This window comes from Engraulis encrasicolus, chromosome 9 (assembly GCF_034702125.1).
Source record: "Engraulis encrasicolus isolate BLACKSEA-1 chromosome 9, IST_EnEncr_1.0, whole genome shotgun sequence".
Taxonomy (NCBI): Eukaryota; Metazoa; Chordata; class Actinopteri; order Clupeiformes; family Engraulidae; genus Engraulis; species Engraulis encrasicolus.
This window is the reverse complement of record NC_085865.1, coordinates 30,545,795-30,689,973: the sequence shown is the minus strand read 5'-3', so window position 1 is coordinate 30,689,973 and position 144,179 is coordinate 30,545,795. Positions and strand designations below refer to the sequence as shown.

Sequence of the window (144,179 nt, the reverse complement as noted above, 5' to 3'; positions counted from 1 at the left end):
TTAGCCCTATTTTAGGGGGGCTTTAGCCCCCCTTACATTAGTATTAGCCCCCCCTTTAACGATTTTAAAAAAAGTTTTTTTTATTTATTTTTTTTAACATTTTTCCAAAAGCAAATGCAGGAAAGCACTGAATACAAACCATCAAGAAGGCAGGCTAATCTGAATACAAGTTCCTGTTTGCTTATTTATTGTTTAATGCCACTTATATCCTACTGTACAATAAAAGCAGGCTGCACAGCAATATGTTATGCGGGGAGGAAACATAATACTCATAACATAACATAATAATATTCATCAGTTGAAACATTTTGAAATGTTTTGTTTAGCTTACTTATAAGGAATGTTCATTAAAATGTGAATTTAAAAAAAAAATCCACTGTAAGTAGTGTTTAAAAATCGGTATGATGCTGTTAAAATAATTGTTCAAGAAGACACTTTTGCACACCTTTGTAGGTGGGCAGGTGCGTAGGATATTATCCCAGTGGGGTTGTCATTAAAGAAATCCTGCACACTGTCCATTCCACCAACAACGTTAATAAAACATGAAGAAGGTCAGATGACTGAAACAATGTTTTAAAGTTTGTTGGTGGAATGGACAGTGTGCGGGATTTCTTAAAATAATGAATTCATAGACAAAACCTTAGCAGGTGCGCTGAAAAATTTTTGGCGCGCGCTGTGCGTGCATTTTCTTCCTCTAGGGCTAAGCCCTCCCTGTCTCTCAAACCTAGTGACGGGCCTGATCTAAGTTGTTTCTTTTCCTAACTTTCTGGCGAACTGCCGTTACTAATTCTAAACTGCAGGTTGCTATGGCCAAGACCCCGTCGTTAATTCTATCGCATTTGGTTGTCAAGCCAAGACTCTGTCGTTAATTCTATCACATTTGGTTGTCAAAAACCCATTTGTAAGTTCTATTGCATTTGCACTTTGGCTGCGCCATCGGGCTGTTAGAACGCTCCGCCTCGTCCATTATTTCCCTTGATAACGGGACACCTCGTCAGCCGTTATTCCTTACATAACATTCTGCTGATAACGTAATAAGTTATTACGTCATGGACAGGTTATTACGTTATTGGCCTTACACTTTAAAAAAGCTTTGATAATGCAATAACGATGCTAATAACATAATAACTGCCAGTACCGTACTAATTTGGGCCCATTTGAAAAGTAATTAAGCTAATAACATAATAAGATGCCAATAACGTAAGAATGTTTCTCTACCAATAATGTAATAATATTCTGCTTGTAACGTAAGGAGGTATTTGGCAGATCATTACATTATTTACCTTAAATAACTTTAAAAAAAGCTTTGATAACTGTTTTACTTTTTTAATATAAAAAATGACTAATTATTTCCTCTTTAAGACAGGGTTGACCAAATCTGCCATCTGCCTGCATTATTAGCCTACATTAATGGCAGGTTATTCAGAGGTATATGTAGCACAGATGACTTTGTCGCAACACATAACAGTGACTGGATATTTTAATCTGATATCCTCTGCATTTCCTACATATGAAATCAAATTGTCTTACTAAGGGCCTTTCCCACTACTAATCTCTACCCCTATCCCTACGCCTTCCCCATGCCCCTCGTGCTTTCCAATGAAGCTGTAAGGTTTAGGGCTTGAAACGCAACCGCTACTAATTGGGATGCCCCTTCAACAATCATGAAATGAGACTCACAGCTCTCACTAATTCCATGCATTAGGTTGATGTTAATAGCTAGCTCTGTTTTTTCATGTGCGTTTCATGGAGAAAAGGGCCGTCACACATTAGGACATGTTAAACTTGAGTGCCGCGGCTTGCCGCCAATTTTAAAATGAATTTGCAATGCATTCAGGGAAACCTGTCGTAGCCCAAATCTCCGCGCGGAGGGGTGGAAAGCCCTTCGGCGTACCCCTACCCATCTGTCTGAACGTGAATCGGCATGCCACTACGACCACACGTGGACGCGCAAAACGCAGGCAAAGGGGAAAGGCGTAGGTCTAAGGGGTGTAAAGCCCATTGGGAAATTCCAACTCCCCTTGTCATTGTGACACAGCACTCCACAGCACACAAGTGAACACTGCTCACTGCACACACTGACACTGGTGAATTACTCCCCCCACCAACCTGGCGGGTCGGGAGTCGAACCGGCAACCTCTGGGATGCAAGTCTGACGCCCTAACCGCTCTCCCATGACTGAATGTAATGGTATTCACTGTAAGTTTTTAGTTATTATAATAATGACAAACACATACAGTATTCTCAATTTCATCAGTAAAATAGTTAAGTACAAATAGGGCCAAATTATTACGTTATGGGCCGTTATTACATTATGGGGTCTTACAGGGTTAATTTGGATAAGAGAAGAGCAGCATTTTCTATTTCTTTCTATTTATGCTGTCAACACCTTCAGAGACAAGCTTCAGAAACAAAAAGACACATGAACAACCCACTCAACAGAAAACAATGAGTCAGACTCAGAATGCTCATCTGGCCCTGCTTCATACACAACCATAATATATTATATATTATACAGTATGATTAAAGTGGAAGTGAAAGCCCACCTGGGAAACTCCAACGCCCCTCGTCATTGTGACACAGCACCCAAGTGCACTCTGCACATAATGAAATTGCATTCATGCCTCACCCCTGCAAGGGGGGCAGCCTCCAATGGCGCCCCAACCCCAAGGGAGCAGTGTGGCGGGACGGTACCATGCTCAGAGTACCTCAGTTATGGAGGAGGATCGGGGAGAGCACTGGTTAATGTTAAAATCCGACCAACTTGGTGGGTCGGGTGTCAAACCGGCGACCTTTGGGCTACAAGTCTGACAGCCTAACCGCTAACCCATGACTGCCAAATGGTTATGTTGATCATGCCCTGGTTTGGACCAACACCAATAATACCACCAATACTTCCAGTCACACTGCTCAAAACTTATGATAAATATTTACACAGGCATTCAAAACTAATTAAATTTTAGCATTTACAACAGCTTGATGGGATGTGTTTAAAGTCATGATGCACTACTAGTTTTGTCATTGGCCAGTGTGTGTGTGTGTGTGTGTGTGTGTGTGTGTGTGTGTGTGTGTGTGTGTGTGAGAGAGAGAGAGAGAGAGAGAGAGAGAGAGAGAGAGAGAGAGAGAGAGAGAGAGAGAGAGAGAGAGAGAGAGAGAGAGAGAGAGAGAGAGAGATAGAGAGATAGGAGCATGGAGAGGACAGAGGAGGATGTGGTGATGGTGATTAGGGAAGCAGAAAAAGCCACCCATGCATCTTGAAGTTTACAGATAAATCATGGGAGTATTGCCTGCACATAATGTATCACTGGAGACAATTCTCACTGAATATTGAAGGTATCATAATAATAATTAATAACCACTTTGTTTTATATAGTGCCTTTCAAGTATCCCAAGGTTGCTTTACAAAAAGAGAAGGGACTAGGGAAAAGAGGGGAGAAGAGAGGAAGGGGTAGAAGTGGAGTTGGGGGGGGGGGGGGGAAGGTTGGTGCAGGGTGGTTAAGGACCATATAGGCCTAGATTTGTGAACGTAGCCAGTGTGGGGGCTTGGCGGATATGGAGAGGAAGACTGTTCCAAAGGGTGAGGGCAGCAACACAGAAGGCTCTGTCACCAAAAGTCCGTAGCCTGGACTGGGGAATGACAAGCCCCAGAGGACCTCAGGGGCCTTGATTGGGAGTGATGCTGGATGAGATTGCAGAGGTACTGGGGAGTAAGAACATGGAGGGGTTTGTATGTGAGGAGTAGGATTCATGTACAGCATGTAATGTCATCGTGTACAGTAATTAGGTGTCAGCTTTGCTGTTGAGGTCATCTGAATGTTGTCACAGACTTCAAAGGAAGATGTAGAACTCCTCTTTCTGAGTAAACAAACAAAAAGACACATTTGAATGTGTGACTGGAACAGCCAACACAAAAAGAAACTCATGAGTCATAAACTTCATCAGGCCTGCTCATGCACAATATTACACTATATATAGTATATGGTGATCCTCCTTTACCCTGATAACATTAAGTGTAGCACCCAATCTAAGCTACAATTTTTTTTCATATGACTTGGTGCTCATAAGATTTGATTGTTCACCTGAATATCAAAGGTGGTATTTGGTCAGTCAAGGCTATTCTAAAACATTGGTGTCGGTGTCAGAAATATTTTATATTTCCATGATCTCACACTCACAACAGTTAAGATTAGCAACATAGTGGGCATGTGGTTTAACATGACTGAATTTGGACTTTGGAAATTAAAAAAAGGGGAAAGCCCACAGGTAGGCCTTATGTCTATATTTGCCATTCATATATGTATAGACTGGGCCTGTGCACACTCACACATCATGTGACACTATGAATTTCCTGTTTATGTCAGTCAGGTTAATTTGTCTACGATCAATATTTCGGACAAAGAACTGAAAATTGACAGGTTGGACAGGCATATTTGCTGGTAAATGTAGTATCCCAGACAGTGAGTGAAGAGAGGCTATAAGTAGTCTACTCAAATCAACCCAACCATGTAGTTACTTGTTGCAAATGGCATATTCCATGAATTTAGGCTCGTATAAAAACATGCTACCAAGGAGTCTTTGAAAGAGAAAAGTGTGAAGTCATGTTCAACACTATGTGTGCCTTCCTGTAGTGAGTGGTAAAGAGATGTTAACAGGAAATAAGTCGCTCACAACTCACAGGTGTGTGAGTAATGTGTGGTGAAAATGAAAATATTAGCTGATGTCTTTCAGTTATTAAGTGGGCTTGCCTCAGCAACTTACTGTCCTTGATAAATCCTGTTTATTAAGTGAGCTTGCTTAGGCAAGAGCTACTGTTCTTACTAAGTCCTGTTTGCCTAGGTAAGACCAGTTACTATTCTTGGCAAATCCTGCTTATTATTGCTTGCTTGGTATGCTAATTATTCAATTTAAGTGTGTTGCCAAATAAATAATCTTACATTACATCATGTGAAAAGGAAGGGCAAGTGAGTTGGCGGAAGAAAGGCGACATGGAAATATTTGAAGCAACATGTCATGGCACTTCTGCTTTCTGGTCTTTAAATACCCCACCAGTGAGATTGACCTACACACAGCGTCCTTGAGCCTTCTTCAGACTACTCCACTACAGAGCCAAGACTTGCTTGACAATGCAGCATTCCACAAGTCTCTTCAGAAGCCTGGCCTTGGTGGCCATCATTGCTTCAGTTCTCTGGGCAACAGCAGGTACAGTAATGGGGATTCTCTTTCTCTTGATGGTAGAGGGTGTCATGATTGTTGTCATTGTTCCATTTGTTGAGCCAGTCAGTGGAGTGATTTTTTTTATATTTTGCCATCTGTAAATGTGTTTCAAATGTCATGTTTGAAACGTCTTCACTAGAAGCAGAACTAGAATCGGAATGGATTTCGGAGAAGATTCCCCATTCAGTGTGTTGACATGGACACTGTGGTAGTCAATATATTGCAGTGTTGTTGAGACAAACCTTGATGTGCTGGTGTTACATGTCTTACAGATGCTCAAAAATATACTTCCTGCTGTACACAAGTATCGAATAAGGTAGTGACTGAGAAAGTCATTGGCTTCAGACTACAGAGGCCACACAACCACTGTGTCGCGGCTGTAATGTAAGTAATCTCCTGATGTCTCTCAGTAGACCTCAAGTGATTTTAAGTTTTTAATTGTTACGTAAGTTAGGAAGAGATGTGAAAACAAGCACTTAACAATTTACATTAATAAACAGCCATATTAAATCAATCATTTTGACCCAATATTTGATTGTAACTGTTCATATACATGTAGCCTGAAGACAGAGGACAAAGAGCTGTGTTGCCCTGTGCGTGCTCCATGGGTGAAGGCTAAGATTGAAGAGTTTATGTAAGTATTAGCTGTCAGTAATCTATTGCAACATGGTGCAAAATTAGTACCACGACCCAGTGTGTCATCTTATCAATCCATGAATGAATTGTTGTAGTATGTCAGAATCCATGGTGTATGGGGATCAGGGCTGCTGATAGCTTTTGCTGGGCCCACAACAAAGTAATATGAAAGGCCCCTGTTCTCAATACATAGAACATAATGACGACACAATTCTGGGCCCCCCTTCTATCTGGGCCTGGGACAACTGACCTGGTTGTCCCTCCTGTCGGCTTCCCTGACTGGGATCTCCATTGACTCTAATCTTCTTATCTGAACAACAGGAGGAACCTGAGGCAGGAGAGGACGACAGAAAGCCCTACTACACTGTCTCGTCTCATCAGCTCCACCCAACGGGCGTAACACAGCAGGGAGATACTCCACAGATGACCACCTCATGAGCAACCTCATACATTTTAGATTGATTTTATTAATCTTAATTGGTTTAATGTATTTTTACCATGATGCATTTGTTCATTCCATTTGACATAGATTCACACGGTCGTTTAAGTTAATTTGTTAAGTTAATTGTTTTAAATTATTTAATTAAAATAATCTATTTATCTTATTTATTATATTAAAGGAAGATGTTTCAGGTTAAACATCCATTGGTTACATTATGTAATGAGTAATGTGTAAACATAGCTTTTAAAGCACTTAAGCTTTGCAGTTTGTTTCCCATCTGTGTATCAACACTTTGTGAAGAGTGTGTACTGGATACACATTCTGTTTCAAACAATAAGACTACACTTTTTTATGAGATAAAAAATATTTAAAATGTAGACAATTGTGTCCTTGTTTCATTTATAAAGGTATATGCCAATGTTACATCCTATATGCAAACATTATACTGCAATGTGAAGTTGTCAAATCTCATACATATGCACTGTCGGCCTGCTGTACATTCTGTGAATATAGCACAATCTGTTAGCAACAATAGTTGTACACTATACCAGGCCTGTATGCCTGGAAAGACATAGTTTGCAAATTGTTGAAACCCCATAAAGTCCTTGAATTCAACCACTAAAAAAACCTTCGGAGAGAAGGGTGCCAGCACTTCAGTCTCTGTTGAATCAGGACAAACTGTAGCCTGATAAACCAGCCTAAATGTGAGACCGGAGTAATTTAGTCTGGCCCCGATGAACGATACCTCGGACGATTGCTGATGAGAACAACCTGTTGTTTTTTCAAACCGTGCCGGCACTCTGACCAATCGGCGATCTTTGCCGTTGATGTGCTTTCCCAACGGTGTTGCAAGCGTCGTCGTCACTCCCTCAAAACCCCACCCGCTTTGATTCAAAACAAATCTCTGCGTTGTAATTGGTTTTGCCAGACTCAGGGCACAGTGTTCAAAACGTTCTCAGATCCGAGGTCAGACCCACTCGCAGCTGAAAATTGTTGGCGCCCAGCGGGTGGCTCTGGTTTACCAGGCTACACAAACTGGGCTAATTATCATAAATTAGACCCAGGGATGACCGTAGCACTCAGCATAACCTACTATTCAACTTTCTTTTTTTTGCACAAAGTGACTGGCCTTTCAATGCACCTGCGTCTTCCTCAGACCCTGGGTCTAGTCGATGAGAAGTAACCCAGTTTGTCCTGAAACCATGGGGAAGGTTTGTAAGAACCCAAAACGTAATAACTGCCCATAACGTAATAATTTGGGCCCATTTGAAACGTAAATAATCCCATAACACGATAACTTGCCCATAACGTAATAACACTTCCCTACCCATAACATATTATCACCCTGTGAGCAGACGGAACTTCTTCTGATTGGCTGAGCAGGTGTTCATTATTCCCCGAGAGCAAGACACCTACGATGTCATGCGGGCGTGAGTGCTTGCGTCTAAGTCAGGGCCGTCTTTAGCCCTATTTTAGGGGGGCTTTAGCCACCCTTACATTAGTATTAGCCCCCCCTTTAACGATTTTAAAAAAAGTTTTTTTTTTTTTTTTTTTAAACATTGTTCCAAAAGCAAATGCAGGAAAGCACTGAATACAAACCATCAAGAAGGCAGGCTAATCTGAATACAAGTTCCTGTTTGCTTATTTATTGTTTAATGCCACTTATATCCTACTGTACAATAAAAGCAGGCTGCACAGCAATATGTTATGCGGGGAGGAAACATAATACTCATAACATAACATAATAATATTCATCAGTTGAAACATTTTGAAATGTTTTGTTTAGCTTACTTATAAGGAATGTTCATTAAAATGTGAATTTAAAAAAAAAATCCACTGTAAGTAGTGTTTAAAAATCGGTATGATGCTGTTAAAATAATTGTTCAAGAAGACACTTTTGCACACCTTTGTAGGTGGGCAGGTGCGTAGGATATTATCCCAGTGGGGTTGTCATTAAAGAAATCCTGCACACTGTCCATTCCACCAACAAACGTTAATAAAACATGAAGAAGGTCAGATGACTGAAACAATGTTTTAAAGTTTGTTGGTGGAATGGACAGTGTGCGGGATTTCTTAAAATAATGAATTCATAGACAAAACCTTAGCAGGTGCGCTGAAAAAATTTTGGCGCGCGCTGTGCGTGCATTTTCTTCCTCTAGGGCTAAGCCCTCCCTGTCTCTCAAACCTAGTGACGGGCCTGATCTAAGTTGTTTCTTTTCCTAACTTTCTGGCGAACTGCCGTTACTAATTCTAAACTGCAGGTTGCTATGGCCAAGACCCCGTCGTTAATTCTATCGCATTTGGTTGTCAAGCCAAGACTCTGTCGTTAATTCTATCACATTTGGTTGTCAAAAACCCATTTGTAAGTTCTATTGCATTTGCACTTTGGCTGCGCCATCGGGCTGTTAGAACGCTCCGCCTCGTCCATTATTTCCCTTGATAACGGGACACCTCGTCAGCCGTTATTCCTTACATAACATTCTGCTGATAACGTAATAAGTTATTACGTCATGGACAGGTTATTACGTTATTGGCCTTACACTTTAAAAAAGCTTTGATAATGCAATAACGATGCTAATAACATAATAACTGCCAGTACCGTACTAATTTGGGCCCATTTGAAAAGTAATTAAGCTAATAACATAATAAGATGCCAATAACGTAAGAATGTTTCTCTACCAATAATGTAATAATATTCTGCTTGTAACGTAAGGAGGTATTTGGCAGATCATTACATTATTTACCTTAAATAACTTTAAAAAAAGCTTTGATAACTGTTTTACTTTTTTAATATAAAAAATGACTAATTATTTCCTCTTTAAGACAGGGTTGACCAAATCTGCCATCTGCCTGCATTATTAGCCTACATTAATGGCAGGTTATTCAGAGGTATATGTAGCACAGATGACTTTGTCGCAACACATAACAGTGACTGGATATTTTAATCTGATATCCTCTGCATTTCCTACATATGAAATCAAATTGTCTTACTAAGGGCCTTTCCCACTACTAATCTCTACCCCTATCCCTACGCCTTCCCCATGCCCCTCGTGCTTTCCAATGAAGCTGTAAGGTTTAGGGCTTGAAACGCAACCGCTACTAATTGGGATGCCCCTTCAACAATCATGAAATGAGACTCACAGCTCTCACTAATTCCATGCATTAGGTTGATGTTAATAGCTAGCTCTGTTTTTTCATGTGCGTTTCATGGAGAAAAGGGCCGTCACACATTAGGACAATGTTAAACTTGAGTGCCGCGGCTTGCCGCCAATTTTAAAATGAATTTGCAATGCATTCAGGGAAACCTGTCGTAGCCCAAATCTCCGCGCGGAGGGGTGGAAAGCCCTTCGGCGTACCCCTACCCATCTGTCTGAACGTGAATCGGCATGCCACTACGACCACACGTGGACGCGCAAAACGCAGGCAAAGGGGAAAGGCGTAGGTCTAAGGGGTGTAAAGCCCATTGGGAAATTCCAACTCCCCTTGTCATTGTGACACAGCACTCCACAGCACACAAGTGAACACTGCTCACTGCACACACTGACACTGGTTAATTACTCCCCCCACCAACCTGGCAGGTCGGGAGTCGAACCGGCAACCTCTGGGATGCAAGTCTGACGCCCTAACCGCTCTCCCATGACTGAATGTGATGGTATTCACTGTAAGTTTTTAGTTATTATAATAATGACAAACACATACAGTATTCTCAATTTCATCAGTAAAATAGTTAAGTACAAATAGGGCCAAATTATTACGTTATGGGCCGTTATTACATTATGGGGTCTTACAGGGTTAATTTGGATAAGAGAAGAGCAGCATTTTCTATTTCTTTCTATTTATGCTGTCAACACCTTCAGAGACAAGCTTCAGAAACAAAAAGACACATGAACAACCCACTCAACAGAAAACAATGAGTCAGACTCAGAATGCTCATCTGGCCTTGCCTCATACACAACCATATACAGTATGATTAAAGTGGAAGTGAAAGCCCAGCTGGGAAACTCCAACTCCCCTCGTCATTGTGACACAGCACCCAAGTGCACTCTGCACATAATGAAATTGCATTCATGCCTCACCCCTGCAAGGGGGGCAGCCTCCAATGGCGCCCCGCCCCCAAGGGAGCATTGTGGCGGGACGGCACCATGCTCAGAGTACCTCAGTTATGGAGGAGGATCGGGGAGAGCACTGATTAATGTTAAAATCCGACCAACTTGGTGGGTCGGGGGTCAAACCGGCGACCTTTTGGCTACAAGTCTGACAGCCTAACCGCTAACCCATGACTGCCAAATGGTTATGTTGATCATGCCCTGGTTTGGACCAACACCAATAATACCACCAATACTTCCAGTCACACTGCTCAAAACTTATGATAAATATTTACACAGGCATTCAAAACTAATTAAATTTTAGCATTTACAACAGCTTGATGGGATGTGTTTAAAGTCATGATGCACTACTAGTTTTGTCATTGGCCAGTGTGTGTGTGTGTGTGTGTGTGTGTGTGTGTGTGTGTGTGTGAGAGAGAGAGAGAGATAGAGAGATAGAGAGATAGGAGCATGGAGAGGACAGAGGAGGATGTGGTGATGGTGATTAGGGAAGCAGAAAAAGCCACCCATGCATCTTGAAGTTTACAGATAAATCATGGGAGTATTGCCTGCACATAATGTATCACTGGAGACAATTCTCACTGAATATTGAAGGTATCATAATAATAGTTAATAACGACTTTGTTTTATATAGTGCCTTTCAAGTATCCCAAGGTTGCTTTACAAAAAGAGAAGGGACTAGGGAAAAGAGGGGAGAAGAGAGGAAGGGGTAGAAGTGGATGAGGGGGGGGGGGGGGGGTCGGTGCAGAGTGGTTAAGGACCATATAGGCCGAGATTTGTGAACGTAGCAAGTGTGGGGGCATGGCGGATATGGAGAGGAAGACTGTTCCAAAGGGTGAGGGCAGCAACACAGAAGGCTCTGTCACCAAAAGTCCGTAGCCTGGACTGGGGAATGACAAGCCCCAGAGGACCTCAGGGGCCTTGATTGGGAGTGATGCTGGATGAGATTGCAGAGGTACTGGGGAGTAAGAACATGGAGGGGTTTGTATGTGAGGAGTAGGATTCATGTACAGCATGTAATGTCATCGTGTACAGTAATTAGGTGTCAGCTTTGCTGTTGAGGTCATCTGAATGTTGTCACAGACTTCAAAGGAAGATGTAGAACTCCTCTTTCTGAGTAAACAAACAAAACGACACATTTGAATGTGTGACTGGAACAGCCAACACAAAAAGAAACTCATGAGTCATAAGCTTCATCAGGCCTGCTCATGCACAATATTACACTATATATAGTACAGTATATGGTGATCCTCCTTTATCCTGATAACATTAAGTGTAGCACCCAATCTAAGCTACAACATTTTTTCATATGACTTGGTGTTCATAAGATTTGATTGTTCACCTGAATATCAAAGGTGGTATTTGGTCAGTCAAGGCTATTCTAAAACATTGGTGTCGGTGTCAGAAATATTTTATATTTCCATGATCTCACACTCACAACAGTTAAGATTAGCAACATAGTGGGCATGTGGTTTAACATGACTAAATTTGGACTTTGGAAATTAAAAAAAGGGGAAAGCCCACAGGTAGGCCTTATGTCTATATTTGCCATTCATATATGTATAGACTGGGCCTGTGCACACTCACACATCATGTGACACTATGAATTTCCTGTTTATGTCAGTCAGGTTAATTTGTCTACTGTCAATATTTCGGACAAAGAACGGAAAATTGACAGGTTGGACAGGCATATTTGCTGTTAAATGTAGTATCCCAGACAGCGAGTGAAGAGAGGCCATAAGTAGTCTACTCAAACCAACCCAACCATGTAGTTACTTGTTGCAAATGGCATATTCCATGAATTTAGGCTCGTATAAAAACATGCTACCAAGGAGTCTTTGAAAGAGAAAAGTGTGAAGTCATGTTCAACACTATGTGTGCCTTCCTGTAGTGAGTGGTAAAGAGATGTTAACAGGAAGTAAGTCGCTCACAATTCACAGGTGTGTGAGTAATGTGTGGTGAAAATGAAAATATTAGCTGATGTCTTTCAGTTATTAAGTGGGCTTGCCTCAGCAACTTACTGTCCTTGGTAAATCCTGTTTATTAAGTGAGCTTGCTTAGGCAATGCTTAGGCAAGAGCTACTGTTCTTAGCAAGTCCTGTTTGACTAGGTAAGACCAGTTACTATTCTTGGCAAATCTTGTTTAGTATTGCTTGTTTGGTATGCTAATTATTCAATTTAAGTTTGTTGCCAAATAAGTAATCTTACATTACATCATGTGAAAAGGAAGGGCAAGTGAGTTGGCGGAAGAAAGGCGAAATGGAAATATTTGAAGCAACATGTTATGGCACTTCTGCTTTCTGGTCTTTAAATACCCCACCAGTGAGATTGACCTCCACACAGCATCCTTGAGCCTTCTTCAGACTACTCCACTACAGAGCCAAGACTTGCTTGACAATGCAGCCTTCCACAAGTCTCTTCAGAAGCCTGGCCTTGGTGGCCATCATTGCTTCAGTTCTCTGGGCAACAGCAGGTACAGTAATGGGAATCTTCTTTCTCTTGATGGTAGAGGGTGTCATGATTGTTGTCATTGTTCCATTTGTTGAGACAGTCAGTGGTATGGTGTTTTATATTATGCCATCTGTAAATGTGTTTCAAATGTCATGTTTGAAATGTCTTCACTAGAAGCAGAACTAGAATCGGAATGGATTTCGGAGAAGATTCCCCATTCAGTGTGTTGACATGGACACTGTGGTAGTCAATGTATTGCAGTGTTGTTGAGACAAACTTTGATGTGCTGATGTTACATGTCTTACAGATGCTCAAAAATATACTTCCTGCTGTACACAAGTATCGAATAAGGTAGTGACTGAGAAAGTCATTGGCTTCAGACTACAGAGGCCACACAACCACTGTGTCGCGGCTGTAATGTAAGTTATCTTCTGATATCTCTCAGTAGACCTCAAGTGATTTTAAGTTTTTAATTGTTAAGTAAGTTAGGAAGAGATGTAAAAACAAGCACTTAACAATTTACATTAATAAACAGTCATATTAAATCAATCATTTTGACCCAATATTTGATTGTAACTGTTCATATCCATGTAGCCTGAAGACAGAGGACAAAGAGCTGTGTTGCCCTGTGCGTGCTCCATGGGTGAAGGCTAAGATTGAAGAGTTTATGTAAGTATTAGCTGTCAGTGATCTATTGCAACATGTTGCAAAATTAGACCCATGACCCAGTGTGTCATCTTGCCAATCCATGAATGAATTCTTGTAGTATGTCAGAATCCATGGTTTATAGGGATCAGGGCTACTGATAGCTTTTGCTGGGCCCACAATAAAGTAATCTGAAAGGCCCCTGTTCTCAATACATAGAACATAGTGACGACACAATTCTGGGCCCCCTTCTATCTGGGCCTGGGACAACTGACCTGGTTGTCCCCCCTGTCGGCTTCCCTGACTGGGATCTCCATTGACTCTAATCTTCTTATCTGAACAACAGGAGGAACCTGAGGCAGGAGAGGACGACAGAAAGCCCTACTACACTGTCTCGTCTCATCAGCTCCACCCAGCGGGCGTAACACAGCAGGGAGACACTCGACAGATGACCACCTCATGAATAAGCCTCATATTATAATTTGAATTGAATTTATTAAGCTTAATTGGTTTAATGCATTTTTTTACCATGATGTATTTGTTCATTCCATTTTACATGGATTCTCACAGTTGTTTAAATTAACTTGTTAAATTAATTGTTTTAAACTAATTAATTTAAATAATTTATGTATCTAATTTATCGTATTAAAGGAAGATGTTTCAGGTTAAACATCCATTGTTTGCGGTATGTAATGAGTAATGTGAACATGTAACTTTTTAAGCACTTTAGTTTTTTGTCTTTTTAGTTTTTAGTCTTTTTTTAGTTAATCTCTGTATCAACATTTTTTGAATGTAAATAAAATGTTGGAAATGTGGACCATTGTGTCCTTGTTTCATTTTTGAGGGAGGTATACCTTGCAGTCCATTCAAATTTTACATTTTATATGCAATGTAAACACAATAGTCAAATGTGAAGCTGTCCAATATGTTATACATACTGTAGGCCTACATATAGTGAATGTTGTGCAATCTGTTGACAACAGCACTTGAACACTTCCATGTTTGTGTGGTTAAACAAACAAAAAGACACAACTACAGTACATGTTTGACCAGAACAACAGAAACAATGATCAGAGTCTCTACATCAGGCCTTACCTTATGTATTACTATATATGTTATCCATTTATCTGTGAGTCTTTACCAACACCAATAGCATCACCAATACTCCCAGTGACACTGCTTAAAACTTTCTGAGTCAAGTTAGTCTGACCTCCCATTACTGGTATATCTGTTTTCCAGGTATTCCAAAGTAATTCTTAGCATTGTAGCATTTACAACAGCTTGATAGAACTGATGTTTGCAAGTCATGATGCACTACTAGTTATGTCATTGTTCAGTCCTACTTTTTTGAATTGATTTCACATTCAATGATTTCATTTCAGCACATCACAGATTTTCTCAGAGTCAGATAAATCAAACCCCACCTACCCAATGCAAAGGAGTGTGCTCAAGTTCGGTCTCCTAGGGGCGCAGTCCCTTCTTCTGTATCTCTGGCTGTACCTTTTCCAATGTCTCTGAGCACGTGTTTAACATCAACCTTGTTACATATAGTTCAGTGGTGAACAGTGAGTAGTGACCTCTGTGGTTGCTACCAGTATCCAGCCTGACCCATGGACTAATTTCAATGTTGTGAGACAAATACCACAACTGACAGAAATGAGACCAGACAAACTCAGTGTTATTGAGAGGTGGAGACATTTAAACACATGAAGATACATACATTCTTCACCATTTGTGTGTTCAGGTGCACTTTATCTATAATCTGTTACAAATGTCAGGATGGCTTAGAGAGCTTCACCTCCTTAAAGATGTGAATATACAAACAAAAAGACACATTTGCATGTGTAAGAACAGCCAACACAACAGGATGAAATTAGTCTGGTTGTACATGAAGCGTTGTACTCCCACTCGTTCTGTGTGTGTGTGTGTGTGTGTGTGTGTGTGTGTGTGTGTGTGTGTGTGTGTGTGTGTGTGTGTGTGTGTGTGTGTGTGTGTGTGTGTGTGTGTGTGTGTGTGTGTGTGGGCACGCGTGCGTGCGTTGCCTGGTTACCACCAGACCTAATCACAAATGAGATCAGAACGATTGTGTAGAACTAAAGGCAGTATGGGGAGTTCCCAGGCTAGTGCGTGCGTGCGTGTGTGGATGCGAGTGAGTGAGTGAGTGAGTGAGTGAGTGAGTGAGTGAGTGAGTGAGTGAGTGAGTGAGTGAGTGAGTGAGTGAGTGAGTGAGTGAGTGAGTGAGTGAGTAGCCTGGGTGGCAGTATGGGTCATCTATGTATCTGATATTCAGACCACATCACCTACTTGAGACATTTGTAATACATTAAAAAAGAGCGTGAAAACAGGTCCACTGTCAGGAGGAGACAAATATATAATTGCCCAGGGCCCAGATTTGGGTCAGCATTGAGACAGGGGCCTTTTCAGTTGAATTTGTCCTGGGCCCAGTACAGTCAAACCTGTCAGTGACCCTGATTGAAAACTAGGAGAGAATATTTGGTAGTACTTGCAAAACTAAATAATCTGTGGTACTATGGGTAGATTGCGCACAACACTGGTGGCAGACCATACTGCATCTAAAATAACCACTCAAAGCATGTTAAGTTTCACTTTTGTTTTGCTGTATGCATGTACGTTACGGGTTTTTTTTTTCACATGGCACAGCATTTCAGTTAGCCTCACTCTGCTCGTTGTAACAGTGTATAATGTTCACCTTCAGCTGCACAGGCCGCCCTACTCCTTCAGGCAGTATCTAAGATCAACCAATACAGCATCTGAAGAAACAAATATATTTTTCTAACAGAATAAAGTCACTGTGAAATATTGCAGCCAGGTAAACATAAAAAAGTAAGTTGCCCTGCTGCCTTAAGTTTGTAAGTTAACTCAACTTGAGAAAGCCTTGAATTGAGTTAAGTCTCGAGTTGAGTTAACTTACAAACTTAAGGCAGCAGGGCAACTTGCTTTTTATGTTTAACTGGCTCCAATGGTTTACAGTGGTTACTGGTAATGATAATCTGTATTGTCCCACTCATTTATACAGTGATCCTGTAGTATTGTTTCATATACAAGTAGGTGGGATGAGAATACTGTAGAGATGCACCGGATCCTGATTTTTTGGATCCTGACGGATACAGGATCCACTGCTTAAGATCCTGCCAGATCTGGAACCGGATACCGGATCTTATGAAAGGGTTGAAACACTTAGCCTACTCGCACATGTGGGCCATTTTTATTACGTTGGCTCAAACTATTTTTTAGACTCATTGTCTTACTCTCACACTGCCTGCAACGGCCGCTTCCGAAGGGCTTTCACTCCATGCAGCTATTGGGGTTGTGAAATACTGACTGACCCTGTGAAAAACCCTATTATCCTGCCGGATACGGAACCGGATCTTGGATCCGGTGCATCTCTAGATGAGAATGAAGCTCATCCTCTTGTTCCTAAAATAAATTTCAAGCAATCAGTCATACTGGTAATGTATACAGTACATGTACCTCCCATTCTACCCACCACCAATTTTTCCATGTGGTTTGGCATGGGGAAAGTGTGGTTCTCACAGAATAATCATATGTGTTTATTAAGTACGTGTTGGCTGTTCTCTTGAGGTACAGTATGCTTCATCTAAATGCTTTCACGAATGCTAAGAATGTCCATGTTTATTTTATTTTACATACAAAAACGTCATGAATTGTAGCAGAAAGGAATGTCTCAGGTTTTATCAGGTCTTGCCTTATCCTGATATAGTCCCTTATGCCTCTTTTCCACTGCTGCTTTTCAAGTAGGCCTACAGCTCGACACAGCGTGACTCGTCCACCACTTTTTGCTCTTCAATTGAGCGGTGTCGTGCCCAATCGAAAAGCAAAAAGTGGCAGCCGAGTTGTGCTGTGTCAAGCTGTAGGCCTACCAGAAAAAAGTGGAAAAGAGGCATAAGACTGTTTACACTTCTCCATACTTTTATCTCCGCCAAGGAGGTTATGTTTTCGGTCGCATTGATTTGTCTGTCTGTTTGTTTGTCAGAAGGATAACTCATAACGTTAAGGACATATTTGGATGAAACTTTGTGGAGTTGTTGGAAATGACCAAAGAAACAAGTGATAATCCGGATCACGATCCAGACCCACAATTTTTTTTAAAGATTCTTCAGCATTGTGGGATAGGTGAAATTTTGACATTCCCGTTTCTAATTCCACAAAAAGCAGACAGAAAGACTTGGAAAAGATAGGGTGTCACTAATAGGGTATTCGCATCTGGTCCTTTTCAGCCATTTAAGTGAACTCAGACCTGTGACTCAGCATTTTCTGCGAATATGTGAATGCTCCAAAGTGTACCCAGAGCCCTGGCAAGTGAACCGTAATGAAACCTTTATTGACATGGTCTCAGTACGCTTATGAGTCCTGACAAGTCATACTTGTGACTCAGTCCTCTTTAAGAGGACCAAAAAGTGATCCAACAGCAAAAGGACTCAGTTCTATTTCTGTTCATATTGTATGTGTAATGGAGCGCTGCTCCTTTAAGGGAAGTCTGACGCTGCGGCACACGTCACCACGCCGCTCGTAGAGGCTTATGGGAAGTCTCTTCATAAACACTGCCAGTGGCTAGTGTTCGGTAGGCCTGCGGGGTTCTCCTTTGCGCGTTTCGTCGCCACCGGCGAGTGCTGTGGTTGCTTCTCCCCTCGCCGTCGGGGGGAGTGCGGTGTCCAGTTCAGATCTAGGAGGTGTGGACCATTTCTTGTCCTCGTGAGTATGTGGACCATTTCTTGTCGCTGTTTGTGTGCTGGCCAGCGGCTATGGAGTAAGGAAGTGGACTAAAATATGTGTGTGTGTGTTCAAGCAATCCGTGCATAATTGGGAAATCTGTGCGTCTTTGAGCATAAAATAAATATTTCCACATGTGTTTTACTGGTTTGTGGTATGAAATTGTCAGAATACGAATTGAAAAGTTACGAGTTGAAAAGTTACGAGTTGAAAAGTTACGAATCCAAAAGTTACGGATACGAATTTCCCTAATCTCACGTTGCTGACGTCATCACACCACAGCCACAGCTCTAGAACCTCGATGCTCGAGCCGCTCGAGCCAAGCGCTACGGTATGTTGGCGGCAGAGGGAACTACTACTACTCTAGTAAACCCCAAGAGAGCTTCATCAACGGACAACACAAGAGAAATGGCGGATCAAAGTCAGGTATGAGGGCACTTTGGGTCTTGTAACTATACTGATAAAATACTTAATTGTTCTGATAGTAAAATGTTGGCGATGTATTCATCAGTAGATATGTATCTCTGTTCTGTTCAGTTAAACGATATCCTGGAGACAGCCAGGAACCTGGTGAGCCTGCTAGGCGCTATGGATCGTAGCTCTAGTGCTGCTAGCCCTCAGGGTCAGAGCAGGCAGGTGCAGGTGGAAGGGCAGGGCCATGTCCAGGCAGGGTATGTATTGTTTTGTTACTGGGAGAATGTCGGAAACCTGGTGAAATAGTAATGGAGGTTAAGTCAATCCCAAGGTATTGGTAAATCATCTGACATGAGTCCGGAGAAGTAGTCCTTATTTTCTTCAATGACAGCGGTTCTTACAGTAGCCTAGATGTTCCTCTTCGCTCAGGTTACCTTCACCAGTAGTTTTATCACTCAACCATGTTCTTGAAATACTTAAGGGAGCACCTTTGTTTTTTTTGTTGTAGTTGTCTGTTTTTTGTTTAACTTGTTGATGGGCAGTTGTTTATCTAACGGTATAGGCCTATTAAGGACACGCGAGATGAAGTGAGGTGAAATTCAGTGTTCCATTCTGACTGCTCTCAACCGTGATCACCAGGTCCTCGCGGCAAATCAAATGTAACCGTTATGTCAATAAACAGTGAAACTTAATTTCTCTTATGTACAGATGTTCCAAGAAAACTGAACGAAAAGTCCGCGACACCAAGCTTAAGAGCAACGGGAGCTTGGTGTCGCGGACTTTTCTTCAGTTTTCTTGGTATTTTTTTCTAGTCCTGCACCCAATCTTTTTGAGACAGATGTGCGTGTTTTTCTCTTTTTGACAATACAGATGTTCCAAACACAATATTTTTAAATCTCAACATATCTTCATGTTATTACATGATATTGTGTCAACATAAATGTTACACAAAATTACAGAATAATAGCTCTTTTGGCTGGTATCAAAACAGTGTAAATCAGTGCATGTGTGTTGCTATATGCCAGTATCATTCAAACTGTATATTGCTGTCTTTGTCAGGCAAGGGAATGGGCAGCCTTCTGGGGCACAGCCCCAAAATGGGCAGCCTGAAGGCCGTCGCTCTGTACAGCAGGAGTTGACGAGGTACGTTTCTTTTTGCTATAGCCTATGGATGGAGGTGGTCAACCTAGATTTCTCATCTGTCTGTGCTCACAATAACTTAGGACATGGACTTGAACATATCAACGTATCAACAGAGCCCTATTAATAAACCTCTTCTATTTTTAGATCTTTTCCTGGTCTCTTTCGCAGGGAGGCGAGGGGCAGAAAGCGGTTCATGCCCTACGGAAAGCCCCAAAGAAATTTCATGGTAAATTTCTTCCTGCTCGACGAACAGCGCCTCAGGACCCCTACTGGTGAGGAGGAGCTGCAGCTGATGCTGGCTGGCCTGGGGAAGCGGTGTGTGAGCGTGTCAGAGGACGCTTCACACTCCAAGGTATCCATAGTGTCTTGCTACTTTGTCTGTATCTGTTAACCTATATCCACCAAGGACATGCAGATGCAAAGCCTTTATATGTTGAAATGTGTTCTATAAGTTGACAGATTTACTGTTGGAGGCCTTTCCCAAGTTAGCCGGCGTCTCTGGAGGCTGGATGGTACATAAATCCTCAGGTATAGGCTGCTTGTCTATGTTCAGAACAGCTGTGGACTGTGTGTGTGTGTTGTGTGAGCAAGAGATCAACTATGTTTCTTATCTTAAATTTCATGTCACTCCAACTTTTCAAGTGGGGTATGTCCTTACATGTACTGTATTTCAACTGTAAATTCAGGGGCTCTCTCATGGACATCAATAACAGCAAATTTACCATTTTACAGGTGGAGGTGGACAACGAAAGCTAGTGGTGGTGCCTCCGGAGTCGGAGGGTTACAGTGGGCAGCAAATAAGATCCGCTTGCAATAATGGGAAGTGCAACCTTTACATTGCCCCCATTCAAGAACAGATTGATATTACTCCATTACCTCCTGATGCGAAGGAATTTAGGAACATGCCAAAGGCGGCTTGTGGGAAATGTGGCGTTATGGTGCCTCTTCAGGGACTACCGGGGCACATCAGCAATTGCAGCAGCGTAGAGGACATAGAGGATTTATGCAGTTCCTCGGAGGAGGTACTTTAAAAATAGGTTGTGCATTATTAGGTTTGATAACTGTGGACCTCATTGAATAACTAAATGTGTTTCTCATATGTAGGAAGGTGATCCAATGACTCAAATGGTGAGATTTGTTTATTTGTATATTGAAAGGGTAAAAATCAAAATGCCGGATGTATTTCACTGGTGTAGCTTTATATTTTTGTGGTTTTGTTATTCTCAGACTGCAGAATGTCCTGTGTGTGGCATGGCCTTCCCCGCACACTTAATTGAGGCTCATGCTGCGGAGTGTGGTGATGCCTCAAGTTCCAACGAAAGGTAATGCCCTTGTTTTACACTGATGAGAAATGTAATGATTATGACCCATTTTTGTACCTTCATGTTATATACCAGCTTTACTGCCAGCCTTACACAAAGCCTTTTTCATTTCTCCATGTCTTCTGCTTTAAAACAGATCTTCTCACCTTGTCCACAGTGAGATTGCCACAGTGGCCAACACTATAGTACAGAAAAGGTGTGTGTGTTGGTATCATATTATAAGTGGACAACAAACATTGATCGTCCCTGTACATGCCCTTTAAACATTGATTGTCCCTCTTTCATGCCATGCTTTATTTATTTATTTATTTATTTCATTTTCAAGCACGGAAGATGTTCTACATTTCCTAGCCGATCGTGTTGATGCTGCCAAAGAATTCCGCCTTTGCATAGATCGACAGGACTTGCTGGAGAGCACCCTCAGTCAGTGGCAAAAAAAAAAAAACTCATCTCCTGTCAACGTCCTGAAGGTGGTGTTCCTGGGAGAAGCTGGAGTGGACACGGGGGCACTCAGAAAGGAGTTTCTGACAGGTAAGCCTTGTGTGTGTGTGTGTGTGTGTGTGGGGGGGGGGGGGGTTGTCATGGATTAATGAAATGAAGAGGTGTGTGTGTGTGTTTTTCATAGACGTTATGACTGCATTGGAGGACCGCTTTTTTGAAGGGCCCGGGGAACAGGGGAAATGGCCAAAGTATTTAACAACAGACCTTGAGACCAACAATTTCCGGTTGGTGTTACATATATTGCATGATCCAAGAGTTTGCTTGTTAAGTGTTCAAACCCAAATGAAAGTGAAGTGTGTGTTTGTGTGTGTGTGTGGTTTGTCCTGTCACCTAAGTGAAACGTGTGTTTGTTTGTTTGTGTGTGTGTGTGTGTGTGTGTAGAGCGGTTGGGGAGATTATGGCGTTGAGCCTGGCCCAGGGAGGACCACCCCCAGCTTTCCTCAAAAACTGGTGCTACAACATCATATGCCATGGGGAAATTGAACACAGCCAGCTGACAGCAGAGGATGTGGCCGACTGTGAGTCAGCAGAGCTTATTGCAGCTGTAAGTAATAGCAATAGCCGCATTCGAACCAAAGGCAGCTGTCAGTACCTTGTAGTGGACAGGTTTTGGGATTGTGCTATGCAAATGTTATTTCTCTGTTCTATTTAGGTTGAAAACTGCACAGACACAGGGGCCCTGCTAGAGCTGTCAGATGGAATTATCAGCTGTGGCTATTCACGAGTAATTGCATTGAAGAACAAGGCAAGCATCATCCGGTTAGTATTTTTTAAATGTATTTCATTTCGAGCACAGACATTGCACTTTGTTGGTGTTGCTTGCCCCCTGTAGACTTGGATCGTAGCTATGTTGAAAATGCAGGGTGAGAGTATCACTTAGGATTTAAAGGTAAAGGTTCTGTGGGTCATATGAAATGTCACAGCTGCCCGCATGTGGCCCCGCGGCCTGACCATAACACTAATATCAACAATGTTAGTTTAAAACTGAACATTCTTTTTGCTTTTCTTGTAAGGGCAATTGTGCTACACTCTACAATGAGGATAATGCCTATGCTACTGCAGCTGCGGAAAGGCCTACAACTATATGGTCTGCAGAGCGAAATGGCCACCCACCCAGAGGCATGCCATGGACTTTTCGTCCCTGGAAGAGTGGAAGAGGTAAGTAGTTAAACATGTTTTGTTTTGTCCCTAAAGTGCCACATTTTCTGTTAATTGTACAGTGCTCGGCAGCAATGAGCCATTAACTCAATCCTTGAAGTAAAATCTGCCTTTACTTTTTATAGCCAGATGCAGACTTCTTATTAATGAGCTGCAAAGCTCACTACAGCGACCGGGGTACCCAGAAGGAGAGGGAGGAGAGGAAAATAATGAAATTCTTCCAGGACTTCCTGGAGCAGATCGAAACGAAAGGTAATCAACATCACACTGAAATGCATACAGTGNTTTTTGTATGCTTTCTTTCTAGCAGGGTAATGTTCTTAAATGATTGGTGTGATTTTGTTATCACAGAGGTCTGGGAGGAGTCGGTGGACGAGTCCGAAACCAAAGAACTGAAGCTAACGGTAGGGGACGTTTTAAAATGGATGACTGGGATAGCACATGTTCCAATACTCCCTGCAGAGAAGAGGGACTTTATCATTACTATTCAGTTTGATCATAACTGTGCTGAGCACCTTGGGGAACACAAAGTGTGCTACCCCACAGTCAGTGCATGCACACAAACTGTCACACTGCCGGTGCAGCACCTCAGCACCTTTGAACAATTCACCACTGTGTTTGGTAGAGCCGTCTGTGGCAGTGCCGGCTTTCACCGAGTGTAAATAGTATTATGACCAATGTTAATCACAATGTTTGGTAGAGCCGTCTGTGGCAGTGCCGGCTTTCACCGAGTGTAAATAGTATTATGACCAATGTTAATCACAATGTTTGGTAGAGCCGTCTGTGGCAGTGCCGGCTTTCACCGAGTGTAAATAGTATTATGACCAATGTTTATCACAATGTTTGGTAGAGCCGTCTGTGGCAGTGCCGGCTTTCACCGAGTGTAAATAGTATTATGACCAATGTTAATCACAATGTTTGGTAGAGCCGTCTGTGGCAGTGCCGGCTTTCACCGAATGTAAACGGTAGTTTTTTTAAGTTGTTAAAATATATGAATTCACCACTGTGTTTGGTAGAGCCGTCTGTGGCAGTGCCAGCTTTCACCGAATGTAAACAGTAGTTTTTGTTTTTTAAAGTTGTTAAAATATATGAATATTTCATTTACAATGGTTTTCATTTGTGCTATTAAAGAACACAAAGAGGATTTAAGTGTGCAGACATTTTTCTTTCTATTGTACAGTTTTTGTTTAGTTAGTGTGGTCCGGTTGAATACAGGTAACATTTATGGTTCAAAGTGAGCCATTTTGGCTTCTGTAACAGCAAAAAAAAACAAAAAAACAATTGCCCTTTATTTGATTTACCATGAATTTCTATGTAAAGAATTTCAATGGTCAAAAACTTGTGAACAGACATACACACCAACAAATGATTATATGAATGTGATATACTCAAGTTTTATTTACATTGAGTGAAAACATTGTAATACTAATTACCGGTAGATGTAACAATCTGCAACATGGTGACATACAGGTCTTTCCCAAATGATGCAGAATCTGCCAGAGGATTGATAATAGACCTCACGGCTTCCATTGCAGCTGGAGCAATGGGGCACTCATATTCTGGGACTCGAACGCCAAAATCATTTGAGACCGGACCAAATGACTCCCAGTCTGTCCCGAACATCTCTGGGTTCTGTAAATACTTAAAACATAATACACAAATGTTTTTTTTTTAATACATTCAGAAAACAAGTACTTCACAAAATAATGGTAAATGTTGGATCTCTGACACACTTGAGAAATGTGTTGGCTAGCTATACAGTGTATCTGTCTGGCTACACTTCATGTAGGGGGGGTATCAGGAATACTAGGCACAGATTTACAACTTAGTATGCATTTTTATTCGGAAGCTACTAGCAAAACAGCCAATAATCGTGATATACAAACCTCAGATTCTTCAGCTTCCACATCAGTCATGTGCCCCAAAACCCAGAGTTGGTTGGGGGTGAGTCCACCCTCAGTCCTTAAAGGGTGGTTATCCCATGCCTCTACAAAGGTATGGAGGGTGTTGGCCAAACGCGGGATGAAGATATGGTGGGCACAGAACAGGTGAACAACATTGGACAAATCCAGCAGGCCGTCTTCCTCAAGACTGTGAAGCACCTCATAGAACAGCTGAGTGGCGCTGACCCAGACATCTCGCCACAGTCGCTCAATTCTAAATTGAAGACAAAACAAATTCATGACTACTGCAATCATAATTTCAATTGTGTTTTCAGTGTATGAGAACACATTGATTAAAAAAAATAACTAGTGGGTAATGATTTGATAACTGCCAGTTCACCTTTGGTTGTGAACGCTCTTTCCAGCTATGAAGCTACCTCTTCCAGTGCCTTTCACGCTGAACATAGCTTCAGCTACTGCCACATTTTCAACACCTTCATCACCTCTGACCCTACAGAATGTGCAAGAGTAGCTCCCATTAGAACATTGTGTGCATACTGAATCAGCAGACAAAGGGGGGAAAAAAGTAATCATGAACAACACAGTTCATTCTACTGAACCACAAATCACCTGGAAGGCCAACCATATTTCTCCACTGCTTCCAGAAAGAATGTAAGAGCTGTGCTCGCTCTGTTGTTGTTTGCTGGCCCCAGGTACATGATCTATGGACACAGATGAAGACAAATACTTGCCAACTAACCTTTTTGTCAGACATTTGTTTTTTTCTTTAGGCTAACACAGACCCATCACCTGGTATTATGAATTTTATGGATGTGTTTAATTTAAAGCATACCTTTCTAGAATAGCCGTCGATTGCCCCGAATATCACAATGTTGTACCTGAAAAGCAAGAGGGAGTCACATGATAATATGTTTACTGCGAATCGAAAATTCATTAGTTACCATTTTATTCCTAAATGTATTCCTCAACTTGTCTTCAGTCAAATATAGAATAAATGTTTAATATATCACTCACATTTTGTCGCTTCTATGCATATTAGTTTAAATGCTTTGACATTTATTCAATATGGGCTATATGGTTTTAAATTAGAATTTGGAAACCATCTAGGGTAGGCCTATAACGTGCCGTGACATTGTGCTTTGGTATGGTGTCTGATGATGGCACTTCAGGAAGTTTACAGTATCAGCTTGTGGTTAGTGTCCATGTGGACCAAGGACAATGGACGGCGGACACAGTAGGTTCTTCTGACAATGCACCCAAGCTGCATCATTCTGTGGAACACCCCGTCAGCATCGACCCGGTGCATGGACTGAGCCACCCGTTCCCACTGGACTTTGTGTCCCTCTGCTCGGAGGCAGCCTTTCACCATTCTGTACCCTGCAAAGTCCAAAAAAATGTTTGAGTCAACTTTAGCCACTAGACTATGAGAATGAGAAAACGGAGGCTACCCATGTTATATTATTATTATATTACTAATTATAGCGTATATTATAGGCATAATACACTAACCGGCATTTGGCAGTCTTGCTTTAACTCTCCGTACTGCATGATCAAGCTCATCATCCGTCATTTCGCTGTATGAGGCTCTGGCACCAGAGAATCCAAGATCGCGCATTCTCCTGGACACCGTTTTCGCACTGACCCCCAACATGCGCGCAATTGTAGTTATTGGTAAGCCCATCTTACTAAAACGGGCCAATGCGTCCTCAGAAATTGTCATCCTCGGGCGTCCTCTTCCGTACTGTGGCGGTTCCAGTAGCACCATTGCCCGTGGAACAGGAGTAAGGGCCGAATTCAACTTTTCCTGGAGGTTTACAATGCACTCCAGTACATCAGGTACAGGGGTGACGGTGGACGCGGATGTCCATATAAACGCCTCCTGATTCATAATGAACTGGAAATAATCCAGGTCAACAGGCTGTCCCAGTATGCCATTAAGCCTGGCCAACAGACGGTCCCTCAGCTGTATCAGCAAAGGCTCCTGCAAACATGAAATTGTATTAGGCTATAGCCTACATTTGATTTCGCATGCACTTGTAAACTAATTCGTTTTTTTTTTTTTTTTTTTTTTTTTTGCATTTACACGGGTATTAGGCCTAGTCTGATGGTAGGCCTATTAGGATTCAACTAATGAACATGCCGAATTCACTCACAAGCCAAGTTTATTAACATTTCATACACAAAGTTTAATGTGCTTTTCATACAACGCCGCCGTAGCTATTAGCCTAGTGATTGAAGACCGATAACGCGGCAGCGGGCCAGTGCCAGCCTATATCTAAACAACACAGCAGATGACAGCACCGCTGATAATAAATTACCCTAGTCAGATAAAAATGTAAATAAATAGCCTACACAGCTGATGAACGATAAAGACATGGTAACATAAATCCATGACAGACAAAATGATTAGGAGAAATCAATAAACTTAATCATTGATAATCATTACACAAATAATACTGACTTACAGGTTCATCAGCTGTCGAAGACCCTTCTGCCATTTCCTCTTCGATTTAAATTAAGTAGGCCTACAATAAATAGTTGGCCTATTAAATATAAATATAGATTTAAAAAGATGTATATTACATACCGGTAGTAGTGTAGGCTACTAAAACTTTAGTACTTCCCAAACAATTTGCTGTTACCGTGGTGATGCCTGTGGCGTGATGACGTCAGCAACGACGTGAGTGGCTCTCCTTTCCTGTACTTGGGAAATTCGTATCCGTAACTTTTGGATTCGTAACTTTTGGATTCGTAACTTTTCAAGTCGTAACTTTTCAATTCGTATTCTGACAATTTCATACCACAAACCAGTAAAACACATGTGGAAATATTTATTTTATGCTCAAAGACGCACAGATTTCACAATTATGCACGGATTGCTAGAACACACACACACATATTTTAGTCCACTTCCTTACTCCATAAGCAGCTAGTGGCTAACTTCGCGTCTGCTGTTCTATAGGTTGTGATTCCAACTTGGCGTCTCTTACTTGGCTAGAGTGATCTCTTGCTTCTCCACTGGCAAGGACTTCGGTGGACAATACCAACGGTTACCTTGCGCCTTTCCCGTCTCCTGCACGCCGGTATGTATTATAGTGGGTTAGCTTGTGCCTTTACCCAGCTCTGACTGTTTGTTTTCTTACCATGGTTGCTAACGACGGCCATTATTATGGTTTCAGCGTGTGGTCGCTACCGGCGCCTCGGCCGTGTACCCCTGTATTGGCACTCCGACTGTGAGAATTGCGCTGCGCATCGGTGCACCCTCATCTCCGGGTAAGGTAACCTCTCGGCAGCAGAATCGTATGATAGTGGGTGTCCTGCTAGCTTGGCTAACGCTCTCCTCCTCCCTCGCAGGTTGTATCTGTGTGGCCGTGGTCAGACACACCACGCGTTTAGGTGCACGAGCGGCGACTTTTAGCCCCGGTTGTGTGGTGCCTCTGGACGCCGGGAACCCGTATCTCGGCTGCTGCTCCGGCCTCGGGAAATTGGACATTCGTGCGTGTGTGTGCGTTGGCGCGCTTTAGTTCAGTGTGTGTGTGTGTGTATGCGTGTGGGCGCTCGGCTCGGTGTGAGCTAGTGTGTAAGCCATTCCACAGTGTGTGTGTGCGTGTGTGTGTGTGAGTGACGAGTGAGTGTGGGGATACCTAGGGGACTGCACTGAGCTGAGCCTCTGGGGTTGGTTTACCTCATGTTTTGATTTTCGTTTACTTTCGTTTGCTGTGCCTAATTTCCTTTTTTTCATTATTTCATCCAATTATCTAATTTCTTATTTAACTGCATGTATTTACTGGATTTTGATTTATTTTGCATGGTTTGCTGATTTCTTGTTGTTTCTGTTTGCCGTGAATTATTTCTGTTTGTTGTGAACTATTTCTTTACTTTTTCTTTTGTTAATCCTGAGGTGTGCCATTCGCCCCATTGTGTTAGCCGTGCCAGCCCCTAGTGGCAAAGTCTGCCAACCTGAGTGTGGGTTCTAAGGCCTTAGGCCTACCAGGTGTGTTGTCTATTGTGAATTAGCGAACATACTTTGGGGCCGGTGTTTACAGATCCGCGGGTGTGGTGGCAGCACACCCACCCCTGCACTTTACTGTTACCGTGAACATACTTTGGGGCAAGTGTTTATCTATCTGCGGGTGATTGCGACAGCACACCCACCCCACTGCACTTTGTGAATTGTGAGTACCTTTTTATATTTTATTACAAAGAGTGAGAGAAATATATTTTTATAACGCAAAGAATAATAAAGATTTGAATTATTAATTGTCACCACTGTCTCTGCCTCCATTGTGCACGAACCTGTGTTTGCCTGGTAATCTATTGTGCGGGTACATTGTGTGTTGGTCCGGGGTATCTGTAACTACCCCTAATTCATTTCCTCCGGGGGCTCCACCCCCGGGGGTGGCGTAGTCGAACTACTTCCTGTAACGGTCTCGCCCACTACATTTGTGTATTACAAAAAGAACCATCGGCTCTTTCTGGTCCAATAAGGCTTTCATGATGTGTCAGTCCTCTTTTTGGTCACACCCGGTCCTCTAGAGCTCTCCTTAAGCGACTACCCCACGACACAAGTGTAACTTGTACGTACTCTTTGGTTCACTTAAAGATGACTGAATTCGGTTCACTTAAAGGGGAATAGGTGTGAAAATACCCCTAGTCACAAGTGTAACTTCTCAGGACTCGCAATAAGCGAACCGTACTGAGACCACATCAATAAAGGTTTCAGTACGGTTCACTTCTTAGTGCTCTGGGTACACTTTGGAGCATTCACATATGCACAGAAGATGCTGAGTCACAGGTCTGAGTTTACTTAAAGGGACACTGTGCAGAAAATGGTCAAAAAGGGTACTGCATCTATGCTGCAAATTGAAACTGGGCTGCCTATTGCCAAATTTGATCTTGACATGAAAGTTTAATGTAATAAACAAATATTTTCTAGTATGGTCCAAGTACAGTCATTGTGGCAGCTAAAAATGGCTATTTTTGGAAATTCAAAATGGCGGACCATGGAGAAGATCCCCCTTTTCATGTATGAAAAGTGCAATTTTTCCAGTCATAATGAATACTTAAAATTTGATGGTGGTGGTAAGTATTCATGAAAAAGGTAACATTAGTGAATGGGCAGCATGAGTGTTGGAGATAAACAACTAAAAATCTCACACAGTGTCCCTTTAAATGGTTGAAAGGGACCAGATGTGAAAATACCCTATGAGCACCATTGGCAAGAGTTGGTGGTATACCATGGGAAAGAGCTCCTCAGGTTTCATGAATGAATGGATAATACTTGTAATATATTCCTTTATGTTGTGGTTTCTGCCAATTTCCTTGGTCAGCAAAATGTATTTAAAGAGGAGGCTTTTCTCCAGTGACCAGTGGTGAATGGAAATGAGAGTGGAAGTTCCCGTAGTTTCGATTCGGGTACTCAAGACACTGGCAGTCATTACAGGGAAACCTGTGATGCAATGCTCAACACAACGAATGCCTTCCTGTGAGTCGATAGTAAGTAAGCATGTAGACAGGAAGCAAGTAGTAGCCATCTTAACAATGCACATTGTCAAGACCTCCACAGAACCCGCTAGTTAATAACCAGAAGAATTCTGTCAAACTTCTGTAAAATAAATTACTAGATTTGGTGCAAATCAAAATAATACTTGATACTTAATACTTGAAATTATTTACCAACCAACAACAATGATTCGTATAATGAGAAAAGACAAACAAAAATTTCACAGTAAAGTTTTTTTTTTTTAACACAAAACCTTTTTGTGGCTGATTGATTGAGGTATGTTGCCAAATATATGATCTTACATCATGTGAAAAGGAAGGGCAAGTGAGTTGGCGGAAGAAAGGCGACGTGGAATTATTTGAAGGAACATGTCATGGCACTTCTGCTTTCTGGTCATTAAATAGCCCACCAGTGAGAGTTAGTAAGTAACCTCCACACAGCGTCCTTGTGCCTTCTTCAGACTACTCCACTACAGGGCCAAGACTTGCTTGACAATGCAGCATTCCACAAGTCTCTTCAGAAGCCTGGCCTTGGTGGCCATCATTGCTTCAGTTCTCTGGGCAACAGCAGGTACAGTAATGGGGATTCTCTTTCTCTTGATGGTAGAGGGTGTCATGATTGTTGTCATTGTTCCATTTGTTGAGCCAGTCAGTGGTGTGGTGTTTTATGTAATGGCAGGGCCGGTTTTAAGCATAGGCCGGCTAGGCGGTTGCCTAGAGCGCAATGTGAAGAAGGAGCGCCGAAATGGCGCTCTCCGATGCGTAATTTTGCGATATGGAGGTTTTTTTTTATGAAGTCGCAATCAACAAAGCGTGGCGAAAGCGCTCCTCACGGCAAAACGCCCCTCAGCCAATAGTAATATCGCTTTCAACTGTCTCTGGGAAGTCTGTGAACCAATAAACAGACAGTCCTGAGAAAGGGGGCGGGACGAGTGACTGCGTGCGATATATTTTGAAATTTGGAGATTCACTCGAGACAGACAGAGAGGGCAAGCGCCAACAGCAGTGTTGCTCTGCTGGGTGGAGAATTGTTATGTTCTCATTAAACCACTCATTGCATGATGCAGGAGTTGCAGAGGGTGTTTTGGAACTATGTGATTTAATCAGCAACCGTTTGTGATAATGGAAAGCCTAATAGTTATGAGGCTACTGTTTGGAATTAGAGGGAAAAAGAGCTTTGCTTTTGATCTGAGAAATCGCTAGTTAGCATGCTAACATTAGCCAAGTATGCCAAGCAATGAAATCCAGTAAAGTAGCTGTTAGTAGCCTACTCACTAACACCCACCTGACATCACAATACTTGCTTAGGTTGACAAGCAATGTAAAGTAAGACTGGTGCCATGTTTAAAACAATTTTAGCTGCCATATCTCCTTCCATCCACTTGAATGAATTACCTGCTTGTTGTAAGCTTAAAAAAAACATTGTTTCCAGACCAGAATGACATAGGCCTACATTAATCATGTAAATGAAACCATGCACAGCATGTTTTCATGCTGAGTGATGTAGTATTGCAGACAAGTGAGGCTATTTACTATATTTTGTATATTATGAAATTCAATAGCGTGACAGCTCTTCTCCCTTTCTCTCACCCTGTCCCTTCAAACACATAGATAGCCCCCTTCTCATTCTCCTACTCACAAATGCACCACTATTTCCAGTCCAGAAATGAAATTGGTTTGGAAGACAGCACAAATGTGTATCTTGTTAAAAGTGTTATGCTGACATGCTTTGTGATGCTGTAGGTAGTGTAGATAGACTATCAATGCAGACCTCCTTGGTAGGCCTATTGTCTACACATGCATTTTACATGCAAATGTACTGTATCACTCTCCTGGCATTTCAATTCCATTTTACAATTCAAACACATTGATAACCTCCCTCTCATCTGGGGTTGGGGGCACCGCCACCATTACATCCAGAACTCAAACTCGCCTAGGGCGCCAAATAAGCCAGAACGGGCCCTGTGTAATGGCATCTGTAAATGTGTTTGAAATGTCGTGTAAATGTGTAAACTAGAAGTGGAACGGATTTAGGAGAACATTGTTCTCATTCCGTTTCCTGACATGGACATTGTGGTAGTCAGTATATTGTAATCTTATTGAGACAAACTTTGATTTGCTCATGTTACCTGTCTTACAGATGCTCAAAAATACTCCTCGTGCTGTGAACTAGTATCGGATAAGGTGGTGACTGAGCCAGTCATTGGCTTCAGACTACAGAGGCCACACAACCACTGTGTCGCTGCTGTAATGTAAGTTATCTCCTGATGTCTCTCAGTAGACCTCATAAGTGTTAAGTAAGTTCGGAACATATGTGAAAACAAGCACTTAACAAATTAAATTACATAAGCAGCCATGTTAAACAATTCATTTTATTCCAGTATTTGATTGTAACTGTTCCATGTTCATGTCCATGTAGCCTGAAGACAGAGAAGAAGGAGCATTGCTGCCCTGTGCGTGCTCCATGGGTGATGGCTAAGATTGAAGAGTTTAGGTAAGTATTAGCTGTCAGTAATCTATTGCAACATGTTGCAAAATTAGAATCACGGTGACGGTGTCATCTTGTCAATCCATGAATCAATGTTTTAGTATGTCAGAAAGAATCCATGGCTTATGGGGATCAGGGCTGCTGGCAGGCCCACAACAAAGTCACCTGAAAGGGGGATATTCTCATACAATATAATCGCCATCAAATTCTTGGCCTTCATTCTGGGCCTGGGACAACTGACCTGGTTGTCCCCACTGTCGGCTTCCCTGACTGGGATCCCCATTGACTCTAATCTTCTTATCTGAACAACAGGAGGAACCTGGGGCAGGAGAGGACAATCAAACCCCGTACCACACTGTCTCGTCTCATCACCTCCACCCAACGGGCGTAACACAGCAGGGAGATACTCGACAGATGACCACCTCATGAACAACCTCATATATATTAATTGCTAAATTATTCATTTTTAACTTAATTGTTTTAATGTATTTTGTATAATGATGTATTTTTTCCATTCCATTTGACATTGATTCACAGTCGTTTAAATAAATGTGTTAAATGAAATGTTTTAAATGAATTCATTAAAATTATCTATTTATCTAATTTATTGCATTAAAGGAAGATGTTTCAGGTTAAACATCCATCGGTTATATTATATACTGCATTGAGTAATATGAAAACCTAACTTTTAAAGCACTTTACTTTGTTTCCTATGTGTGTGTTAACATTTTGTGAGCAGTGTGTACTGGAGACATTCTGTTGCAATCCATAAGACAAATAAAATATTTGTAATGTAGACCATCATGTCCTTGTTTCATTTATGAGGGAGGTATACTGTGGCTTGCCATCCATTTAAATGTTACATCTGATATGCAATGCAAACATAATGTATTATATTTGTATTGTCTATGTTTGTATGTCAATTTGGACGTTGGAGTCTGTAATAAAACTTTGATTGATTGAATACTTCAATGTGAAGCTGTCCCACCCTCATCTCATCTCTTCTACACTGTAGCCTACATTCTATGGTAAATATAGCACAATCTGTTAGCAGCAACAGTTGTACACTGTAGTATAGGCCTGCTTGTATGCCTGGCAAGTCTGAGTTAGCAAATTGTGGAATAATAAAGTCCTTGAATTCAACCTCTAAAACAACCTTGGGAAAGAAGGATGCATATGTTTTAGCCTCTGTGGTTGTCACGGTCGAGGACAGTTGAATCATGACAAACTCAGCCCCTTTTCATAAATTAGACGACCAGAGCACCCACCATACTAAACGCTATTATTTTGCACATAGTGACTGGCATTTCGATGCACCTGCATCTTCTTCAGACCCTGGGTATAGGCGATGAAAAGTAGTCCAGTTTGTCCTGAAACCGTGGGGAAGATTTATTTGGGTATGATACAGTAAGAAAAGAGCAGCATTCTCTATTTATTTATTTATTTTTTTAAGATTCTTTTTAGTCTGTTTCGATTTTATTTGATAAGACAGTGTGAGAGGTGGACAGGAAGCTAAGTGGGAGAGAGACGGGGCAGGGTCGGCAAAGGACCCGGGCCGGGAATCGAACCTGGGTCAGCCGCATGGCAAGCGAGTGCCCTACCGGTTGTCCATGGCAGGGCCCTCTATTTATTTCTATTCATGCTCAGAGACAAGCTTCAGAAACAAAAATGCATAACTACAGTACGTACATGTGTGTCCAGAACAACCAACACAACAGAAAACAATGAGTCAGACTCAGAATCATCATCAGGTCTTGCCTCATACATTACCATATATGGTTATCAATTGATTTGTTATTCATGCCCTTGCCTGGAGCAAGACCAATAATACCACCAATACTTCTAATGACACTACTCAAAACTTTGTGAATCACGTCAGGCTGGCTTGGCCTCCCATTACTGTATGTTTAATATTTACAGGCATTCCGATCTTAATTTGAGCATTTACAGCAATTTGATGGGACATGTTTAAAGTCATGATACACTTAATGTTTAGTCATTAGCCAGTCATTCTGCCTCTGGATGATTACACAGAAGCATTTCATGGATGCAGGTTAGACAAGTGCTCTGAGAAATGGATTTCAATGGAAGTGGCCATACAAATGCTGATTTAGAGTTCAAGTTGTGATAGTCAAGACGTCATGTCCTTTACCTTTCTATTTTTCAATGTGTGTGTGTGTGTGTGTGTGAGTGCGCGAGACAGAGATAGAGATAGAGAGAGAGAGAGGGGAAGGAAAGAAAGAAAGAAAGGAGAAGGAGGCGGTGGCAACGGTTGTGGCGGTGGTGGTGGTGGTGGTTAGGGAGGCAGAAGAAGCCACTCATGTACAGTATCTTTACGTTCACCTGATTAATCATGGCAGTATTATGTGTACATGCGTCACTGGATATAGAGACCACTGTATGTCCCAACCACTACGATTCCTGCTGAATATCGAATCATGTCATTAGGCGTTGGCTTTGCTGCTGAGATCATCAGAATGCTGTCATAGACTTCAGAGGAAGGTGAAGAACTCCTCTTTCCGAGTAAACAAACAAAAACAAACATTGAACATTAAAATGTGTGACTGGAACAGCCAACACAACAGAACAAAAGAGTCTCAAGCTTCAACAGGCCTGGGCTTATGCACATTATTATACTAGGCTATATGTTGATACTTTTTTATCCTTATAAGATAAAGTGTAGCACTCTAAGCTTCATTATTTTTTCATATGGTTTGATGTACATGGATTTTGATTATTCACTGCATATCGAAGGTGGTTATTTGGTCAGTCGTGGCTATTTTAAAACATTGGTGTAGGATCACTTAAAATATTGTATATTTCCATGATCTCACAGTCACCACACCTTCGCTTCAACTGGTGTCAGAAGTGGGATGACCAGCCATGAGGTCATCGCGCCCAGCTGTGTTAGCCATATGAGGGACCCTAGGATGGATAACCCTGGTGCGAGTGTAGTGGAGGGTTATGGATTTTTGGGGCCTCCTGAAATGGGAGAAGCATTAGGGTTATCCAAACCCTCGTATGGCTAACACACCTGAGCAGGCGTCTGATTGGTCATCCCACTTCTGACACCATTTGTATTGAAGGGGAGTAGAGTTGCCCCGCCAGAACTTGAACCCAAACCTTCTGGGGTACCATACTGGGGCTATGGCCGCTACACCAAAGAGGCAGGCAAGAGCGCACCCACAACCCTAGTGATGAGCACTCCATCACAAGACACATTGTTAAGTCTTGACTTTGTGGTAGTCGATTAAGGGACAAGGATGCTGTGTGGAGGCAACTCTCAATGGGAGGATTTAATGACCACAGAATGCAGACGATTCACTGCATGTTTCTTGAAGGATTTTAGGGTAAATAACTGTCATTTTAGGGTAAATAACCTCCTTCACGGTTAAACAATGGCAGGTCTGTGGAGGTGAGAATGAACATGTGATCTGTGATGTGTGGGTTGTTTGTGAGTGTTGAGCTGTTTCCTTCCTGCTAACATCTGTTTACCACTCACTACAGGAAGACGCACACGGTGTGTTGAACATGACTTCACCTTGTGTTGTCAAGATTTAAAAGTATCAGATAAGTTAAAATGAAAACACACACACACACACATACACACACACACACAAGTCAAGTCAAGTCAAGGTGAAGTCATGTTCAACACACCGTGTGCGTCTTCCTGTAGTGAGTGGTAAACAGATGTTAGCAGGAAGGAAACAGCTCAACACTCACAAACAAGTTAAAAGTAAGTTATAAGTTAAAATTAGATAAGTTAAAATGAAAACACACACACACACACACACACACACACACACACACACACACACACACACACACACACACACACACACACACACACACACACACACACACACACACACACACACACACACACACACACACGTTTACACACAAACAGACAAAGGGTGGGGGTAAAACACTTCATGTACATTCAGACATAGTCATGTGTATGAGGTCAGACTTGTTGAAGTTTATGACTCATTGCTTCCTGTTGTGTTGGCTGGTCTTACACATGCACATGTGTCTTTTTGTTTGTTTATGCACAACTTTAAGGAAGTAAAGTTCTCTGAGCAATCCTGTGACATTCGTGACAGGTTTTAGATAAAGTGCACGTGAACACACAAGTGGAAGAATGTATCAATTAACAAAATTCAAGACACCGCACACTGCTTACTTTTTCTTTCTTTATTTTTCGAGAGCGAACCTGATGACGCACTGGGCGAAACGCGTTGTTCCCTCCGAAAAATAAAGTAAAGAAAAAGTAAGCAGTGTGCGACGTCTTTTGAATTTTGTTCATTGATTCACCTTCGCCTGCCTCACACCTGCACCTGCATTGCTGAGGGCTTGTGCACAAGGACTCTAATGAACTTTGATGGGGAAGAATGTATGTACTGTATCCTAATGTGTTCAACCCATCTCCACCTCTCGATAGCACTTGAGCCCGAGTTTGTCTGGTCTTTCATTTCTGTCAGGTGTGGTATTCATCCGACAACGTTGAAATAAGTACATGGGCCAGACCGGATACATGCAACCACAGGGGTCACAGTTCACTGTTCACACACATCACTATCATCACCTAAATATATTTGCACCATGTCCTAAACAAAGACGTTTCATCATCAAGCCATCCTCCAGAGTATATCGGAGGAGTTTCTGAAACTATGAATACACGCAGTGTTTCCTTTTGTAAAATAGAAACCGAGAACAGAGAGAGAGGAGAAACTGGCTGCTTGTGTTTCATAGTGACATGCAATGCAGTGACCAAGGCCTACGGGTATGGTGATGCAGGTCAGACAGAGAAGGGTACAAAAGAAAAGAAGGGGGAAGCTATTACACCGGCCGTGTTCAATTCCAATCCGAAGTCCTTTGCCTATCCTTCCCATCTCTTTCTCCCACTCGTTTCCCCAAAAACAATTATATAAAAAAAGATGGGAAAGTGGTGCCTCCTCCAACTAAGCAACTCATGAAAAGGTGTGTTAGATGTGCTTCAGTACAGTGAGAAAGGGAGTGAGTAATGCTTAATAACCCCCCCCACACACACACACACACACATATATACATGAACACTCATTTCATATTTTTAGCATAGGCTGCTGTGTGAGGTTTTAACAAATGACTAATCTCAATAAGAACATCCTAGGCTAGTTTCCATGTCATCAATCATGCTGAATGTCCATGGTCACGGTGTGTGTGTGTGCGTGTGCGCGTGCGCGTGTCTGTGTCCGTGTCCGTGTCCGTGTCCGTGTCTGTGTCTGTGTGAGAGAGTGCCAATGAGCCTGACTCTTTGGTATAGCAGTAGTATGGTAGCCCAATTTGCAAAGGGCCTCTGATTGGAATCTAACACGGTGTGGTCCATTTGTCGATTCTGATTGTCTGATAGCCGTGGTAAATCAGGCGTAAACCCACACCTTTCAACTGAAGATTCTATGCGCATCTAAGTTAGACCCGGTGCATCTACGTTGATAATGAGAATATGTTGCAGTTGTGGTAGGAAATCTGCAAGAAGAGCACATCTTTGCACCACCTGTGGTTGGGGTATCAGTGTGATTGCAAAGACATTTCATGGCTGCGGTGTTTATCTCCCCTTGCTGAGTTTGTTTTGTAGCGAAGTGTGTGTCTGGCAGCGCGACGAACGCACGCACGCCTGGTAGTGGTTGCCGGGGTAACCAATCACTTTCTCAACTTGTCAACTGAACGACACGGGGCAAATTTATTGTTGTTATTAAAGAGTTTTGAAATAAATTTGGTCAGCGATTAAGTGTAAAAGTGTTAGATAAGCAATAAGCCACTTGGACCTGTGGGTTGTGTTCTATTTACAATGGTTGTGCTCTATTTACCACTTCGTGTCATGCCCCACTCCCATTACACATTGTAAATCGAGCACAACCCACGGCCTCTCGTGGCTTATTGCTCAAATTGAACCCGGGTCGCCGGTAACATAGCTCACCGAACCACCGTTTTCTTTTGTACCCTTCCCTGTCTTGCCCGCATTACCATACCCGTAGGCCTTGGTCATTGAATTGCTCATCACCATGCAACATAAGCAGTCAGATGCTTCTCTCTCTGTTCTTGGTTTCTAATTTTAAAAAGGAAATACTGTGTGTATTCATAGTTTCAGAAACTCCCTCGATACACACTATGACTTGATGATGACACATGTTTGGTTGGGATATGTTGCAAATATCTTTTAGTGATGATGATGACCCTATTGAGGGGGACCCTATCGAAAATTAGATGTCACATCTCAAGAGGCACTCCCCGTAAATAAATAAATGATGATAATGATGATGGTGTGTGTGTGTGTGTGTGTGTGTGTGTGTGTGTGTGTGTGTGTGTGTGTGTGTGTGTGTGTGTGTGTGTGTGTGTGTGTGTGTGTGTGTGTGTGTGTGTGTGCACTTCTCAGTCTGCCGGTCTGTCTGTCTGCCGGTCTGTCTGTCTTCAATGCTAGGAAAGGTTGATTCAATGAATCTACCCTTCTTCGCGATAGAAGACCTTATGACAAATTCAGCCTGTGTGCGTGGCCATACCACTACTTCTCACATTGTAGAACTCCAGTGAGTACATACGTACCCGCCTCAGCACTGTTTTCTCTTTGTTATCTTCAGCTCCCTCTAGGGGCAGAACATGCTCATACACTGCATGCTGGGTCGTGCCTACTCTGGCAGTCGGTTGACACCTTGGTTTGACATCGCCACTTGTCACCTTGGTTTTGTTTGTTGTCTCAGTTTGTTTGTCAGTCTGTTGTTAGTAACCAATTTGGTCAATGAATGGATTTGCATGTATGCTAGGAACGGTTGTAGTGTCTATGAGTAATCGCTCTTTTAAAGGTATTTTCTGGGCTTTTATGCCTTCATTTGGACAGGACCATGAGAGAGCATGACACGAAATGAGTGGGAGGAGGAGGGGAAGGATCAGGAACTGACCTTGGGTTGGAATCAAACCCGGGTCCCCAGCGTGGTATGGCGCCTTAACCCACAGAGTCACCACACCCCCGGCCATTCATTCCCGTAGTCCGTGTGACTTTCCATGCCATAAAGCACAATGTGAACTCCATCTTGGTCTTACACATTCAAATCATGAGAAACATAAGGTTTTTACTGTATTGAATTATGGGCTTTTTATTGCCTTTATTTGACAGGATAGTCTGCAGGGGAAGAAATAAACGTAATTTCAAATTCTTTGTATGACCAGTGCATGTAAAGAAATTGACAATAAAGCCGACTTGACTTGACTTGATAGTGAAGATAGTGACAGGAAGTGAGTGGGCAGAGAGAGATGGGGAAGGGTTGGCAAAGGACCCGGGCTGGGAGTCAAACCCGGGTCGGCCGCATAGCAAACGAGTGCCCCACCATTTGCGCCACGGTAGGGCCTACTGTATTGATTTCTGTGATGCATGAAAGTCACATGATTTACTGTAACACCAGTCTGTTGGTTGAGCATGCTTGTTGTCATAGTGATACTTTTGTCATGAGTCAGTAAATGCTGTGCCTTTGACGTTGTGCATCTTGCAAATATCACACCTTCAAAAGCCACGAAACACCAACATATCACATAGCAGCCTGATCTCCAAAAATTCCGTGCTCCTGGACACGGATGTTAAGGACACGAAATCCGTGTCCAGGAGCACGGATTTTCCCAAAATTCCGTGCTCCTGGACACGGAATTGTTTTCCGTGCTCCTGGACACGGAAGTGCTTTCTATAGGCTATTACCACAGCACCGTGTAACTATATCATTAGACAATACATACCAAATGCTAATTCTAACAAAATAATGCTATAGCAATTTAAGTTGTGCCCTGACCAAAACATTCCCTAACCTTAACCTGTCATTAAAGACATATTTTTGAGAAATATCTTTTCCAGTTGGTTGGTAGGCAATTGAAATCATATAATGAATGAAAGAAAACTAGCTGTGCCCAGATCAAAACAATCCCTAACCCTAACCTGTCAGTAGGAAATGTTTTTTTTTTTAGAAAAAATATTTGAAATTAGAAAAATCATCTGAGAAAACACAAGACTGTAGAGAGAGCACTTCTCTGTGTCCATCACAGAAAATAATTCTGTATCCAGGAGCACGGAAAACAATTCCGTGTCCAGGAGCACGGAATTTTGGCAAAATCCGTGCTCCTGGACACGGATTTTGTGCCCTTAACATCCGTGTCCAGGAGCACAGAATTTTTGGAGATCATGTTGCACATAGTGATGCATGTGGTGTGTGCTTGTGCTTTCAATCCCAAAACATATTTTTGCAGGCAACCACTGAAGCCGGCATACACTTTGAATCTCTGGGCTATACGCAAGTTAAAATTTTCAGTTTTAAAATGTAGGCCTACTATTGTTGATAGACGTTTCTTTTATTTAATTCCAAGAAGATGGTCTCTAATGATTGATCTTTTGATAAACGGAATAGTGGTGTGATTGTGCGAATGACGCCAAATTATGTCAAAAATATGATATGACGGAGTTTTGCAATATTTTACTAGTTCCTCTTCAAACCATTTACCAAGCAGTCTTACTCAAGATCTTTACAGTATTTGAAAAAAGAAGAAATTGGCACATAACTGAGCAAATTACATTACATTTTGTACATTACATTACAGTGGATTTGGCAGATGCTTTTTTAACCAAAGCGACTTACGGTACAATCGCGGACATAATCTTAGCTAATCATAGCCAACATCACAGCTGATACGAAGTCCATAGGAAATATACTGAGCAACAAGCGCAGATGCTAAGTAGGGGTTGGGGCAGCTCAAGCATTAGTGTAGTAGCTAGTCACTATTGAGAAGAGATTTACTTGCTTCATGAAGGCAAAAAGAGATGTGCCTATAGTCTTGCTGCCTCTGGGAGACTGTTCCACCACTGAAGAACGACAGAGAACAGTCTTGACTGGGATCACTTAGAGCGAGCAGGCGGCAGGGCCAGAAGGCTTGTGTTGGAGGAGCGTAGTTCTCTTCCAGGAACATGGCTGAAGTACAGTATGTCCTTCAGATAAGTTGGAGCTGTTCCTGCGGCAGAACCAATCAGACTGTATAGCAACAACTTCCATCACATCACACCTGATCTGAAGGAATTCCATGAAAAGAACACACAGCCCCTTTACTAGGGAGGCAAAATCTGTCCCATGATGATGGGGTCTCAGAAAGGTCAGAGAAAGATTTATGATGGGGTCATGAAATCGTGATGGGGTCTAGAAATCTTAAAATACTGGCAAACGCTACAGTGGTGAAATACCTTTTCCAGTCGGTCGGTCCATACCAAATTCTATTATTAAATGAAATTCTATGACAGGTACTGTAAGTTGTTCTTTAGCTCTTTTGTGAAGTGAAAGTGAAAGCCCAACTGGGAAACTCCAACTCCCATTGTCATTGTGACACAGCACTCCACAGCACAAGTGCATACTGCACACACAAAATTGCATATATGCCTCAGCCGTGCAATGGTGTAGCCCCCAATGGCACCCGAAAGGGAGCAGTGTGGCGGGACGGAATCATACTCAGGATACCTCAGTCATGGAGGAGGATGGGGCAGAGCACTGGTTAATTACTCCCCCCACCAATCGGGTCGGGAGTAGAATCGGCAACCTTTGACTGACGGCGGAACCGCTTACCCCTGACTGGCCACCTTTACTTTATAAAGCAGAAGATTATGGCTGAGGATAATTAATGTTTTATTGTTATTATTATTCACAATTGTGTATGCCATTATCTAAATGTCTATGGGTTGATCAGTGGCTTCGCATAGACCTCCGGTCTACAGCTTGCTTGAAAGGATGTGGTTAGCCAATGTTTTCAACAAACTGCCGTCTGTCAAATGTGAACAATCCTGACATCTGTGTGCAAAGAGGGTAATGGGCAAAAACATGATCACACACTTTAGTTTAAATAAACTTCAGCCTACGGCACTACCCCTGTATATAAGGACAGCACTGTCTGTGGACACTTAAGAAATTACTCAAGACCCATCTTTTTACCCATTTTTATAGCTCAAATCCTCCTGCTTTTAGACTATCCTTGCCCACTGTTTGATTGTATTGTCTTATTGTCTGTTTCCTATCGATTAATGTGCAATAGCCTATGACTTATAGTTATTTAATTCTATTTTACTTGACCATATCTTGCCTACTTTTGTTGTGTTTATGTGCTTTTCTTGCTGCTTTTAAATTATTTTATCTTCTGACATTTTACTGTTCGAGCACTTTGAGTTGCAATGTTTGTATGAAATGGTCTTTATGGATTGTACAGGTAGCTGTTAATACCTGCTGGGCATTGCTGCCTGACGCACCTCCTCCGGTGCCCATGGGTCAGCAAGAGAAAATAAGACTTGTGACACAAACATCTTTATTGTATAAATTACTAGACAAACATAGGGAACACATTCACATTCATCATGCATGCACAGGAGGTGCCTTCCTCAACCACCCTCGCAGGTAGCTGTAGCCCTACGCCAGAAGCAGATGTCGTCAGGTGGTGTCCAGCCTTCTCTGCGGTGTTTCGGCCCTGAACCACAACACCGCCAACTCCGGCTAGTGGGCCAACAGTGAGTGGCCAGGCTCACTGCCCATCTGCCTCTGGCGTACAGCTCACACCAACAATACATACGTTTCACACATTTGATAAGCATAAATTTTTTTAAAAAAAATTAAAATAAAATTTAAAAGGAAAATAAGGCAGCTGTGCTCGGGTGCGTTGGTTGCTGCTGGGAGATAGGCTTGCTGTTCCCTGCAGCTGCTGTCTGGGGGGTTAGGTGTTCTTCCCCCAGTTTCTGTCCTTCCTCCGCAGCCAGAGCCAAAAGCTCCCTTTCTCCGCCTCCTCTGCCAGTTCCTTTGCTGCCTTCTTAAGCTTCCTTCCGGTGACTCCCACGTCCTTTAGGAGGCGTAGAGTCGACAACCCCATAAAGCCTCTGCATCCAACCTCCACTGGGTAGATAGTAGTCTTCCAACCCGCCTCTCGGCACTCAGCAGCCAGCTCAGAGTACTTGGCCTTTTTCCGCTCAAAGGCAGCCTCGATTCCTTCCTCACTATAAATAAAAGTATTATTATTATTATTATTACTATTACTATACAAACAATCTAGGCTAGATCCATGTGTGCTCCTTCCGTAGAACAGACAATGTGATACATACTGACACAAAGATGATTTCATGTGTCAGCATAACTAATGGAAATATCACACCCCCCGAAGCCACCATCTCAACATAGCAATAGTGTGATGTATGTGGTCAACCGCTGGCGAATGCAAGGATGTTTGCATCTCTTCAAGTCTCAGGAACAGATTCATAACAGATCATATTTTATTTCTCTCAGTCATCATTTTTTATGTGAATAAGTCCTACATAGTCCTACATCATTTTGACTTTGAAAATGGTTGTGTCACATCAACTCTTCAAAAACTGGTTACGGAAAATAGTATAAAATAGTATAGCCTATTTTGAACTTCTACCACAGTGTCTTGCTCAATACCTCATGAGGTTTCAGAGCTCAACACATACCTGAACAGTTCAAGCTGCACATACATGTATCTTTCAAGGGGACCTTGGGATACCTACATCTTAGAAAGCCACTGCAGGGCCTTCTGGACATAGCTAAGAAATGAAGTATGAAGTATCAGTAATTATTATCACATACTGTCATGACACTCCCATCAAATTCACCAGGAACTCTTATTTTGAGGAATTTTAGGGTGGTGATTTTAGTTTGGTGAACCAGGCTTTCACTTAATGGAAAAAGAAAACTCTGGATATTCTCTGCTTACTCCACATTGGGATAACACTTTGCTTGAAGTTACAACCTGGCTTCTGTCTTGAAGTTCTCTACTTCAATAGAAAACATCTGTCTCTCATTTAGGCATACAGTAGTTTGACTTTGATGCTTTGTCACAGGGTAATTTGACTTGGGTAGACATGACAATGCATGAAAGAGATATAAGTAGGGTGTACTTGTGAGGGACATAGGCCCACTAGTATAGATTGAAGATGCTCGGACAATGACCGCTTTCAATGCTTTAGCCTTTAACCTTGTATACAGGGCCATTGACAGACTTGTCCAAAACCCAGACAAAATAGTCTAGAACTCGTGATGTGGTTTAGAGGTGCAGTTTTTACAGTCCTACTTCCTGTCAACAACGTGCTGATTTACTTTGTGGTCTTAAAAGAGAAAGAAAAAGTGGTAAAAAAAAAGAGAAAAAAGAAACATATATATATAGAGAGAGAGACTGACATTTCACAGCTGTAAACTTTTGAAACATTTCACTGTGTATCTGAAACTTGCTTGTGAGAAGCACAATGAAGAATCTTATGCTGATTGCTGCGATGGGCCTTTTGTTGGTCTCTGCCACTGCCATCGGCCGCTGTAAGTACCTTCACAGAATAAGAAATAGTCGGCCATGTTTGTGAGATAGAGAGTAGATATCCTGCAATGTTTTGGACACATTGTATGATAATTAAACATGCAGGAGAATGACTTTGTTTTCACATAATATTAATTAACATACTGTAGGCCTATACTGTATCATGTTCATCCAATGTTTCTCTTATACTAAAGGAAGAATCTGCTATTTTGTTGAAATACTGAATGTGTTGTATTGTCTTTCAGTTCGCATGCCCACCGTTGTGACTACTACGTGCTGCAAAGAAGTCTCCAACGTCATGGTCAAAAACACCACTGGCTTCAAGCGCCAGTATGCTCAACCTCCATGCCTTAAGGCCATCGTGTGAGTACCAAAATATCAAGATATTTGTCCACTCTGTGTCCTGAAATCCATCCAGCCTTTTTGACCAAATAGTGACTGCACTGTATGGAAAAGTCTTTGGGTTAAAAGAGGCATTGGGTCAGAGTGGTGAGGTGTTTCTCAACTACAATAGATATCAGGATTGAAATTGCTCCAATTAGCCAGGATTAATATATATACACACTTTTTTTTTATTTAAGGAAAGAATGGAAAGCATGTGAAAAGAAATAATCTTTGAAAAATAAGCCATTTTTCAAATAAGAATAGTGTTCCTTGGGTTTCCTTTGGATTCTATTGACTGATTATTTGTATCTTTTTTTGCAGTTTCACCACGGCTGATAAGAAGCAGTACTGCACTGACCCACATGCACCATGGGTGGCACGAAGGCTGAGAGGTATTTGAAATCACTTACTGTAGAAGTTAAATATCCACTGCAGAATTTGACTCTGAAGAAGACACACAGCATTGAAACATTAATCCTTATACAGTATTTACACCAGTTATTTTTAATGATCCAGTCATCTCTGGCCTAGTCTTTTAGAAGTAAGCTGGCCTTATTGTATTCTCTATTCTCTACTGTCTATGTTTAGCATTTTTACACATTATTCTATATGGTGTACTATCTATTAACTACCTCGATCTCTATCAATTAGCGTACCGTTAATCAAAACTTTGATCAAACTTTCACCCCTTTCTTTCCAGAGCTGTCTGCTTTGAACAAAACTGATGTGTGAGTTCGACTGGTAGAATGGGTCGATGAGGATGGATGAAAATCTCATTCAATTACTCTTCATAAAATGTTGCTTCAAGATTGTCTTTTGTCTTACTTAATAAGCTGAAATATAATGGTGATTGGGATAATGTGTCTAAGTTCAATAAAGACAAAGAGACTTTTTTTAAAAAAAATTGCATCTATTTTTGTATTATGTGCCTTTTATTCAATCTTTTTTTTTTTTTTAATAAATCTTTTTTAAGCTGTTGCCGGAATTGTCTGGTGAATCACTGATCTTTTGTCCTCCCAATCTCTTTATGTGGCTAAATAAAACAGACATAGATTAGTGTTTCTGGAGGCATGACAGTCATGTTGAGGCAAAGTAGTACATTTTGCAGTGTTAATTCATAAAGAGAGTGAAAGCAACTAGAAGAGTGTTAAATTTGATTCACAAAGAGTTGAACTGACACTGCTAAATAAGAACCCATTTCACATTACATCAGAAAAAAGAGCGGACATTAAGATATGTAGATGAAGAAACGTAGATGTAGATGCAGAGAATAAGTTATGTAGATGCAGGTGAAGATGAATAAACGGCATGTCAGAGTTATTGCTGTCAGGTTGTAGAAATCCCTTGTGACACTTGATGTCCAAAGGTCACACATCACAGCTTTGCAGCTGTACTCTTTCATTTTTAGTGCTAAGGCCTGGGTCCTTGTCTACAATGCTACCTTAGGGACTTTTCAAGATTATCTTAAGCTCTAATAATGTAGACTTATGTTGCTTCCTGGGAATGTCCATCTCTTTCCGAGGCCCCTAGACACTTGTGAAGACTCTTCTCTCCAAACTCTCTTCATAATTAAACAAACCCGTGCAAACTGGAACACTACTCGTCCGTCCTAATGTCGTATTGAGTATTTTGCATTTTAGTCCAAATATTATACATGTATGTTGCTGATTGTGTTCTCTGTTGTAAGCCATGATACATTAACCTGTCTCTAAAGTAAAGGACATATGCCATACATATGCCTTGGGTCTGCGAAGGGGAAAACATTCTTGCACATGATTGGATGGACCACTTGTATGATATTTATTTTTAATGAGGTGCAGCTTCAAACTCTCACAGATTTGAACATACAGTTTCTGAAACAACTGTTGTGCCTCCCTCATTTTTCCCCTTCTCCACTACGCCTAAACTTTGACCATAGGGAGGGGCCTGTGTTACATATAAAACAAAATCTGGCAATCCTCATTGGTTCGGCTGCATGGCAATTCAGGAGCTGGGCAAATGTGAACATCCTTCACCCCCTCGTGTAAGCTCATGAAGCTGAGTGGAAATACCCGAGGGTTTGGTGACAGCCAGGTTAAGGTTGCATAGGCATAAAAAATAATACACAAACAACAAACCACAATGCTACTACTCTCTGGTAGCTTTACAAATCACTTGTTGGTAATAATATCTTCAATCATATAAAAAAATATGCTTGTTGCTTACTCAGGTCATAATATATATATATATGTATGTTGCTGATTGTGTTCTCTGTTGTAAGCCATGATACATTAACCTGTCTCTAAAGTAAAGGACATATGCCATACATATGCCTTGGGTCTGCGAAGGGGAAAACATTCTTGCACATGATTGGATGGACCACTTGTATGATATTTACTTTTAATGAGGTGCAGCTTCAAACTCTCACAGATTTGAACATACAGTTTCTGAAACAACTGTTGTGCCTCCCTCATTTTTCCCCTTCTCCACTACGCCTAAACTTTGACCATAGGGAGGGGCCTGTGTTACATATAAAACAAAATCTGGCAATCCTCATTGGTTCGGCTGCATGGCAATTCAGGAGCTGGGCAAATGTGAACATCCTTCACCCCCTCGTGTAAGCTCATGAAGCTGAGTGGAAATACCCGAGGGTTTGGTGACAGCCAGGTTAAGGTTGCATAGGCATAAAAAATAATACACAAACAACAAACCACAATGCTACTACTCTCTGGTAGCTTTACAAATCACTTGTTGGTAATAATATCTTCAATCATATAAAAAATATGCTTGTTGCTTACTCAGGTCATAATATATATATATATATATATACTGTATATATATATATATATATATATATATATATATATATATATATATATATATATATATATATATATATATATATATATATTGACATGTATTTTTATTTCTCAGGTCATAATATTGACAGTGACAAAGGCTTGCCTACAAATGTGCGATTAGCTGCTCTAAAATGCAAAATTGACATGCATTTTTTTCCCTCACTTCTCTTGAACACAACGCACTGTGCTGTAGTAGAAATGAAAATGAAAGTGAGTCAATTTGGTCAATTCGATCACACATCACAGCACACACTGGACACACACTGGACACACACACACACACACACACACACACACACACACACACACACACACACACACACACACACACACACACACACACACACACACACACACAAACCCTAGAGCTGCACTTTACCCATTGTAATTCCTATCAAAGTGGCATTCCTGCTAATGGCATCCTGGTTACATGGTACTGAAACAGTGAAATGATCAGTACACATTAGTAGGGGTCAGCGCCGCTGACAGCTTTGGTCAGGCCCAGGATAAAGTAATATGAAAACTAATTTCATTTATTTCCTTAACCAGTGAATATAAATAAATTGACAATGACTTGATTTGATTAATATCAGCGGTGTCAGCAGCACAAGATTTACACTACTACATTGGAAGAGAGTCATTGGGCATTTCTCAAAACCTAGTGCGCACACTTCCAAGTGTATCAGCCTAATTAGTCATGCCCAGTGATTGGATATTCTTTGGTGAACTCTACTGAGTATCCAATCACTGGGTGTGTGACTAATAAAGAGTATCCAATCACTGGGCGTGACTAATTAAGCTGAATACACTTGGAAGTGCGTGCACTGGGTTTTGAGAAATACCCAAGAAGTGGCAACTGAATGTTCATGTCATATACAGGCCACATGCTAAACAGGCACTAGCATGCCTGCTAAAGGCTTTTGGACGGTGACCACAGGACCTTAAAGGACCTGTACTGACAGGCAGACACCCTTTGCAGTTGTGACCACTGCTGTTGGGACCTCAACAAAGTCTACTACAGCCTAGTGCCAGTCTCTCTTCCCGTACACCAAATTAAATCTCTCAAGCATGCTGTAGCACAGGGGTATTCAATGAAAAGTCACTGAGGGTCAGTTCATCAAATTCCTCACAAAGAGACAAACTTAATATTACAGTATATATAGATAGCGCGCCTAATGTTTCCATTTTGTTCAGACCTCATGCGTTGGGCCAGAACTTTGCCATGCAAGGGCCGGATCATGGCCCTGGGGCCACCCATTGAAAAGGCCTGCTGTAGCAAATTGGCAGACATATGGCAAATGCTTGTGTAAAAGATAACAAGTGGAGTGCATTAAAGACCAGAAATAGGATCGAGATTGGTCAACTTCAGCAACAACAACCTTTTTGTGTTTTATGTTTTGTGTTCTGTTTATAGGAGGAGCTGTGACTTCCTTTTGTGACTGAGTGTCAAAAGCTGTGCAGGGGTGACGCTGACCAGTGTTATTATAAGCTACTTAGCTACGTACTGTATTTTCAAGCATATAGCCCCAGCTTGTAGTCATCAAAGACAAGAGCAGACTAAAAAACAGCAGCAATGAAAATTGTGTTGACAATGGCCATTGCAGGAGCGCTGCTTGTGACAGTCATAGCAAAGAAGCCATGGGGTCACTGTAAGTTTACAAGCTTGTATTTACATTTTGTTTCATTTGCATCAGCCTGGCTATCTCAACTATACATAGGCATCAGGAAGGGGCTTGCAACTGATGTATGTACAGTAATATGTAGTCCAAAGGAAAAGAAAGGAATATGTAGTTGATTGAAGAAGAAAAGTGTTTGTATATTGTTTGTAACATGGTGAAGGTGTTTAGTTTACCAAATGATCCTGTGCAGGGTTTACCCAAAGGAATATTGTGAGAGCGAGGCAAGTGATTATAGATAAAGAAGAAAACAAAATGTTAATTACAACAATTATTAAAAGACAGAAAATAATAATAGAAAATCTGAGGCTTTCTGGCCACGTTACAGTCTATATCTCAACTTAAGTACAGTGGGCTTCACTAACTTGGTGATCCCCAACCCTGTTTTAGCCTATGTAAAGGCACAGCCACATACAGTATGAAAACCACCTAGCAACCGCACAGTGACTTGTAGTACATGCGATAGACCACAGCAAATTAAGCACGAGGGGCTCTTTCGACCCAATCGGTGAATCATAATTTGAATATGCTGTCCATGTGGTTATTGAATGAAAGAAAGCGCGTCAAGCAGGTGAATCCGACGTCCTCAATGAGCCAAAAATTACGACGCCCTCAATGAGCCAAACTATTTGTAGAAATAGTTGGACTATTCAAAGTTATAGCCTCTGTGAAACGTGGAGTTCCCGTGAACAAGAACATCTGACACACGCACGCACCGCTCCCCGTAACCAGAGCGTATCCCTTTCCAAGTCCTGCCTCATGTAGCCTAGGCTATTATATCCAAATGTTAATTAGTCCTAAATAAGCATGACCCTGTTACAAAATATTTTTGTAACTCAATAGGTCTACAGCTCATCCACTAATTGACCCATGTAGCCTACTCCATCAACTGACTTTTTATGGCGAAATTAGGCTACTGACTGGCAAAATTGCCACTGCCAGTTGTTTGCGCTTTCGTAGACATTGGCAACAAGGGGCACGTCTTTCAAGCTCCAAGTAAAGTTTTCAACTAGGCCTAGTTGGTGAACAAACATCACTTGGGTGAATATGAATGGTTCCATAATCAAGTCATCTGTCAATAGAAAAATTAAATTGAGATGATGCATAGGTCTTTCTCTTTCGTTATCGGGCACGCACAATGTCTTGACAGCCAACAGACCTGTGCGAAACATAATGCACAAGAAAAAGCATCTCAACTTCACGGTTTGTTGCTAACAAAGCAGCAGCAAAACATATTTGGTTTTGTAGAACCATTGAATGACGAGTGATTGCTGCGGACTTACCCAAAGGATGACCAATAGCTTCTCTCGATATCCTCAACTCCAAAATTACACTGATCAAACGCCTATCCAATTAGTTGTCAATGAAATCCTCAAAAAGATTAATGCTCAAAATAGGCTACTGTCGCTGCAGCACTTGAACAACTCAACTCACTGAAGACCAGTCGGCTAAGTTGAGGTGGTCAGTTAGCCTCAGCTAGGTTTGGTTGAATTTAACCCTTTCTCCTCAACATTCTTCTCTGTTGCTCTGATCCGACCACGGCCGAAGTTTCGGAAATAGCGCATGGTATGATCCTTCGGTTTTGCTTGCCTTTAAAATGTTTGAAAATCCTTTCATTTTTAATGCTCCATCTCCTCAACCCGACACAGAGAACTCTGCGCACGGCATGTTGTCATTCTGTCTGTAGCGCGTTGTGCTGAGAACATTTGCAACATTTTAAGCACATGTGCATTTTGCTCAACGGTTTAAAAAAATGGATAGAACTGCGTACGTTGTCAATTAGAACAAGACACTGCAGCGCGTGACTTTTTTGGCCCCTGTGCAGTTCAGCTGCTTAACGCCGCCGTTTTTTAATTGCTAACTTTATTATTATTGAGAGTAGGCCTACATCAAGAACAAGACGGCTCCCCCGCATCTCACAATGCACATTCTTCCGCACCCCCTGCACCCCTAGTTCCCACGGCTATGACATTGTCATTGACATTGCTTATCCACAGTTATCCCAGAACTACACATGAGTATGTTCATGATTTCCCATTTAATAATCTAAAATGTGTGATGCCATATCACAGTACAACTTTTAGCTGTATAAGTACAATGTCAAGGTCATAATAGAGGTCAAAGGTTACAAAATATCGATTTTTAAGGGGAAAATACGTGTTTTTCAACTGCTGTCCCAGTACAATGCACTACTAATTAGAGATGTACAGGATCCAAGATCCGGTTCCGGATCCGGCAGGATAATAGGGTTTTTCAGACTATATGGATCCGGCAGGATCTTAAACAGTGGATCCGGTATCCGGCAGTTACCTAAAAATCAGGATCTGGGGCATCTCCACTTTTTACGTAGCCTAGGCTTTTCAGTCAGTCTTTCACAACCCCAATCGCTGCATGGAGTGAAAGCCCTTTGGAAGCGGCCGTTGAAGGCAGTATGGCAGTAAGCCAATGAGTCTTAAAAATAGTTTGCGCCAACGTAATAAAAAGGGCCCACGTGTGCGAGTTGGCTATGTGTTTCAACCCTTTCGTAGGATCCGGTATGCGGTTCCGGATCCGGCTGGATCTTAAGCAGTGGATCCGGTATCCGGCAGGATCCTAAAAATCAGGATACGGTGCATCTCTACTAATTTCCCATATTAGCAATCTTATGATCTTACATGTGGCATATCATATCACAGGTGTACTTTGAAATATGTAAGTGCAATGGTTCAAGGTCATAATACAGGTCAAATGTTACAAAATATTGATGGGGGGTGCTATTTTCAAACCGTTTTTCACGGAAAAAAAATAAATGAAAATGAATAAACCTGTAGGCCTAATAGTAACACACTTTTGATCTAGCTCTTGACTTTTATAATCATAAATATTGCTAATGTGTCACAATAATGTGGTGTAAAGAACAAAAGGGACCTAAGAGACAAAGGTCAAGCAAGTTGGATGAGTTAACTTTAAGTGCATGGCACCTTCAAATCAGATCTACATGTTGCTACTATGCTTAGAAAATGGTAATGTGGGTTTATTATTCAGGGCCAATACCCTCCTCCATCATAACTGAAGTTTCACATGTGAATGGTGAATGTGCCTTTCTTGATGTTTTTTGGTTCATGCGAATTGCTCTTTTCCTCTTTGTAAGCATAGCCTTCACTTGTGGATACCAGTCCCTAAAACAGACTTCATGAAGACGATTTTTGACCAGTTGAGCAGAAACATGCACATCAGTGCCCTGCAAACCTCATTTTTCAGGGCTCTGGCAGTGCTTTTCCTGTGCCACCTGTCCCAAGGAAGGAGATGGTGATCCCGCTTCTAAGTTTTAAAACTGTCCCCTGGTGTAACGGCATGTCTCTTGGCATCTCGTCCATGCTCTGGACACTGCTTCTTGCCACAGCACACATTGATGTGGTATATTGGATGAATAACAGCTGAGAAAATTTAGTGGGTGATAGACACCAACCCATGGTAACTCCAGGGGTGGGACACGGAAAACATGCATGTGACCAAAAAACAGCCAGAAGGGATGGAAAAAGAGAGATAGGCTGTGCCACCACCTACAGGATAACTCTGTTTTGGGGCTTGTTTTGCCTTTACCATTTCTACCCACTATTTGTTAAATTTGCACAACAGTCGTCAAATGGACTCACAGTGTTGCTTTCTAACTGGACAGGCTGATATCACAAAAGTGATATCAATTATGATTGACTTGGATTTTTTTTGGTGTTCCCTTTATGTTTTGGAGCAGTGTATGACAACAACTTGAAAACACATCTGTCAGAAATATGCAAGCATATGTGGCTTTGGAGGATTTTTATGTTGTTGTTTGATGTCTATAAAAGTGATCCACACTGATCATTGTGACATAAAAGAGACAATGCAACAATTACGCCTTTGTTTTAACCTTATTGTCCTCAAAATTGTAATGACCAAGACTGTCTTCATCTCTTATCTAAGGCTCTCATATCAATGTTGTTATGATGTAGTTGAGTCATTCTAGCAAAGTCTGATCGGGTCTGAACTGATCATGAAATGTAGGTGGGCACGTCTGTACAAAGAGGCTATATTCCATGATCAGTTCACATGATTTTTAAGCAATTTTGACTACTTTAACCCTCAATATAACCTAGAAATCAGTTATTGCATTGTGTAAAATATTGGCATACCACATAAGTAGTCATTTAAGTGCCCTTAGTTAACTTTCTACACTGAAACATCAAGAATAGGCATTTTAACCATTTTCATGACCTTTGACCTTAAGTAGGACTGACACTAGACATTTTGCTGCTCACTTACAGTATGGCATGGTACAAAACGGATTCCAAAAAAGTTGGGACACTTGGTATTTTGTGAATAAAATCAAAATGCTGGCATTTTCAAAACATTCAATATGTTAATAAGGTAGAGCATTGTGTATAGACAACATATCAGTTGTTAATGCCAAGTAGAATGATTGTTTTGGGGTAATTATGTGATCATTTAAAATTTCACCCTTGCAACAAATTCCGAAAAAGTTGGGACAGGGCCAATAAAATGTTTTTTATGTTGGATAAGACTAAACACAATACAAAGGAGGAGACTTAACATTTAAATACTTTGACTGATGGCATGATTTTATTTAAAAAATAGCATATGCAAGACATGATTTCAGCAGCTTAACTGATAGGTGTGTTCTTCGACTTGTTTACCTTCTTGTTATGCTTAATGTGGCATATCCTGACTGCAAGATGTTTACTCTTATGATGGAACCACACTGATGGAACATAGATTGAAATTTGCCATCATTATGGGGCAATATCTAAAGGCTGTGCTCCAAAATATAATGCCTTGGTAGCTATGTATGCTGTTTAAAGTCTGAATATATCATTCAGCCCTCATTATAATGTGCTACATGAGTAAGAAGACCATAACCAAGGCATCTCTGCACCCCTTTACCATCATATATGCTGTCTTTCAGACTGACCACTAAATAAAGCTGAAGTGTTCATTTTCATCATAACCTGGAGGGTGCATGACTCCATGATTTTAAAGAGAATGAAATATTTTCCATTCTGTAATCAGAGGACAGTTTCACATGTTTCCTAGGTCCATCTAGAATGAGCTTTGCCACTTGCAACACTGTTTAATGTCTGCATCATGTACCTTAATCAAGTGTTGTTTATAGTATTTTTTTCAACAGCTGTCATTGTTGGAGTGTCATAGTTTGCTTATTGACGATGGGTATGTCATGATCTCATAACTCATGCAATGATTTTACAGAACTCTACATTACAGAAATAGGCCTTATATGGCTGCAATTTTGATAATTCAATCTTTCTGTGTAATCGATCAGTAATTAGTCCCTCAAAATCTTCGTTACTGAGTGCCACAGCCTCTCTGTCATGGTATTTTATTTGTGCATTCATGTTGGCAGTCAATATAGTTCCTTTCAAAATATTCCTCCTTGTGTTATTTTTAGAATTATCCAATTATTACAACATTTTTTTGGCCCTGTCCCAACTTTATTGAGATTTGTTGCATGGGTCGAATTTTAAATGACCACATATTTCCCTCAAAACAATGCTTTTGCCTCATTTTAACTCTTCCTATGTTGACCTTGTGCCATTGTGTATCTTATGCATGGATTAAATGCTTTGAAAATGACAGCATTTTGATTTTATTCACAAAATACCAAATGTCCCAACTTTTTTGGAATCCGCTTGTACATGAAATACCATTCAATAGCCCAGCATGAACATATTTCTATTCTGCACTCCATAGAAGATGGAGAACCATGGAAAAAAATGCAGGAAATAGGCATTTAAGACCATATTGATGACCTTTGACCTTGAATATGACCTTGACGTTTGACTTTTTTTTGCTCAAAGTACACCTCCAGCATGGCATCCCACATACAATGCCATTAGAAGATCCAGAATGGACATATTTTTTACTCTGTACCTCATAAAACATTGGGAACTATAGCCAATTGGCACAAAAACAGGCGTTTTTGGGGTTAAAAAAATGTTCTGGGGTAAGGGGGGGTTTTCGGGCTTGATTTTAAAAATGTTCACATCAATGTATTCCTAAGACATGGTAGCATTAGAAAATCTGGGCTAAAGTTGAATCTGAACATTTTCATCAAATAACACCCCCCCCACACACACACACACACTTGTAACATTGCAGGAAGCAGGAAGTCCTCCACAACAGAAAATTATATAATTACCAAACTTTCAGGACATGATATGCACATCACACACAAGCAAAGAGAATTAAAAATATGTGTGAAATTGAGGTGAAATGTGCATGGGTAAAGATGAAGTCCATGTATGGTAAAAAAGCCGCACTGCAGGATCAATTTCTTGCAGTTTTAATACTGGGTTAGCATGGCAGACAGACAGACGTTTCGGCCTAAAGACGGTGAAAAAGGCTTAGTTGAGCACACTTTCTCTACTAAAGATGAAGTCCGCCATTTGATAATAATGCGACGACATCATCAAATTTGCATAAATTAGCATACAGTAATGATAATTAATGAAGCTGATGCTAAATTAGGTAAAGTTATGCTGATATAATGGAATAACTGTACAATAAGTAGGCTAGCATGCAATAAAGAAGGTACACAGTGATTTTGGTCAGACATGCCTCTCAGAAAATCGTTACCATTGCAACAGCAAAATGTTAAACCTAATGTTTTGGTATTAAATTGTAGCCAAATAATTTTTTGGAAAAGTTACCATGTTTCATAGTCATACCCCAGATATGAACGTTTTTTTGCGGGCACTTTTTATCAGGAGCTAGACAGGTTACCTTTTGTCGGAAGTGACCTTAAGCTACAACCGCAGCAGCTTCTAGCTTCTGTGACAATTACTTTGGAGCCTAAAACTACAACTGAGGCATTTCTCTCTGTTCCCGTACCACACGACCTTGCGTCTTAGAACACAACTAGAGCGTCTATGCTCTCTACAAACGTCTGGCCATCCTCTCCGTGCTCCGCGTAAAAAAAAACGACTATGAAGCCATTCTACTCATCCTATATCCTCCTCATGTTCTTCCTCTGACTTCTGTCTCCGGAACACGAACACGGCATAACTTAACGTCAGTGCTCCATATGCTGGGAGGGAATGTATGTGTGTGCGTTAAAGTGTGTGTGTGTAGACAAAACTAGGTGACCACCAGGGTCATAGGGCATAGACGCTCTAGTTGTGGGTTAAGGCCGCAAGCTCGTGTGGTACAGGAACAGAAAGAAATTCCCCAGTTGTAATTTTACGCTACAAAGTAATTTCCACAGAAGCTGGAGAGGTTTTTACCAGGACCTAGAGAGGTTAGCTTCTGTCGGAAGTGACCTTAAGCTACAACCACAGTAGCCTCTAGCTTCTGCGCAAATTACTTTGTAAAACTGGGGCATTTCTCTCTGTTCCCGTACCACACGACCTTGTAGCTTTAACACAGAACTAGAGCGCCTATGCCCTGTACAAACGTCCTCTCTGTGCTCTGCGTAAAAAAGACTTAAGAAGCCATTTTACTCATGCTCTTTCCTCCTCATGTTCTTCCTCTGGCTTCTGTCTCCAAAACACAAACACGGCATAGCTTAACATCAGTGCTCCCTCCGCTGGTCTTCCTGAAGTCTTCCAGCACTATCTACCACTCAGGGCTCGAACTCATAACGCTTAGCAACTCTCTGACATCGGAGCACAGGTGCCAATCCACTGAGCTACAGGCCTGTCTACCAAGACTGAGGAGACTTGAACCTAATGTGGAATTATCCTTATACATTGTTCTTATATCTGAATGTTGGTCATGCTGGAGAGTGACCAAAAGTACAAGGCTGTAATGGGGGTGAAAAGGGCCCAGGTACTTTTGCCTCCCCAATCCAGCCCTGCCAAAGTAGCACCAACTGTGAACCTTCATCTTTGCAATTTGCAAAACTGCAAACGACTTCATTGAAATGATTTCATGACATCTTGGTCTCAATACCACCCCCAAAAAAAGAATGTGGCATAGACCATCCTCTTCTACCAGCAAAGGCTGACTTATTCATGCTTTTTGTTCACAGTCCGTCGCCCAACCATGGGGAAAGTTGTATGCTGTGAGAAGGTGAGCCTCTCTCTTGTTCCCAACATCGTTGACTACAGGAACCAGTCTGCCCTGGGTAGATGCGTGAGAGCCATTGTGTAAGTAGCCTACAGTATGTAGCATCACCACATTTTCTTCCACAATCCACCATATTACTCATGGTTACGGCACCATTAATATTTTGCCAGTGGTTAATAAATCATTCAGAAAGGTATGGGCAGCTTAACCAGAACTAACAGTGTGTGTGTGTGTGTGTGTGTGTGTGTGTGTGTGTGTGTGTGTGTGTGTGTGTGTGTGTGTGTGTGTGTGTGTGTGTGTGTGTGTGTGTGTGTGTGTGTGTGTGTGTGTGTGTGTGTGTGTGTGTGTGTGTGTGTGTGTTGGGGGGGGGGGTGTATTGTAATATCTCAAAACAACATAGAGGCATACATCTACCTACTTTAAGACGCCTATTGCAATATTGTGCATCTAGTTGAAGCCATTACAGTCCACCAATGGAACAGTGGCTGGCAAATATAACTATAACGATCATTTTTAAAGTAATGATTGATTGAAGTGATGCTACTGTAAAGATTCACGCCAATGATGTACTGGTTGTGTTCTACAAAATTTGTTTACTTTTAACAGTTTTATCACTGAAGCCGGAAAACAGTACTGCACTAATCCACGTGCACACTGGGTGGCCAAAGCCATTCAAGGTTTGTTATAACTTTTGTCTGCTCTTTTTGCCACTTCATTGAGATTCATTCAATTATAATTATATTAAAAGCAATTGTAATTATATTACAAGCAGGGCGGTAGCGAGATATTTTCAAATACCAAGGTCAAATGCTGCGTACTGTACTGCATACTGTACATTTAGAGTGCTCCAAACTCTTCAGTCAAACTCTTAAGTTCGTTTCCATTAATCACTGCCTTGTGGGTAAATGTTGGTGGCATATACAGACTGAATTTACCATTGTTGATCATAGATCGATTTTCATCATTGATAAATTTTACATTTCTAGAAAAAATACTGAGGACCTCTTTGTCCTCAATGGTAGTTACGGCCATGATTACAAGCATACTTCCCCTGTTCACCCTACCTTATCTCTGTTTAGAAATAACATGATGCTGTTTTCTTTACAGAGCTGGAAGAAGCGAAAAAGCAGAGCAACAAAAATAATGCTTGAGCCTGAAAAAGACAGAGACTCATAGAAATACATTTACACAGTTACTCTTCACAGTACTCTTAGAGACTCTTCGAGAACAACATTTTAGAATGTTTTAATTTGAAACCTTTTTGTACAACAGTGTCTTTATATCCAATCTTTATTAAATTTCTTTTAAATGCCATTGTATGAGTTCAATGATTGTATGGGCCCTGAATAATTTGATGGGCTCTCTTTCACTTCATCTAAAGCAGAAAATACGAGTGAGTGCAATAAGGCAAAGTACAAACGTATTACCCCACTCAACAGTATGTTGCACTTGTTTTAGCAAGAGAGGAAACCACGGTCACCCACTTACCCTGGGCCCGTCCCAAACATATTGTGACACCCTACAAACTTTCCGACTCAGTCAGTCAGGCCAGGCTGCCTATGTGCAATTATAAATCAGCCTTGGAATTTATGTGCCAATTCAAATTGAGTATTTCTTACAGCTCAACGGAAATGGGTCTAAGCCAATGTCTCAATTCTGGCCTTGGCCCCACAGGTAGCTGGAGCCACTGGCAGAGTAACTGAGTTCATCCTGCGCCAGTTTGCCACTCAGGGCTCGAACCCGTGATGACCTGCCAGTCAACTCTGAAGTTTGGGCACGAGAGGCACAACACGATACCGCTAAGCTAAAGGTCCGCATCGATAGCTTAGTGCTACCAATCCTGTATGAGGCTTTGAAAGGGAGGTTTACTAATGTTCTACACCAAACTCAGCCAGTTGGCATCCACTACAGCAGCATCAACGTTGTCAGTGCCGGTATCTTGTAACTAATGAGGTTTTTAAAAAAATATATAGGCCTGTGTTTAAGTTAATATAACATTTGTCAGCAACATGATTTAGAGAATAAATAGGCAAATCTTCATTTTCATTAAAATGTTTTAAAAGTAATTTAAGATTAAGCTGGGCAATGAGTTTGTTTGGACTCTTAACATCTATGTTATTTATGGGGGGGGGGGGGGGGGATACAGAACAGTTTTACCACACATTTACAGTGTGGTAGATCCACAACAGCAGTCACGAGTGCAACTTTTCTCTAAACTTTATGGTGATAGTGGATATAATATGCTACTGATATGCATCACTTTGTGTGCATGTGTGCATATGTGTGTTGATGAAATATAGGCTATGAGCTGTCGGTTCGTCATGACAGGAAGAAACAAACAAGTATTAGTTAGATGGACTCGGTAGCTTGTTTTACCTATTATGGTTATGAATAATCATTTTAGACCAATTTTGTGATGTCATGCCAATTAGGCAACATACTGTAGTGTGAAGTGCAATTTCGGAAAGTACTAGAGGTGTAACTGCAAATTGATATATTCTGGGCACAGCAGTAAAGAATATAATCAATAGCCCAGATTGCAAAACCCATAAGACAATGGTGTTTATGTACATGACATTACACAATATTGTGCCATACCTACAAGACAAGAATTGCCCATTATTATATGGTGTGACGTCATCGGTCGAATGCTCCATTCATTTCTACGGGGCTCCCCAACGTTCGCACGTCTGTGATTTTTCGATAATGGACGGGTTGGTCTATAACAGACCGCTGTCAATGGCAACAAGACTTTTCACTGCTAAAGCGACTTTTCAACAAGACTCTAATCAGCTGCTGTGATAGACAACACCTGTTGTCCTGGCTACCTAGCTGTTGCCTAGCGGTGTTCCACAACGGCACTGTTTTGTTTTGCGCAGCAACAATCTTTTGACATGAAAAACTATAGTAAACTTAACATTAAATAGGCCTAAAGAAATGTCCCTGCCATGTGTGAATCATTTAAGTATATCCATATAATAAGCGGGTTAACTTTCGGCGAGTCGGTCGCTTTGTGGAATAGCAGCACTTCAGAGAGAACGTTAACCCTTACATAATGCAGGCTGTACCATCTGAGGCACGCTGTAAAAGTCATGGAAAGGTTGATTACCATAGTACTACTCTACTATGAAATAACACAGGGCTTTTAGTAATGCACTGCGACTCGTTCATTGCCATTCTGGTAACAAGACATTAAGTAAGGGTTAACGTTCGGCGAGAAGGTCGCTACCGTGGAATAGCAGCACGACAGAGAGAATCTTTAGACCCCGACGCGGAGCGGAGGGGTCTTGTTCTCTCTGAAGTGCTGCTATTCCACAAAGCGACCGACTCGCCGAAAGTTAACCCGCTTATTATATGGATATACTTAAATGACTCACACATGGCGGGGACATTTCTTTAGGCCTATTTAATGTTAAGATTGTTGCTGCGCAAAACAAAACTGTGCCGTTGTGGAACACCGCTAGGCAACAGCTAGGTAGCCAGGACAGCAGCAGCTGATTAGAGTCTTGTCGAAAAGTCGCTTTAGCAGTGAAAAGTCTTGTTGCCATTGACAGCGGTCTGTTATAGACCAACCCGTCCGTTATCGAAAAATAACAGACGTGCGAACGTTGGGGAGCCCCGTTGAAATGAATGGAGCATTCGACCGATGACGTCACAACCATATAATAAATTAAATTATTACCTAAATAACTGTAAGTCGCTTTAGATAACGAGCGTCAGCTAACTGTAATGTAATGTAATGTAAAAATGTTAATCAATGGATGGACAGTCTAGTCACCAGGGCTCATAACACACACACATAAGCTCATGTTGCGTGCTTACATGAACAAAAGCAAACTTTGTTTTCACGCTTTTTCAGCAGCCAAAAATGATTATTGGCCCTGACCCAAAACGAGAGTCCCGCCACATAGCAAATCCCAGATTTAACCCCTGCCTAAAACAATGATCATTTTTACATTACACAAAATCTTACCTCCCTTGTTAGATCAGTTAATTGTAGTGCAACAATGTGTGTAACAAAAAGTGTGCTGTACTTACATTGAACCTCAGGGATTTGGATTAGTTATATACTGTACAGTAGGCTATATACAGTGCGAGTTCTGCCTATCAAAATGCAGTTATACCTGTAACTAAAAAGAAACCATGATGAAATGCTATCACTGAACGTGACAGAGAATACCAACAGGGAGCAGCCCGGCATTAATGAACAGTCACATCTGACACCATACAAGATATTTCCACTGACATTTTATTACCACACACGGCACATCACACATCTTGACCACAATCCATCACCCTCCTACTGTTCCTCACTATCATGTTCTTGATCAGAAGTGATGGCGTTGTTGGCCATGGAAAGGTCTTTCTGCATAAGCAGTTTGTGGGTACCGTTGGCCCTCGGTGGGTGTTTCTGGGTTGCTGATGTCATCCTGCGAGAGAGCAGGAATTGTCACATCTTTCATAGACAGGTTGGGCTATAAAAGCCTTCCCTCCTCGCGTCAGAAGTTACTGATACCTTCGAAGACCTGGTAAACAACAATAACAACAACAGCATCAACAGCCAAAGCAGGAAAGTACAACCATGCAGCAGATGAGGAAACAGCTTTTGGTTTTTGCCCTAATTGTTCTGCTATCAGACTGCGTCAAGCCTACGCTAGGACAGTGTAAGTCTTTTGCTTTGTCATGTGCTGTATGTGCTGTGCTGTAAATGTCGGTTGTTTGGGTAGAGCACAGAGCTTAGTCATTTCTTTGCCTGACAGAGAACAGTGCGGAACTTGGTTGTATTTTGAGTGGCAACTGAAATTTCCTGTCCACAAGACAGAGGTGCTAAAAGGCACCACACTCAAAGGTTTCGGGGCCCTACAAAGTCTGAGAAGCCTCTTTTGCTGCTGTGAACCACAACTGTTAATGTTTACTAAGGGCCTTAAAAGAGTCTGGCCTCTAGCCCAGAGGTGGTCTAACTGAAGCCAGGGGCCACATGCGGCCAACTGAGCTTTTTCACACAGAGTCTTCACAAGAAAGGCAACTTTTAAATACATTTAACCCATCTACACCTGATGCTGTGTATACGCTGAATTGACCTAGGTGCCTGGAGTAACATAGACAATGCATTCAGGCTCTTGACCTGTGAGGTTTTGTATTTAAATTATGGGTATTTTACAGCTGAATGAACACATTCTAATGCAAGATGACAGTCTTTATTTCATGTTTTAAGTGCTTAGGAGGCTGGGGGCACCTTTTCCCAAAAAAAGGCTTAGACATTCAGCATTCAGTTGAAAATTCACAATCATATGGCAAATGTTTGTGCAGCCTCTTTTTGCAGACAACCCGTTTCACTCTTTGCTGAAAGATTGCTATGACATTACAGAGAGCCGTAATTAACCGATTAAGACTTGGCCATTGCAAATTAGTAAAAGATAACACACGTGGAATGCATTAAAGACCAGAAACAGGCTTGAGATTTTGTACTGCACCATATTACTGTACTACAATACTACATTATTACTCAGGGCCTTTAGCAATGCAATCATGACTTGGTCATTGCCATACTGAAAACAGAAAAAATATAGCAGAGGCCATGTTTTAACAGGTTATAGACAGGGGCAGATTAACACACACAGGCTATGGCTGCAGCCAGAGTTGTGACAGGATGCAATATTGAAAAACTCAAGTGTCGTGTTGAGTACATTTGTCACGAAATTTCCTTGGGGGGAGGGGGACAAAAACCTGTAGTCTAGGGGCCCCATGCCATTTTAATACGGCCCTGGTTATACACCAGAAACAAGCTTGAGATTTGTCAATTTGTGTGCAATGCCCAGCAAATGCAGTACATGTTCTGTGGTCACGTCTTGGGGAGGAGCTGTGACTTCCGTTTTTTCTGACTGCTTCTCGAAGCTGCACAGGGGTTAAGGTGACTAGTTGTTATTATTAAAGCTATCAGACATAGCCATCAAAGAGCAGAGCAGACTGATAAACTGAAAGCAGCAATGAAGTTTGTGCTCGTAATGGCCATCACGGGAGTAATGCTTATGGGTGTCATAGCCAAGAGGCCAAGGGGTAACTGTAAGTTTAGACGTTTCTATATATACTGACACTGTACAAAAAGTTTAATTTAATGAATATTGCAATGGAATTTATTCATTTTTAGGAGTTCTCTCTTGTGGACAGACAGAATTAGATCTTCACAGTACAGTAATTGTTCCTGATTTGTGATGTTCAGACCGTACTTAAGGGTCCACACAACCCGATAATCCTTCGACTTTCAATGTGTGTGTGTGTGTGTGTGTGTGTAAGTGCGTGTGAGTGTGAGTGTGTGTGAGTGTGTAGTTGTGCTCCTGTCAATCAACTATCGTTCTTTGTGACTTTTTGTGTCTGTGAGTGGGGTGCCTTAACTCCATTGCTTAATTGTGCTGTTTGAAGTGATTCGTTTTCTTTTGTTTCAGACATGTAAATGTTTTTTTTCTCCTTTACCTGGTGTAACCTCCATTTTCGGAACGTAATCCATCTAATCCATCTACTGTACTGTTTCTTCACAGTCCGTCGGCCTACCAAAGTGAGCACGGAATGCTGTCGTCAAGTGAGCCGTGCGGTCATTAGCAACGTCACCAGTGCCAGGTATCAAAATGCCTTGGGCCCATGCGTGAGAGCCATTGTGTAAGTACACATTATTATTATATTTCACTCCACCATAGTTTCTTATTTAGTTACGGCATGATTGAAAAGCTTGTTGAGTCGGAGACATGGGAGCAAGGCCTTCACCATAATTCCCTCAAAGTGGCAATTGCAAATACGTGTTTGCATAATGTTGCCCAGCATGTAGGGTAGGCCCATATCATTCGGGGATTTAGAGCCAGAGGGTCGTAACGTAAGTAGCATTTTTTTGCAAAAATGAGCTCAATATATCAAACTAAAGGTCTAACCGTACCAAAATACATATCAGAAATGAACCCACCGTATATTTAATAAAACAAGAAAACAACAAAGACCTCACTCAGAACTGGGCATCTGTGGTGGAAAGGGCGTATGTCCCATTAACACTTATGCTAGGCCTAGTGTGTGTCCCATTTACACCTATGCTAGGCCTAGTGTGTGTCCCATTTACACCTATGCTAGGCCTCACGTATGTCCCATTTACACCTACTGTACACTAGGCCTACACTAAAGTGAAGTGCATAAAAACGAGAGAACTGAAATTGAACTGTGTAAATGTACAGTAAATGTTAAACTGTTCAAGTGATTGAAACGAAAGACATAAAAGTCATAAATAGTCGAAAAGCTATTTTTCCGAGTGCATCTGATTGGAAATACTTTGCATTATGAGCTTTAACAAATGTATTCCTAAAATACCTGCTAAAAACGCGAAAAAAGTCATTTTTGGAAAAAAGCTAGCCTGATAAACCAGCCTAAATGTGAGACCGGAGTAAATTAGTCTAACCCCGATGAACGATACCTCCGAAGATTGTTGATGAGAACAACCCGTTGTTTTTTCAAACCGTGCTGGCACTCTGACCAATCTGTGATCTTTGCCATTGATGTGCTTTCACAAAGGTGTTGCGAGGTTCGTCGTCACTCCCTCAAAACCCCGCCCGCTTTGATTCAAAACAAATCGCTGCGTTGTGATTTTGCCTGACTCAGGGCACAGCGTTCAAACGTTCTTAGATCCGAGGCCAGACCCACTCGCTAGCTGAAAAACTTTGGCGTCCAGCGGGTGGCGCTGGTTTACCAGGCTAACTGTCAGCCTATAAAAACCTAAATATCTCAGCCTCTGAAGCACATGAAACCAGTAAATACTATTGTAGGCCTATTTAAAGCTAAGACGCTCATCTTACATTAGACCTTGTTCATTGTGCTATGAAGCATCCAGCATTTCTCTTGAAATGCAAAATAATAATGAAAAATTAATCATGGAAAAAATTTAGATAGATTAAGTGCGAATAAATGTGGAATTTCAGAGATCAATCAGCCCTAATATATGTAGAAAGACTTTTTTTGGGCTCAGACATTAGGTTGCGCAATGGCATCTAATGCCCATAAATGAATTAGAAATTGGTGGTTGATATGCTGCAATGAATATACTTCTTAGATAGTCCACTAAAAACAAACAAACAAACAAACAAAAAATCCATTCAATATTAGTGGCACTGGTAGCGCCACCATGACGTGTGCTACTTCTGAACCATCACTGACCCATATAGGCTACTGTATACATATAGAGTATATGCATAGGTACAGTGCAATGTCTGTGTTTATGTAATGCACTGCATTTTTTAATGTTTAAATTGAAAGATATACTGCTGCTGCTCTGTATTTACAAGGTCTGTTTACTCTTAATTTCAGTTTTACCAATGAATCTGGAAAATACTGCACCGATCCAAATGCATCCTGGGTGGACAAGGCCCTCCAAGGTTTGTTACGTTGAGATACGTTAAATTTAATTACATCATGGCTCTATTTAACCTATCCATTCATTAGAATGTGGAACGGTTTAGAAGTGATATCATCAATTTCTTTGAGGATATGTAATAGGAGTATTAGCACACCATGATATTTGGTCACAATTTGTATTTTACATTTTCATTTGGATATTCATTCTGTATTTCTGTGACTGTTTGTATGTTACACAGATCTGGGGATGCAAGTTTAATCAAGATCGGAGCTCAACATGAACCACAAACATGTTCTACTATTCCATTCAATTACTGCATTAAAATTATGTTTTTTTTATTACATTCACTTACTGTATAAAAGAGAATTTAATTATTACATGTTGCATCAAATGTTATATATATTCAATAATAAAATGCCTTAAGAAAATAAGAACTCCGGGCTCTCCTATTGGAAGTATAGCTATACTACAAAGCTCTTCTATTAGACGATTTGCCTCTTAAAGGACCAGTTCAGTCAATTTCAATGTGCTGTTGTATTGCTCACGCTACACTTGACTTGTCAGTACCCGGTGATGTCAAAATTTTCGGCTAAGCCCTTTCCGAGATATGAGCTATCCTAATGGGGGCAGCGTTTGTTTACATTTAACAAAAAATTAACATAGGCCTACTCCAAATATTTTCCCAAAAGGTACTGCTGTTTGCTAGTTGTCTGCTGATGTTGTATTACCTTTCGGATGTTTTTGGGAATAAATAAAAATGTTTCTTTGAAATGTAAACAAAGTGTTGCCCCCATTACAATGACCAAGATCTCGGAAAAGGCTGAAGAAGAAGAAAAAAACTCAGGTACTGACAAGTCCAGGGTAGTGTGAGCATTACAACTGCATGTTGAAATTGACTGAACTGGTCCTTTAACTCAAACTGGTTTACTCCGGAACCAGCTTTATAGTATTAGGCCCCTGAGCTATTCTTTTAATCTACCTTGGTTTTAGAGTACTGTACACAAAATGTGCCGTTTAGGTAACAGCAGCACCTGTTGGCATAGTGCGCCCCCTGCTGCCCACATGTAAAACACCCACAAAATCCCCCAAGAAAAATAACCCAGATCATGCACCGTAAATAAGCTACTCACACCACCAGTATGCATACACAGGCACACACATACACACACACACACACACACACACACACACACACACACACACACACACACACACACACACACACACACAGGTATGTATGTTTGCAGAGATTACAAATGCATGTACACTTACACACACGTGCAAAATTCTGTTTCCGACCAGCTCAATTTTACATTCTACATTTATTTGTGTTGTCACTATGCATGCATACACACACTATACTGTATACACAACCAATATACTCATAAGTCACAAGTATGTTAGTATAAATATATTGTGTTTGTCACGAGTAACCCCACCTGCAAACAAGTCAAACAAGCCAAGTAGATCACCACAGACCAAGACTGTAATGCAGCCATAAAAAGCAAAGCAAGGCTGGCAATCCAATCCAATGCAAAGCAAGAGTAGAGCTAGATCCCTAGGCAGGTCACATGATATGAGGATAGAAAACAATAAACTCATAATGCAGACACAAGCCCTCTCACACCCAATGTACGTGTACATTGCCATTGTGTGCATGCAGGTCGGGCATAGATATAGTATGTCAGATAATAAACAGGCCTTCCTCAGAAAAATTAGAAGTGCATGAAAACATATAGTAGATAAACCAGATGGTTTTTATAGACTTGTGTACAGATTAGCTTGACCTATTAACCTTTGTTTGAACTCTCTATGCAGGTAGCACCACAAGTTTAATAATAGCCATGGAATAAATTCAGTTGTGCTCACGTCTGATTGGAGTGGTACAATATAACTTAATTTACAAAGCCTATAAATCGATTCTGATGTACTCACGATGTGAGTCTCACGTTAAGTATTCTCCCAGAATAGAGTCGGTAGGAGTACAGAAACTGCTGAAACCGCTTCAACATCCAGCCGAGTAGAAAACAGGTTCTAACCACGCACTACACTGGTCCAGTGAAACTTCCAATGTTAAACACCTAGCTACGTAGCACTTTGGGATTCCTGTGTGCGCATTCTGGTAGGCTATTTGATCACTTTGAAAACCAATATGACAGGAACGAAAGGTTGTGAAATTTGCCTAGATTATACTATTACAGTCTGTCGTTATTTTTTCATATATATATTTACTTCAGCCCTTCAAATCCAAGATTTTGATTTCGGTTCACACTGAATTTGAGTTTGTCAGCCGTATACTATTTCATTGAAAGCCACAGCACCACCTGCTGGCATACCAAGTCCCCCCCCCCCACACCTTCATCTATGACTGAGATGTCTATGAGCAATTCAACTAACCCCACATTGCTCCAGAGAATGTAGCCAATGACCTGTGCCTACATAACGTTAACGATCACTTTTCAGTTCGAATAAAAGTGTCAGTTGTAATGCAATGCAATGTAAGAGTGAGCAGAAGCAAAGAACAACAGGAAGATGGTGACAATAAAATATATGTAAGTGATGGAGGGCAGCTATTGATGAAGGACAGGAATAAGGAAACACAGTGAGGAGGATCTACAACTTAGCAAGGTGAGCATAGGGATTGATTTTAGACTTTAATACACAAATCAAAGAATCATTCTTTTTCCCATACAGTAAGTACAGTATACTTTCCTCTTTATCCCGTAGATATAGTCATCATTATGCATGCATACACATACACTACATAAAACCAGTCGGCTGCCTCGTATAGCTACTTATTGTTTAAGGCTTCTTGTAACCCCACATGCACCCAACTTAACACACTAACAGGGAAATCACTGCACATAAAATCATGGTAAGACACTCAACAACTTTTCCCAGGCAGGTCACGTGGTTGTGGACTTTGACATGCCAGCTGACTATGATGGGAGGTACTACCAGGAATGTGGAGAAGGTGACTGACTGGAAAAGGGTGGTGTTTGGGTGACCTACTTGGTATTTATGGGCAAAATGAAATAAGGAAACTACCTGCAGCCAATTACGGAAAGCAGACATGGTCACAAGAAGAAATATTGTCATAACAATAATAATCGTTATCATGAATGTTTTATTGTTCAGAGGAACAAGCCATGCAAAATATATTTATCAAAGCCCTGTGTGTGTGTGTCATACACACAAACCAATGATGTTTAGGTTTATTTTCTGTGGCATGTTTTTATGAACTGATAAACAACATTATGGGCATAAACCATGTACATGTAGTGCTGCTGCAAAAAATAATATACACCGCAGGTATTATTTTCCTCATCTTTATACAAAATGGAAAAAATGACACATCATAATGACATTTTCATTGGAATCATCACACATATCACTGCTATCATGACACGGCATGCTATGCAAGACATTTTAATAAAATCTGTTTTCTATTATTCCTTTTAAAAAAAGACAACAAACAAAAACAACAACAAAACATACAAACCATACCATACAAAACCATACAAACCATATAAAATCTTTCAAAAAAAATCCTGGATCTGGACGTGATCCGGATCACCACCAAAATTGAATCACTTGTTTCTGTTGTCATGTCCAACAACTCCACAAAGTTTCATCCAAATCCGTTCATAACCTTTTGAGTTATTCAGCTGATAAACAGACAGACAAACAAACAGACAGACAGACAGACAAGTCAATGCGATCGAAAACATAACCTCCTTGGCGGAGGAAATGAAAAGTAAATCCTTGTTGAATAGAATTTTACAACTACGTTGATAAATACGTTGATAAATGTCCTTGATTTCATAGCCATAACAGTTTTCGACTGCAGGCCCAGGAATGGCCAGACATCTTAGGTTGGCCAAAACAAAATAAAAAAAAAATCTGATCAGCCTTATCGACCACAGATTATATTTTTGTCCTACGTACTTCCTGTCACCTGCTTCAATATCCTATCCAATAAATGCACCCCTCCCAATCAAACTCAAAATGTAATATAATGGGCAGCCGTGGTCTAGTGGTTGGAGAGTTGGTCTTTCATAGGGGTTGCCGGTTCGAATCCCCCCTGACCTCTCCCTACATATCCATTCATGGCTGAAGTGCCCTTGAGCAAGGCACCTAACCCCACATTGCTCCAAGGACTGTAACCAATACCCTGACAAATAATAACTGTAAGTGACTTTGAATAAATGAAAGCGTCAGCTAAGTGCAATGTAATGTAATGTAATGCAATAAAGCCTTCTACTAGGTTATGTTTAAAACCTTGGATTTAGATCTGCTTAATGAAAATCACTACGGTATATCCATGTTTAACTGTGTTCAAGCGCATTATATTGGAGCCGCCACCCACTGGGACTTGTCTCATTCCCTAAATGACATTGCTCTGACATTTGAAACGCCATCGTGTTACCAGCAGGATTGTATTGTGGTGTATCACTAGTGCCATGAAACTGCGGTGTTAGCATTGCCGTTAGGCTTGTATGGAGCCCTTAGACCTCTCCCACTGTGCTGTTCTATGTCACTGCTCCTATTATATTTCCCATTGCCAGTGTCGTCATTTCTCATTCTGCTATCCGGAGGATTGTATTGTATTGCATTATCATAGACATTAGATGGCATTGCGCTACCATTGGCATTGTATGAAGCCCATAGACCTCTTCCCTGGTACTGTTCACTAGTCCCATTACGATATTGCCCATTACCAGTGTCATATATCTGTGTGCTACCTGAAGCATTGTATTGTCTTGTGTTATTATGTGCATTAGATGGAATTACATTACCATTATATGAAGCCCTTAGACCACTGTACTGCCCCATGTTATTACTAGTCCCATTAAACTGCATTGTGCTACCATTACCATTATACGCAGCCCTTAGGCCACCACTATAGTGTCCCATGTAACTGTTAACTTGCATGACACCTTTAGTGGCATTGATGTACAAATTTGGCAAAACAGTACTCTGGTCTTTGTCATGTGCACAGTCTGTGTCTGATTCAGAACTGTCACTGCAACAGCCAAAGAATGTGAGGAACACTGGGATGAATATGATACCATGGACTGCTCCAAACGTGATGACCAGAAACATGATCTTGAAGAAGGTTCTGAAGATGTAGCCTTTTGCTGTAGAAAGGACAACAATGCCAAAAAGGGTAGAGACAGCGCCTTGTATAACAGGGTACCCAAGACTCTGGAGTGCATCAATGGCTTTTTCATTAGCGCTCTTCCTTTTACTTGCCGCAAAGGCATAGGAAATGTGTGCTGAGAAATCAACAGAAAAGCCAATGCAGATGACCAGGATGATCATGGAAATAGAATCTAGATTGACACCCCACAAAGCCATGAAACCAGCAACACCTACTATCACTGAAGCAATAGCAAATGTTACACACAGAGAGCAGAGAGGATTTGGAATCAACAGTAAAGAAATGACAAACATTACCAAAGTAGCAGCTACAATATTTTGGAGCGTGTTGCTAACAATGACTACATACTGGTCAAAAAGGATAAAGGCTGGGTGGTAGACTAATAGGTCCATTTTATACCCACAAGTGGAAGCTGTGTCACGAAAAAGTTTTAGCATTTCCTTCTCATCAACTGCAGTTCTAATATTTGTGGTAGGGATGAATATCCGGGAGGCCCGTATTTTCCCTTCAGAAATTATGACGTCCTCGTTAAAATCTGTCATCTCAAGAAAATTTGGTAATTGTCGCATGAAGTCATTTTCATCTGTAACGTTCATGCTAACTCTATTAGTATAGTATCGCTCATAATTGTCAAGCCAAGATATAATCATGTTTTTGGCAACTTTGTCAGATGATTCCAATTCTTTCAAGCATATGTTGAGGTTTTCACGAGCACATTTTTCCCAATATGTAAAGTTTTCATCTTTGATAACTAACATGACGAAGGGTCCATACTCTGAGAAGTACTTGTCTTCATTATCATAGTGGCTACCAACATATGAATCATCGGGTGCTAGATTTTTTAGGTCTATGCCCTCTTGTATTTGAAAACAACCATATATGCTACCTGCCAGATAGCCTGCATACAGCACAACCACAAACATCTTGGCCCAAATATTAGTAATGAACGGTCCATAATATTTCTTGAAAAATATATTGATTGGCATTTCCTCCTCTGCACCTGTCTCGTGATCATAGGCGCCTCCTACTGAGCAAGCATTTCCTTTTCTGTCTTTATCTGGTTCCTCAACCCTCTTGCATGTAAGACAATGCCTGTTACTTCCTTCTCTTCGACCATTCAGAGCTAGAAACGCACCGAAGAATGTAATGTTGTAGATGTAGCAGAAGAGGACTGCAGTGCTTGTGTACATACAGAAGGACTGCACACATCCAAAGGGTGTCATGAGGCCGATGTAGAAGGCCAAGACATTAGTCAGGGTAGTGATGGTGATGGAGACAGCAGCCTCCTTGTAGGTCTCTGCCATGCGATCCTCCACTTTGGCTTTCACATTTGTCTTCTGCCAGCAGGAGATCATGATGAACATGTCATCCACACCAATACCTGATGTAGAAGACATTTAAGTAACACACATCGAGTAGCAAAACATTCTCAATGTTCAAAGTGTAAAATCAGTTGCATGATGATTGCAAGCCTTTGCAGATTACTTACGTAAAATTGAAGTAGGGTACTGTAAAGGCTGTGTCATTTGTCTTTTTGCTTACCAAGAATGAGGAAAGGGGAAGACAAAACAGTCATCACAAATGGCGTCCCACAGAGGAGAAGCAGTCCAAAGCTGGAGACCACAGCCAAGGCAGCAGACAGCACCCCAAAGATGGCCACCCAACCCTTGTTCCTCACACAGTCCAGCCTACAGGTGAACACAAATGAGACTCTTATGCTGACCAAGCAGGCCATATCTACCTTTCAACTTTCCCTGCAAAGGACCAACAAAAATATTGTTTTTAAAGAGATGTGCCAACCCAGCTCCCAAAGCGGAAAAATACAAGGGATGTGCACACCACGTTGGGGTTTCTCAATGACGTTACGTGGTGTGTGTGCGTGCATGTGAGTGCGTCTGTGTGTGTGTGTCCCAATGATGTTCTGTGGCGTGCGTCGGCTGTGTTTTCCTGCACCGGAAAAAACTCAAGCAATTGTAGCAGGAAAATCCAGTAAATTATAGGGATGGCACAAACCGCCCCGAAAACCGAAATCGTACAATTCACACACATACCGAACCGAACCGTGCAATCCGTGGCAAACCGCAATTCATGTACTGCCCAAAAAAATCATCACTTTGTAACTGCAGTTATATAAATATTGATTCATATTCCCAGTGCACCATTTATCATGAACTAAAAAAAAGAACCGTAGAGAACCGAAAACCGTGACCTTGACACCGTGATATGAACCGAACCGTGAATTTTGTGAACCGTACCACCCCTAGTAAATTAGGCTGAAATCTTTCAGTGGTGACAGCAGAATTCCGCTACTACGCAAAACCAAGCTATGGTCAGTGCTAAGATATTCGGACAATGGCTGGGTCACCAGGAAAAGACTTTTACACGGACCACTCCGGGGCATTTGAAACGAAATCCCATTGCTGGAGGTGGTCAAATAATGACCGTAGGCAAAAATTGGTGCAATTCGGCGCTCTCTGTGCGAAGATTGCGCTACTTACGCTGCCTGACATTCAATCCAAATACATGGTAGCCAAGGGGCAACTTCTAAACCTTCCACGTAAAACAACAAATTGCACACTGCAGAAACACGACACTGCTTTATAAACCATCCGACAACAAAGCCACAAGCCTTACCATCAAAACCATATGCGTGGTTCACACATTATTGGCATGGGAACGTTACAAAACAACTTTATAAGTAGGCCAATCAATCTAGCGTTTGACCCGGGACAAATTGCAATAGTAATCCTTATATAAGGTATGCCTAAATAACATATTGAAAATCTGCAGCTTGATATTTAGTTGAACTTATTTTTATTCAAGGTCAAAGTTGGAGATTCCCCATTCATTTTTCCATAGGAAGACAATATAGGATATACTTGTGGAATAGGCTGAAATTGTAAACAATGAAATATCAACTTGAAACTTTCACAGTAATTTACTCAAGCAAAGACAAATATTTTTATTATAGAAAGTTGTCTGAAATATGATGATTAAATATGCAAATGAGATCACGTCTTCTTAAATATTTGATAAATTATGCAACAACGGGCAAAACATAAAACAAATTGCAAAAGTATTGATTCAAACTTTTTATTGATACTTAATCCACCCTACATCACATATGAAAAATCTACCTTCATCACTTTAGTGGAACATACTTTTTTGAAGGTCAGAAGTAGCAGATTTCCAATGCATTTTGCCATTAAGTGGGTAAAATCGGATACTTTTGACCTTGGGAAAAGTATGTTCCACTGAATTGATGAAAGTAGATTTTTAATATGTGATGCAGAGGGGTTGAAGGATCAATATAATGTATGAACCATTACTATTGCAATTTGTTTTATGCTTGGTCTGTTGCCACAGATTTATCACATATTTCAGTACATATGACCTCATTTGCATATTTCAGAAAACTATTTTATAAAAAATATTTGCCTTAATGTGGGTTACCAACTGTAAAAGTTTCAAATCAATATGTCATAGTTTACCCTAAATTTTACCCTATTCACCTTGTATCTCAGATATTGTCTCCCTATGGAGAAATGAATGGGAAATCTGCCAACTTTGACCTTGAAAAAAAGTATGTTCCACTAAATATAAAGCTGTAGATTTTTAATATGTGATACAAGGGGGTTTAAGGATCACTTAAAAGTAGGAACCATTACTATTGCAATTTGTACCAGATTTGGGACTTTTTAGAGCTAGATTTACTGGCCTAAAGCAGCCTCTCACTTACCATTTGTTGGTCTGCACGCGCCTGCGAAAGCCCATATCAGTCGATGGACGATATTCTCATATACGAAGCAATTATCTTCTCTAAAACAGCCGTGGTAAACTATTGAAAACATTACAACAATATTACCTACCATGTAACAGCATTGTAATGCCAACCTTATAGTATATCGCACTGGCGCTTTGATTTGAAAACAAGTGCAAGTCTTGTTTTCGTTGCATGAAGAGGAATATTATTTCAGAATAATTATAAAGTGGCGGATGGTGCAGTTGATCGGATTAGAGTTCATTCAAGACGCTTACAAATTTGTTATGATATTGCATAATATTTGGGATGCAGTAGCCACATCAAACTCTCATCTAGCTCTGAAGTCACGCCAGCAGTGTTGCCATATTGGGTGGTTTTTCCATATGTCGGTTAAAAAAAGGCATTGATCAAGTTTTTCCTGTAGATTCATGGGCATAGATATCAATAGAAAACTAGTTGAAATTGGGCTGGATTTAGTGCCTCCAGACAGGTTTTGGGCATTTTGGGGACTGGAAATAATCAATCACACCTGGTGCTGTACGTGAGGAATTCGCTTTCTCTGGTGGCGACAAGACTGCTTTGCCCATTCTATTCATTGGCTTCGTATGCCGTTAAAATAAAAATAAAAAATAATTGTTATGCCCGTTGCTCTTATTGAGAAGATGAGGTGTGTTACAATAAAATTATGTTTTGTAACAGGTGCGATACAATCTCGCTGCGTAACGTGCAGCAATCACACTGCAACTAGATTTGTCACCAAAGAATCATGGAAAAGTGTGTGTGCCTAAATGTGCACGACATGGGGTGTGGCGTTTACTAGGACGCAAACACCACAATAATCGCCAATGGAGACATGTCTAGAGAGGTGCAGCATCCACAGCTCATCTCGCAGACTAGAGAGGCAGATGATGAATACAGCCTCTGTAACTTCGTACTTGTTGCCACAATTTGGAAAAATGCATCCGTTTTGGACTGTTGCATATCCAGTGACCCCACTTTGTCCTTTTCTACATCGTTCTAATGGTAGGAGATCATGTTAGTTGTTTGTTTCAGCTTCGCTAAACAGCTGGCAAGGCAAGCAGTCGCCACTTCCTGCAACATTGAGCATGTGACTTCAGAGGTAGAATGCTGTCACTAAGGTCGTTCATGATGGCATTTTTTCAACCAGGCAGCAGATTTGCTAGGCAGCGAGCGTGCTCACTGTGTCCGCGTGAAGCATCCTGGTTAGATTTTCCGTTCACGACGCAGTTTAAGGGAGTGACCTCTGCGCGGCAGTCGTGTCACATGGCGTTAAACCATCGCGGGAACAAGATTTTTGTCAAGCAGCCACGCAGTACCACAAGAGCAACTGCGTTGGCATGGGACCTCCTCCATGATGTGAGGAATCTGCCGTGATTGGTGTTCATAGCTCATGTGATTCATGTGTGTGTAGTTGAACTTGCTTCATTTTCTACATGCAGCATACTCAGAGTGGTTTCATCCATATCGCACAGTCCACTTGCAACAGTAAAAAAAAGAAACAAACAACTCTGTCGTCAGATGCTCCATCTTCGCCATGTTAGGAATGTATGCCGTTGGTTACAAAACCAGTACTATTCCGCAGGCTGCCAGCTTGACGGTTAGAGCAGTGGATGCGTGCCTGACTTCCATTCTTGAAGTCCCCGGTTCGAAACTGCATCGAAACACAGGGAGTCTTCGGTTGCTGATGATGAATGTGGAAACACACCTATTGCGAGTGACTTATGTTGTCTTATGTATGAAAGTGCACGAAACAGAGTGGCCTTTGTGGTTGGCGCACCATAGTAAAGCTACATATTGAACACCTGGGTTCAATCCCCGCGAGATGGGTTGGCGGTCTTATGTCATTTTAAAACTGTCCTATCTGAAAGACGACTTGGGTCCCAAAACACAAAATGAAAAGCCCAAAGTGAGTACTAATTAACTGAATTATTACATGAAACTGAAGCCAATTTATCACAAAATTGACGGAGTATCGAACCCTGATCCACCGGGTGTTGACCTGTATCTCTACCTCAAAACCATCCGGTTCATCTACGGGTGGTAGTGAGGGAATCGCATCTTTTAAGCATGTAACAACGTTGGTAAGCGCGTCATGGAATTAGCGCCGTGATGATTTCATTCCACGAGAGGTCGACCTGGTACACCCGCTGTCAAAACAGGTAGATCCACCCACAGACCTAAAGATCCACCTTCTTTGCCGCTGTTGAAATCTCGTCATAGTCTTCAGGTCCGGATGTGTCCAGCTTGGCTGCGACGCAGTTATCCCCGCCTTTTTAAGACCAAGCAGATCACGTTTTGATCAAATATTTTCCTGCGTGGTTGCGTCCGAGCCTACTAAGTGATAAACTGTACGACCGGAAAGTAATGCATGCCAATGATTATGCAATATCATAACAATTGTAAGCGTCGTAAATTAACTCTAATCCGATCAATTGCACCATCCGCCACTTTATAATTATTCTGAAATGGGAATATTCCTCTTCATGCAACGAAAACGAGACTTGTACTTGTTTTCAAATCAAAGCGCCAGTGCGATATACTGCAAGGTTAGCATTACTTAATGCTATTACATGGTTAGTAATATTGTTATAATGTTTTCAATAGTTGACCACGGCCAGGGATTAAAGTTTAACAAAATCCTGAGCCTGAACTTAATGGTGCGTCCACGTGACTCTCTATGTCGGAATGAAAAGTTCATTGCTTTTTAGTGTTTACACTATGTTTATCTCATTTATCTTATGGGTAGGCCTACAATGTGGTCAAAATGATGTATGACTTGAATGACTTGGGTGTCAATAGTACTAGCCTAACCCTAACAATGTTACACATGTAGGCTACTGCAGGGCTCCAGACTAACTTTTTGGGCTGGTTGCACCGGTGCGTCTAAACATTTTTTAAAGGGTGCACCAGCACACACACACACACACACACACACACACACACACACACACACACACACACCCAGAGACACCTCAGCTGTAGCGACTCTACTAATTGAACTGGTCTTTTCTGATAATAATAATAATAGGCCTAATAATAATGTAATTTCAAAAGACTTTTGGAGCCTTCCCTGTGCTCTAAGCTAGTCTTCCAAATGTGCAGACATGTCAGTAGGCTACGCTACATGTAAGCTAGGCCTAAGGTATAACATGTTCTGCAATAAGGCTACTTTTTCAAAGCCTGTTGCAAATGCTTTTTTTAAATCCTTAGACATTAATAGCCTATGTTTAGGTGGAATCCGCGGCGATTTCGGTTTTGTATTTCCCCATTTCGGAGCGCTCTCCTCCTGCATGATGAATATGGCATCTCAGCGAGTGCTACAAACAGACACATCACGTACGCGGCCTCTCTCTCTCTCTCTCCCTCTCTCTCTCCCTCAAGGAGCATGAACGATGCCTACCGACAGAGAGCAGTCTGTATGGAGTCGCTGTCAAAAAACTCTCAGAACTCCAGATAGCCTCGTCACCTGTTTGACCTCCCTTAGTTGAGCGCACCACCTCCCTAGTTACTAGCACATGTGAACTCGTATAGTTTTAGCAAATCACGAAGTGGAAGATTCTATTCTGAAATGCGCGACTGCCTGTCAGCGAAAGGAGGAGGGAGGAGAAAGCTAGCTAGGAGTTGATGAAGGAATGACCACAGTTTTAAGAACATTTTATTGTATGATGGGCTACTACTGCAGACTGACTATTAATTGTACGCCCATTAAAATGGGTGTTAAGCATAGCCAATTCATTTTGAGCTACTGATGCTGGTCGCACTGGTGCGCCTAATTGTTTTGTCAAATTCTAACCAATAACAACTATTTCTCTTAATCTTTCCGTATACTCACAAGTAGTTGTACAATGAAGCACGTATGGCCAAAACCTCCGCAGCAGCCCCAGTAAGTAATGTGGTGATTCATGTATTAACTCGCTACTGCAATGCAGCCATTTTTGAATGGAACGGGGCTTCAGCTAGCACAGAGAAGCTNTGCTTTGCAGAGAAGCTCTGCTCGCATTGTCGGAAGTGCCCTCTGCTGTTCATGAGAGAAACGGCAGTATCTTTCGCAGCGTGAGTTCTACGGATGCATAAAATAGAAAGCCAAACACGGCTGCTGTAGGGCTACTGAACGTCTGACTTGTGACTTACCACATTGAAACATATATTTTTTGTTAGCCTACATTGCCAGATCATTCCAAGACCATGTGAGAGCATTGTTCTGGCGGCAGAATTTATAAATAGATCGCCGAACACAACGTGCTTCTGAACAAAGTAAACAATTGTTTCACTGAACAACATTTAAGACATCTAGGACATTTTATTATCCTCAAAATGATGCAGGATCCATTCTGTAGTAGCCTACAGTAGTTGTAGCCTCTCTTCGCAACTCCTGCTTTGTCTGCCTACCTGTATGGTCGCTGGTGGCGCACGACATGTTACAAAAAATCTGGGGTGCACGACGTCGCGCCACGGCAGCTCGCGCCACGGCGTGTGACGTCATTTTGGGTCACGTGACGGCGCGAGTGAGGTCGCGAGTGAAGTATGAAGGAGGGTAGCGCCAGTCACGACAAGTATGAATCCCCCTTAAGACCTGCCCCCTTCTTCTGATTGGTTAATAATGTTAGCTTCATAGCGCTCCTTTGCAATCATTGGCTGACAAACATAAGAGGGATTTCGATTGTCTTTTTACATTTTTCTATTTATTTAACGTCAATTCATTTTCGAGTGTTTTTTTTTTTAACCATGGCTAATTGCCACAAGCCGGAAATCCGGCCTGGGGCTGGAGAACTAAAATCCCTGCACAGCTGTTTTAGAGAAGATTATTGCTACGTATATAGGAATATCGTTCATCGACTGTTATGTGCTTTCGCAGGCGCGCACAGACCAACAAGTGGTAAGTGAGAGGCTGCTTATAAAGTTGTTTTGTAACATTCCCATGCCAGTAATGTGTGAACCAGGCATATGGTTTTGATGGTAAGGCTTGTGGCTTCGTTGTCGGATGGTTTATAAAGCAATGTCGCGTTTCTGCAGTGTGCAATTTTTGTTTTACGTGGAAGGTTTAAAAGTTGCCCCTTGGCTATCATGTATTTGGATAGAATGACAGGCATCGTAAGTAGCGCAATCTTTGCACAGAGAGCGCCGAATTGCACCAATTTTTGTCTACGGTCATTATTTGACCACCTCTAGCAATGGGATTTCGTATCAAATGCCCCGGAGTCATCCTTTAAGTCCCAGGACTGAGGGTAGGCCCTCAATTTGACCCCCAATTTGCCTTTCTTAAAGCTGCAAAGTAAGATCAGCACATTTTTATGTTTGAAAGGTTGATTCAGTCCCAACAACACAACTGCAAGTTTCATACCAAAGCAAGGCAGTTGTATGATGTTTTTGTTTGTTTGGTTAACTACATACATTGATATGTGCTTTGGCATGCCCTGATGAAGACAATGGGTCGAAACGCGTAGGCATGTAGCCAGTGTTTAATAAAGACTTTTTAACTTTAGTAAGGAGGGCCTCAAATAGTGATTTAAAAAAAAAAAATTGCATTGATATGTGTGACTTGTATCTTACCTCAAACATAAGAGAACTGAGATGCCAATTGTCAGGCAGCAAGTGAAAGATAAATTTGGTAAGACAGTCTCTGGAATCTTTTCCACTTCCTCTGCTCGTGACAGTGAAGTGAAGTAAGAGAAGCTCTGCAAACATATGAAGCAAACAACACAGTTATTAAATGGAAAACAGGAACATTCCCTTATTGTTTACATACTGTGCTGTATGGATGGATTCAACATCACACTAAATAATACACAGAACATGTATTTCTCTTCTCTAAAGATGCTGATGTGCATCACGATTTCAACAGGCTGGTCTTTCATAAAATATAGTTGACCTGTACTTTGAAAAACAAAAGGAGCCTGTTTTTATATTGGGATTAAGAAAAAACCCCAACTATCCACTTAACTTGTGAAGAACAAAATCTATCTTGCCATAGATTAAAATTGCTAATTTCTCAATGCCCAATTAATCTCACCACGTCCTTGTCAGTGTGCTTTTCCATCATCTTCATGAACATCTCCAGCCATCGGTCAGTGTCGCTCTGATTGTCCTCTTGTAAGAAATAGAAAATTCTAATAGCCGACGCAGATGTTACATCTTTAGAGTCTTTCTTCACTCCGCCTAACACTGATCCCAAGAATTCATCATGGTGCCAAGGAAAATTTATCTCTGTTCCATTCTCGATGTCTTTGTTGAGGATACCAACAACTGAGTTTGAAGCACAAAATCCTTTTTTCTTGCCACATAAACTAGCAAATGTCTGATTACTCTCTGTTTGAATTTGCTGTACTTTCTTGTCTAAGTTTACTATGGCTTGGAAGGTACTTTTGTCGATAATGTTAGCTTCATGAACAGCAATAAATGAAGCATATGTGCCTTCGGTTTGAAGCCTCAGGCTAGAAAATTCTTTGCTTTGAGGGAAATGCTCCTTGACAAATGCTCTTTCTGCCTTTGCCGGTCCATTAATAGGAGTAAACTGCTCTTCAATATCATTTGCTTCTCTGTCTTCAAGAAAGTAAAACCCAGCTCCGAGCCCTGCTGATATGATCAGGGGGATAATGAAGAAGACCCATGGGTATTTGCCCACAATGTATCCAAGTTTGCTTAATCCTTTTGCTAAAGGCCTCTCGATGCAGTTAGAGTTACATCCCCCCATTTTAGAGCGAGATTAGGCTAGATTTTGTTTTCATAGGCGTGTGTGCTAGGAGAGGAGCATCAACTTGAATGGACATTCCTGTTGTGTGCCATTGGTTATAAGGATGATATGTTAAACATTAATTCATACAAAGTGCAAGAATGAAACTCCAGATATCATCCTAAAACGTCAACACTGTGACCCACACACATTAGCCCTTTTCACGTCAACCGTTCACTCACAATGATTCACTCAGCCTCTCACTGGACTCGGATGAGAGATTAGCCATTTTAAATGTAATGACATACACTTCCTGCACCCACGCCGTATGCAGGGTTGCCAAATGAGGTTGATGATTTACAGCCCAAAAAATGCTCAAAACCCGCCTGGAAGCACACAATCCCGACCAGTGTGTGTGTGTGTGTGTGTGTGTGTGTGTGTGTGTGTGTGTGTGTGTGTGTGTGTGTGTGTGTGTGTGTGTGTGTGTAGAATGGAGTACCATTTACCTGTATTAATCCCGAAAGAAATTAAGGTGTCCAGTAGCAAACATACATTAATACAGAATATACAAGATATTAAAAATATGGCGCGTGCCAACACACTCTCATGCACAGACAGACAGGCAGGCAGGCAGGCAGACACACACGCACGCACGCACGCACGCACGCACGCACGCACGCACACGCGCACACACACACACACACACACACACACACACACACACACACACACAAAAGTGTAGCTTCAGTTTCCTGTTCTAAGCTGAAAAGAATAGCACCCAGTGTGGTCCTCTGCTGCTGTAGCCCATCTGGCTCAAGGTTCAATGGGTTTCACATTCAGAGATGTTCTTATATATAGGCTATATAATCAACTGTGTAGCTTACAGATGTAAGCAGTGATATTTCATAAGGACGCACACACACACACACACACACACAACCCTGCAGTTATTTTGGCAGTTTTCATTGTCACTTTCCATTGAAAATGCATCCCTGTAGCAAAGGTAAAACTGTAGGTGTCAAGTAAGCTTTGGTGCTTGTCCTGGTTTGTTGAAATTGCTGAAATGTCCCCTTCTGCAGTGGACAGTAAATTACTGGAAGTTTACCTTGTGAAATCTTCAATCATCAAACACGTTGTGTTAAGAGATAGAATTATCTTTCTAGCAATAGTGAATCTTTTTAAAAATCCTGGTTCCGGTTTGTGATCCGAATCAACACCAAAATTGAATCACTTGTTCTTTTGGCCATTTCCAACTACTCCTCTATGTTTTTTTCGGGGGGGGGGCACATAAATTGGCAAAAGAGATTATTTTTATATTATAAATATACAATATAATTATAATATACAAAGATGTATATCATGTCGCGATCATTGCCTGTTCAGCACAGGGGCCACAATAGGGGCCAGGAGGAAATTTACAGGGGTCCTGGCCCACCCTGGCCCCTTGTCAAGAACAGCCCATACTTGCACAGACACTGTCTGACTTTATACAGCTTTTTGTCTGGAAATATAGAAGTGTATGAAAACAGGGTATCAATAAATCAAAGTTGTGTCAACATGGTTCCCGAACAGGGTCCACAGGAGGAGCCCAAGTCAATGCTCCTACTTGAAAAGACCAGTGGATTAGATTTATGGATGTGCAATTCAGGATTTGTGGGGAAAATATTTTTTATTTTATTTTTATATCCCCTGAAAGCAGATATGTTGGTCAAGGTTCTTATCCTAAATAGCACCAGATTTACAGGCAGTCACACATGCTATTTCTAACCTTCTTTATATCCATCAGATCAGATGTGTTTATCAAGGTTTAGTGAGATGCACTTCCTGTATTCAACATCCACTAAAGCCCTGTCACATTCATTATAAAGTAGATATACCAGATGATTCACTGTTTTTATAGACTTGTGTACAGATTAGCTTGACCTATAAACCTTTGTTTGTTCCATGAACAGTCTATGCAGGTAGCAGCACAAGTTTAATAATAGCCATTGAATAAATTCAGTTGTGCTCACGTCTGATTGGAGTGATGCAATATAACTTCATTTACAAAGCCTATAAATCAATTCTGATGCACTCACGACGTGAGTCTCACGTTAAGATATATTCTCCCAGAATGGAGTTGGTAGGAGTACAGAAACTACTGAAACCGACACAACATCCTGGCCTATATTATACTATTACAGTCTGTCTGTCACTATTTTTTTATATAAATATTGACTTCAGCCCTGCAAATCCAAGATATAACATATAAGTTTGTCTGCCTTAGACTATTTAATTGAAAGCCACAGCACCACCTGCTGGCATACCAAATCCCCAGATGGCAATCTGCACAAATGGATGTAAAAAAATAAATAATAAATAACAATAATATAACCATGTACGATGTAGTCTTTACATTAGTCACTTTAGATTTCCCCTCATGGTTTAATATCAGTTACTATTGTGATTCAAGGTGAACATTTTCAGTCATATTTCCTTCTAAGGATGTGTCAATACAACTTTTATGAGAGGGTTAGAGAGGCAGCCATGGCTTGACACTGGCACCTGCCAACCGGCCAAATGCTGGTAAAACTTGGCTGTGGCTGGTAACAATTTCAGTGTCAAAAGCCAATTTGGCAGGTAGCTTATTCAATGGTATGACATATCAAAATAGCGTATATTCTTCACTTTGCCCTTTATGTATCAATTGTTTGTATTTAAGTTCAAGAAAAACCTTCGTTACTCAGTTTCTATTTGTTTGTTTTATTTCCATGTAGAAACCCATAAACTCATATTCTTGCTTTAAGTACCTCATCTTCTGAGGTTAGATGTGCAGCGTCATGATTTAAAAAATAAATAAATAAATAAAAAAAAAATTGTGGCTCGTAGAATAGCTGAATGGCTAGTGACTCTGGAAAACTACTAGCCACAGTGGCCGGCAAGCAGAAAAGTTAATGTCAAGCCCTGGAGGCAGCTGTGCCATCTTCAGAGGAAAGAGAGGACTGTGAATCAGCTATGACAAGAGATATGTTTTATGGCTCTTTAACGGTATGTTTTTCAAAGAGAGGTTTAAAAAATTCTGGCTCATTTGAGCATTGTCTTTTCATTTATTTATTTAGTGTTGAGAAGATAGCATGTTTATAATTCCACCTCTTGGTCATTTTGTCCAAACGCTGATTGTTCTCTTCCTTCCTAAAGATTGTTCTTGCCACTCTCTGAAGCAGAGACACTCTTTGTTTTTCTCAAATGGAAGTCCTCTTGTGACTGTCACAAGCTCAAATGAAAGCTGAAAGCAAAACGGTAAAAGAGTGGTTCATCAGCTTAGTAGTTCCTCAGTGGTTCCCCATCTAAGAGTTGTTCAAAAACTGGGTCATTCATGCACATTTCAACACTAGTGATGAGGATGACTTGGAAAGGCAGCCCTGGTATAATGGCTAGAGAGTTGGCCTTTGCAACAGAGGGTTGAAGGTTTGAATCCCAACGTATCTGCCCCCCACCCCCACCAGTGTTGGGCAGTAATGCATTACAAAAGTCATGAATTACTATAATGCATTACTTTTTGCTGTAATGCAGTAATGTAAGGCATTAAAGGGAAAATATATGTAATATTTACTTAGTTACAATGCTAAATAACTTAAGTTACAATGCATTACAATGACCTGGATTTTAGTGGTATTCAGTGAGCTGGGTCAGAAAGAAGCTAATCTGGTAGTTTTTTGCCAAAAAAAACCCATCTCCTGGATGGTAGGTGAAAAAGTCATGACTCATGAGCTTGATTTACACTGTAATAAATAGCCAGATCCATATTTAGGCCTACAGTTCTTTTGGCGAAAGTAACTAAAGTAATGCAAAAGTAATGTGATGCCTTACATTTGAAATATAGTAATATTGTAGTGTAAGGGATTATTTTGAAAAGACAGTAACATGTAATCAGTAATGCATTACAGTTTTTGAGTAACTTGCCCAACACTGCCCACCACACACACCTTCATCTATGACTGAGGTGTCTATGAGCAATTCAACTAATCCCTTTGCTCCAGAGAATGTAGCCAATGACCTGTGCCTTCATAACGTTAACTTTTCAGTTGTAAGAGTGAGCAGAATGAGTGTGAGCAAAGAACAACAGGAAGACACTGACAAATAGATTGAAGTGATTGGAGTGCCGCTATTGATGAAAAACAGGACTAAGGAGACACAGTGAGGAGGATGTACAACTAGAGATTGATTTTAGACACAAATCAAATAAACAAATAATCATTGTTTTTCCCATACAGTAAGTACAGTATACACTCCTCATCATCCCATAGATATAGTCATCATTATGCATGCATACACATACTCCACATAAATCAGCCATATGGCTGCCTCGTATAGCCTACTCATTGTTTCAGGCTTCTTGTAACCCCACATGCACCCAACTTAACACACACACAAGGAAATTACTGCACACGAAATCACGGTAAGACACTCAACAACTTTTCCCAGGCAGATGACGTGGTTGTGGACTTTGACATGCCAGCTGACTATGATGGGAGGTACTACCAGGAATGTGGAGCAGGTGACTGACTGGAAGAGGGTGATATTTGGGTCACGTACCTGGTATTTATGGGCAAAATAAGGAAACTACCTACAGCCAATTACGGAAAGCAATTATGGTCATAACAAGTAATATTGTCATGGCAATAATGATTGTTATCGCCATAAAACAATGTTTTATTGCTCTGAGGATCAAGTCATGCAAAAGATATTTATCAACATCAGCCCTTTAATCAGTACATTCATATGAACATTTTTCATTGACATACACACAAAATAGTGGCGTTCAAGACAGGTTTATTTTCTGTGCCATGTTTTTATTAACTCATAAACAACTTCATGGGCATAAATCATGTACATGTAGTTCTGCTGCAAAAGTAATATACATTGCAACTATTATTTCCTCATCTTTATAGAACATGGAAAAAATGACACATCAGAATGACATTATCATTAAAATCATGGCACATAACAATGTTATTGGCATGACACGGTATGCTATGCAAATTACATTTTTATAAAATATGTTTGTTCTTATTCCTTTAAAAAAAAATGCAACAAACAAAAAACAACAACAAAAAACATACAAACAAAAACACGGCAAATGAAAAGTAAATCCTTGTTGAAAAGAATTTTACAATGACATTGATAATTTTCCTTGATTTTATGGCCATAACAGTTTTCGACTGCAGGGCCAGATATGGCCAGACATCTTAAAACAGGTGGGCCAAAACAAAACTATATAATATCTGATCAGCCTTATCGACAACAGATTATATTTTTGTCCTACTTGCTTCCTGTAACCAGCTTCACTATGCTATCCAATAAAGACAGCCCTCCCAAACTCATAACATAACATAAATCCATCTATAAGCTATATTTAAAGCCTTGAATGATTGAGCACAGGTCACTTCATCACTACGGTATAGCCATGTTTAACTGCGTTCAAATTGACTATATTGACGCCGCCACCCACTGTGACTTCTCTCATTACCCAAATGACTTTGCTCTGACATTTGGAACCCCATCATGTCACCAGCAGGATTGTGCTGTGGTGTATCACTAGTGCCATGATACTGCTGCATGTGAAGCGTGGCAGCATATGGTACCCTATCACCAGAAACACCATACTGCTTGTTACTATTTTCATCGTGTGGTATCCTGTTACCTGCAGCACTGTATTGCCCAACGTCCTCATACACATTAGATTGCACTGTGCTAGCATTGCCGTTAGGCTTGTATGAAGCCCTTAGACCTCTTCCACTGTACTGTTCTGCATCACTACTCCCATTACTATATTTCCCGTTACCAGTGTTACCATATGTCATTCTGTTACCCGAAGGATTGTATTGCCCTATGTCCTCATAGACATTAGATTGCAATGTGTTAGCATTGCCATTAGGCTTGTATGAAGCCCTTAGACCTATCCCACTGTACTGTTCTATGTCACTGCTCCTATTAAATTTCCCATCCGAAGGATTGTATTGTATTGAATTATCATAGACATTAGATGGCATTGCGCTACCATTGGCATTGTATGAAGCCCGTAGACCTCTTCCCTGGTACTGTTCACTAGTCCTGTTACTATATTGCCCATTACCAGTCTCATAGATCTGTGTGCTACCTGAAGCATTGTATTGTCTTGTGTTATTATGTGCATTAGATGGAATTGCATTACCATTATATGAAGCCCTTAGACCACTTAAACCACTGTACTGCCCCATGTTACTACTAGTCCCATTACCATTACCATTATACACAGCCCTTAGGCCACCACTATAGTGTCCCATGCCATTAGTGGCATTGCTGTACAAATTTGGCAAAACAGTACTTTGGTCTTTGTCATGTACACTGTCTGTGTCCGAGACAGAACTGTCACTGCAGCAGCCAAAGAAAGTGAGGAACACTGGGATGAACATGATGCCATGGACTGCTCCAAACGTGATGACCAGAAACATGATCTTGAAGAAAGTCCTGAAGATGTAGCTTTCTGCTGCAGAGAGGACAACAACGCCAGCCAGTGTAGAGACAGCGCCTTGTATAACAGGGTACCCAAGACTCTGGAGTGCGTCGATGGCTTTTTCATTAGCGGTCCTCCTTTTACTTGCCACAAAGGCATAGGAAATGTGTGCTGAGAAATCAACAGAAAAGCCAATGCAGATGACCAGGTTGATCATGGAGATGGAGTCTAGATTGACATCCCACAAAGCCATGACACCTGCCACACCAACTATCACTGAGGCTATTGCAAACGTCACCCACAGGGAGCAGAGAGGATTTGGGATCAACAGTAGAGAGATGACAAGCATGACCAAAGTAGCAGCTACAATATTTTGGATTGTGTTGCTAACAATGACTGCATACTGATCAAAGAAAATAAAGGCTGGGTGGTAAACGAGTAAATCCATTTCATATCCACAAGTAGAAGCTGTCTCTCTGAAAAAGTTTAGCATCTCCTTCTCATCAATTGCAGTGATAATATTTGTGGTCGGGATAAATATTCGGGAAGCATTTATTTTTCCTTGTGAGATAATGACGTCCTCCTTAAAACCAAACGAGTCGAGAAAACTTGGTAATTTTTGCATGAATTGATTTTTGTCTGAAAAATCAAAACCTGAAATGCTGCCTGCATATGCCTCATAGCCTTCAAGCCATGATATAATCATGTTTTTGGCTACTTTGTCTGACGATTCAAATTTTTCCAAGCATTTATTGAGGTCTTTACGACTGCATTCATCCCAATATGTGAAGTGTTCATCTTTGATAACTAACATGACAAACGGTCCATACTCTGAGAAATATTTATCTTCATTGTCATAGTAACCAGCTACATATGAACCATCTGGTGCTAGGTTTTTCAGATCAATGCCCTCCTGCATTTGGAAACAGCCATATATGCTACCAGCTAGATAGCCTGCGTAGAGCACAACCACAAACAACTTGGCCCAAATATTAGTAATGAATGGTCCATAATACTTCTTGAAAAAAATATTGATTGGCATTTCCTCCTCTGCACCTGTCTCGTGATCATAGGCCCCTCCTACTGAGCAAGCATTTCCTTTTCTATCCTCATCTGGTTCTTCGACCCTTTTGCATGTCAGCCAGTGCCTGTTACTTGCTTCTCTTTGACCATTTAGAGCTAGAAACGCACCGAAGAATGTAATGTTGTAGATGTAGCAGAAGAGGATTGCAGTGCTGGTGTACATGCAGAAGGACTGCACAGACCCGAAGGGTGTCATGAGGCCGATGTAGAAGGCCAAGACATCAGTCAGGGTGGTGATGGTGATGGAGACGGCAGCCTCCTTGTAGGTCTCTGCCATGCGATCCTCCACTTTGGCTTTCACATTTGTCTTCTGCCAGCAGGAGATCATGATGAACATGTCGTCCACACCAATACCTGTTGTAAATGAAGAGCAAGAAGAAGAAGAACTTTGTTACACAAAATATACAAGTCTGCAATCTGTATGGTTATACCCAAAGGCGCCAACTTTGGCTCAACTAATGGCTGAAGTGCAGGGCCGCCGCTAGGCATAAGCAGAGTAAGCGGAGCGCTTAGGGCCTCAACCACTTTGCTCCCAAACTTGGGGCCTCATAAGTTGACATTGACTAAAACACGTATCATTATTATTACTATTTAATTATGAGGGGGCCTCCTGACCAGTTATGCTTAGGGCCTCCAAAACCTTAGCAGCGGCCCTGCTGAAGTGTGTACACAGGCAGATAGAAGATAACATGTTCCTTATTATTGGGGTGTTTTTGCCCCTCCACCTTAATCTTTGGGAGGGTGAAAAGGTCAATGCCCCGCCTAATTTGGCGCTTATGGTTATACCTTATCTAACTAAATGAACAAAAGATATCCACAGTTAAATGAGTGTTAATATTACAATGAGATAAACTGATTAATTAGTTGCGTCATGTTTATTGAAATACTTTGCAGATTACTTATGTAATTAAGTTGGCTGCTAGCAAAGCTTGGCATAGGACATCAGTAAATGTGACACATAGCAACTGTGTTTTTATCCTACTCGATAGTAGGAATGAGATTTGGAATACTTCGGTTAGTTACTATTTCAACCATATGTCACTTAAGATTAGGCAGTTATGAGTGCCTGCATCAAAATCCATAAATCATAAAAATGCAGACCCCTTGTAACAACTAAGTGAGGCACTTACTTGTGGCAATGACAATGACAATGAGGCTCATTGTAAACATTGTAAAACGAAGCTGGCAGCAATACTTGAGAGTGCCTGCGATGTCCCTGCCATCAGAGTGAGTCAGACTGGGGGACATTTTTTGGAATATATTCAATTAGTTCTCATTGGTTTTAGAATTGTGTTTTTGCGAAAAAATAAAATTCCCATCACTAATCAATACCCCATCTGCGCATCGGCCTTGATAGTGCATCTGCGCATCTTGCTGAGAGGATGAAAATGAGGTGAATGAGCCCAAACCTGAATAACTTGCTTGATGATTACCTTCGTTTTCTCTTACCTAGAATGAGAAATGGTGAGGATGCAACAGTCATGACGAAGGGCATCCCACACAAGAGCAGCAGCCCAAAGCTGGAGAGCACGGCCAGGCCAGCAGACAACACCCCAAAGGTGGCCACCCACACCTTATTACGCACACAGTCCAGTCTACAGGAGAACACAACCATGACCCTTAACAGTATACAATAGACACAGGGCATACATTTTGTTGTGAAAGTAGAATTTTGTATATGTATCATATCTCTCACTCTGTGTGTGTGTGCGTGTGTGCGTGCGTGCGTGCGTGCGTGCGTGCGTGCTTGCGTGCGTGCGTGCGTGCGTGCGTGCTTGCGTGCGTGCGTGCGTGCGTGCGTGCGTGCGTTATAGCCATTGTTACTTCATGCCTGTTTGCTCCATATGATTCATAAGGTGTTTTCTGTCATGGTATTCTAAGGCTTCACACTGATAAGACTGACTATTGCACGTTTGGTGAAATGTTAAAGAGCCACTGAAACCCACAGTGTTATATTTTCAACATGGCGTAATTAATTCATGCATGGTATACTGTAACTTACGTGTCAGAGTATGGGTTACATGTTGTCTGTTGTATGCCTGTCTGCGTACTCGCACACTTCATTGGTCCGTGTTATCTGTGTCTGCCTGTCTGCACTCTTGCACACTTGGATCAAATCTCAGTTACAGTATATGCTGTCAGTTATCTGTTGTCTGTCTGCGTACTTGAGTTTGACGGATGTTCTGATAGCACAGTAGTTTTTTGTAGCTTCTACTAGTAGATAATTAATAATTTTATACCCTTTATACATAATGTTGTGTGCACTTTAAGGGTAGGCTTAAATTGTACTGTGTATAATTAAAACATAGGCTTTCTATTCTATTCTATTCTATTCTATTCTATTCTATTCTATTCTATTCTATTCTATTCTATTATTTTCTGTTCTTTTCTGTTCTATTCTATTATATTCTATTCTATTCTACTGTATCTGTACGGTGTGTGACTTCTGCCTTACCTCATACATGAGAGGATTGAGATGTTAATGGCCAGGAAGTAAGTGACGGAGAAGAGAGGAATCACTGCATCTGGACTCTTCTCGAACTCCTCCGCTCGTGATAGTGAAGTGAAGTAGGAGAAGCTCTGCAGAAATGTGAAGAAAAACATGAAGCACACACATTTTGCTGCACATGTAAGCACATGACAAACCCTATCCATATTTCCTCATCGTTTGTGAATAGTATTATTTTGCTTCTATGACACAGAATTTCTTAAATTATAATAAATGATGTTAGTGACACTGAGCTACTGTATATCTCTATACAGTAAAATATGCACACTGAGAAATTACTCTGGGACCAAATACACTCTAGACCCTAGACATTTCAGTCGCGTGCGGCCTTCTTCAGGGCCTATCAATGGTGTCCATGTAATAATAAAGGCCTTTAAATACGGACTTCAGAGTGCCTCAGGACCCAACTTTGCAACTTTGGAAGTTGCAACTTTGTTTGCAACTTTGGATACGGATGAGTACCTGAAGGTTCAATTACCCGCACAGACACAACTCATCCCCTCTCTCTTTCCCTACACTCTAGAACAGTGGTTCTTAACCTGGGGTGCGGGCACCAGAGATTTCAGGGATGCACGGAATTGTGTTTGTGTTGAGGTTGTGACCAAAATTCTGTTAGCAATTATTATAATTAGGCCAAATCAAGCCCAAATTTAAACCGGTTTTGGTTCCCATGTCAAGTCATTAAGGTATTGATTGATGTCTCAAGCAAGAATCGTAATAAATCACATAAATCATTTTTTAGGGCGTATAGAAGTGTAGAGGTTTTGGTTGGGGATGTGAGGCTTGTCTTGGTCACAGGTATGGGTGTGCATGAAGAAAAAAAGGTTAAGAACCACTGCTCTAGAAGACGTTGAATCAGCATTCTAGGTGTTGAATTAACACTGCAGAATTTACTGTGTAGCCTACATACAATTTGGAGGATTATCTGAGAGCTGAAGTGTTAAATGTAGGCCACACCACTGACACTCAGAATTTAAATTCACACAAAACATATACGTAGACCTACTGTTGGAAGATCCAATTTGTTGGCTAATCACAATGCCTGTAGAATTTAATTTCATGTAGAGTGCCAACTTACCATGTCTTTGGCGTTGTGATCTGACATCAGTTTTGTAAACATCCCCAGCCATTGGTCAGTCTCGGCCTGATTGTCCTCTTGTAAGTAATAATAAATTCTAAAAGCCGACGCAGAAATAACAAAATCTGTAGAAGAATTTTTCTTCACACCACCTAACACTGACCCGAAGAATTCAGACTTGTGCCACGGAAATTCTATGTCCCTGTTATTTTTAACATCATCATCCAGGATACCCAAAGTTGAGTTTGATGCACATTTTCCATCTTTTTTGGCACACAAACTTCCAAAGGTGTTACTTGTAGGTATTTTAATCTGTTGTATTTTCTGGTCCAAGTTTACAATTTCTTGAAACACACTGCTACTGAGAATGTTTTCCTTATGGATGGCAATAAACGAAGCATACGTGCCTTCGGTGTGCAGTCTCAGGCTCGAGAACTCGGTTTGGGGAAAATGCTCCATGATAAATGCTCTTTCTGTCTTTGCCGGTCCATTAATTGGAGTAAACTGCTCCTCTATATCGTTTGCCTCTCTGTCTTCAATGAAGTAAAACCCAGCTCCTAGACCCGCTGATATGATCATGGGTAAAATCAAGAACACCCATGGAAATCTACCTACAACATATCCCAGTTTGCCTAAAAGCCTTGCTAATGGTTTCTCGACGCAATTTGTGTTTAAGTAGCATTTTCCCATTTTAGAGATAAGACGATTTCTTTTTTCAGCCAAGGAACGTGTGAGCACTGGTAGGCTTGATGAACAGCAATACTGAATTGGAACCCTTACATCATCCTTTATCTTTATCCTCATGAATAGTGTAAAACATTAAGCCAGTGGGAACGGCCGTCTGGTTACTTTTTTATCAGGACATGCAGTCAGGGAAGCCGACAGGGAAGGAAGACAAAGGGGTGAGTTGCCATGTGCCCAGGGAAAAGAAGGGCCCATATATTGTAGTATGTATTGAGAAGGGGGCCATTTCAGATGAGTTTGACCTGGATCCAGTCAAAGCTGTCAGAAGCCCTGCATGCAGTAATAAAAAGGGATGTGTGTGATTACTGTACTTCAGAAAAAAATGATACTGAACTTGTAGGCACTAGGTGGCAGCAGCCTTACAGTCTTTTGTCCTGTGGTCAGACGAGACAGATGTATGCTTGTATATGTGTGGCATTACCATAGCACAACAAGCACAACAAGTTATTACACATACACAACAATCCAATTGCTGCAACATGATCTCCAGAATTCCGTGCTCCTAGACATGGATGGTAAGGACACGAAATCCATGTCCAGGAGCACGGATTTTGCCAAAATTCTGTGCTCCTGGACACGGAATTGTTTTCCGTGATGGACATACAGAAGTGCTCTCTCTATACTCCCACAGCTCTATGTTTCCACAGTCTTGTGTTTTCTCAGGATTTTCCTAATTTCAAATATTTTTTCTAAAAAAAAACATTTCTTACTGACAGGTTAGGGTTAGGGATTGTTTTGGTCTGGGCACAGCTGGTATTCTTTCATTTATTATATGAATTTGATAGCCAATCAACCAACTGGAAAAGGTATTTCTCAAAAATATGTCTTTAAAGACAGGTTAAGGTTAGGGAATATTTTGGTCAGGGCAGAACATAAATTGCTATAGCATTATTTTGTTTAGGATTAGCATTCGGTATGTATTTTCTAATGATAGAGTCAACACAGTGCTATGGAAATATAGAAAGCACTTCCGTGTGCCCATCACGGAAAACAATTCCGTGTCCAGGAGCACAGAATTTCTGCAAAATCCGTGCTCCTGGACAGGAGCGCGGAATTTTGGAGATCAGGCTGAATTACTACATTAGGAAATATAATACAATTCATGTTATAAAATGCCACTTCCTCCATTGGGCATCAGAATTGTTTTTCACACACACACACACACACACACACACACACACACACACACACACACACACACACACACACACACACACACACACACACACACACACACACACACACATTATTATACCATTTACATTGACGGGGTACATACACTAGACTAGCACTGGCTGACACACGTTACTCTTTTTTTTGCTGAAAACTTTATTGTTGGTGGTAATCCCTGCCATGACACATGTTTTGTATCCGTAGTGGATCACAAAGGACAATCAGAAGCATAATGTATGGGGGAAAATACAGAACATTTCAGAATAAGTTAGTTTTGAGTGTTCTCATGCCTCTTGGAGGACAGACTTGACCTTACTTCTCACAACCTTGCCCCTGCATACATTACAGACCTACTGTATTACACTGTACACCAGGGCTATTCAAATGGCAGCCCTGGGGCCAGATGCGGCCCTTGAACAGCAAGGTTCTGCCCCCCCACAAGCCCCTTGAAATACGGAATCGTTTTTCGGAATTTAGAGATAAAAGTATGGGTTCCGTATTGAGCAGAAACGTTAAAATGCAGGAAATTACATCTAAGAAATACAAAACTTTTAGGGGGAGCACCCCCAGACCCCCCACCTCAATGAAGTGTCCCGTATTTTTTCATTGACAGTTGTCAACCAACATACTATAGTTCGACCCCTTTACTGGGAGGAATTTGAAAAACTGGCCATTGTTGACATTTAATTGAATACCCCTGCTGTATACTTACACACCACTACACTCTCTGAGCTCATCAAATGCAATGTTTTTTGTCTAACCACAATGGGAGCCAGATCTATTTAAATGTTTCTCCTATGGAATGCCTTGCCACCTGAGGTACCATCACTATTTCAAGATTCAAAGATGTGCTGAAGACTGTTCAATGTAGCTTCTGGACTATAATTCACATTTTTTCTATACTATTATATGATATATTTATAATTCAGTTTTTGTTTGAGGTGCACTTGGGTGTTCTCAGGGGCGCCATGTATGCTATGTTTTAATATTGCAATTGTTGCAGCTGATACCTGTAGCTTCCACCATGGATGGACAATGATGAAACTAGTTTGGAGTGGGGTCACCATGTGTGATCAGAGTGCAATCTTTGATGGTCCATGTTAGAGGAAAGAGAACAGGGAAAGGGAAAGTATCCTGGAAGGAGCATTAAGGCTTTAGAGTGCTGGAAAAGTCCCTGCTGTAGCGTTGTAACCAAAGGCCAATGCCGTTTCTTAAACATTTGCAATGTTTTTATTGAACCACAGGTAAGCAAGCCCGGAGAATGTTGCAATTGTCTAAAGACATGGGGCCCTTGGCAAGATAGGCATATAGGCATAGGGCCCTCTTAAATTATTTTTGCTCGAATTTACCATGGCAGGGCTGTTGGGGACCCTGTTGAGGACATCTTTGGGCGGCTGCCATGGGCTATTGCCTTTGCCTGGTAAAACTGGTTTCTGCAGCCTGGTTTTTTCCCCGAGCTTTTTTTATTGACAAGAGTGGTTAAAATGATACTTTGATATCCTGACAAATTGAGATCTGGGCTGCGAATTCATGCGTGAAGTGGGACCGAGTAACCACATAACTATAAAATCATATCAACCATATAACCATATCAGGGAGTTCGTTTTTTCTTTTTTACATATGAGTATTATACAAGCTTATTTCATATACATACACATATTGTAGTGTTCACATAGACACTTCACTGTTTTGTGCAGACATTTCATTTACCTTTTATTTTATTTCTGGTCAAATACTATAAACAGACTATGTAAACATACTGTAGCCTATATAAACATAGTTTCTCTCAATGATTAAATGAGTAGGCCTACTACAATAGTGAAATCCTTGTTCCCAAAAATGACCCGGAGATGCTGATTGAGGTTAAGGTCGCAGATGCTCACAAAATGTTTTATCAGTCTGTATCTTTATATCCCACCATATTAGATCAGGGAAGGAGATGTATTTCCCGCACTGAACACCCAGACACAGTTTATGTTCATCCTTACAGTAATAGCACCACTTTGATCAAGCCAGGTGTGAATGTTATCAAGATCATCACTGATTATGCATTCTTCCATGTCCTGAAAAATCGTTCCCGTAATATAATAAAACATCAAACGTGTCCTTGCATTTCTTTTTGGACCACTCGTCTGGCTGAACCCCAAATCATTAACTGAGAGCGGTAAGAGGGAGCACAGACGCTTCCTCATTGCCGGTTATAGGACAATGTAAGAAACACTGTTCTGTACAAAATGCGTGGTCACACGTGCCAAGGTTTATGGACTTTGAAACAAATGCTGCAGAGTATGTGCTGAAATTGACATTATTGAGTTATGCGTCTCAGATCATAATAACATCAGTCTTTCTCTCTTGTCATTTATTTTCATAGATAAAAGTAAGGGGCAAAACATACCAAGGCGGAACGGAACGGTCGCGGGACGAACGCGGTCTTTCTGCTTAGTTTCGGCCGGCGTGTTTTTCTCTGCCTTTCACACTGACAGCGTCGGCGTGCGCGGCCAGTCCTCTTCAAAAAAAACCCCACAGCTAATGCCTACTGAAGCACATTTAGTGATATCAGCGGACTAAAATGTATAGGCTACATAATTATATACATGCCAAACATAATCCAGCAATCACACAAAATATGCAATTCCTGAATCCCTGATGTAAAAAGGTAAAACAATATTGCCCATAACCAAAAGTGGCCCCATTGCATTGCATGAATTGAGAGTTGGGCCTTTTCTGGTGACTTTGTCCTGGGCCCAGTGAAGACTGTCCCCAGCCCTGAACATTACTATCCTACATACACCAGTTAACACATAAAAATAACTTGATCTTACAGAGTCACACATTGTTTTAGGGTTAATCCTATTCAGCCTCTATTATAACCCAACTGACCATTTTTCTTGAATGCATTGGTGCTCTTCATTCAGTGCCCAGAGAATACTATTTGTCCTTCCCCTGAACAGTTCATGAATTGAGTTTTCTGTCCAATACAGAGGATGCAGGTTTGTGTCCAGATGGGATAATTCCACTCCCCTTTGCAGTTTCTGAACGCAGAATTACTCCAAAATGGTAGCTGTAATCATCATCATACACTTCTGCAAAATGTCAAAATACACGCTCATTTTGTTATAGTAATACAATGTATAATGTCATAAATGGCATAAAGGGAGCACCTGTCTAAAACAATTAAGAACATATGGATTGCTTAAAGTGATAAAAGACTAACTTATCTAAACTATTACTAACTAGTGTATTTAGCATGCATTTATTTAACATGTAAGGTCATAAATCAATAACAACCTGTCAAATACAAAATGTTTCATGTTGGGGACAATAAATACATAAAAAGAATTAACATCTACCTTTTCACACTATTATTCTTAGTTTTGTATAATACTGGGTTATGGAGTTAATTATGGGGATAACTTATTTGCCAATCCTTGAACTCAAGACACAGCTGTAGACACAGCCTACAACAGGCAGTATTGATGCTCTTAACATTGTGGCGTTGTCCTCAGTGGCAAGGACAATTCATTCTTGAATTCTTAGCCTTTTTTCCCTAATAGTTCCCATTAACGCATTATCTCCCATTAGCTACTATTCTTAAATTGGATGTCTTGGACAAAAAAAGGTTTGGCCTTTGTCAATAATTTAATTTCCAACCTGGCAAGAAGATTATAAAGGCTCAAAATACAGAGAGGATTCCTCAGAGGTGTGTGAGGCCAAAGGTGTGGCTGCTGCTCTCTGCAGCACCATGAAGGGCATGGATGACATCGCGGTGGTGGGGATTGGCTGCAATTTCCCTGGGGGTGAGTTTAACACCTAATGGCTTTTGCCTGCCTATGGTGGCTAACTATATATGAAGAGTTTATTTACAAAACGGTGTACACACCATTTTTGACTTTTGTATTTTATGAATTTTATTTGAAAATGACTGTCCAGACGTCCTATCACCTATGTGTGAATTCTTGCCATTCAGATATTTTGAGAATATACTTTTTCAACCTATATAAAATGCATTTTGCAATGCAATGCAATGGAATGTCCAATACAAAATTGTAAATTTCCCAACATTCTACAAAAATTCCACATTCTGCAAATAAACTCTTCATATATATCTATATATAGTGTATAGTCAAACATTTTCGTAGTGTCATGACTGTATCATAAACCCAGCTGCAATTGCTTTCATCAAAATGAGAATTCAGCTCATAAATGCCTCAAATTGTTTTGATTTGTATTACTTCACTTGGCATTATTTTTTTTTTTAATTAATATTTTTTTAGGCGAGGGACTTGACAACTTTTGGAAAGTTCTTGTTGAAGGGAAGAATTGTGCTGTGGAAATTCCAAGTGAGAGATTTGACTGCTCCCACTGGTATGACTCTGATGACAACAAGATTGGGAAAGTACGGACTTCCAAAGCAGCACTGATAGACAAGTAAGAAGTTAATAAAGACTTCAAACAGCTTTATTTAACAAAGCTGACCAAGTATTTATCTGACATTTCCTATACTTGACTTTATTTTTCCCTGCTTAGATTAAATGAGTTTGACCACAGATTTTTTGGCATCACGGATGCAGAAGCCACTGACATGGATCCTCAGCAGAAGCTGCTGCTACAGTGTTCCTACAGGGCACTAGAGGATGCTGGGATACCCATGGAGAAGGCTGGCGGCACTAGGACAGGTGTTTTCATTGGTGAGTTTGTGATTCCCCTTTTGTATTGCACAAATACTCCAGGCTATGTATACTCACCCAGGTTATTTTAAGTTAGCAATGCATGCATCTCACTGTTGATGTTATTATGCTACGATGCTTCATCCCCAGGGCTTATGAATCGTGACCACGAGATGAGTGGAGGTGCCATGAATCCAAATCGGGTTGACCACTGGACCGGCACAGGCGTGGCCATGAGCATTGCGGCCAATCGGATCTCCTACATCTTCAACTTCACCGGACCCTCCATGACGGTCGACAGCGCATGCTCTTCTTCGCTTTTAGCCACTCACCTGGCTTGTCAAGCTATTATGCAAGGTACCCTATGGTAGCTAAATGCTAGTGTTGTGATTTGCATACTAGAACGAACCTGTGATGGTTTATCTTGTCGTACAATTTCAATGCAGTACACTGTATTTTTGGCCATGTCCATCCAGTAGTGCATCCCTGTAGATTAATTTCTGATTAATGGTCCATATTTATCGTGTGACTTTCTAGCTTAAACATATTTTGTCTAATACTTAAGTTCCTTTTATGTCATTGAAGGAAAAAGAAAACTCTGCACATTTCTAAGTTGCAGCATTCAACAACTGAATTGTATCTTAAATGGACACCTCATGTTGTTTAAGTAGTGAATAAAAAATAAGAATGTCAATCTTGTAAATATTTGTCAGGATGACCTAACACAATACACAATGAAGGTATTATTGGTAACACTTTATTTTAGGGATACATCTATTAGCACTAATACATACAATATTAATGCCTGTGTAAGTAACTTGTAAGGCATGTACTAAGCAAAATAAGACAGTTGTTAGACATTTATTCGTAAATGTCTTGTTCATGCACAATAGGGATTTATTACCAATATAACCTTAGTAAGGACCTAGTAGACCTAGATTTCTATTTATGAGTAAGCAGTAAGGGCCAGAATACAATGTGTATAAGCTCCTAGTACACTGTGTGAACAAACCCTGAACAGTGTGAAAACAGATGTGGAATAAGGGTCCCTATTCTAAAGTGATGCATTGCTCAGCCCAGATGGCTTAGGCCCCCGCACTCCCTAGAGCCCCCACCCTACCCAGCGCCTCTTGCCCCCCGCCAGCAAATGTAAGAATTACTCCTGATTTAAATTAGTCTAATTAGATGTGTAGAACTTACTTATTCCTCTCAGTGAGCAATTACGTGATAGGAAGCTTTATATAGCAAGGATTAGACATACACTTCTCAGCGACGGTGGGGTGGTGAGATGTCATTTTGCAGTGCAGTGCATGATGGGTACGCCCTTAGTCAGAAATGCAATGCATGGCCAATGCAGCAATGATAATATTCCTGTTGTTACGTACATGGCGAATTGTTTGGATAGCAACTAAATTGCAAAAGCGAGGGGAGGAGCTAAGGACGTAGCTAGGCTCAGAGCTGGGTCTGTTGGCCTAGATTGCGTACCCATCATGCACTGCACTTCTTGAAGCTAATGTTCTCAAACATTAACTTAATTATCACAAAAGAATAGTTTAGTTTCGCTTAAAAACTATTATTCCAATGTTCTGCATTTATTTGTTTTGTTTTTTTACAATTAAAACGCAGTGTTACATAAAACAACTGCATCTCACCAACCCACCGCCATTGACAAGTGTATGTTCAATCCTTGTTATATAAAGGCTCCTGTTACCTTATCTATATTGGTTCGAACAAGAGAAAACTGGATGACTCAGCTGATTATGTATAAATTACCTAATGTACCCTTACACTTTGCTGATCGGGGGGGGCTAAGTAGTGCGGGCCTGGGTGGGGTGGGGGCCCTAGGTAATGAGGGGGACTTTGGTAGTGCGGGGGCCCTAAGCCATCTGGGCTGAGCAATGCATCACTTTAGAATAGGGACCCTTATTCCGCATCTGTTTTCACACTGTTCAGGGTTTGTTCACACAGTGTGTCAGGAGCTTATACACATTGTATTCTGCCATTTATTACTTACTAATAAATAGAAATACAGGCTTACTGGTCCTTACTAAGGTTGTATTAGTAATAAATCCCTAATTGGGCACGAACAAGACATTTGTGAATACATGCTTAACAACTGTCTTATTTTGCTTAGTACGTGCCTTACAAGTTACTTACACAGGCATTAATATTGTATATATTAGTGCTAATAGATGTATCCCTAAAATAAAGTGTTACCGTATTATTTTATGTGGAGTCATTTTTTTGTTTCCTTTCAAGGTGACTGTGAAATGGCACTCTGTGGAGGAGTTTCAGCGCTCTTTGAGCCCATAGTCTTTGTGGCTCTCAGCAAAGCCAAGATGATCTCACCAGAAGGCACAAGTAAACCCTTCTCCAGTAGAGCCGATGGATATGGCAGAGGAGAAGGCTGTGGAGTTTTACTGCTGAAACCACTCAAAAAAGTATGTCTGACATAAACCTCATTATATAGTAATATTACAGTGATTTAAAGTTTGTATACATTTTTCAGATACTGTATTTTGGAATTGTACTGTATATCTGTAGTCAGATGAGAAGCTCAATGGCTTTGCTTAAACAGCTATGTTTCATTTTCAGGCTCTCAGAGACTTTGACCACATTTGGGGTGTCATCAGCAAAACAGCTGTGAACCAAGATGGCCACTCTGTCTCGCCGATGACCAAGCCATCCATGATTCAGCAAGAGGAACTGCTCTCCAGAGTCTACTCTACGAAAAGTGATCTGGCCAGTGTCCAGTACATAGAGGCTCATGGGACTGGAACACCAGTAGGTGACCCAGTAGAGGCAGGGAGTATCTCTAACGTCATTGCCAAAAGTAGACAAATAGAGTCAGGGCCTCTGATTATCGGTTCCGTTAAGAGTAACATAGGACACACTGAATCAGCAGCAGGGGTAGCAGGTTTGATAAAGGTGCTGCTAATGATGAAACACGAGACTATTGTTCCTTCAGTGTTTTATGATGAAAAGAGTTCAAGTATAGATGCAAAGTCCTTGAATCTTAAGATACCCACAAAGGTAGAGGCATGGAAAGACACAGGCAAAGTTGGGAGAGTTGCAGGGATAAATAATTTTGGTTTTGGGGGAACAAATGCACATGCTGTTGTTAAACAGTACAAAAGAGTCTGCAGTCCAAAGTCAGAGAACCTGAGACAAAGACATGAGTATTTTGTTTTGTCTGCAGCCTCTGAAAAATCTCTCACTATGATGATGGAGGACATGGTTGAGCAGATTAACATGGGCAGCACAGATGACTTAACAATGCTTGCATATACATCAGCATGCAGAAGAACTCATCTGAAAAACAGATACAGGGCCCAATTCCGAGTGTCCACTCTGACTGACCTTAAAAAACAGCTTAAATCATCTCTCGGCACAAATCTAGTTGCATCTGCTGCAAACCCTAGATTAGTGTTTGTTTTCTGTGGGAACGGTGTGACCTACAAAGGCATGTGTAGGCAGCTCCTCAAACAAGAACCCGTGTTCAGGGAAAAGGTGCAAGAAATTGAAACCATTTACCAAAGGTACAAACCATTCAGAATGATAGAAGCTCTGGAAAATGACACTGAAAACGGTGTGGACTTTTCTAGACCTGACTTTATTCAGCCCCTCCTCTTCGCCATTCAAGTTGCCATTTATGCCCTCTTGAGCGACTCTGGAGTCAAAGCAGATGCCATTCTTGGGCATTCTGTGGGGGAGGTAGCTGCAGCCCATTGCTCTGGGCTGTTGTCCCTAGAGGACGCGGTGAAGGTCATCCATTACCGCAGTACTTTACAGACCAAGGTCACAGGTGGAAAAATGCTGGTTGTCAGTAACATGGCAGTGTCAGAGGTCTTGAAAATCATCCAGCCATACTCAGGAAAAGTTTGCTTGGCTGCACACAACAGCTCTCAGTCTTGCACAGTGTCGGGTGAGGCAGATGCTATTTCCAGTCTGTATCAAGCATTAAGTAATAGGCAGAATGGCAACAATCTGTTTCTTCATGTTCTGGATGTTGCAGCAGCCTATCACAGTCACAAAATGGATCCCATCTTGTCTGAGATAGAGCAATACATAGGAGATTTGACAGAAAATGAGACCGTTGCTGAACTATACTCTACCGTCTCTGGTAATATACGCTCAGCTAATGATTTTTACAGTGGTGCGTACTGGTCTAGAAACATCCGAAACCCAGTATTATTTGAGAAAACGCTAAGGTCTGCAGCTAAGGACAAGAATGTGGTCTTTGTAGAGATAGGTCCCAGGCGAGCCTTACAGCGTAACATTATTGAGACTCTTGGCAGTTCCACTGTAGTGCTGTCATCTGTGCTTCCAAACAAAGACTGTGAGACAGCACTGTCTGTTGTGGGAAAACTGTTTGAACTGGGTGTTCACATAGACTGGGCGGAATACTATAAAGGTTGCGAGGGTCCACCCTGTCCTCTTCCAAGGTATCATTTTGAGGATGAGAAAAAGCCATTGCCATCGGCATACAGCAAACGTCAAACTGAGTCCCGTCATCCAGTTCTGAGTCCGTCGAGTGGAGACGGCTCTGACTTCAGCTGTGATCTGTCTTCCGCTGCTGTATCTTACCTGCAGCATCATAAGAATAACAATGTAGCGATCGTCCCAGGAGCTTTCCATGTGGACCTTGGTTTGTCATCGTTCTTGGCACATACAAACCCCAAAGTCCCTCTTAATACCCTGCAGCTCAGCATTCGTTTTGAAAGTCCATTTCTATTGACAAAAAACCCACCAGAGATGAAAATCAAACTGGATCCAGGTGAACAGGAAACTAAATTCCGGACTTGCTCCAAGACAATAACATATGCTTCAGGAATCATAGAATGCAATGAGGGTAGGTTGGCTGTGGAACCTAGGATATCTGTTCAAGATCTCTACAAGAGATGCAATTCCACCTTCAGCTCTGACGACTACTACAAATCCTCAGGTCTAAAAGGGTTCCAATACACCTCAGTTTTCAAAAACAGAGGTGATATTAATTACGGGGAGGAATACAGAGAGGCGTTGGCATCTGTCACAGTTCCTGAGGAGTTGTTGCCTCAGTTGCATGACTACTGCATCCACCCAGTGATTCTCGATTATGCCCTTCAGCTTGCACCAGTCACTGTTGCAAGGGGATTTGCTAGGCTAACTACCAGGCCAGGATTCCCTGCTTCAATTGGTGGATTGACAGTATTCGAGCCTTTGCAAAAGAATATGATTATTTATTTGAAGGCTGTTGTTGTCGGAGATAATCACATTGACCTTTGTGGGTGTTTTGCCAGCTTAGATGGTAAGATTTTGGTTGAGATTGAGCACATGGTCATGAAGTACCTTGGCAGCAATTCTCAGATTGTAGAAGAGCTGTTTTATCACAGTGAGTTTACTGTGACCTCAGAAATACCTAAACCCCTTCAAATTGGCAAAGTCTTAATCTTTGCAGATACTTTAGGAATAACCCGCGCTTTACAAAAACACCTTAGTCCTGGTTCAGTGTCCATTCCATACGAATATGCCAATGATCTCCTCAGATTTGGACTAAAAGGAATTCTCTCCAAATTTGGCATATCAGATATCAGGAAAGAATTTCAGGAAATACTGTTTATCTGGAGTGATTTGGACCTGACATCAGCCAATGTTGATGATACATTAGAACATTTGGTTGTGTGCTGTGAGTTGTTTCGTCATATCGTTTTAGAGCTGAAGGCAATAAATTACTCACATTCTTTCAGAACAGTGACTTATCAGTCTGCAGAAGGCACAGTTAACCATGTCAGCCCTGGGTTTGTGTTGACAGGCATGTCACGTGCCTGTGCTGCAGAAGCAACGGACATTAGATTCCAGCTGGTAGACCTCGGCTCTGTCTCAGCTGAGGACATCCAAGCCCTTGCACAGATCCTGACGTCCTACCCCTGTGTTAAATATGCAGAGTTGGTGGTTAAGGATGGTAAAATTCTTCATCCACAAATTTTGCACAGTTCGCCTCTGTCCAGAGGGGTTATTGATGGATGTGAGAACAACGTTAAGGCAGTAGAGGTTGATCTGCAGTCCACTCACCCTTACAAAATGTCGGGTTTGACAGCACTCAGCAGTGATCGAAAGACTAACGAAATGCACACAAAAGGTGTGAAGGTTAAACTGAGTAAGATATGTGTGCATACCTCAGACTACTTCCCTGTAAGTGTCTCCCAATTGAAACACGGTGACACTGTCTACTGGTGCACACAAGCACAGCAGAGTCACAACCTTCTGGCTCTGGATTTCAGTGGCAAGGTCACAGATGTAGGAAAGCATGTAAGTAAATTAAAAGTGGGAGATCACGTTTCTGTGTGCTACCCTATATCTGCTTCCTTAGAAGTTGTAGTTCCTGAGGGGAGTTGCTACAGAACTAAGAAAGTTCATATTTTGAGAGAAGTCCCCTCTGTGTCCTACTTTGTTGTGGCGTGGGCAATTGTGCATCATGCTTTACCAAGAGTGAAGCAGTCGAAAAAAATGGCTGTCTTCTCCTCCTCTCCAGATTCTTGTTTGAGGAAGGTCTTAACTTTGACCGCAAAACAATCTGGATGGCATTCGGTTACCCACAAGAAATTAGGAGGTAACAATCCAAATGTCAGCAACTTCGATGCTGTGGTAATTTTGCCACCTTTTGATAAGGTGCTTCTTGAAGAACTTTGTCAAAACTCTTCTGTGAAATACATTGTTGCAGTTTCTGAAAAAGAACTACCCCCTCACGCATCAAGAAACGTGCTGACAAGGGAGAAAGATTCCTTTCACCTTCAGACACTTCTGATGCCCAGCATTCTGGAGCAAGGTTTTCTCAAAACGAACTCGCGTAGCATTTACAAATGGCTAAAGTCAATGAACATGGCTTTGCAGTCACTGAATCTGTCAGCAGTGACTTTTCAAGCACAGTCACCTGGGAAATTGGACATCCAGGCCTCTGAACATGTGCAGTCATACTTGACCTGTGAAACTGTGTCTGTAATTGCCCTCCAGAGTGATAGTACAAGGATCACACCATCTGATATTACCCAGATTCCAAAGGTGCATCAGTTCTTCCAGAAGAACTGTGTGTACATTGTTGTGGGTGGACTTACAGGATTGGGGTATGAGACCGTGAAATTCATTGCTTTGAGAGGGGGAGGGCCTGTTGTCATTCTTTCTCGGAGAAGTCCCACTCCTGACATGCAACAGAGCATTGATGCTTTGAAACAGCAAGCGGATGCAGTAATTGTCACTGTGCAGTGTGATGTGGCAGTGACTACCAGCGTACAAAATGCAGTCAAATCGATTGAGCACCAGTTTCCATCCTGTCCCATCAAAGGAGTTTTCCACAGTGCTGTGGTGCTTGATGATGGCCTTATTGAGACACTTAGCAAATCCCGTTATGAGAAAGTCTTGAAACCCAAGGTCAATGGAGTGCTGAATCTGCACCATGCTACCAAACACTGCAAACTAGACTACTTTACTTGCTACTCCTCTGTCTCTGCTTTCTTTGGGAATGCTTCTCAGACAAACTATGCAGCTGCCAACTCGTTCCTAGACATATTCTGTCATTACAGACGGAATCTTGGACTTGCTGCGCAGTCCATTAACTATGGGGCACTCAACCTCGGTCTTCTTGAAAACAAAGACCATTTTCAAAGGTTTCTGGAATCAAAAGGAATGGCCATTATGAATCTAGAGGAAATTCATGGCAGCCTTGAAGAAAGCTTTCTGTTGAACAAACCTCAACAAGTTGTCTGCAAGTTCAATTACAAGAACATGTATCAAAATGTCGTCTCTCGCAATTCATCTCTCACCCAGCGCATCTCCTCACTGATAGAAGAAGGCCTAAGAAAGGCCAACCTTTTATCCCTACCTACTGAGCCAACTGTTGCTCCATCTTCACCAGATGAGTACATAAAATCAGTACTCAGTGAAACAATCAATGTACACCTCAATGAGCTGAGTGATGATAGTCTTCTTGCAGCCCTGGGCATTGACTCCATGTTGGCTATGACACTGCAGAACCTTATTTACCAAGGTAGTGGTGTGACCGTTCCACTTGTAAAACTTCTAGATCCGAACAGCACAGTAGCTACATTAGTGGGGTTTCTAGATCAGGATGACAAAACTGGTAGTGGAAGCACTGATGAAGTCTCAACCGCACTCTAAATACACAAGTCAACCTGGAAGGATTTTTTATTTTTTTAACAACTTGCCGAGAGTAGACCGAGAATATTTGAGGGTAATGCAGTATTCAGCCATTAATGAATCCACTGTGAAATCAATATACTTGTTGCTACTGAAGTATTTAGCATGTGTGCGTAAATTTGCATTTTATTGAAAAAAAAAATCTATGTAAGGTAGCATCAGGGCAATTATAAGTGGGTAATGTTATCAGATATTCTTTCCTTAAGTCAAAAAACAAAACAATGATTTTACTGATATTAACTAACACGCACAATAAAAACATGATTGTTAAGTACTGAAAAAACAATGTATGAACAAATGTTCGTCAAACAGTATGCAGATTTTTTTATTGTAATTTTGTAACAGATTGATTAATTGTGCAGTTTTCAAGATGACTTGGCAAAAGTGGGGAAAGCTGGCTCCATTATGTAATTTGATTTAATTGTGTTTTTCATGATCAGTTCAGTGAAAATTAAAACTACTTTGGTTCAATCATACAGCATACAGTATGAGTTATGAAAATGTGTAGGAAAGGCATTTAAATTCTAATTCCAAGATCATGTGTGGATTTTCATTATTCATTGATTGACATTTCACGGATCATATTTCAATTCTGTAATCGACACAATGTCAATGTGGCATACAATTAATAAAAATGAACATAAAACAAACTACAATCTGTGTGTGTTTTCATCTGATGTTTATTTCATTAGTAACACCATAATTTGCTTTGCTTTGGCAGCAAATTAAACAATTTAAGTCAAATTAAGACATAGTTCAGTAATTTAGTAGTAAACCTGAAGTTTTTCAATGTAATTCATTATGACTGAAACATGATTTGATGAAGTAGTTCTAAAACATGTCAATCCTCCCCCCTCCTCCAACACCTTCATCCTATTTAAAGGTACACTATGTAGGATTGTGACCACGGTGCTGCAACCATGCTGCTCAATGCAACTGTGCTGCCTATTCCCAAATTTGATATTTTCATGAATATTTCCAAAGTAATAAACTAAGATTTACTAGTATGACCAAAGTACAGTAAGTTTTGTTGCTAAAAATGAATGAGCAGCATGAATTCAGGACATAAACAACTAAAAATATGTTTTAAAATGTAACGCAAGCTGCATACCAAACACATGTTTTTACTGTAGGCTTTTGTGTTTTTTGTAGAAAGTGAAGATCAGAAAGGAAACAAAGTGAGAGAGATGGGACAGGGTTTGAAAATGATCCAGGACACATTCGACTCTGGTACGCATGGGCATGTAAGGGCGCAATGGTGTGCTGCACAACAGAACCCCCAGGGATTTTTAAAAAATGTTTTTGTTTCCTGTTAATTACATTAATTAAGCCAAGCAGAAGAAGTTCCATGTCAAAGAAGTTCTTTTAAATATTTTAAATAATTACAATAAAAAACAAAACCATTTTACCTCAGCAGGTTTATTTAAGTTTTTATTCCAGACATCATCAGATGTCATATCCAATGCTCCATTGCCTCATAAGTCTTTCGATGGTGACAAAGATTACAACCAGCATGTGTCAAGAAGATTGTTATCTCTTTACAAAACAGTTACTTGGTCACATGCGCAAATAATATATTCACCCCAATCCAATTAAAAAAGTAGCTTCATCATGAAAAAAGTTTTGTTCAACAGCTATGTTGGCACAGTGAAATGTACACATTATATTTCACAGTATTCACAGTGTAATGTTTCACAATGTGTTACATTTATATTGCAATATTCAAGGATATGCACAAAAGAGATGAAAATAATAGTGTGTTGTTTGCTTCATAATTTCAAGCAGTAACTAACGCACAAAAATGGAAACACAGAGACAGTTTGTACATGTGAATGTGAATACATATGAATCGTGCATAGCATTAAAACAGTTGTGTAAATCAGCATTATATTGCCTGAACATATTCACAAATGTGATAACTTGATTTAACTACCTTCACGTTAAGTCACCCAATGTGTGAAATATTTCTACATGGGATTGGAAAGCACATAGGTGAGCTGAGAGTCTGAGAGAAACTGAATTGATTTGGCAAAATGATGGCCTCATTGGATGTTAAATCACCGTTATTGTTCTTAGCCAATTTCACATTCCTAAAGACTACAATGATGTACTATCATATGAAAGTTCTCCCTGTGCACTCTCATTCAACATGAGTGTCAGGCTAGCAACAGTACAGTTAGGGTCCAGTAATTTAACAAGAGGAACATTGACCTCTCGCTCCTGGAAAATAGCATTCTGCAGAGTCATTCCTAGCATTGAGTCAACCCCAAGAGCTGAAAGAAATATCTCATCGTTCAACTCCTCCTGCTCAACACTCAAGGTCTTGCTGAGTATGGCCCTAACAAACTCATGTGAGGAAAATGGCACCTCATTTTGCTCAGCTTGTGAATCAGACATTTCCACATCTGTCAGGTCACCTACAACCAACGAGCCTAACCGTTTAGAGAGAGATGGATTTTGTGAAAAGCCATGGTGATACATTGTTTTCAAGTTGAATTTGCACACAACCTGTTGCGGCTTGTTAATGAGAAGACACTGCTCTAAGCTTTGAAGAATTTCTTGACCACCCATTACCATCAACCCTTTGCCTTCTAGGAATTTTTGCAGATGGTCTTTGTTCAAGAGAAGACCAAGGTTCAGTGCACCCCAGTTGATGGACTGGGCAGCAAGCCCAAGTTGTCTTCTATAATGACAGAACATATCAAGAAACGAGTTGGCAGCTGCATAGTTTGTCTGAGAAGCATTGCCTAAAAATGAGGCAATTGATGAGAAACATACAAAGTAATCCAGTTTGCAGTGGTTGGTGGCATTGTGGAGGTTAAGGACTCCATTGACTTTGGGCTTTAAGACTTTCTCAAAGAGAGATTTGTCAAGGTTTCCCAGAAGAGCGTCATGGAGAACAACGGCACTGTGGAACACCCCCTTTATTGGGTATGTGGCCAGTCTCTGCTCAATGGTAACAACAGCTTGTTTGACTTGTTCTGTGACAGCAATGTCACACTGTAAACAGACAACCACCGCACCACTCTGCTGCTTCACAGCATCAATCTCTAGTTGCATCTCAGTGCTGGGGCTCCTTCTGGACAGAATGACAATGTACCCTCCGCCTCTCTCAGCTATAAACTTCACTGTTTCAAACCCAAGTCCTGTAAGCCCGCCGGTCACAATGTACACACTGTTCTTGTGGAAGAGTCTGTGCTCTTTTGGCAGCATTGGAATGTCAGAAACTGCATACTTAGCTGTGATGCCATCAAGGACAATCACAGACATAGTTCTTAAACCAAAGTAAGACTCTGGTTCTTCTGCAGGCAAAAGGTCAATGCTACCAGTCATGCCCCTCTGGAAGGTAACAGTGGGGACGGTGAGAAATGTTCCATCAAGGTTCATCCTCCTAAGCCATTTGTAAATCCTTGTATGGTTTGCTCTCATTGATCCCTTTGCCAGAAGACTGGTCGTCTCAATGGTCTGAATGCAGGGAACCTCACGGTCCTCTCTCAGATTGTCTTGTGGGACAACAGTTGGGAACTTCTGCTCACAAACAACAACAACATTTTTAATGCCAGAAATTGTGCTGGCTTTGGTGTATAGCCATTTCTCAAAAGGAGGCATTAGGACAAGGGCATCAAATTTGTTTAGATCTTGCAGCGGCCCACTGAATTCAGTTGAAACAAAGGCATTCCACCCAGACTTGTTTGCAATCACGGCGAGGGCTTTTACCATGACTGAATCAGGGACAGAGGTGATAATGCCTAATTTTCCATTCTTTTTCTTTGGCAAAGTAGAGTATAGTATGCTCCACACTATCACATAGTATGAAACACATGGCAAATCCTTTAAAAAAGGAAATTTCTTAATCCTGTAGCAAACACCCTCTGGGATTATCACTTTGGAGGATGCCATCACAGGATAACAGGCAGCAATGTGATCTCCCACTTTTACTTTGCCTACACTTTTCCCTGTGGCTGTTACAATTCCACTGAAATCAAGAGCCAGGAGCTTGTGGTTTTGATTTGTGTGTGTGTTCCAATATATCGTCTGACCAAACCTATAATCGGAAACACTGATTGCATAGTAATCTGAAGAATGCACACAAATCTTGTGAACTTGAACTTCAATATGTTTCTCTGGAATCTGTCTCTCTTCCTCGTCAGAAGGAAGTGCAGACAGGCTGGTCATTTTAAAAGGGTCTGCAGTCATTAAACTGAAGGGTGTTTGTGGTGAACATTGAGTGTTTTTCTGCTGGTTGATGCTAACTGGCAGGGAGGTGCGAACAATTTGTGGCTGGAGAACCTGGCCGTTCTTAATCACCAGCTCTGGGTATTCACTGCTGGGGTAGAAGGTGAGGATATGAGCAAGTGCCCGTACATCCTCTGCCGAGACTGAGCCAATGTCAATCAGCTGGAATGTAAATTCGGATATTTCAGCTGCACAGGCTCTTGTCATGCCCGAAAGTACAAAGCCTGGGTTTGTGTTATCCACTGTAATCTCTGAAGATTTACATGTCACTACTCTGAAGGAATTTGAGAAATTCATCTTCCTCAGTTGCAAAATTATTTGCCGAAACTGTTCGCAACAATTTGCCATGTTTGATAAAACATCATCAGCTGGTTGGTTAGAAAAACTAGGAATTCCCCCCAGAAACAAAATATCTGTAAATTTTTTCACATTGCTGTTCATTTTGGCCAAAATGGAAGCGAGTCCCTGTTCCAAAATTGTACTTCCATACTTTGAAGAAATGTATTTGGAGTCTTTGCGTATATATGGTTTTAAAGCTAAGCCAATGGCACCATGATCAGAAAACACTAAGGCCTTGCCCTGAAATTTTGCCTGCACATCCTCTGAGAGGACACTAAAGTTATTGTGAAAAAAGTCTTTCTCAACAACACTAGAGTAGCTTTCAACATACTTGACCAGTAAATCCCTCACCTCAACAAGAACCTTTCCTTCTTTGTCTGTCAGGCATCCACACACCACGAAATGGCTGTCAGCCAAATCGGTGGCTCTCAAATATATTGCCATGTCCTTCTGTAAGGGCTCAAGGACGGTCAAACTCCCAACAGCTGAGGGAAAACTAGGCCGGACCACATTCCCTTGACAGCCGACAATGAGTGTCATTTGCATTAGGTAATCCATGATGACTGGATGCACGCAGAATTCATGCAGTTGACAAAGCAACTCGTCTGGAACAGTGAGAACTGAGTATGCCTCCCTAAGTTCCTCCCCACAGAAAATGTCCGCTTTATTCTGAAACACACTGCCATACTGGAACCCTCCCATGTCTAACTTCCTGTACAGCTCATCAGATTTAATAACAGAGGTGCATCTCCTAGATACACTGTCTAATGAGATGTTCTTTTCCTCCATATTTTGTTCTTCTTTGAAGTCAATGTTACCAGAGGCAAAGACTGTATTGCCTGAATGAATTTTAAATAGTGTTTTATGTTCAGCCGGTTCAAGTGACACCTTCAGTTCAGGCTGACGCTTGGTCAACAGAAATGGACTCAAAAAGTTGATACTGAGCTGCAGCATGTTGAGAGGTGCCTTTGGTTTGGCATTGGCAATGCAGGCTGACAGCCCTATGTCAATGTACAAGGCTCCCGGGATGATTGCAACGCCATTGTTCTTGTGTTCGGATAAATACGAGAGCTCCTTACATGACAAATCACAGGTGAACTCATTCACTGCTTTGCCTGTCTGTTTAAGCACAGGATGGCCACTTGTTAGATGCTCTTGGGTGTATGGAAAGGAAATTGATTTCTTAACACAGTCAAACTGATACCTTGGCAGGGCAGTTGGAATGATCTGCATTCCTGAATAGAACTGATCCCAGTTTACATTGAACCCTAACTCAAACAGCTTTGTGAATGTCATTTGTAGTGTCTCGTGGTCTTTCTCTGGTTGTGCTGATGACAAGACAACGGAGTCATTTCCAAGTGTCTCCATGATGTTTCTGTATAAGGCTCGTCTGGGCCCTATCTCTACAAACACAACATTCTTTTTGTCTTTAGCAGCTGCGGTCAAAGCTTTTTCAAATTCTACCGCCTCACGGATGTTCCTGGACCAGTAATTGCCAGTGCAGACGTCATTGTTGTCAGCCAGTTTGCCCGTCACTGTGGAGTACAACTCTGTGTCCATTTTACTTCTCATCAATGTACCTATGCTGTTCTCTACCTCTGGGAGAATTGGATCCATCATGTGACTATGATAGGCTGCAGCGACATCCAATACATGAAGAAACATCATCTTGCTATCTGGCAAGTTGCTTAAAGTTTGGTGGAGAGCCAAAATGGACTCTTCATCGCCTGATAGTGTACAAGACATCGGACTGTTCTGGGCTGCCAAACAAACCCGTCCTGAGAATGAAGACAAATATGGAAGAACATTTCCCACAGCCATGTTACTGACAACCAGCATCTTTCCCCCAGTGACCTTGCTCTGTAGTTCACTGCGGTAATGAATAACCTTGACAGCATCCTCAAGGGACAATAGCCCTGAGCAATGTGCAGCAGCAACTTCTCCAACAGAATGCCCAAGAATGGCATCTGGCCTGACACCCCAGTGCTTCAGGAGAGTAGCAAGAGCGACCTGAACAGCAAAGAGTTGTGGCTGGACAACAGCTGGGTTTGACAAATCCAGCTCGTTATCAGTCATGTTCTCAAGTGCATCTACCAGGTTCACTTTTTTGTACTTTTGTAAGACCGTCTGGATTTCTGTGACCTTTGATCTGAAAACGGGCTCTTTCTTGAGGAGCTCCTGACACATGCCCCTGTAGGTTACACCATTCCCACAGAAAATGAACACCAATTTGGGATCTGATTTAGTGGGAGTAATCTTTTTGTCAAGACTAGATTTCAGCTGTAACGCCAAATCTGCCAAAGAGGAAGTTCTGAACACTTTTCTGTATTTATGTTTCATGTGAGTTCTTCTACATGCTGATGTATATGAAAGAGTTTGTAAATCAGGTATTGTTTCTTTACCAATTTGGTCAGCTGTGTTAGCAATCATGTTGGCAAGGGATTTTTCTGACATTGCAGAGAGGACAAACAAGTGAGATTTTCTAACCCCGCCACTTGCACTTGCATTTGTTTGTTGGTGCTGTTTGACAATTACGTGGGCATTGGTGCCCCCAAAACCAAAATTGTTTACCCCTGCTAACCTGCCAGTACTGGAGGCTTTCCATTGTTCAGGTTGGGTAGGTACAATTACATTGAGTGCTTTGGCATCTATGCTAGCTCCATCCTCTGTGTAGAACACTGAGGGAACAATGGTCTCATATTTCATCATCAATAGAACCTTGATTAGCCCTGCCACACCTGCTGCTGATTCTGTGTGCCCTATGTTTCCCTTCACAGAACCCATGTAAATTCGGCCTGACCCTGTTGGTCTAGCTTTGGCAATTACTTTAGAGATGCTCCCTGCTTCTGTTGGGTCACCTACTGGTGTTCCAGTCCCATGAGCCTCTATGTACTGAACACTGGCCAGATCACTCTCAGTAGAGTAGACCCTGGAGAGCAGCTCCTCCTGCTGGACCATGGATGGCTTGGTGATTGGAGTGACAGTGCGGCCGTCCTGGTTAACTGCCGTTTTGCTGATAACACCCCAGATGTGATCAGAGTCCATTAAAGCCTGTAGATTAAAAAAAAACAAAAAAAAACACCAAAAACAACCAAGGAAAACATTTTCAAAATGTTGTTTTTTGTTAATTCATTATTGGTGTATTTAAAAGTGCATATTGAAACATTTTGTCACTTAAGACTTCAAGATTTATATGCAGCATGAAACTGATGGGAAAATAGCATTTGATAATTATAAAACTTAGCAAGCTAACATTTTATCATTATGACCAATGTAAGAGCTTAAAGCTTTAAAAGTGTTTGTGTGTTGTCAGTGTGCCATACCTTTTTAAGAGGCTTTAAAAGGACAATACCACAGCCCTCTCCTCTGCCATATCCGTCTGCTTTGCTGGAGAAGGGTTTGCTCGTGCCTTCAGGTGAGATCATCTTGGCCTTACTCAGAGCCACAAAGATGTTGGGCTCAAAGATGCAACTGACACCTCCACAAAGGGCCATGTCACAGTCACCTAAATGGAGAAGTAATACAAATCATTAACAGATTCTCCTAGCATTATACAATATATATCGTGGCATATTTGCATGTGTATAGCCTATCTTGGTCAAGTTAGTACAAGTGCAAAAACGTGCAAAATATGAAAAGGTTATATATTAAAGGGTTTTTGAGGGTTTTTTTTCTGAATGCTACAAATTGATTCTGTGAATAGCTATGATAAACTTTCATTGCATGAAAAGGGACAGTCTTAGTTCCCGGCAACATCCCACACTTGGATTGTTCATGTTCCATTTACCATGTCTGATGCCTTGGCAGGCAGAGTGAAGGGCAACTAAAGAGGAGGAGCAGGCGCAGTCCAGAGCAAACGACGGCCCGGTGAAGTTGAACGTGTAGGAGATCCTGTTGGCTGCCACACTCATGGCCGTGCCCGTTGAGAAGTAGTGGTTTATGGTGGTGCTGCTGCTGTTCACACGGATCTCATAATCTCTGTTCATGAGACCTAAATGGAGAAACAAAATGAAAAAATCTGTTTTTTGTTTTTGTTTTTTTTAACAAAGCTATATTACATATACTTTATGTATGTATTTGAAATGGCTGATTATGTTAATAGGAACTACCTATGTAAATGCCTGTGTTGGTGCCACTGGCCTTCTCCAATGGTATCCCAGCATCCTCTAGTGCTCTGTAGGAGCACTGTAGCAGCAATTTGTGCTGAGGGTCCATTTGGTCTGCCTCAGCATCACTGATGCCAAAGAATTTGTGGTCAAACTCATTAAACCTGTAATAAAAACAATGGAGTATATATATGTATATACTGTAATTTGGGGTTTCTTACGTCCCTGTTGTACTATTGCATCATAGATAGACAGACAGACAGACAGACAGTGCAGTTTGTTAGAACGATGAAAATGCACAATTAAAAACCATAAAGCACCACAGAAACACAATGATAATCACGAGGAATGGTGTGCAATCATACCCATTTATGAGGGCAGCCTTCTTTGTTCTTGTCTTCCCTGGTTTGCTGTCATCAGGGTCATACCACTGAGAACAGTCAAAGCGCTCATCGGGAATGTCTATAGCACAGTTCTTCCCTTCGACTAGTACCTTCCAAAAGTTGTCAAGTCCTTCACCTGCACAATTAAGGCATATTGAGTTTAAAGGAAACAATTATGATTGGTGATTACTCTTAAGGCCTTGGTTACACATGTGAATATTGTTAACAATTGATTATTGATTATGTTCACGCTGCATATGGATAACCATTGTGACAGGTATGTTTTGAAACATCTGGATTCAAAAACAAAAGGGCTAGAAGTCTGTTCACCAAAAGGCTCAAACAGATGTGTTTACAAAAACATCCATGCATGTAAACAGGGTCTTGAGGAAAACAAAATCATTAATGTAGTTGTTTGGTAGAAGACGCTATACATTTTACACATGAAAAGATGTAGGCATATAATAGCTACAACTCTGAGAGAGACATGAGAATGAGCATAAACACTTTGAAACGGACGCAAAAAAGTTACCCTTACCTCCTGGGAAATTGCATCCTATCCCAACCACAGCAATCTCCTCCATGACCAACTGCTGAATGTCCCTGTATCTAGCTGTGTTTTAATACGGGAGGCTTTTTTTTCAGCTGCACGAGTTAAATATTAAGTTTGCTCTGAAGCACCAATCAAATCCAGGGTCTGAGACAATTTACCTCAACAGTTCAGGAAATACCTTTATCCTAGCGGGCATGCAGGTAGCATGCAGGTCAATATCCATTTTGCTATACAAACCTGAAAAAACCTGTGTCAGTTTCACAGATTTTGGCAACCGTTCCCTGGACACGGAATTGTTTTCTGTGATGGACACACGGAAGTGCTTTTTTTCCTCAAAAAACATTTATTACTGACAGGTTAGGGTTAGGGATTGTTTTGGTCTGGGCACAGCTGGTATTTTTTCGTTTATTACATGAATTTGACCAACTGGAAAAGGTATTTCTCAAAAACATGTCTGTACTGACAGGTTAAGGTTAGGGATTGTTTTGGTCAGGACACAACTTAAATTGCTCTAGCATTCTTTTGTTTATTTAGTATTATAATTTGGTATCTATTTTCTAATGATAGACTTAACACAGTGCTTTGGGAATATAGAAAGCAATTCCGTGCGTCAATCACAGAAAACAATGTCCAGGGGCACAGAATTTTGGCAAAATCCGTGAAACTGACTCGAATTTTGTGTCCCAAAGATTCGTGTCCATTCCAGTGAATTTTGAGAGATCCGGCTGAATTAACGTACTAAAGAGGGAAATGAAAAAGGCGAAGTCAGACAGTGAAAATCAGGTGTGTAAATGTAAGTGAAGGTCTCTAACAATAACAGCAACAACAAAGAATATTCTCCTGCAGACAGGACTCTCACTCAAACCTTAAATCAAGTCAGGTTGAAGTGGTCAGATCTTGAAGAAACCTTTTGGCTCCTTGTGAGCCTTTGAGTCCCTAACAATGGTTTATTATCAGGACTTGTTTTACATGGCATTTGCCAGTGGACCAACAGACGTCAGGGGCTGATGCTGTTGGATTATTTTTTTATTTTCCTAGAGACTGGCCCACAAATTAAAGGGGTCCGCACAAATGCGCCTGGGTCAATTTTTTGGTCTTAGGCCAGGCCTGTTTTCAGTGCAACTCCATTTTACTTCATTCTTTTACTTTTCTGATACTTCATACTTGAACAATTAATGTCTATTACTACAATAAATCATGAGCGCTGATCCGATGTCAACTAGTATGTCAAGCCTTGTTTTGCTTTTGAGTGAGATACTGAAAGCACAGAGCGACTTAGAAAGGTGTGGGAAGATATAGCATATCAAACAATGTGGGGGGAATTGAGCCCTCAATCACACATTGGGAACAAACATTATTTCATGGACCAAGGCGACTTTTAAGATAAGCTGCAAACTTTTTATGTCAGCGTAGATGTTTTTCTCCAGTAACAAGTCTGTGTCCTTCAGAAGCAGAATTGCTATGCTAAGCTATTTTTCAGTTAACAAGTCGGTGTCTCTCAGAAGCATAATCAGTTGACATTGTCTCATTGTGATTCAGGGAAATTGTTACATGTACTTACATATAAATGTGTGGAACCAGCTTTTATCATCTCACTTCACCTTTCACCACCTGAAAGTGATGGCAAGTGATACAACTGCAAATCAAAGGACATTGACAAAACCAATAAAGTGAATGAACATTTATAATGAATGTTTTATGCTTTTCACACTCACATACACATGCACGCGGGCACACACGTTCTCTCTCTCTCTCTCTCTCTCTCACACACACACACACACACACACACACACACACACACACACACACACACACACACACACACACACACACACACACACTGACACACACACACACACACACACACACACACACACACACACACACACACACACACACACTGACACACACCTAATTTGCTGATGGAGAACTTCAGCAAGTGCTTTGTTTAGCAAGTGCTGCCCTTGTGTAGATTGACATTCATTGTTCATATAAAATCAGCAGAAATAATGTGTAATTGTTATATAGGGCCTACATAGATATTGGTCATGAAGTGTGCTAGCTTTAAATAAAGATACATTACATTTACTGTAGCATTTTATCCAAAGTGACTTACACTTATTATTTACAGGGTATTGGTTACAGACCCTGGAGCAAAGTGGGGTTAGATACCTTGCACTTCGAACCTGCGAACCTGCAACCCTCAGATCTTAAGTCCACCTCCCTAACCACAGAGCCACGGCTGCTTTGAGAGAAAGTCGGCCAGAATACATATATGGTCATTTTCAGTCTCTACCTTCACAGGATATTTTTTATCCCATTGGAATAAATGACAATACACTCTGGATCCTGGCATTATGCTTTGCTTAGCTCAAATCAATCCCATATTATTACACACACACATTACTTGTTCAGAAAGTTTGACACATGCAAGCACACTGAGGATTTAGTGTCTTGTTTTCTGGCAATGTCCTACTTTGCAATGAAGAAGGAAAATGTGTATAGACGGATGGCAATGTCCTACTTTGCAATGAGGAGGGAAATATGTATAGACAGACTCCCACCTACTGTAGTGGTCTCAATTAATGATTTTCAGATCAGTGCAACATAGCCTACATACTCTGTGATTCAAGGAAATATAGGCCTACTTGTTTTCCTGGGAAATCAAAAACATGTACGGGAAAGCACAGACGACCAAAAAGAGTAAGCTAAGTTTGCAGACCTTCAACCTTCAAATTTATGTTTATGTCAGCTAGAAGAAAAACAGATACGTCTTTTGCAGCAACACTGAATTCATTGTTTCTATGAATCATGTTTAATTGTACATTATTTTTTTCTGTCTCCAAGCCTTTTACCAACATTCACTCAACCCCCCAAGTCCTCTAAGGTCTCCTGAAATAATTATTTTCCAACTGGGGTTTTTGGTCTGCTGTTGTCTTCCTCGTCTTGAGTAAAGAGTGCCAAATTATTATCCTGAGTGCAATGTGAGGTCAGGACAACACTGTTAGTGATTAACGGTCTTGCGAGAAGTTACACGAGACCTAAAGCATTCAATATTTTATGAAATGATGGGAAGGTTTGTTGAAGACACACACAGCCTACATTTTGTTCTATCTTGACAATTTTCACATGTGACACGTTTACAATGGTGCTACAAAAGGTTATACAAAAATGATAACAAAGTGTGTCTGGAATGATGTTCAGAGATGGAAGTGTGCCTGGTTAGATAATCATCTCATATCTGATTTTATGAGTCTTAAAGATACAGTGTTATAAAGTGTGTTTACACAAGGGTTTTTTTGTATCTTGTTTTTTGTGCAACACCTCTGTTTGTAAACAGTAATAACATACTCAAATGTAACTTGTTTGCACAAAGAGAAAAAAAAGTGAAAAACTTTAAATCCTTGAGAAGTAGGCCTAGTTGTTAACTAAAATTCATGACATTTTTAAAGTGTAATAGTACAGCCATCACTTTTCAATTGTGTCACCTCCTTTTCTAAAACTGATGTCTAAAGCAGTGTTTCTCAACCTTTTTTTAGGCGAGGCATCCTTTCAATTCATGAAAAATGTCAAGGCACCCCAAACCAACAAGCCGTAACATGGCATCGCATCCGATACCACAAAAGCTTAGAAAAGTAACACATTTGGAGACGTCACACAACCTACATTCAAAGTTGCAGCGGACTGGGGCGACCTATATTTACTTTATTGTGCGTAAATGGCAGATGAAAGATTCCACTATAGCATTAACTTATCAATTTAGACAAATATGTATCATATTACATCATTTATTTATCAGCCACGTTTCCGCGGCACCCCTGTTGAGAAACACTGGTCTAAAGTATATGCTATGAGACCTGCAACAGTCACTGAAAGTGAATGCACAGATGAACTGAATAGATTTGAGAACAGGAGGTGGCAGGTGGTGGAATGCTGTTTATGATGTTAAAGAGTAATTCTAAGGCTTCCCACTAATGCCATTTGGTAGTGGAAAATCAATTCATAGTTATGAACCATGTAGTTGACGTGAACTGTATAATTTTCACTTATAATTATTGAAGACAAAATTAGAACCAACAATAAAACAGTTCAAGGAAGCCTCCATTGCACCACCAGAGGCACCAAGTACCAGTGTTGCCAGATGTGTCTGATCAAATCCCGCCCAAAAAGTTCTCAAAAACCACCAAAATGCGCTAAATTCCGCCCAATTTCAACAAATTACATTGATTTCTATGGGCATAAAACGGCAGGAAAAAACGCCAAAAGGCCACATGTTTCAATTTTTACCCACAGACAGCCATCCCAAGTAGCCCAATTGGGCTGGTAACCGCCCAATCTGGCAACACTGCCAAGAACTTCATTCTCCACCAGGCCTTCAGATGCAGCACTCTCTCTCATCACCCAAAGCCACACCAACCAGACTGATGCAGCATTCTCTCCCATCACCCAAAAGCCACACCAACCAGACTGCCAGGAAGCTATATCTGCCTAAGAGCAGAAACGCCACAAACAACAGTGAGACTTAGGCACTGTTTACAACTACGTATATGGATATTTTTGGCCTCCATTTTGGCCTCTCGTTACTGCATGAACTGAGTTTTAGAAATCTCCTCTCTGAAATCAGTTTTTTTAATGTATTGTTTAGGGCGCTAAGTCACAATGGTGTTCCACATGCATTGTATACAGATGAAATATATCCACATTCAAAAACACACACATACATAACCAGCACCTCAAAGCCTCTCTGGACTATACCCCAAGAATGCCCTTTCCAGTAACTGCTGTATCTGACTCACATATGAATAACAATACTTGACAATGCTGTTTTCCTTCTAAATTCAATGATTCAGCCTTTTCAAAATTGTGAAGTTGATGTGGTTGTTACATTAAATTTTGTATTCATCCCATAATGTTGTTGGAGAAAAGAGTTAAATTCTGAGGGAAAAATTAATTGCAGAACTATCACTGGATTTTTTGTCAACATATTCTCCCCTTGAAATGAACACCAATAACCTTAAGTCTTCTACATTATATATTTTTTAGAGCTCAACTCCCTGTTGACCTTTGCAGCCCTGGCAAATGCCAGCAGCACACATCTTGTATTTTTTGTAAGACTGCAGTGTGTAGCAGTAGTAGTATTGTTGGCATTATCCTTATCTGCCATACTGTACTGCCACTTACCGCTCTCAGTCAATGATTTTGGGGCCATTGTGATGAGCGGACTGAGCACATCAAAGGAGCCTCAAAGACATAGTCTACTTTTGGTGTTTTATTGCATTACGAGAAGAACGTTTTTTTTTAGGACACGAATGAAAGAGTGACAACCTTGATAATGTTCACACCTTGAATGTCAAAACAGTGGTTATTACGGATGATGGGCATATTAAAGAGTGTCTGGATTTTGAGAGCGGCATGTCTGTCTGCTTCACTGATCTCATTAAACATTGGCAACCACAATAAGATATTATCAGATATTATCGGATATGATGGGATATAAAGATACAGACTGATAAAGGACTTTGTTAGTGACCGTGACCGTGACCTATATAAATATCCTGCAGCATCACCTGCGGTGATCTTTAAACCAGCCCTGCAGTGGGTGATATTTCTGCTGATATTCTATTATTCACAGAGCAGACACACTTCAGCTAATTTATTTACTTAAATCTTTTTAAAATTACATGCACATCCTTTCTTTTCCGGTTGCCCAATTATGGCAATTTTCTTTGATCATCACCATACAGAACATTTTAAAAAAAAAAAGATAAAATGAAATAAATCACACGTACCTGACCTAATACAACACTCACATTGTGGTACAGGTCAGGGTCACCTTTCACCTCAACAACTTAACCTTTCTCCTGGCTGGTGTGCAATGCAGTGCAATACTTGCATGAAGAAAAATTACAAGGCCTGACCTGACCTTTAGTTGATTTTTCAGCAGCTGGTTGTAATTTGCACATTACACTAAATCGGCAACATTGGGAACTTTTGCAAAACATACGGTAGGCCTATTATAACAGAATATCAATGAGTTTGGTTGAATAGCATCACAAGCAATTGTGTGTTTTGAATTCAGTTGTCAGAATAGTACAACTCTTTTCTATTTGCCTACTATAGGCCTACCAAGTTTTTATTTTATTTACATGGCTGACTGATTATGATTATGCAGTCAGTTGCTGTGGAATGCTGTGTACAGAAAAAAGATAATCAAATATTGAACGTCAAAATGACCTTATGAGCAAGCTCAAACTTGGCAACAATTTGTTCCAAATGATGTACTTCTCCATATCTCCTTCTCTAAACATCTCTGATTTGCGTAGGCCTTCAAAGAATTCAATCACAAAGACCTTTATGTGTTATCATGAATGACTTGTTTATCCTGTTTTATCAACTTAATGTAATGGCATAGTGTTGCTTTAACTTTGGGGAAAAAAGTTTACATCATCTATCAGGAGAGTTAAGTGGGTCAGAGGTTGAACAGAAAAAAGCTAAAACGTTGTAGTAAAATGATGCAAAACTCTGTGAAATGTGTCCACATACATTGCATTGTTGTTTTACATTCATACATTTTCTCTATGGGGATACTGTCCCTCGGTTCAGAGTCAGTCCTTGTGATGTCAAATCTGTCCATTCAGCGCCTAGTTGAGGGATCATACTGGTAATAAAAATCATCAAGTAAAGTCATCTTTGTCACACACTCTAAACCGTTCAGTAAATATTTATGTTCATTGTAAAAGAGACACTTAAATGACCAACATAATGATGCAGGTAACTGACTGCCTCCTTCTTTTTTGTTAAACAAATTATTCTCCAAAACACTACACAAGCCTTGTAAATGCGACTATCATTCTCTTTCTTTAGCATTGAAAAAAAATGTGTACTGACTTAATGTTAACAGATTTTCCTGAACAAATTCAAACAACAAAGCAGTGACCTTACCACTATTAACTGAGAGGCACAATGGCATCTACATTTTTGAAAATGCCTGAATATTGACGTATGCAGTTTCTTAAAAAACACACACACACACACACACACACACACACACACACACACACACACACACACACACACACACACACACACACACACACACACACACACACACACACACACACACACACAAGAAAACAATAATATCTAATAAAAACCAATGCATAAACCAATGACAAGAAGAAGAAGAAGAAGAAGAAGAAGAAGAAGAAGAAGAAGAAGAAGAAGAAGAAGAAGAAGAAGAAGAAGAAGAAGAAGAAGAAGAAGAAGAAGAAGAAGAAGAGTATTGCTGTGAATTAAAAAAAAAAATTATTGGAATCTATCTTGGCAATGACGGACAGAGTGTCTTTTCCGGTAGTGAAGGACAAATGAAGACATCTTAGAACGTTGCCTGTAGCATTAGATTATGGCAGACAGTTCAGGACTCTGTACATACCTTACTGTAGAAACAGAAAGAGATAGTGAATCAAATGTGCTTGTAAGCTTTGAGGTATTCATTTAAAAGTAATATATCTATATATACAGTAGGCTAATAAATTGATAGTAATATATTTATAAATATAGTAGGCCTACCCAGGCCTATATTTATGTGATCTAGCCTCATACTAGGATACTATCACAACGGAATGAAAACAAAAAAAGAAGAAAAACTATGACAAAAACCCCTACGTCCACACATTATATCCATGCTCTACATAGACTGCTGTCTCAAGTCCATGATAAGACAAGAATGTCTCAAGATAAAACGTTATGTTCCTCACCAATGTGGCATGTGCAGAAAAGTATACTGAAAAGGCCATTCAGAACAGTCATACGTGCAACAATCAACATATGGCAGTCTTTTGAAACATTATAATTAGTGACATTTACTGTAAATAACTGGGATTTTGAATGTAAGCATTCACAACACAGCAATGCAATGGAGTACTGTAGCAGGCCATATGATATAGCACACTGCCACCTTGTGTCTATTTGAAAACCTGGCACATGGTCTAGATCACAAGCATAGTGTAGCACTTTATCTCAAAAAGGGCAGATTTCACTGCATTATCATGTAAAATTTTGTAGTAGTTAATATTTACCTGAGAAAAATGTCACATCTTCACCCTAGAGTGTCCCATGATATCAGCTCCTTGACCTACATATTTTAATAAAGTATTAAAGTATTTTATGGCAGACTGCACTGCTGCTTATATTTTATCAGAGAAGCAGCAGGGGTAAGGTGGCAGAGAAGAAATATATATATACAGTATATTTCATTTGAAGGTATTTTGCTTCATCTATAGAGTACCTGTACTACAGGCGATAACAAAGTTATATTTCACTTTGAAAACTAATTTACAATGCCACCTGCTCTACAATGGGGAGCATACAAAGGGAGTATAGCCTACATTTTTGGGGCATACTGTATATATATACACACACACACACACACACACACACACACACACACACACACACACACACACACACACACACACACACACACACACACACTGTATAGGCTCATATACGAACATCCCTGCTGAAAAACATTTTTTTTTAAACGAGTCGATTGTAGAGTCACATCTAAACTGTAAAACATGCAATTCAGCATTTAGGGAGTCAATTTAACAGCATCTAGAGTGCATTTAGCATAGCTAGCATACTCTCTAAGTGTTAAATTAACACTGCTTTACTTTGTTGAGGCTTGGAGGCCCTGTCTAGTCTGGTGAGAAGATGCACCTCTGTTCTTTCAAAGACAATATCTATTTGTTCACTGTGTCACTGAGAACAAGGTCAGTGCATTCCTATCTATGTACACTTATCAGTCTTTGATTTTGTTGCTCTCAGGGTGGTTCTTACTGAAGTGGTGACGTTTCATATGAAAACAAATAAACTTTGATTAGATAAATTGTTGCAGACGGAGGCTGCCAACGACGTGCAATAAAAAGAAACAGCTTGTGAAAATATCGCCATATGCATACCGGTATTCACATTTAGAGCAAGCACGTGTCAGTTTTAACAACCATTTGAACAACCAACAACACATTTGTCTGAAAGCCTTTTTCGCATTCCAAGCAGGCATTTGCTCCTGCCCAATGTCAATTTACTCAACTCCATTACTGAATCCAGAATGAGTGAAGACACTGATGGGATCGCCATTGTTGGCATTGGATGCAATTTTCCAGGAGGTGAGTCTTTTTGCATTGGTACAGCGTTGTTGAGGTACAGTACATGGGTCGTGGTTTCAGATCATGCTCTTCTTTTCACAAATATGTAATATGTATCGTATCAAATGAATGTGTAGGGGAAGGATTGGACAATTTCTGGGATGTACTGCAGAACGGGAAGAACTGTGCTGTGGATATTCCAAAGCAGAGGTTCGACTGTTCCTACTGGTATGACAGAGATGAAAACAAACCTGGGAAATCCCGAACCTGTAAAGCTGCTCTCATTGATGGGTAAGTACAGTACAGGCTATATAATCGGTAATGATGAGGTTACAAAAGACAGGCCGAATTTCTATAAATTCAGCAAATGTAAAACTCAGCGCATATTGTTTTGTTTGGTCTAGACCTGATGTATTTGATAACAACATTTTAGTGGGCTTTTGATTGAGATTGCTTGGGGAAAATGATTTTAAAATTGCTGATTTGGCTTTTAGAGGGATTTGCATCTGAACTCTTCATATGGTTCTATGTACAGTATGTGCAAGTACAGTATGTAAATAAACAGAATGAACTGTACTACTGTATGTGAGCATGCACTATATACAATGTGTGTGTGTGTGTGTGTGTGTGTGTGTGTGTGTGTGTGTGTGTGTGTGTGTGTGTGTGTGTGTGTGTGCGTGCGCGTGCATGCGTGCGTGCGTGCGTGCGTGTGTGTGTGAGCGTGCGCGTGCTTGTGTCGCTATATACTACATAACAAACTGTCTTTTATATGTTGTACCTTTTTACATTTGGAACTTTAAAAAAACATATACAGATGCATTCAATTTTTATTGTAGCTTTAATGAGTTCGACCACAAGTTTTTCGGGATTACGGCTGCAGAGGCAGACCTCATGGACCCTCAGCAGAAGCTGCTGCTTCAGTCTTCCTACAGAGCACTAGAGGATGCTGGGATACCAATGGAGAAGGCCAGCGGCACCAGGACAGGAGTGTTCGTAGGTAATGCAGTCTTTGATTGATCTACAGTACACGTCTGCTGAAGCCTAGAGACATTTAATCTTAAGGTGTTTGGAAATGTGTGTAGATGAATATCAGTTTATGGCATCATTGGTCTGGTGCACCACTGATGTACAATTGGGGTGGGGTGTGTGTGTGTGTGTGTGTGTGTGTGTGGGGGGGGGGTTCATTCCATTCACACACTCTCCCCAGATGACCCTCTTCATTTTTTCATTTTTTCCCGACATTTCACAGACAGGTACCTTTTGAAATCCAAATGTATCTGATGGACAGGGTCATACAAGGGGGCATGGCCATTTCAAGGCCGGCATCTGTTTTCAAACTAAAGCTGTCCAAACTTGCAAATTAGGCATACAATTCCTGGGCTTGTGTTGCCCAAGATTGGAGAGCTCCATTTCCAAAACCGTTAGGGGTAGGTATAACTTGGTATTCTTACAGTTGGCATCAACAGGTACCTGTCTGTGCAATACCAGGCAAATGGAAGAGGGTCACCTGGGGAGATTCTAGGGAATCATGTGAATTGACATAAAATTCCTCATGTGTGAATTCATTCATTGATGCATCATTTTAAAATAAATGATGGACTTCAGCCACAGTGATGAATAACTATATAATACTTGCACTCAGATTGGGACAGGCATTCTTTCAAACACTTTTATTTATTTTTTCAAACTACAAGTTATGTACAGGGATGGGCCTATGCACACACCTGGCATTATGGCTGGATGACTGTCTATTCTCTATACTATAGGTTCAGTATCCTAACGCCAGATTTTCCGTCGTTTAGTAGACTATATAAATATACATATTAGCACATGCTTTTCATAAATTGCCCTGCGCCACATGAACCACTCACTGTAGAAAATGGCAGTACAATAGTCTTGCCACTTCACATTCCGCACTTGGGACCATTGTTCTGAATTTCTCTACTAACTGCACTTTAGGTCTGATGAACAGGGACTATGAGCTGGTCAACGCAAGGGCCAATCCAAACATGATTAACCACTGCACTGGCACGGGCATGGCTCCGAGTATCGTGGCAAATCGCATCTCCTACACCTTCAACCTGACAGGACCCTCCCAATCCATCGACTGTGCCTGTTCCTCATCTCTTGTGGCTCTTCATTCTGCTTGCCAAGCCATTAAACAAGGTCTGTTTTCTTAGCAATCATATTTTATTTTACATGATGTTCCATTACTCACAACATCAAAAAGTACTGCTATTATTATTATTATTGTTTTTTATTACTATATATGAACATGCTTTAAAACTGATTGGTGTGATTGATGTGGCAGGTGACTGTGAGATGGCCCTTTGTGCTGGGGTGAACTGCATCATTGACCCAAAACTTTTTGTGGCTCTGAGCAAGGCCAAGATGATCTCACCCGATGGCACCAGTAAACCCTTCTCCAGCAAAGCAGATGGATACGGCAGAGGAGAAGGCTGTGGAGTTGTACTGCTGAAACCACTGAGAAAGGTAACTTTGGAAGTTATTTATAATATAAGACATGCAGCCAGCATTAAACAAGCTGGGTTTTGAATGAATGTGACACACTTAATTCCGTTCAGTTTGTGGCGTGCTCTTATCCAGATTGTTTGTTGGCTTCTTGGGTTTGGGTGCTCTTTAGTCCAAGGTATAGTACTTCCAGGATCAAAAAATTTGAATGAATTCTCTGACTAAGGCACTCCAAATTAAAATGTCTTTATTAATATGACAAGTCCTACATGGACATATTAAAAACAAGGCCTTGTTTTTAATATGTCCATGTAGGACTTGTCATATTAAACAAGGCCTCGTTTTTAACATGTCCGTGTAGGACTTGTCATATTAATAAAGAAATTAATTAGGAGTGCCTTAACACTAGAACTACCAGGATTTTTCTGCCTACCTAGAAGTACCAGAGAGGGGTCATTTGACCCGGTGGCTTTTACCTAATACACTAATCACTCATTTTGTTATGGTAATGAGGCTGTTAGGGGCCGTGTGTGGGGTGAGAGGTGAGGGGGTTACACCAGTGCTTAATTTGAGGGGGAGCAAGGGGGAGCTAGCTCCGGAACCTCAGACGAGAGCTCCGGAACCTTGGATGGAACCTCATGGAAATACAACACAGATCTCCCTCGGGGGGGAGCCACCCATCCTCTGCGCTCCAGGACCTCCCGCTTGACAAATTAAGCACTGGGTCACACCTTACAGTGCTAACAGCCAAGACAAACAGGGACAGACAGCTTCTTCCCAAGGGCTGTCAGCCTCCAAAATCACCACAGGTAAATAGCAACTTCACAGTTTGGCGGACAGTGTGTTACAGATTTTCTCCATTGGTTTGGCTCATTTCTTGAAACTGAGATGTCTTTCTCAAAACATGGACAAATCCCAAAACTAATTTGCAGTTCCTCACAACAGAATGGCATTTATCATTGCTTTCATCAAATTTCAAATGCTTTTGTACATGTCTCAAACATTTAGTACATCCTTGCAAATGGCTATGTACAAGTATCCTACAGTTAACACAATCAGCTTACATTTAGTAGAATTTTCAAATGAATGTACCTTGCTGATCTATCCCAATTGGTTGATTCTCAGTGTAATGGTTGTCCTGAAAACGTCAGCACATTTTCTTCATACAAGTCATCAATGAACGTGTGAATGTCCCATGTGATCATGACGAATCATATGACTGCAACCAGATAATGGTTGAATTACAGTTTTTCTCCATTGGTTTGGCTCATTTCTTGAAACTGAGATGACATTCCTATAACCATTGGGTCATTTGGCCAAACATTCTTACACTTCTGCACAACAGTTCAGATAACTAGCAAAATGTCATATACCTCCCAAAACACCTCATTCTTGCATCAGCACTAAACCGTCTCACATATAAATAGTCAGTACGATCAAAATGGCATAGATCCTTCTCAACTGTTTTAGCTCATTTGCATTCATTTAGTCCTTCTGTCAAAATAAACTGGATGGTTCAGCATAACTACATGGATCCTCATCACTCGCACATATCACCCCAAAAACAGTTTACCCATGTGTCAAAACTAAATTTCTTCCCCACATATATCATCAGTACCTCCAAAATACATTGTCCCTTTGCCATTGTGTAAGCACTGCCAGTCAAAATGGTTAGGTGTTTTATCTACATTCAGCTAACAGATTTCGACTAGGCCTATGTATAAAAATGAAAAAGTGAGTGAAACCATTGAAGTTTGACAACACAGATAATTTACCAAGGACATTTATCAGTAACTTTCTTTACTGTAAATTCATATACAGAAAGTAATGCCCATATATCACAGGTTTCTCATGGGTTTGGCTCATTTCTCAAAACAGAGACAACATTCTCAAAATAACATGGACAAATGCCAAAGTAACTAGCAATTGTTCAAAACAGAATGTCGTTTGAAAAAATGTCATGAAATTAGCCAAATAACAGAGGAAACTGTAGTATACACGGTTGTAAAATTATTTTCTACTAACTAGTTAAGTTACAATACCATCTGACCTGTTGAACACTGTCATGAATTTACTATGTAATGAAATTCTTAAAATATGATGTCCTTGACTGTTTTGGGAGTGCTGACGTGTTTTGGAGAGGGCAACCATTAGACTGAGAATTGTCTAATTCGTTTAGATAAGCAAGGTCAATTTATTTGGAAAATGTGCTAAATGTATGCTGAATGTGTCAACTGAAGGGTATTTGTACATATCCATCTGGAGAGATGTACTAAACATTTGAGACATGTACAAAGCATTTGATATCTGATGAAAGCAATGAAAAATGCCATTCTGTTTTGGGAAATTGCAAGTTGGTTTGGGGATTTGTCCGTGTTGTTTTGAGAATGTCATCTCAGTTTCGAGAAATTAGCCAAACCAATCGAGAAATACTGTAACGTGTGAATCTCCCATGCCATGTGACTATAACGACTCGTGTGAATGCAACCTGGCAATAGTTAGATGGATAAATACCAGTGCATGTGGACTACTGCTTCACTTCATCACTACCCTCAAGAATTTTGTGGTGAAAGAAGCTCCTCTCCAAGGAACGAAGATGCAGAGATACAGCACTCAACAGGCATTGGAAATGATCCACACACACACACTCTGTGTCTCAAGTGACAGCTGTGAGCTGCTAACAGCCACATTGATAAACATATACAGAAGATCAGCAAAACAGTTAGACTGAACTTATGCACTTTTAGACTAATTAGAGATTGTTTATCATTTGAAGCAGCAAATATATATCTGCATTCAATGATTCTCTCTCACCTTGGCTACTGTATAACTGCATGGTCACAGCAGGTCTCACAGCAACAAGACCACTGGAGAGACTGTACAATCGTGCTTTAAAAATTCTAGCTAAAAGGCCAATTAGAGCTCATCACTGCGATGTTCAGCGGGATCTGAACATGATGAGCTTTGATAATTATATTGCTTTGTCAAATATCACCTGATATATAAATGCCTGCATGGTCAAGCCCCTCAAGTGCTCTGTGACTTAACCCAACCTATACAGGCAGTTGGGAGGTCTACCAGGGGGGCTGTAGCAGTGAACTGTAGAATTATTAATTAAAGGTCTTAATTTATGGAATAGTTTGCCCCCAGAATTCAAGGCCAATCACAGTCATAGGTCGTTCAGATGTCAGATGAAGGAATTTCTAAAAAACAACCAGATATGTAATCATGTGTGATTCTATGTGTGTGTTTCTAGAATGTGTGTGTGTGCGTCTGTGTGTGTGTGTGTGTGTGTGGGTGGGGGGGGGGGGGCACTTCAGAGTGTTGTGTGTGTGTGTGTGTGTGTGTATGTGTGTGGTGATGGAGGGAGGTGGGTGGCAGTTGACTATGTGTGAAAGGGGGGGTGCTATTGTACATGTTTTATCAAATTGATTAATTAGTGGATGAATGAGCGAGTGACTGTACATTAATATAGGATTAGGTATGTGTATGTATATTGCCTGTCTTCTTAGATTGAATGAATGCTTGGATGAATGGATAGGCTGTATTTTAAAACAACATTAAAACAGTTTTTTATATTTTACTTTAAAAGCCCTTCTAGGGACGGGCATTGGAAATTAGCCTATGGCTACAAATGCTATGATATCTGTTAGGCTGTTGTACAGCCTACATGATGTGTATTTGTCCCTACTCAAATAAACCATAACTGAACTGAACTGAACATTTCCACAACAAAAGGAGTGTCCGCAGGGGGTCCAAAGGGTCGAATGACCCTCTTGTGGGGCTTTTAGGTAAAAAGGTCAATTGACCCCTCCGTGGTAGTTCTAGTGTTAATTAGAGAATTCATTCTCATTTTTTGACACTTAATTCGGTTTCAGGCTCTTCAAGACTCTGATCACATATGGGGTGTGGTCCGGAAGACCGCTGTCAACCAAGATGGCCGTAGTGTTACTCCAATAACGAAGCCATCCATGGTCCAGCAGGAGGAGCTGCTGAGCAGAATCTACTCTACTGAAGACGACCTGGCCAGTGTTCAGTACATAGAGGCTCACGGGACTGGAACACCAGTAGGTGACCCAATAGAGGCTAGCAGTATTTCAAATGTCATTGCCAAAGCCAGAAGTCCAAGGTCAGAGCCTCTCGTTATTGGCTCTGTGAAAGGTAATATAGGACACACTGAATCAGCTGCAGGGGTAGCAGGCCTGATTAAGGTTCTTCTCATGATGAAACATGAAACTATTGTACCATCAGTGTTTTACTCAGACGAGAGTGCTAGCATTGATATCAATGTTTTGAATCTGAGAGTTCCCACTAAGGTAGAGAAATGGCAGAGTTGCCCTCTGATGGGCAGAGTGGCTGGAATTAATAATTTTGGTTTTGGTGGGACTAATGCCCATGCAATTGTTCAGCAGATTAAACATTCAAAATTCGGAAAGATTTCATTCAGCCGAAGTCATCATGTTTTTGTACTTTCCACTGCCTCTGAAAAAACACTTGCAATGACCATTAAACACACTGCAGAAGAACTTAAGAAACATATGACGACAGATATAGCAACTGTAGCATACACAGCAGCATGCAGGAGAACACATTTCAAACACAGATACAGAAAGGCCTTCCTCTCCACCTCTCTGACAGATTTAACCAATCAGCTTGTATCTGCTGTTGAGAAAAAGGTTGACCCATCAACAGCAGACCCCAAGTTAGTGTTTGTGTTCTGTGGTAATGGTGTGACATATAGAGGTATGTGCAAGCAGCTCCTGCTGGAGGAGCCTGTATTCTATCAGAAAGTGAAGGAGGTTGAGAACGTCTTCCAGAATTACAGAAGTCTCAAATTTATAGAGCAATTACAGCTTGATACAAATGACAATGGCGATTTCTCTAAGCCTGACATTATTCAGCCAATTCTCTTTGCTATCCAAGTTGCTACAGCAGCCGTTCTGAAGCACTGGGGTGTCAGGCCCGATGCCATTCTTGGGCATTCTGTTGGAGAGGTTGCCGCTGCTCATTGCTCTGGTCTTTTGTCCCTAGAGGACGCTGTCAAGGTTATCCACCACCGCAGTAATTTACAAAGCAAGGTCACTGGGGGGAAAATGCTTGTTGTCAGTAATGTTGCTGTGACAGAGGTCTTGGAAATCTTGTCCTCTTACTCAGGAAAGATTTCCCTTGCAGCAATCAACAGTCCACAGTCTTGTACAGTATCAGGAGATGCAGAGGCCATTGACAACTTACACCAGATATTATGTAGCAGTGACAAATTCGAAAACATTTTTCTTCGCATTTTGGATGTTCCTGCGGCTTACCATAGTCACATGATGGACCCCATTTTGACAGAGATCGAGGAACAGATAGGGATTTTGCAGGAAAATACAATTGAAACTGAGATTATCTCAACAGTGACAGGGAATGTCGTGGCCCATGGAGATTTTGTCAACGGCAAATACTGGGCGCAAAACATCCGACAGCCTGTATCATTTGAAAAGGCTGTGAGGGCAGCAGCCAAAGGACAGAATGTGATATTTCTAGAGATAAGTCCAAGACGAGCTTTGCAGAGGAACATCACTGAGACTTTAGGCAATGACATTACAGTTCTCTCTTCAGTGCAGCCAAAAAGAGATTATGAGGCTATGCTCTCCACAGTAGGTAAATTATTTGAGATGGGATGTTATGTAGACTGGAACCAGTTTTACCAGGGTTTTAGAGCACCACCAACATCCTTTCCACAATATCAGTTTGACAACATTAAACATGATGTGATATTTGAGTCAGGATACAATTGCACTAGCAGTCATCCTGTGATATCAAAATCCAGGACAGAAAGTAACGTTGTCTCTTGTGACCTCACATCAGACTCTCTGTTTTATCTAAACGAACACAAAAACAATGGCATTGCCATAATTCCCGGGGCCCTTTATGTAGAGATCGCTCTTGCTGTATCCATGGAATATTCCCAACCCAAGGTTCCATTGAACACTCTACAGATTACCATAATCTTTCAAAATCCCTTTGTTTTCAGCCCGAATTCCCCTCAAATGAAAGCAAAATTTGAAACAGCAGGAAACAGCAACAGTTTCGAAATATTCTCAAACTCAGCTACATATGCCACTGGAACTGTAGAGGCCAGACCAAAAAAGTTAATTGAGGAAAGGAGAATTGCGCTGGACAGTGTATGCCAGAGATGTCAGTCAGTTGTAAGTGCTAAAGAGTTCTACAAGAGACTCTACCTTGGTGGATTTGAGTATGGCAATGTATTCCAGAACAAAGGGGATGTGTTCTATGGAGAGGAACTCAGGGAGGCCTATTCTGTTGTAACTGTACCTAATGAACTGCTTCCCCAACTGCACGATTACTTCATTCATCCTGTTGTTTTAGACTATCTAATGCAGCTCCTGTCTGTAACAAGTGCTCATCAATGTCGAGCCCGTCCCGGTTTTCCTGCAAGAATAGGCTCACTGACTGTCATGGAGCCTCTGCAGAGTGAGATGGTGGTATATTTGAGAGCAGTGGCAGTGGGAGCAGATGATATCGAAGTCTGTGAATGTTTCACTGACAAAGAGGGCACCATCCTGGTGGAGTTGAAGAATGTAATGGTCAGGTTTGTGGGGAGCAGTTCTCGAGTTGTGGAGGAATTCTTCTTTCACAACACCTTCAATGCAATAAGCCATATCAATGAAGACCATGAATTCCCCAAAGCATTAGTTTTTGCTGATCAGTCAGGAATGTCAGATGCGCTTAAAAAGCACTTGAGCCCAGAATCAAGGTTCGTCCCCTTAAACAGAGCGAAAGTATTGCTGAGCCATGGAGTTCCTGCATTACTCTCACAGCTGAACATTTCCGATGTGGGAAAAACTTTTACAGATGTTTTGTACATGTGGGGTCATAATGATGTAACCAACAGCAAAACTGATGACATTCTAGAGAGTGTAACTAGTTGCTGTGAGATGCTCCGCCAGATTGTTTCCTATCTGAAGGAGTGTCATTTCCCACACTCCATCAGAGTGGTCACCTATCAGTCAAGTGGAGACAGAATACAGCACATAAGTCCTGGGTTTGCGCTCCCTGGGATGACGAGAGCATGTGCAGCAGAGATTTCAGACATGTCATTTCAGCTGATTGATATTGACTCTATCTCAGTCAAAGACATTGAAGCCTTAAGCAAGGTCTTGACCCTGTATCCCTGCAACAAATTTGCAGAACTGTTGTTAAAAGATGGGCAAATTCACCAGCCACAAATAACTCGTACCAAAGTGCCAGCCTTGGTTGATGAAGACAGAAATGCCCACTGTTCACTGGCAGAGTATTTCACTCTGCAGACGGCTGACCCATTCAAGATGACCAGACTATCAGCTATTATGTCTGAGAAAAAAACTGGTCGAATGGATGACCACAGTGTTGAAGTTGACCTCTGTGAAATATGTGTGCACTCAACAGACTATTTCCCAGTCAGTGCCTCTGACCTCAATTTTGGCCAAACAATATACTGGAATAAACACACATCTCAAAACCACAAGCTCCTGGCTCTTGATTTCAATGGCACAGTGAAATCTGTGGGAAAGGCTGTTCAGACACTGAAAGTGGGAGACCACATTGCAGCCTGCTATCCCACGACTGCCACTTCCACCGTTGTCATTCCAGCAGATGTTTGCTACAAAACAAAGGAATTCCCGATATTCAAAAAAGCTCCATGCGTGTCACAATTTCTTGTTACATGGGACGTCTTGCGTCATGCACCACCAAAAACAAAACATTGCAGCACTTTGGGAATTCTTACGGCTTTTCCTGACGCTAACCTTGTAAGTATCTTGACCCTCGTGGCAAGAAGGACAGGGTGGCATGTCACAGTTGGACCCAATGCCAGTTGTGGTTTTGACAAAGTCAGTGTGGCCATTTTTCTTCCTCCATTGCAAGAATCTAATATGGAAGAAGTGATGAAAATCGACTCTATTTCAGTGGTCCTAATTATTTGTGACAACCACACAAATATCTTAGACACACACAGAGTTTGCAGAAGCGGAAATGCACAAATCCATTTAATCTGCATATCTAGCATTATGCACAAGGGAAATCTGTTCACACAAAAGCCCCACTTCTGTCGGTGGCTTAAGTTAATGCAGTTGAACAATACGTCACTGGATTTAAAAACGAGCATATTTCAAAGGGCAAGCTCTGGTAACATAGACCTTTCTATTGAGGGATCTGAATCTTACTTCAATTGTGAGGCATTGCGATTGGTGGCAGTTCAGAAGAAGGTTGTCTTGTCTGATATCCTTTTGCTACCCCAGCCTAAGAGACTGTTCCAAAAGAATGGAGTGTACATTGTAGCTGGTGGACTCTCAGGGCTTGGGTTTGAAACAGTGAGATTCATTGCCCAGAAAGGTGGTGGGCATATTATCATTTTATCAAGACGAAGACCAGACTCTGCAGTCTTGGAGGATATCAATAATATCCACAAGGAAAATACAGTTGACATTACCAGCCTTCAGTGTGATGTCTCCAACTTGGCAAGTGTTGAAATGGCCATTGAAGAGATTGGTCAGATTTTCCCTGCCTGTGAAATCAGAGGAGTTTTCCACAGTGCAGTTGTGCTTCATGATGGTTTCATTGAAAGCCTTAACAAGTCTCTGTATGAAAAAGTCATGAAACCAAAAGTAACTGGCGTTTTAAATCTGCACCACGCCACAAGGCACTGTGTTCTGGATTACTTTGTCTGTTACTCCTCCATCTCCTCATTTCTTGGAAATGCCTCTCAGACGAACTATGCTGCGGCAAACGCATTTATGGACACATTCTGTGAGTATCGCAGAAACCTTGGACTTCCAGGTCAATCCATCATTTGGGGAGCCTTGAATACTGGCCTTCTACTGAACAAGGAGCATTTTCATAAATTTCTGGATAGGATGGGGTTGATGCTTTTGGATGTCAGTGAAATTCACGAGAGCCTGGAGCAATGTCTTGTGATAAATAAACCACAACAGGTGGTTTGCAAATTCAACTTCAAAAATATGAGGTACAACGTCCTCTCTCAGAACAATTCGCTTGCTATGCGAATGTTGACAATAGTTGAGGATGTTTTCCGCAGAGACAAAATGTTGTGTCATGACTGTGAACTCAAACCTTCGGTTTCTTCACCGACTGAGTACATTAAGTCTGTGCTTAGTGAAACGATAGTTGATGACGATGATCAACTCAATGAGGAGACTTCTCTTTCCACTCTTGGCATTGACTCCATGTTAGCCATGACTCTGCAAAATGTAATATTCCAGGACAGAGGTGTCAATATCCCCCTTGTTAAATTACTGGACCCAAATAGTACTGTTGCTACTTTGGTAGCAATAGTAGGGCAGCATGAAAAGGACAATGATGATCATGAGTATGAGAATGAGGATACAAAGCTGTAACCCATACAGGGGCGTAGCACCAAATTTGGGGCCCTAGGAACAACCTCTTTCATGGGCCCCCCTGAAACACACACACAACCCCCCACGCGCGCCTACCTCCTGATATCGTCATCCTTCATGCCTTCCTCAGGATACCCCTCTATGCTTTCCTCTCCTTCACTTGAATCATTCTCATCTTCAATATGACAGAACAGACATAATAAAATTATAAACTAGTCCTAATCTTTCACATTACCTTATGAGAAGTAGGCCATCATATGATGACTTTTAATCACTCCATCACTATGATGTGGGGGGGAGGAGAGGGACTGGTAAATCTCTCTTCACAATGATTTTATCCTAATATTTCGTGCACTACGGACACAGACATTGATATGTTGAACTGAACTTTCTTCAATGTGCATCGCTGAACAGAAACACATGCGCTCGCGCACACATTCGTTCACTTGCACTGGCCTGCACGCACGTCACGTTTGCCCGGTTAGTTGGGGTTTGGGAGAGCAAGGAACAGAGAATCAGCAGCGATTTACTGGCAGAAGCTGACTTTGAAATGTCGCTTAAAACCTGCTGTAAAGCAGAGTAAATAGAACAAAAGTATCGCTCTTTGGATTTGATGTCGTTATTCTCAACCTTATAAAGTCAGGGCACCCCGAATCTCGTCATTTCTTTGAAATCATTATAATTAGGCTACTCTGCATATAGTTTCAGATTTAAATTGGCCAGTAGGCTAACTATTTCTGTAATTTTCACGAGCTCTCAATGCAGAGAGGCTACCTGCTCAGTAGCCTACGGAGGTAGGTAGCCTCCTCTGCCTGTCTTTTCTCGTGCTAGGCAGCAGCAGGCTCGTCTCTTGCGCTTTGCGCAGATTCGAATGGCATCAGCAGCATTCAAAGCGCAGACGGGTGCGCCCCGTCAAAATCTCGTCATTCATTTAACACACATCAGCTATAACGGGCGGGGCGTTGTCAGATGACCAGGGAAATAAAAGCAAAATGACAGTTCATGACTGACAGCTGTTCGCGCCGCCACCTTGACATTGGCAACTGATGAACATGACGTCGATAATATTCATATCGTTACGAGGACGGAATCAATCTGTAAACTTGATGACCAGGGCGGCCAGCATTGCACCCGGTTGAGAAACTGCTTTTCCTGGAGACTAGGATATTAGCTAAAATAGGCTTACCTTCTCCCAAGTTCACACCATTTGCATCTGCTGCGACATTCGTGTTGTTCACATTCGTGACGTTTTCAGAGATTGAGGGGGATTCATTTCACAAATAAGCTTTGCTATCATTTGGATATTTGAACCAACATGTTGGTCTTTTGGGACACTTGTTGTTATGAATATATATACATTATATATATATAATATATGAATATATACAAAGACAAATATGGGTTCTATATCACAATTATAGCCAACAAAATGAGATTACCGGTATTTTTGTATTTGACTTCGGCTATCACAGTGGCCACACGGAATGGGAATGGGATTGGGATAACCAGTTAGCCTACTGTGTAGGCCTAGGCTGTAATTTTGACATTTGGGCTCACCTTTCTTGCAAGAAATCAACAGCAGTTGCTTTCCTTCATCTTGTTTCCCCTATCACTCTTGCCTTTCTATTCTTTTTGTGAAAGCCTGGTGTTTTAGACATCTTTCATTGTTAACCGGCTCCTGCGTTTAATGCATGAAGCGAGTGTTGATTCCGCATATTGTACAATCAAAAGTCCGCGAGAGGGCGAGCTAAACCAATGCGTACTAATAATGGGGGTGTCTGATATAGATTATAGCCTATTTTCAGGCTATGATGTCCAATTTAATAGATGTATTTCCAGAGAACATTGGAATTACATAGATTACCAACATGTATTGACATTATTTAAAAAAAATGAAAAATAATGTTTAAAAAAACGAAAGAAGAAGAACATTTTCCTTAGGGGGCCCCCTGGTAGGCCCCCCAGGTGGGCTGGGCCCTAAGAATGAGTCAGGGGTTTCCCCCCCTGTTCCACGCCACTTCTACAGCATGTGAGAATCTCTCTCTCTCTCTCTCTCTCTCTCTCTCTCTCTCTCTCTCTCTCTCTCTCTCTCTCTCTCTCTCTCTGTGTGAAGCTACAACCACTCCCAGTGCGTTGGGATTTACCACCTCCTCTCTTGTATTATTAGAAGCTTTTTTGCTGGGCCAGCACTTTTCCTTAATGTAGTGTGCAGCATTCCCCAACCACACAGCCATAGAGCCAACACCAAGAACTGGCTTGCAACAAATCCAGCCTTCCATCTTGGTAATGGCCGACCCTCACCCTCCTCACTCTATTCATATGAATAGATAATTAAGTGGGCCTGCCCCAGAACACTTACTGTAATCCGTAACTCCTGTTTATTATACTGTAATTACTGCTTGCTGGAGTCGTGAAACGCTACTTCTTTTTGGATAGAGACACCATTGTTTTTTCATTGATTTTGGGCGACCTTTTTTCCACAAAGGTGTAATGTTCCCACTACGACCCAGACTGTATTTCAGGTTTTATTTTCCCTTAGCTAAGATAAGAGTAAGAAAGCTAAGGTGAGCTTAGAGTCCAGGGGTGAATTTCTCAAAACCAAAGTTGCTTACTACATTAGCTACATTAGCTTGTTTTCAATGCATTTTCCCATTGGTAACTACTGAAGTTGCTAACAGGCTACCAACTTCTCTTTTGAGCAACTCACCCCAGGATTCTCTGTGCTCTTTCCTAAGATGTTTATGGCCATCTTTATTACTCGGTTCAGTTTGTTTCTCCTGTGGGTGTTTAAATTGCCATCCCACATAATCACATTGAATGTTAAGACGCTTTCCACTAGACTCTTATACAGTTTCAATGGTAGTACTCTCAACTCCAAAGCTGCTTAGCTTACACAGTAGAGGGGTTGGGAGCACTTTTTTGTATATACTGTAAAATCACAATTCACCTTAAAATTGATTCCATTATCAATGTATGTATCCAGATACTTAAATTCATTGACTATTTCAACCTCCTCTCCTTTAATAAATAGGTGTAGTGCCAAGTCTCTGTCCACCTGGAAGGTTAATTCTTTAGTCTTACTCAGATTTATTTGTAAATGACTTGATTGGCACCATTCTTGTAGACTCCACACATGCTTGCTCTCCCTCCATGTCCCCTTTTTGAAGAAGACTGAGCAGGGTCATGTCGTACTTACATAATCTGAAATATTCTTGATGTTATATATGCATTTGTATAAATGGAGAACAGCAATGCAGATAAAATTGTGCCTTGTGTTGATCCTGTTTTCAGCACAATTTCCTCTGATGCATTGCTTCCAAGGATTACTTTCTGAGGCCTGTCCGAGAGGAAGTCTCTGACCCACTGTATGATACCTCCATTGACCTTAAGATCCAAGAGTGATAAATGCAGGAGTTAGAATAGCATGTATATTATTTTTACTAAAACTGCTAACCTCTGGCACAAAAGGCAAACATTTTCTGTGAGAATGTAGTTGCATTTAATTGTCCTGTTGTCTGTTTTTTTCTTTGTTTTCTGTTAAGCTTTGTTTTTAATTCAGTGCAATTGCATTCATTGATGTGTAAAATGTGGACAATTCTTGATAATCACACAGTTATAACCCTAAATTTCACGTTAACAAATAACATAGTATGAAATGTTCAATAATGATACTGTCAAAACCAGTGGTGAGTTATATGGGACATTGATATACTTTAAGATTTAGTGTATGTACTGTGTGTTTTGGAATTCAGGTAAATACTTTTTGTGTAATTTGTGAAATGTGACTAGGAAATCTCATATCTGTTTCGAATTATTTCAATAAATTACAGGTTGTGAATATTAATTGTATTCATTTAAAATTTCCTTTGCTATTATGTCGCAGTCAATGCCAATCATACTGTGGGGAATTGTTATATAGACTACTGTAAAAATGTGTATGGTTTAGGCTATCACGTCATAGTAATATTTTGGAATTCATGGAGATTGTATTGGATGAATGTGCTTTTCAATAAAGCTGTTGGAGAAATCTGCACTTCCTGAATGTTAAACTCCTGACTTGATGACAGACCTTTTTTTTAGGATATGCCATTAATTAGTCACATGTGGCATTCTGCGAATATTTCCCCTAGAAACAAGTATGTAAGTGGCACCACGGTTGCGAGACGATTCGTCTAACGCATTCCTCTGCTGGGACCATTCGTATAAAGCTTGGGACCATTCGTATAAGGCATCGGGCTTTTCGTAGAGTACCTGAGGCCATTTCGTGGAAGACCTATGGACATTCCGTTCAATCCATGCAGACCTTTCGTGCAACTGGGCAGACGTTTAGTTCAGTCTGCCTATTTTATTATTATTATTATATTTTATTAAACGTGTGTGCCACAATGCAATGACCACAAAACAAAATTGAAACATGTAGAAAGTGTGTGCGCCTCTATTTTGTTTTATTATTATTTTAAATTGTAGTTTAGGCTGCCTTTTATATTATTATTTCCATAGCCTGTTTTATTAATTGTGTGTGCCAACCACCACAATACAATGACCACAAAACAAGTAGTAAGTGTGCGCCTCTATTTTTTTATTGTTTTTATATTTTATTAAAGTGTGCCTATCACCAATGCAATGACCACAAAGCAAAAAATGAACCATGTAGAAAGTGTGTGAGCCTCGCAAAAGTTTTGCTACTTAACTGTCAGAGGATAGCCATCTCATGTTGGCCTAATGTTAGAACAACTAGAAACAAACAAACAAACAAAAAAACAGCAGGAATCCACACTGCGGACACTTGCGATTAATTCCACGAAGCATCAGAAAGTCACAGAAGGCAGTTCATTGCACTTTCCGTAATTTTACCAAACGAAAAAAAATATCCACATAGAAGTAAACAAGTCTTGAGTTTGAAAAGAAGACATTTCAAATCTTCACACAATGCTAGTAGCAACAAACCGTCAGCTATAAGGGGACAAGTGGTGACTGCATTGACTATAACATTCCCGATGAATGATATCTTTTCACAGTCATTCACAGGTTTTACAAAAACTCAAAATGCATAAACGATGCATAAGTCTGATGCTAACCCCTTCGTGAAATATAAGGTTACAGCAGATGCAACCAAACTAAATTATTATTTTATTAACCATTTGCCAATGGCATTTTAGTGCTTTTATTTTCTGTCATAACACCATGCACTTCACCTTTCCCCCCCTGCTCTTCTGCTTGCTTAACCCATTGACGCCGGATGTTGCGTTACGCAACATTGGCCCTGATGCCGGTTGTTGCGTTACGCAACATTATTGATTTGTCAATATTTTCAAGACGCTTGGGCGATGCAATCCATAATGTTTTGTTCAAATACACAAGAGGTGGGTGTTCTCGATTTTTTAAAGATCATGTGGCAAAAAAAAAGTTTGATTTGTCGACAAAAATGTCAAACGAAATCAACCATGCTCGCTTCTGCAGACGTGGATTGTTTAGTCATTTCACACAGGTAAAAAAAAAAAAAAAAAAAGGCTGTGGTTCGCGAGACATGCTGTTACAGCGAACGTGACGTTCAGTTGAAAGGTAATGAACAGATTTCGATCGAGGAAAGGAAATATGATTGAAGACCCTTTAGATAG

The 144,179-nt window shown here is 41.0% G+C and overlaps 8 protein-coding genes and 2 long non-coding RNA genes across 10 annotated transcripts; 6 read left to right on the top strand and 4 right to left on the bottom strand.

Moving 5' to 3' along the window:
• The first annotated feature begins 18,107 nt into the window (after positions 1 to 18,107).
• On the top strand, positions 18,108 to 28,954 carry LOC134455107 (uncharacterized). The gene is made up of 2 exons (XR_010036024.1): positions 18,108 to 18,228; positions 27,651 to 28,954. It is a non-coding gene; the product is annotated as an uncharacterized LOC134455107 (long non-coding RNA).
• Positions 18,750 to 21,653, top strand: LOC134456058 (uncharacterized). The gene is made up of 9 exons (XM_063207491.1): positions 18,750 to 18,917; positions 19,720 to 19,803; positions 19,972 to 20,155; positions 20,256 to 20,331; positions 20,536 to 20,825; positions 20,908 to 20,931; positions 21,031 to 21,125; positions 21,262 to 21,321; positions 21,596 to 21,653. Exons 1-9 carry the CDS (start codon positions 18,763 to 18,765, stop codon positions 21,651 to 21,653), a joined length of 1,026 nt encoding a protein of 341 aa, XP_063063561.1. The 5' UTR covers positions 18,750 to 18,762.
• LOC134455106 (uncharacterized) lies at positions 21,830 to 22,303 on the top strand. The gene is made up of 3 exons (XR_010036023.1): positions 21,830 to 21,850; positions 22,008 to 22,170; positions 22,279 to 22,303. It is a non-coding gene; the product is annotated as an uncharacterized LOC134455106 (long non-coding RNA).
• On the bottom strand, positions 24,077 to 26,318 carry LOC134455105 (uncharacterized). The gene is made up of 6 exons (XM_063206154.1): positions 26,198 to 26,318; positions 25,521 to 26,065; positions 25,298 to 25,389; positions 25,068 to 25,178; positions 24,671 to 24,941; positions 24,077 to 24,425 (listed from the first exon to the last, which is right to left on the bottom strand). The coding sequence occupies exons 2-6, from the start codon at positions 25,620 to 25,622 to the stop codon at positions 24,210 to 24,212; spliced, it is 792 nt and encodes a 263-aa protein (XP_063062224.1). The 5' UTR covers positions 25,623 to 26,065; positions 26,198 to 26,318; the 3' UTR covers positions 24,077 to 24,209.
• A 16,000-nt stretch (positions 28,955 to 44,954) lies between the features above and the next one.
• Positions 44,955 to 49,705, top strand: LOC134455259 (eotaxin-like). The gene is made up of 4 exons (XM_063206280.1): positions 44,955 to 45,040; positions 45,284 to 45,401; positions 45,744 to 45,814; positions 49,677 to 49,705. Exons 1-4 carry the CDS (start codon positions 44,974 to 44,976, stop codon positions 49,703 to 49,705), a joined length of 285 nt encoding a protein of 94 aa, XP_063062350.1. The 5' UTR covers positions 44,955 to 44,973.
• An 18,230-nt stretch (positions 49,706 to 67,935) lies between these two features.
• On the bottom strand, positions 67,936 to 82,024 carry LOC134455257 (patched domain-containing protein 3-like). Its single transcript, XM_063206279.1, has 5 exons — positions 81,344 to 82,024; positions 80,884 to 81,008; positions 73,092 to 73,237; positions 71,365 to 72,930; positions 67,936 to 67,943 (listed from the first exon to the last, which is right to left on the bottom strand). The coding sequence occupies exons 1-5, from the start codon at positions 82,022 to 82,024 to the stop codon at positions 67,936 to 67,938; spliced, it is 2,526 nt and encodes an 841-aa protein (XP_063062349.1).
• Positions 82,025 to 86,166: 4,142 nt separating this feature from the next.
• Positions 86,167 to 93,838, bottom strand: LOC134455256 (patched domain-containing protein 3-like). The gene is made up of 5 exons (XM_063206278.1): positions 93,149 to 93,838; positions 92,017 to 92,141; positions 91,011 to 91,156; positions 88,369 to 89,915; positions 86,167 to 86,196 (listed from the first exon to the last, which is right to left on the bottom strand). The coding sequence occupies exons 1-5, from the start codon at positions 93,836 to 93,838 to the stop codon at positions 86,167 to 86,169; spliced, it is 2,538 nt and encodes an 845-aa protein (XP_063062348.1).
• A 4,978-nt stretch (positions 93,839 to 98,816) lies between these two features.
• LOC134455103 (uncharacterized) lies at positions 98,817 to 107,928 on the top strand. Its single transcript, XM_063206153.1, has 6 exons — positions 98,817 to 98,862; positions 99,340 to 99,493; positions 99,593 to 99,753; positions 99,883 to 100,089; positions 101,992 to 102,173; positions 102,328 to 107,928. Exons 1-6 carry the CDS (start codon positions 98,817 to 98,819, stop codon positions 107,884 to 107,886), a joined length of 6,309 nt encoding a protein of 2,102 aa, XP_063062223.1. The 3' UTR covers positions 107,887 to 107,928.
• Positions 107,929 to 109,367: 1,439 nt separating this feature from the next.
• Positions 109,368 to 117,573, bottom strand: LOC134455102 (phthioceranic/hydroxyphthioceranic acid synthase-like). Its single transcript, XM_063206152.1, has 6 exons — positions 117,528 to 117,573; positions 116,972 to 117,125; positions 116,610 to 116,770; positions 116,288 to 116,491; positions 115,824 to 116,005; positions 109,368 to 115,551 (listed from the first exon to the last, which is right to left on the bottom strand). The coding sequence occupies exons 1-6, from the start codon at positions 117,571 to 117,573 to the stop codon at positions 110,023 to 110,025; spliced, it is 6,276 nt and encodes a 2,091-aa protein (XP_063062222.1). The 3' UTR covers positions 109,368 to 110,022.
• Positions 117,574 to 126,654: 9,081 nt separating this feature from the next.
• Positions 126,655 to 138,561, top strand: LOC134455255 (phthioceranic/hydroxyphthioceranic acid synthase-like). The gene is made up of 6 exons (XM_063206277.1): positions 126,655 to 126,712; positions 126,829 to 126,982; positions 127,528 to 127,688; positions 128,651 to 128,857; positions 129,003 to 129,184; positions 133,042 to 138,561. The coding sequence occupies exons 1-6, from the start codon at positions 126,655 to 126,657 to the stop codon at positions 138,559 to 138,561; spliced, it is 6,282 nt and encodes a 2,093-aa protein (XP_063062347.1).
• The last annotated feature ends 5,618 nt before the right edge of the window (positions 138,562 to 144,179 follow it).

What these genes read in the sequence shown, in the direction of transcription:
- LOC134455257 (XM_063206279.1), bottom strand. Translation starts at nt 82,024, where the DNA reads ATGGGGGGATGTAACTCTAACTGCATCGAGAGGCCTTTAGCAAAAGGA. An exon ending in AGCACACTGACAAGGACGTG is followed by an intron (nt 81,009 to 81,343) that starts GTGAGATTAATT and finishes ATATGTTTGCAG; the next exon opens with AGCTTCTCTTACTTCACTTC. An exon ending in TTCCCCTTTCCTCATTCTTG is followed by an intron (nt 72,931 to 73,091) that starts GTAAGCAAAAAG and finishes CTTCTACATCAG; the next exon opens with GTATTGGTGTGGATGACATG.
- LOC134455103 (XM_063206153.1), top strand. Translation starts at nt 98,817, where the DNA reads ATGGATGACATCGCGGTGGTGGGGATTGGCTGCAATTTCCCTGGGG. An exon ending in TGGCTGCAATTTCCCTGGGG is followed by an intron (nt 98,863 to 99,339) that starts GTGAGTTTAACA and finishes ATATTTTTTTAG; the next exon opens with GCGAGGGACTTGACAACTTT. An exon ending in TGCTGAAACCACTCAAAAAA is followed by an intron (nt 102,174 to 102,327) that starts GTATGTCTGACA and finishes TTTCATTTTCAG; the next exon opens with GCTCTCAGAGACTTTGACCA.
- LOC134455255 (XM_063206277.1), top strand. Translation starts at nt 126,655, where the DNA reads ATGAGTGAAGACACTGATGGGATCGCCATTGTTGGCATTGGATGCAAT. An exon ending in TGGATGCAATTTTCCAGGAG is followed by an intron (nt 126,713 to 126,828) that starts GTGAGTCTTTTT and finishes ATGAATGTGTAG; the next exon opens with GGGAAGGATTGGACAATTTC. An exon ending in TGCTGAAACCACTGAGAAAG is followed by an intron (nt 129,185 to 133,041) that starts GTAACTTTGGAA and finishes ATTCGGTTTCAG; the next exon opens with GCTCTTCAAGACTCTGATCA.
- LOC134455259 (XM_063206280.1), top strand. Translation starts at nt 44,974, where the DNA reads ATGAAGAATCTTATGCTGATTGCTGCGATGGGCCTTTTGTTGGTCTCT. An exon ending in CCATGCCTTAAGGCCATCGT is followed by an intron (nt 45,402 to 45,743) that starts GTGAGTACCAAA and finishes CTTTTTTTGCAG; the next exon opens with TTTCACCACGGCTGATAAGA. An exon ending in GGTGGCACGAAGGCTGAGAG is followed by an intron (nt 45,815 to 49,676) that starts GTATTTGAAATC and finishes TTCTGTTTATAG; the next exon opens with GAGGAGCTGTGACTTCCTTT.
- LOC134455102 (XM_063206152.1), bottom strand. Translation starts at nt 117,573, where the DNA reads ATGGAGGAGATTGCTGTGGTTGGGATAGGATGCAATTTCCCAGGAG. An exon ending in AGGATGCAATTTCCCAGGAG is followed by an intron (nt 117,126 to 117,527) that starts GTAAGGGTAACT and finishes TTAATTGTGCAG; the next exon opens with GTGAAGGACTTGACAACTTT. An exon ending in CTGCCAAGGCATCAGACATG is followed by an intron (nt 116,006 to 116,287) that starts GTAAATGGAACA and finishes TTCTCCATTTAG; the next exon opens with GTGACTGTGACATGGCCCTT.
- LOC134456058 (XM_063207491.1), top strand. Translation starts at nt 18,763, where the DNA reads ATGTATCTCTGTTCTGTTCAGTTAAACGATATCCTGGAGACAGCCAGG. An exon ending in GTACAGCAGGAGTTGACGAG is followed by an intron (nt 19,804 to 19,971) that starts GTACGTTTCTTT and finishes TCTCTTTCGCAG; the next exon opens with GGAGGCGAGGGGCAGAAAGC. An exon ending in TATGCAGTTCCTCGGAGGAG is followed by an intron (nt 20,826 to 20,907) that starts GTACTTTAAAAA and finishes TCTCATATGTAG; the next exon opens with GAAGGTGATCCAATGACTCA.
- LOC134455256 (XM_063206278.1), bottom strand. Translation starts at nt 93,838, where the DNA reads ATGGGAAAATGCTACTTAAACACAAATTGCGTCGAGAAACCATTAGCA. An exon ending in ATCACAACGCCAAAGACATG is followed by an intron (nt 92,142 to 93,148) that starts GTAAGTTGGCAC and finishes ACATTTCTGCAG; the next exon opens with AGCTTCTCCTACTTCACTTC. An exon ending in CTCACCATTTCTCATTCTAG is followed by an intron (nt 89,916 to 91,010) that starts GTAAGAGAAAAC and finishes CATTTACAACAG; the next exon opens with GTATTGGTGTGGACGACATG.
- LOC134455105 (XM_063206154.1), bottom strand. Translation starts at nt 25,622, where the DNA reads ATGAATTTTCGATTCGCAGTAAACATATTATCATGTGACTCCCTCTTG. An exon ending in TCGACGGCTATTCTAGAAAG is followed by an intron (nt 25,390 to 25,520) that starts GTATGCTTTAAA and finishes CTGTGTCCATAG; the next exon opens with ATCATGTACCTGGGGCCAGC. An exon ending in AAGAGCGTTCACAACCAAAG is followed by an intron (nt 24,942 to 25,067) that starts GTGAACTGGCAG and finishes TCTTCAATTTAG; the next exon opens with AATTGAGCGACTGTGGCGAG.